The sequence below is a fragment of the Thamnophis elegans genome, chromosome 6, assembly GCF_009769535.1.
Source record: "Thamnophis elegans isolate rThaEle1 chromosome 6, rThaEle1.pri, whole genome shotgun sequence".
NCBI classification, from domain to species: domain Eukaryota; kingdom Metazoa; phylum Chordata; class Lepidosauria; order Squamata; family Colubridae; genus Thamnophis; species Thamnophis elegans.
In genome coordinates, this window is record NC_045546.1 from 71,460,814 (window position 1) to 71,570,248 (window position 109,435).

Below are 109,435 nucleotides of genomic sequence, written 5' to 3' on the forward strand. Positions count from 1 at the left end.
AGAATAATTTATGGATGTCTAGAACATCTGGAACTTAAATACAGACATTAATCCTTAATAAATGTCACCAAAGGGAAGATGAATCTTCTCAATTATGGTGGTTATCACCCAAGGACATTTTAATATGTTTTTTTCCCTAAATTCAGGCAGAATTTTCATGGCAGCCCAGTATTTGTGTTTTAAATGTATGCAGTTTTCCCATGCAATTTTCTCAAAAATAGCTTGGGTGCCTTTGAGTCATTTTCTGACTCCTGATTACTGCTTGGTCTAGTCTCTGCAGTTTCCTTGGCAAGGTTTTTCAGAAGTGGTTTGCCACGGCTTCCTTCTTAAGGCTGAGAGTGCGACAGACCCAAAGTCAGTTACTGGAGAGTGACGAGCCCAAGGCTTTGTGCCTACGGCAAAATAAAATTCACAGTCTCCCAGTTCATAGTCTGATGTCTTAACCTTTACACCAAAGTAGCTCTCCACAATTAAATTATAATAAATTAAAAAATAATCATCTAAAGATTAACTGTATTTGTACAGGAAAGGCCTAAAAGCATTTGTAGGGCTTCAGCAAAGGCTTAATAAACCCAATACCAACAGAGCATTCTAAAGAACAGGTATCTCAGAATATTTTTTAAGCCACTTATTAGAGACTTAGCAAGATCATTTCAGGATTAAAAAAATAAGCTACCTCCATCCTGAAGCTGTGGCTGGTCATGGCAAACTGTAAAATCTTTAGTTCTATTATCACCTGCAGTTTGTGGACATGAGGAACTTAGGCAATACAAAGAATAAATGCCATATCCAAATGCAGAGCTGGAGATTAAATTATAAAAAGGAATTGATGCCCAAAGCCTTCTGCCTCCCACAAGCACTTCTCTCCCACCACAATTCTTTCTTCCTGGCTCTCTAGTTAGCAAAAAGCTAGGTGCTTTAAAAATAAATGCATTTTAGAGTTAGACTTTGATTCTTCAAGTTGTCACTTGTGTTATAAAGTGAGAGGTACAGGTGCGTAAAGAAATAGTCGCTAGTTTAGAGTTCTTTGGTCTCTGTTCTCACAAGTAATGTTAGTTGTGGATCCTGCCATTTTGAAAGTTTCTAGCTACTGTAGCTCAAACACGAGAGAGATGGTTGGAGAAACAAAGGGCACAGAGCCAACTCTGGCTACTTTGTCACTTACTCAGAACTTCCTATCAGCAGCAGCTTCTTGTAAGGACTTTCTACTTCAATATGACAGGGAAGGGAACAAAGGAGAAAACACTGAGCATCTCCAGCCATGATTTTTGTCACAGCTCTTCAATAAGAAATAGAACTGAAAAGGGGAGAAAAGGATGCAAAAGCATTGCAAATCTATTTACTATCCGATGGAGGATTTCTCTGTCAAGCTGTGTTGCATCCTATCCAGATGATATTGGAGCAGCCCATATACACAGAAGGGAGTAGTCGAATCTACCTGAAGAGACATTTTACATTTTCTTTGAAGATGGAAAGACAATAATGAAAAGGTATACAGACTATTTCAAGCATTGTAAGTACTTCACAAATACTATCTCATTAAGTCTGCAAGTCTGGAGTTTCTGTACTGAAAATGGTGTTTGGAAACTAAGACACAGAGACATCCTGGGTTCCCCAATGTTTCCCAGCTGGGCGCTTCCTAACTCACACTTCAGATTTGTGTCCTAAGCCACAGCGTGAAAAGAATGTCTTTTGAAAACAAATTTTACATAGCTGCTTTACAACACTCTGTCCCTTTTTAACAGACAACAGATTTTAGAAATAACACTGCCATTTCTTTTTTGAGGGAAACATTCATTGCTGCTTCCATTAGAGAAAGAAAGTAGGAATTTTAAGGATTTTTAATTTAGAATTAACAAACTTAAATATTTTGGATTTTTTAATCCAAATTTATCTTTTGTTTTGAAAAGTTTTAGAATACAATGATGGCTTATTTGTTATTCTGATTCTTTCCTAAAGTTGCTTCAAAACATCAGCTTTTATGTTGTGGAGCTTTTTCGTGTCTGTAAAGTGGCACCCATTGCTATTTAATTTTTGAAAATAAAATCCGTAAAAACATTTCAAAACAAGCTAGGAAATAAATACATTTTTTTTAAAAAAAGTTCAAAACAGACCAGTATTATTACTTGGGTTTGGAAGATGTTTTTCTATTTGCTCTAATTTCCCTTCCTAGTGGAGAATTTAGTCCTTCTCTGATCTCTAGTCACCATGGAAAACAGCACTTGTGTAATTTCTGCAAAGACTACAGCTTTCCATTCTTCTCTAGTATAAAATTCATAAGCTTTGAATCAATATTACAATCCTGTGAATCCCCACATTCATACAGCAAGGTCTTAGAGAGTCAACATTGGATTTCATATCATTAGATATGATATGAAATTAATGATATAATGATAATGAAAATGTATCTAACACTATTCCAAATGGGTACTGAAACATGCCAATCTCCATTTCCATTCAACACAATTGCTAGTGCTAGTTTTACCTGATCCATCTACTGTAATCATTTAAACTGTTCCTTTCATATTTTTAAGTGAGTAAATAATCACTGCATTTGAAATGACACATTCAAGAAGGGCCCCCTTTTAAGCTGCATTAAGCATACTGACCATTCACTAAACAGAACTGACAACCCATTTAATACCCCTGTGCAGATTAATCTTTCTTAGTCCATCTTGAGTCAAGAGTCCCAAAGCAGAATTCTAATAGTAATTGTACTTCTTTATGTTCCATTTTTCATCTCCCACTCCTAGAAAGAATGAAAAATAAAATGTTAACGTAATTACAAATGCACATATATTCATATCAGCTGAGTCAAACATTATGCACCAATTTGGATTAAAAAACAAGACAATTCCAGAAAGAAATTCCAAGATCTCATAACTTCTAAGGGTGTGGGCTTCAACTACCATATCTCAAGTTCCCAAGAGATGACCTAATTAATTTATGAGCCTCGAGACAGAGTTCAAACAAAACCCATTCATTTATCAGGATCAACATCTTAGCATTACTTCTGTGGAGCCTAAACTGGCTTCAGCTCAATTGCATTTGAACTTTACCCTCCTAACTTCCCCCTTCTGTCCCGCATCATAAATCATATTCGCCAACTACATTGTAGAAATATGAGACCGAAGGTATACATGGAATTCTCTTCCCTTCTAAAGTTGATAGTAGTCATGGAAACACTTTAGAAGTTTACATCTGGCCCCCATCACTTCCTGAAAGCGACCTGAGTAAAACAAGCAATTTGAGTATAGGTGTATAACTTAGGGATGTGTCCCTCCCCCAGGCTTGCTTGGATTTTCTGCATGGAATTTTGCTATAAGGCGATCAGCCTGGATATTTCTACTTTTCACCCAAAATGCCTCTGATAAGGGGTAGCCCTTCCACTTGATTAAGTATTGGAGTTGTCTCCTGTGCCATCTTGAATCGAGGATTCGTTGAATTTTATAATGGGTTTGGCCCCCTATGACCATAGGGCCCGGGGGCTCCTGGGGTAGTGGTCTCAGAGTGGATCCAATCACAGGTTTCAAGAGGCTACTATGAAACACTGGGTGTATCTTCCCCAACAATTGAGGTAATTTCAATTGCACTGTGACTGGGTTGATGATCTTTACTATGGAGAATGGTCCCATAAACTTCGGCCCCAGTTTCTTGCTAGGCAGTCTTAATCTCAAATATTTTGTGGCGAGGTAAACTTTCTCTCCCACCCGGAATGGCCATTGCGGAGCCCGGTGTTTATCTGCCTGTTTCTTATAGGTTTGTGCCACTTTAGCCAGTGCCCTTTTGACATTTTCCCAGGTTGCTTTCAGCATCGACATCCAATCAGTCAAGCTGACAGAGGAGGGGGGATCCCTTGGATACTCAGGCATTGGGACAAAGTCCATACCACTCACTATTTTGAACAGCATGAGTCCTGTGCTACTGTGAACAGCATTATTGTACGCGACCTCAGCAAAAGATAAAAGGTCTGCCCAATTGGACTGCTGATAGTTCACGTAGCACCTCAGGTACTGCTCTATCATGGCGTTGTCTCTCTGCTGCCTCATTAGTGCTCGGATGAAAAGCTGAACTAAGACCTTGAAATGACCCAATGGACCGCAGGAACTCCCTCCAGAACTTAGCCATGAACTGGACCCCTCTGTCTGAGATAATTCTTTGAGGCACTCCATGCAGTTGGTAGATATGCTTCACGAACAGTATAGCCAGCTTGTGAGCCAAGGGTCGTCCACTACAGGGTATGAAATGTACCTGTTTGGAGAACAGATCTATTACAGTCCAAATCATAGTGTTTCTCCCACTTTTTGGCAACTCTACTATAAAGTCCATTGCGATCTTCTCCCATGGCCTCGTTGGCTCTGCTACTGTTTGCAGCAGTCCGGAGGGTTTTCCCAGTCGTCTCTTCATTGTGACGCAGATGGTGCAACTTTTCATGTAACTATCCACAACTTTATGCCAGACTTTATGCAGGTTTTGAGTCTCATGGTTACGTTGCTTGCGGGTTGGTCTTGCCGGTCACGGTGTTGCCGCCTGGTGGTTACTTGGGCAGCTGTTTGAGTAGAGGGAATGATGGTGTCCACTATGTGCTCCCATTCGCATTTGTACTGAGGCATGCGGGAGAGGGTGTCAGCATCACTTTGAATTGAAAGCTCCCTAGGGAGCAGTTGAACGCTGTTTTCCACTCATCTCCCTCTCTGATACGTACTCGGTAGTATGCTTCTCTGAGGTCTAGTTTGGTGAAGACTTTTCCCTTGGCCAGATGAGATAGCATGTCCTGCATGAGAGGGAGGCGGTATAGGTTGTGTACGCACACCCCATTTATCCCTCGAAAGTCCACACACAACCTCATAGATCCATCTTTTTTTTCTTTGAAGAGGACTGGTGCCGCGACCTGTGGCTTGGCTGGCTCAATGAAACCCCTTGCTAGGTTTTTGTCTATGTATTTGCGCATCTCTTGTATTTCCTGCGGTGTCACGGCGTACAGTTTCGGCTTGGGTAGTTTTGCCCCAGGGATGATTTTGATGGCACAATGTCTCCCGGTGGGGAGGCAGAACATTGCACTCGCCCTCGCTGAATACTTCTGCGAGGTCCTGATATTATATCGGAATCAGGCTCTCTGTGAAGTTCCCAAGAGATGACCTAATTAATTTACGAGCCTCGAGACAGAGTTCAAACACAACCCATTCATTTAATAGGATTAACATTTAGCATTACTTCTGTGGAGCCTAAACTGGCTTCCGCTTAATTGCATTTGAACTTTACCCTCCTAACTCCCCCCTTCTGTCCTGTGTCATAAATCATATTCGCCAACTAGATTGTAGAAATATGAGACCGAAGGTATGCATGGAATTCTTCTCCCTTCTAAAGTTGATAGTAGTCATGGAAACGCCTTAGATGTTAACACCATAATTGCTCAGCCAATATGGCCATCCAACAAAGCTGGGATGCCCCATTATAGAGCTTCAGAATCTTACTGACTCAAAACATAAACATGATGAAATCAGAACCTGCATAATGTATGATTTCAATAAAATCAACTGTTAAGCAGGGAGTCCTCACTTAGCAACCACAATTGTGACCAACAGTTCTGTCATTAAGTAAAATGGTCTTGGGAAATCACATGACTGTAACTGTGCTTCCCATTTCCATTGCCCTTTGGGTTCTTCACAGTATACTATGGGCTGGAATAGCCAGCTTAAAACTGACAGGTCTAATTAGTTTTGCACCCTCAGCTTTTATCTGCTTCCTAGCCACTCCCACCCCTTTGGAACACTCCCCCCAGCAGGGGATAATTAGCAGGAAAGGAATTACTCTCTTGTATTTCCTTCTTCATTGGAGAAGAAGGGAATACAAGAGAGTAAGCAGGCACACAACAGGGAATATCAAAATCAATGCTCTGGTGCCAGCACCCCTGAGAGTGCTATGCAAACAGTCTAGTGTATTCCCCACTGCCTTCCTGCTTACTCTCTTGTAACCCCTTTTTTTCAAAGTATCCTGTGAAGAGGGGGGAGGCTAGACCAGGCCAGAAGAGATTGTCTACAGAGATAATTTGTGCTCTGCAAAGGGGGAGGGGAAGAAAAAACTGTTTCTGTAGGCAATCTCTCCTGTGCCTTATTCATCCCCTATTCCATGTGTGGAAAGATTGGAGAAAGACACACTATGGGGAATACACTGGATTATTTGTATAGCATACTCAGGGCTGCTGATGCCACCATATTATTTAATTCTTCCCAATCTCTCACCTTTGCAAGGGGGTGGGGAAAGAAGAATAACAAGTCAGGCACAGGACAACATGTACTAATTATAATGGAAATCTTGTGAGTGAGAGGTGCTGTAATGGTCATAAATGCAAACATTGGTACTAAGATTAGTTTTTTCAGCACCATTGTAACTTTGAATAGTTGCTTAATGAGGCAGTTGCTAAGCAAAAATTAAAGTGCAATCTAGTATAATGTGATTCTGTATTTGGGCATCTGACAAGCTTAAGAGCTTCCTTTGAGACTTGGCTTCAGACAAACACAATAGGTGATTGGTAGGTGGATGTAATTCTCACACAGTTCCAATTGCTAGACTTTGCTTGTTCTCCCTCATAAAACAATTAATATGAATCAAGGGTAGGCAATTTATGGCCAATATTTGCTCCTATCTCAAGGTTTTGGGGCTTCTGGAGGCCAGTTCCTCATTTCCCTCTGCAGATCGGCAGTCTAAGTTTGAATCTGAATTCAGCTCAAGCTATGATAAAATCATGAACATCGACTTTAGCTAACATGAAAGATACTTGCAAATCTTGATACTGTTTACTGTGAGATTGTTTGTGATCACCTGAATAATTTCACCTTGCACTCTTGTAGTGATTTTGATAGCACAATCCATACTTTGAAAACTACATAATTGTCCTAAACATTTCTATTTCAAGGCTATTTTTCTGAGTGGGCGCTAGTTTGTGTAGAGCTTCATAAATATTTTTCTTCATCTTTACAAATAACTATTTTTACTGAAGTCTACAGAAATTTCTTTTGATTATTTATGTGGGAAGATTTTACTGCAATAAGAGAAGTCAATGTTTAAGTTTATGTGAGGCAAGGCTGGCTCAAATAAGCTTTTATTGTTGAACAAATAGCTCCAGTTCTTTTTTCAAATTGATTGAAATAGGGGGATTATTATATTTTTATCCTCACAGATGATAGATAAACACATAGATGAATGTGTTTAGGAAATAATGAAGCAAAAACCAAACTTTAGAGTCATTTGTTCTGGTGGACTTTATTTATATGTAAAACTCAATGTTACGATAACATTCATGGCAAAGGTAAGCAAACATACAAAAAAAAATCCAACTTTACAGAATCGTACTGCAACTGGAGAACTATTTTTCCACAGTTTTTCTCTCACTTGAACTAAAAGAACAAACTTTTGAAGGGTAATATAGTAACCTGTTGTGGCCCAGCAGGAGCCGACTCCGAGCAGGGCGCAGAGAGGCTGGTTGGCCACCAGGAGGCACCTGAGCGTGGGACCAGTGGGGAGGAGACAAGAGAGTATGATCCGGATGTCAGCAGTGGGGAGGAGCCAAGGGAGCTGTTCCTAGATGCCCGGCACCGGAGAGCTAATAGGTGTAAGGAACAATTACGCAATTACAGGAGGTAATTGCACTCAGCTGGTGGTCATTAGGCTCCTCTCCAGACTATAAAAGGACTGCTTGTGCACACGCCCCTTTTGCAGAAGTCAACGCAGGAACTAATGTCGGAGAACATTATTGTGAGCTTGGCAGGCTGGATTGCTGCCACGTCTTATCTATGCTGGATTGCTGCCCAAGCTTGTCTGTGCCGGTTTGCTGCCAAGGACCTGTCTGTCTGTTAATTAAATGCCATAACTTATCTTTCGCTCGGAGTGTGTGTTGGTGTGGGACGAGGGGGGTCAGAACAGTAAACAAGGTTTTTTTTTTCTGAGCAATAGTATCTTCTTTCAAAGCAAAGCAAGACAGCAAACTGGCTTCTCTACTATGGAGAAAGGATAAATAAATCAAGCCACTTAATAATAGTAAGAGAATATGTAACAACCGTATGACTCTCACCTTTGCCTTCTGAAGCACATGGCCTCGGCATGGAGAGGTGCTTGAGGAAGAATGTCTTTTCAGGACAATTGCACTATTCACAGGCATAGAACATTCTGTATCACTTGTATCACAACTGGAGATGGGTGAATTTTCCAGAGTCTGATGCCTTAGAACTGGAGACTAAATAATAAGTAGAAAACAACTTCAAACCACAGTTATCAAATAGTGTCAATAGTTGTATCAGCAGTTAAAACTATCCTGGATCTTGAGAAGAGGATATTATCCTCTTGGACAAATGTGAAGATTGGTTTGAAAGAACAAGTAACAGTGTAAAATTGGCAGGTACACAGTCAGGAATGAGATAATAATTTCAGAGCCACATAACTTGAAATCTACTAGTAGAGAACAAATGTATATCTCTCATCAGCAAACATGGCTATTCTAATCATGCCTGAATCATTTATAAAAAGGACTGGTCCTAAGAGGACCCCACTAATTTTATCCCTCCATTGTGAACAACTATAAATTTGTTGCAATTCTGTTTGCTATTGTCAGGTTGCTCACCCATAAGAGAACCTGCCTTTTTATCCGATGGCTCTTAAGCTTACTGTGAAGTCTTTGATTTTGGACTTCATCAAACACTTTTTGAAACACCAGCAAACCAGTTGATATCTACTGGTTTGCCCTTATCCACATGCTTATCAATACCCTCAAATACTTGGGTAGATTAACTAAAATAGGGCCTTCCCTTAGAGAAGCCATGTTGGGTCTCCTTAACCAAGGCCTTTGTCTCCAAATTTTATCTTTAACAGCAGCCTCTATTATCTTCCGCAGAAGATACATTAACCTGGCAGACCTATGATTTTCTGGATCTCTCTGTGACTCCTTCTAAAAAATTAATTACTGTATATACTCGAGTATAAGCCTAGTTTTTCAGCCCACTTTTTGGGCTGAAAAAAGCCGCCTCGGCTTATACTCGAGTCAGTGAAAAATTTGCCCGAAATGGAGGAGAAAAAGGGGCGGGGCCATGCCGCTGGGTGACACTCGTGAATGGCCCAGTGCCCCTGTGAGTTTCCCCTCCCTCTGTGTCAGTTTGCCGCGCAGCGCGCACCGCACCATCCCCCCTCCTCACGTTCTAATGTAATGCAGGGCTGTCTTACGATTCCCCTTCCTCCCCCTCCTGCCGCTCTGCAACGATGTCCCACCTCCTCCTTGTTATGGCAAGCAGCCACATAGCGATGTCCCACCTCCTCTGGTACAGTGATCCAATGATAGGAATCACTGTGCCGTGTGTCATAGGAGGCGGGACATCGCTCCCGCGGCTGCACGGGACATCATCATCACAGCGGGACATCAGCATCATGAGGTGAGTGAAGTATTTCATTGAATACACCGCTAGTTTACTGTTTTTCTTTGAAATAAATATTCAAAAACATTATTGGTATCTATTTTTATTTTTGAAATTTACCGGTAGCTGCTGCATTTCCCACCCTAGGCTTATACTCGAGTCAATAACTTTTCCAGTTTTTTGTGGTAAAATTAGGTGCCTCGGCTTATATTCGGGTCGGCCTATACTCGAGTATATACGGTACATTGACTACCTTCCAATCTTACAGAGGCATGGGTACAAACAGGGTGCATATTTGAGTTAGAAGTTCCAGAATTTCAGATATGTTTAATTTTTAAAATACATTTTATCTCCATCCATGTTTTCACACAATCTTGTCAACTGTGGTGCTCAATGTGCTACACAAGGCCAAAGTCAGATGGCATAATAATTCCACAGATAGTAACAGATCTAAACAAGCAAAAGTGTGTAGACAAATGACAGAGTTGAGTGCTGAATCTCATATGTGGAGCATGACAGATAGTAATTATTTAAAAATAGCGAAATACTTAAGTGGTTTATAAAATATATTTTACAGTAGAATCTATTTAAGTTTAAATTAAATTAAAATAAATTTATTTAAATTAAAATACCTGTGCAGTTAAATTCTGTGATTTAGGCTCAATTGCCAATCCTAGTGTGATGCCTCCAGCCAAAGCCTTTTTCAAATTCTCTTTCACTTCTGTCAACTCTAGTTCCAGAGACACCCGCTCAGACTCTTTCAACTTACACTCTTCTTCCAACTTCTTTAATTTATCTTCAAGAATTACTAGGGATTTCTTGCCTGAAATCCAGAGGAGAGAAATGATCTTTGAGGCTGTGATAAAATTGTACACTCTGTTCTTAAACCCAGGGCTAAGAAGCAGGAAAGTGAAGACACTTCACAGCAGGGAACTTCAGAAGTGAGTCATCACCATTCATCAAATGCAAGTTACTGTAATCTGATCATCTACATTAATGTAGCCAAGTTTGTTAATTTGCTTTTCTACTTATAATTTCAATTGTTATAGCCACCCACCTCAATATCACTCTGGTTGGATGAAATATTCTATAATTAAAAGGCAATAATTAAGACTGCATCAGCAAATTATTGCCAAAGTAGGTTATATCTAGTGCTATGGTTATTCAATAGTATAAACTAGTCTTTAGCATTTAATTTCATTGATATGATCTAGCCTGGCAAATAAAATAGTATAAAAATGCTATCTATAACACAGAACTACCTTGAAAGTGGCACTTTAATGCTAGAACAGTTGCCTCCTCTTCTGTAACATCATATACACAACTACAACACAACTGCTGTAAAACAAAGAAACAAATAAGAATCTCTGCCACCCTCTTCATAACATTCGCTGTCATTGAAAAGAATATGGAAACACAATGTCTCATTATTTCAGCAGCAACCTCAAATTTAATTGAATATTACAAAGGGACAGAAACTTGGCATGGAGTAACAGTTTATCTATTGGTCTCATCTTTGTAAAGCAAAGTCCCTTAAGTTATAAACAGGAGGGGACTTCATCTGTATAACAACTCTGTTTCTAAGCTTGTACCTTTCCACGGAAAAATAATTTAAAAAGCTATTTCTGGACATTATTTCCTGATACTCTGATTATAAACAAAATGTGCCTAGCATACCAGGATTCATTTCAAGAGCTGCCCGGAGGTCTTTCCTTTCCTTTCGTAACTGAGCCAAGTGATTCCTCAGGATTTCTTTTTTCTTTAATAGTTCCTCCTCTTTTGTCTGTAATCTCTTTGCATCTGCTTCAACGCGGTTCTTTCCATACTTGTATTGATCTGCATCTACACAAAAGTTTAATAATAAGATATCTGAACTAGGAAACTTATGTCAGAATGAAAGACTAAGCCAAATCTAGGCATCCCATTTACTTGAATGTCCACTTGCAATCCAATGTTTTAACAAAGATTTCTTGTATTATTATTCTGTATTTGACAACATACCTCTTTTCAGACCTGCCACAGTCAGATCCCGTAGGAAAGAAAGACCCTCGACTCCATATGGTTGAAGTGACAGGTTCTTTTCCTAAGGGCTACTGGCTAAAGTAAAAGCATGCTAGAACTAAAGTTTAGGGCCCAAAAGTTACAAACTTTTCCCCTTCATCCTGGCCCTCCCCCTGACCAATTTATCTTTGGCTAATGGCGAGCAACATAGGTGTTTTGGGAACTGCTCAGATGTTTGGAGGAATTCACGTTGTTTTCCCAAGCTTCAAGGCCTTGAAAACAGGCACAGGCTGGTTTCATGCATCTCTGGTCTCTTATCAAAATGTCATCCCCCCTCTCCCTAATTCCCATCTCTAACCTATGCATGTTGATTGCCCATTTGCTCTTCTTCCCTTCCCCGCTAACGGTTGATGGCAGCTGTTAGTGAGGCGCCAAGCCGAAGATGGCAGAGTTGACACCTCTACCTCTATGGTTGCTGTTACATCTTCAATCACTCCAGCTTTAATCCAAACCAAAACTTCTTCAAATAGCTAAAAGTATGTCTTATACACAATCTGCTGCAACTGAGCAACCATATCGGTTCCACCACAAAACCACGGACGACAAAATCGCACTCGACGAAAGCGCGCATTTGATGTCATCACAGCGCGACGAAAACATCGCGCTGTGATCGATAAATGTAAAAATAAAGCGAAAACCTTACCCTAACCCCCCCAAACCTAACCCTAAACCTAACCCTAACCCTTAACCTAAGTGCTTTAATTTTATTTTTATTTCAATTTTTAATTTTTTTCGTCGCGCTGTGATGACGTCAAATGCGCGCTTTCGTCGAGCGCGATTTTGTCGTCCGCGGTTTTGACGGGTCACGACCATATCAGCCGAATTACACAGAAAAAGTATCCAAAAATTCCAAAACTTTAAAGAGTAGTACTGAAAAAGGAAGAACTTAAATTTTCTAGTTGTTCCTCCCATATTATGCTGAAAAAGTAAATAAGATAATAAGATAATAAAAAAACTTGTTCATGAAAAAAGAAAATGGCATTTTTATGACAACTAGGAGAACAATCAAAACAATTATTTTCCACTGACAATGTACAACCATGAAAATTGGACATTGTGAAATAGTGAAAGAATATAGACAGCTAGAAGAAATAAGAATACTCACTAGAGTTGCTACGTTTCACATTTGAAGGAAATTCTGATTTTTTGGGTGAATTACTTAACGTTCTCCCTTTTCCTGAAATCCCATTTGCAGCTACTGGCATTTTCTTTCCTTTAAACTGTAAGGAAAATCAAGAATGCATGTATTGCTAAACATTAAGTAAAGTTGTTTTTACATAAGTGGGGACAAAAAGAGGCAAATTTTGGTTAAAAGTTTAAAATCGAGGTAGTTAGAAAACCATGCTTCTAAAGCAACCAAAGGCATCCATTGTGCTTTTTGAAAATACAGGAAGTCCTCAACTTACAACAGTTCAGACTGTTCAAAGTTAGAATGGCACTGAGAAAAGTGACTTATGACCATTTTTCAGACTTATGATTGTTGCAGCATTCTCGTGGTCATTGATCAAAATTCGGACACTTGGCAACTGACTCATATTTATGACAGTTGCGCTATCCCAGGGTCATGTGATCACCTTTTGCAACCTTCTTACAAGCAAATTCAATGGGGAAGCCAGATTCACTTAACAATCATGTTACTAACTTAATAACCACAGTGATTCACTTAGCAATTGTGGCAAGATAGCTCGTAAAATTCACATAACAATGTTTCATTTAGGAACAGAAATTTTGAGCTCATGTGGTCATAAGTTGAGGACTACCTGTATGTAAGAGCTGAGACAACATAAAATTAAAACACATGTTTGAGAAAGGGCCACTTTACAAAATAATCACTGAAAGATGTGCCTAGAACAGTGTTTCTCAACCTTGGTGACTTTAGGTCCTGTTGGTTGAGGTTGAGAAACACTGGCCTAGAAGCTTCAGAAAACTTAGGCCAATCTCTAACTGGCTAAGAAATCTCTAAGTGGCTAGGAAATGAATTGACAATAAAATCTTAAATTAACTGTTATGTGCAGAATGTTCAGAACCAAGTTGTAATGATGGGGACAATGGAACATTTTGCAGTGAAAAGACATCTGTTTTTAATTTGACAAGAGCACGACTTCAACATTTAGACTTAACATTATTTGGATTTATTATTTACAAGTCGTTTGTTTATGGTTCAAATATGGAAAGTTGAAATGTGAAGGAATGTTTGATTTATATTTTATATTATTTTGCCTCAGTATAACATTGGCTTTTATGAGTCATTAAAATGACTGAAGGAGGCAATATCTGTGTCCATCTGATTTTTAAGAATCTTCAATTACTCGTTTCAATAAAATAAACAGAACACTATTGCATAACATTCTTTTGAAACAAGCAACAATCATTATTTTGCAGGCATGCAATAAAATGAGCTGATTAAAAAAAAAGATTCCTCCAGCAACTCATTTCACTATTATTTTAAATTTTAGCAGATCTTCTTATTCTTAGAACAAATCTTTCAAATTGGTTTTCTAAACATACAGCATACAGTACAATGGCACCAGGGGTGGGTTTCTCGCCCCGTTCCAACCGGTTCGGTTGGAACAAGGCCGGCGGCATCCTCGCGCGCGGCGCACACGTGCGTACTAGCGTCTGTGCGATGCTCCAGCTGCTCCTGGAGGATCGCGCAGGCGCTGTATGAGTCCTGCGCATGCGTGGAAGCGCAGAATTCGGCAAAACCGGGTAAGGAGCGGGCGCGCACGGGCGCGCGGGCGGGGGGCCTTCGCCGTTCCCGGAAGTTACTTACTTCTGGGTTCGGCGACCAACTGGATCGCAGGGACCGCCGCGAACCGGTTGAAACCCACCCCTGAATGGCACTGACTGCAGAGGAATGGCTGTTCCACTCCCCAAATGAAATAGCTGTAAAACTCAAGAGCTAGGGGCACAAGTATATGGCCAACTTGTCAAAAACTTCTCCAATCCTCCCATTATTTATGGGAACTGCATCATCTCTCTAATATTTCTGAATGTGAAATAAGTTTGCAGAATGTTTTAAGCTTTGGAAATATCACGTCCCCAAATTTTTGAAAGTGAATACAAAATTGAATGAAGCATATTTATTTGAAACAATTTTGTATTCAAGTAATCAATTTGTTTCTTTTAGAATGAAGCAGAACCATCTGCATAACACAGAACATTACCCAAGCCACAATAATGGTCCATACTCAGTGCACTAACTGCAGTACAGTCTGTTCAACTACTCACACGTAACTGCACACAGATAGTACAGAAAAGTACGGAACATTGTAGGTTGTGAAGTTGACCATTACCAAGGACTTAATTTCAGCTGTTGAAGCAATGATATTGCTAATAGGTATCCTCTGAAATTTGCTCTGTGTAAAATCCAAGATAGTTTTATTTAAATCGATGCCTTTCAGAAATTTTACGGGTGGAATTCCTAGAACCTTCAAAGATAGTTGGGAGTCCTGAGTTGTAGTGTTAGTCTCATCAGGTTGGAGAAGCTAAGTTAAACTAAGAATTTTAAAAAGAAAAGTACATAAGTTTCCAAGCTGTTATTCTTATATCCAGTGTTTCTAAACAATTTATGCGGTATTATATTATTTAGCTTTAATTAATTGTAAGCATTTAATGATCAGTACACAAAAGCAAGAACAGAAATATGATTAAAAGAATTAAGCATTTTAGTACCTGTGCAACAGATCCCTTCCCCACAGCAGAAGTATTAGTGACAGACTGAGCAGAAGACAGATTGGATGAGACAGGTTGTTTATAATGGTTAGATGAGAGTTTGTCAGTAGATAACCTATTGGCTTTTCGCTCTGCTGGTGGACAACGTGCAAAAATTTTCGGGGATGGCAAATTATCATACAGGCCCATGTTATCATAAAGCCCATCTTCTCCTGTGTTTTTGCTAGAAGTAGGAAAGCTATCTTCTGGTTCCCACTGCAACACACATACTTAGTAAATTAGCATAACTTCATGCACTGGAAAAATGTAATAATTTGAAAGTTAAGTGACAAATTAAGAAAACATCTCCAACCCTCAGCAGGAGTTCCTTCTCCACTGGTTCTATACAATAGTACTTCGATACTTGACTGCTTCAAAACTTGTCAAACTTGATACGCATTTTGATGCGAAAATGTTATCACATTACTCATTATTTGTTTGGCACTCAACGCACTGCAATAGGAAGAGGGGAACATCCATGGAGAACAGACAGGAAATTGGTCATGGTAGGAAGGTTAGTCAAAAATAAGCAGGCAACAGCTGCAAAGGGTGGACTTAAAGCCAGCTGGAAGGTCACTGGCATAGGAAAAGGGACAGATAGGAAGGTCTTCTTAAAGTAACTATATCAAAATGGAAATCTTGCAAATTCCAAAGTTAAGATTTCTAAACACACTGCTGAAAAGGACAGTGAGAAATAATGCCATTTGATATCCTTATGTTGTCTATCTTATAGTCTGTAGCAGTGATGGTTAATCTTTTCGGCTCACATGGAAACATCGCGCACATGTGCCCATTGGGGCCACTCTCCAGAAAAGCCAAACTTCCAGGTTCTAGCGTGCATGCATGCCCAACAATCAGCTGGCCAGCACACAAGTGTAGGCCAGTTTTCAGCACTGCTGCATGCACGAAGGGAACGTGCTCTGGAAAAGCCAAGCTTCTGATTTCTGGTGTGCATGCGCACCCGAGAATCAGCTGGCTGGCGCACATGTGCAGGACAGTTTTCAGCACTGCTGCATGTGAAAGGATCGCGCTCTGAAAAAGCTGAACTTCTGGGTTCTAGTGCGCATGTGCACCCCAAAATCAGCTGGCCAGCACGTATGTGCATGCTAGTTTTAGCACTGCCGCATGCACGAAGAACAGCTGAGCACGCCAGAAACCCGGAAGACAAACAGGCAAGGCCATGTGTGCCGGGCAACATGGCTTCACATGCCACTTTGGGCATGCATGCCATAGGTTCGCCATCACGGTCTATAACAATGTTTCTCAACCTTGGCAACTTGAAGATGTCTGGACATCCGCTGGCTGGGGAATTCTGGGAGTTGAAGTCCAGACATCTTCAAGTTGCCAAGGTTGAGAAACACTGGTCTATAAGATAAGTTTCAATAAGATATGCTAACCATCTGACTATTGAGTTGAAACCACAAATTAACAAGAGGTAAGTTTTGGCCTTTCCCATACAAAATTTTTGATAGAGCAGCCCTCTTTTTTAACATGTCTTGGTGCAAAGCTGTCTTTTGATTCCTTGGTTTAATTTTTATCATTTTGATTTAAGAAGTTCATCCAAATTAGAGTTTCAAACTAGGTTTTTATACTGATTCATAACCAATTTTTAAATCTTGGGACCTTCATTTGGATAGCACAATAAAAAGAGATTTGGAAACCAAGAAACCATAACTACAGGGGATTGCCTAACAGAAGGATGTAAGCAAAGAAATGCAAGCAAAGATATCAAGAAATAAATATGCATAGCCCCACAAATCATGTTGTTGGAGAACTTCTTATTCTTGTATCAATATATCTGAATGATTAATGTGTTAGTAACATTCGTCTTTGTCAAGAATTATCTGAGAATAGATGCAGCTTCTAATAATCTTTAGGATTTAATTCATTCACTGAAAGATAAAATATAGAGTGAGTGTATAAAATGCAGTTAGAAAGCAATCAGAAGCAATTTCAACCACTATTTATGGTAACTACACGTAACAATATATTGCTATATATTGTTATATAAATATATTAAAATGAACTTTTGTCTTTTTGACTGTCTCGTAAAGATGGATAGATAAGCACTGTAAGAAATGTAATTATATTGGAAAGAGGAAACTATCATATGGCTGACCAACCGCACTCAATGTGTAGTCCTCAATGGAACTGCATCTACATGGAGGGAAGTATGCAGTGGAATACCCCAAGGCTCTGTTTTAGGCCCGGTACTCTTCATCAATTATTTGGATGAGGGAATAAATGGGGAACTCATCAAATTTGCAGATGACACCAAGCTGGCAGGAATAGCCAACACTCCAGAAGACAGGCTTAAGATACAGAAGGAACTTGACAAACTTGAACATTGGGCACTATCTAATAAAATGAAATTCAATGGTTGAAAGAGTAAGGTTCTACATTTAGGCAAGAAAAACGAAATGCACAGGTACAGTATAGGTGGTACCTTGCTCAATAGTAGTAACTGTGAGAGGGATCTTGGAGTCCTAGTGGACAACCATTTAAATATGAGCCAGCAGTGTGCAGCAGCTGCCAAAAAAGTCAACACAGTTCTAGGCTACATAAACAGAGGGATTGAATCAAGATCACATGAAGTGTTAATACCACTTTATAATGCCTTGGTAAGGCCACACTTGGAATACTGCATTCAGTTTTGGTCGCCACGATGTAGAAAAGATGTGGAGACTCTAGAACAGTGATGGCGAACCTATGACACGCGTGTCAGTGCTGACACGCGTAGCCATTTGGGGTGACACGCACAGGATTTCATGCGATTCATCCTCGGCTCCTGCACGGCCGCCGAGGATGAAAGAATCTGTGCTGGAGGAACGGGGCGGCGGGACATGTGATCTCCCCCGCCCACACTCACTTACTGTATCGCCGCCGCCCCTTTCTGAGCGCAGGGGCTGCTGGTAAGGCGTGCGTGCCGTGCGCACACACGTCATCAGCGCGGCGAGGGAGGACCCGCAGGAGAGGAGCGCGGGAACAGTGCACGCCTCTCTCCAGTCAGGCCGGCACAGAGTCTCTACTCCTGGGACTGTCGGTTACGACCGCACCACAGCAGGGAACAGCGGAGTGCCAATGGGAACTGTGAGCGCCATTATACATTTTTGTAGTTTAAACTATAAATTGCGCAAAATTATGTTTTTGTCGAAGTGACACACAACGCGAGTTATGCTCGATTTTTTGCCGATTTTTGACACACCACGCCAAAAAGGTTGCCCATCACTGCTCTAGAAAGAGTGCAGAGAAGCGCAACAAAGATGATTAGGGGACTGGAGGCTAAAACATATGAAGAACGGTTGCAGGAACTGGGTATGTCTAGTTTAATGAAAAGAAGGACTAGGGGAGACATGATAGCAGTGTTCCAATATCTCAGGGGTTGCCACAAAGAAGAGGGAGTCAAGCTATTCTCCAAGGCACCTGATGGTAGAACAAGAAGCAATGGGTGGAAACTAATCAAGAAGAGAAGCAACTTAAAACTGAGGAGAAATTTCCTGACAGTTAGAACAATGAATTAGTGGAAGAGCTTGCCTCCAGAAGTTGTGAATGCCCCAACACTGGAAGTCTTTAAGAAGATGTTGGATAGCCATTTGTCTGAAACAGTATAGGATTTCCTGCCTAGGGAGGGGGTTGGACTAGAAGACCTCCAAGGTCCCTTTCAACTCTGCTATTGTATTTATGGTAAATTTATAGGATACACATGGGCAATCACAGCCAATTGATTTCTCCTAAACTACCTTCCTAAACTTTTATATCAGCCTTTCCCAAATAGATTTACTCTAGGTATGGTGAACCACAAATCATTCAGAATTCTTCCATTGGAATGATCACTGGATAATCGGGAGCATGTATGAAAGGCATTCAGCTGGGAAAACTACAACATAATTCTAGAACAGAACTACTGGATTGAAGTAAGGCATGATCTCATGCCAATATGCATAAAAATCTATCCCAGTCATTCCAATTTTTGAAATATTTGCGATTAGACCTAATCCTCATTTAGTGACCACAATTGGGACCACCAACTTGGGACCACCAACTCTGTCTTAGTGGTACAGTTTCTATGTGAAGCATCATGTGACTGCAGCAGCCTGTCATTTTACATCCATTGCAGTCATTAAGCAAGTCACTGTGGATCATTAGGTGAGGCATCATGTGACCATGACTGGAGATTTCACTGCCAGCTTCTCCATTGAGTCTGCTTCTCAGAAGCTGGTTGCAGAGCATGCAAATGAAGTTCATGTGATTGCAGGATACAGTGGCAGTTGTAAATGCAATAACTGGTTCTGAAGTTACTTTTTCAGCGCCATTGTAACTAAACAGAGTAATCGCTAAGTAAGGTCTACCTGTATATGGCTAGGACAGTGTTTCTCAACCTTGGTGACTTTAAGTCCTGTGGACTTCAACTCCCAGAATGGACCTGGGTACTTGAGAGACCGCCTGCTGCCAATTACCTCCCAAAGACCCATTAGATCACACAGATTAGGCCTCCTCCGGGTTCCGTCTACTAGCCAATGTCATCTGGCCACGACCCGGGGGAGGGCCTTCTCTGTGGCGGCTCCGGCCCTTTGGAACGAGCTCCCCGCAGAGATTCGGACCCTCACCTCTCTCCAGGCCTTTCAAAAAGCCGTTAAAACCTGGCTGTGTCGGCAGGCCTGGGGTCGATGAGTTCCCTTCCCCTCTCGAATCGTGTGGCTGTTGGTTGTTTTTATATGCCCTGTATTTTTTGTGTAGTTTTTGTGTTTCCCTTCCCCTCCTTGGGTTTGTGCGCCACCCTGAGTCCCGCTGGGAATAGGGCGGCATATAAATAAAATGAAACTTGAAACTCCCAGAATTCCCCAGCCAGAACAGCTGGCTGGAGGATTCTGGGAGTTGAAGTCCACAGGACTTAAAGTCACCAAGGTTTATTTTATTTTATTTATTTATTTTATTTAAGTTTATTTATATGCCGCCCTTTTCCCTGGGGGGACTCAGGGCGGTTGAGAAACACTGGGCTAGGAGATATAGGATAAAAAGTGCATGACAGCAAATCCATTTTCCTTTACTCCCCCCACCCATATTTTAACCATAGCAATAGCAATAGCAATAGCAGTAGACTTATATATCGCTTCATAGGCCTTTCAGGCCTCTCTAAGCAGTTTACAGAGAGTCAGCATATTGCCCCCAACAATCTGGGTCCTCATTTTACCCACCTCGGAAGGATGGAAGGCTGAGTCAACCCTGAGCCGGTGAGATTTGAACCGCTGACCTGCTGATCTAGCAGTAGCCTGCAGTGCTGCATTTAACCACTGCGCCACCTTGGCTCTTAGTCAAATCTTTGCTTTTATTTTTCTCCAGAGACAGTTCTATTATGTTTAGGTTTAACTTAATGAATCAAGGGAGAGACATATTTGTGCTGGCATACACATGCAGATATACTGAACTAATTTCCCCCACTCCTCTGGTTGAGACACAACAAAACCTTGTGATAATAATAAAAAAAATACGAAGGTTCAACAGACATAAATTATTTAACCTACACAAAAATCAATTCTTACTGATCCATTTATGCAAGGAACATCGTCATAATGAAGTGCCATCCCACTGGGACACGCATAGCCATTAGCAGCATTTCCTCTGTAAGGATTAGTAGAAAGAACTCGTCTGTTCATAAAACTGAAATACAAAAACAAGCAGGACAACAAATTATAAGTTCACTTTGAGAGTACATGTCTTTTCATAAAGTAAACACGCTTTTCCATAAATTGTTTTACAGGTCTCTTAAGGGATTTCTTGTAGAATACATGCTGAATGGCACTACAGCCTGAAGTTGTGAGAAAGCTTCAGTTTTTACTTACTTGTGTGTGGGGAAGGGTATAACTTGTTAAATCAAAATACAGACAATTGATTTAAAGGGCAAAGCTGAAGATTTGCTGAAGACTCAATAGAAAAACTTCCCAGGAAGGAACCTACAGTTATGGAAATGAATCTGTGCCTTCAAGTGCTATCAAGAAATGGCTTTAGGTTTTCTAATCACAATGTACAACGGCAAAGAGAGACAAACTACACAGAATAGGAGATGGGACAATTACAGTAATAAAGCACAGCAATGCCCAGAATCTCTTTGATTTTACATAAGCAATCTTATCCTGGAGCCAAGAGCTTTGTGTGATTAGACTGAGACAGCATAAAAGTCAGGCGTTAGCTTTTTTGCTGAGAAGAAAAGGAGATATATAGCTTGAATTTGGCAAAAGAAAACAGAGAAGTCTGGCAGAGGAGACTTTAAACGTTTTCCTTATTCTTGGGGGATTTTGTAATGTTTTAGGGCTGACATTGCCTGTTTCTATCTGTGCTAAGAATGATAAACAAGTTTAAATCCACTTGTGTTTTCTTTTAGGAAGATTGCCTTCCCTCAGTATCCATATTTTAAATTTTCATTTAGTGCTGCCTTGGGCAAATCACATTGTTCAAAAAATATTAAAATCACCAGTTGAATACAATAAATAACTATTATGAACTATTATTAAGTTCTTTGTAAAAGATTGAAAACTAAACTTTCAAAGCATTATATTTTGAAGGCACATTTCCAAAATGTTATTTTGGCACCGATAACTGTTGTGGCCCAGCAGGAGCCGTTGGAGCTGCCACCAGACTCCGACAGCGAGGGGCCCTATGAGTCGGCCCTGGAGGATGTGGAGGACCCTGGACAGGGTTCTGACTCTGAGCAGGGTGCAGAGAGACTGGTTGGCCAACAGGTGTTGCCTGAGGCTTGGACCAGTGGGGAGGAGACAAGGGAGGGTGATACAGAAGCCAGCAGTGAGTTGTTCCTGGATGAACGCCATCGAAGAGCTACTAGGCGTCAGGAACAATTACGCAATTACTGGAGGTAATTACGCTCAGCTGGTGGTTATTAGGCTCCTCTCCAGACTATAAAAAAGACTCCTTGTGCCATGCCCTTCTTGCAGAAGTCAACGCTTTGACTAAAGAGAAACTAACTTGGCAGGCTGGATTGCTGCCAAGGTTTGCCTGAATTGCTGCCAAGGTTTGTCGGACTTGCTGCCAAGGTCCTTATCTGTTTGTTTACTTGGCTTTCAGCCACCGAGATTCTGGTCTTGCTATTAAAGTACATTCTCATTAAGCGCGTCTCGGCTTTTGTTACTGGACGGAGGAGGGGGTCAGAACAGATAACCAAATCCAATTATTTATATAGCACAATCCTAAGAGAAATGCAAGATTTGTTTTTTTATCTAGTTTTTAGTTTTCCTGAGTTATTAAATACAACAGTGCATTTTCTTATATTGTATACCATTATATTTTTTGAAAAACTACTACTGAAAGATTATTACCTTCTGTAGTTTCCAACACAATCTCTCTTAACAAACTGGGAAAACACAATGGGAATTTAAATGGGCCATAAGTTATTGGAGGGTTTCAGCCTTGAATCAATTGATTTAGACAAACTCATTATAAAGTTCAATGGCTGATTAGGGAAATAACACCCTGGGAGTTAGTTTTATGGAAAAAACTAACTGTAGTAAACCATCTGTAGTAAAAAAAGAAATCACCATTATCATATTTCATCTGCCACTAGAAAGAAAGATGGCATCACAGATGTAAATCAAGAAGCACCCTTCATCACAGAATCTTAAATTCTCCATGTCTTCTGCATATGTTAATATCAGCCCTTGTTGCAATTGATTCCTTTCTCTGGTTGCAGCATAACTACAGATAGTCATTGAGTTATAACCATTCATCCAGCAACTGTTCATACTTGCAATAGCACTAAACAAGTGATAGTTACCACTAGCCCTTGGAATTCCAGCCATCAGTGTTCCTATGGCCATGGGATTGTAATCCGAGCATTTAGCACTCAGCTCGCAATTTTGAAGTCATAGCAAACTGCAGTTACATGATCACAATTTCCAACATTCCCTGCAATTTTGCATAAGCAAAGTCAATGGAGAAGCCAGCAGGAAATCAGAAATTGCAGTCTTGTGAAATTCTCCCTTAATAGCCCTTACATTCCTTGCTTCACAATGACAACCAATGGAACTGCCACTGCAAGGAGAGGCGGGGAGGCAAGGAAGGGAAACCATGGGAAATAGATTAGGATTCCAGTGGATATGCCATGCTGGGACTTGCTGTGGTGTGGCTGAGAGAGAGGGAACACGCTCCAGTCTTGTCCTTGTGTAGATCTTGTATTATCCAAACCACACAAAAGTCAAAGCATTACAGGTTTCATTTTTGTATAACTTGTGGTTGATCCAGAGTGCCATGCTTTGCTGCAGGTTACAAACTAAACATCTTATCTATTTCCTACATTCCCATATTATTAAGATTAAGTTTTGAATCAACAAAAAACAAAGTAATTCTGACATCAGAGGCTTCCCTGTCTTCCCTTGGCTACTATTCTCTTTCACTTTTTCTCTTCTTCCTCCACACCCCATTTTAAGTCACTTCTACCCAGATAAAAAGAACACCGTTTCAATCCAAGCACAGATCAAACCAGCAGAAATATTTATATGTAAAGAATCTTGTTCTCCAGATGTTGCTAGATTTTAAATTTGATTATCCCAACTATGATCATGAAGGAACTGATAAAAATACCCCACAGATTGATCACCGATTCCCTATTCAAGCATGTCTAGCAAAACTACTTAATAATTGCAAAATTATGTATTTGTAAGTAGGGGCATTTGTTGACATATTTTGCCTTTCAGCTTTGAGCAAGCATATCCATACTTGGGCACACTATACTATACAATATATGAAGCATATTGCATGGTACCTCCTCACCATCTCAGGTTTTTTGTTTAATAATACATAAGAATTCAGATTTCTCAACTCCAAAACAAAAGCACTGAAAAAGCCAGCGTTCTTGAAAATGCTCTTAACTGGTTAAGTCCTCCTACCAGAATGTTTGCTTTGCAGCTTGAATGACACTGGCTGTCACATCCACATCTATGTAGTCATAGTGCAAAGTGCCGGGATCTGCAGAAGACCCATTCTCAGCCAGCAGAATCCCAATCCACCTGCCCATATCTTCTGAAGATGAAGCCTACACAAACGGAAGAGAAATAACAGCTGAACACTGAAACATTCACTAACATATATCTATTTTAGTTCAAGTAGACATTTATTTATATAGTGGAGGAGTTCTTGAATTTCATTTTTAAAACATTTCCATGATGGCTATCAAAAATCTTGCTAAAACAAATAACCCTACTCCTCGGGATGCCAACACGGCAAAGATCAGCTTTCAGCAGTTCCTGTGTGGGGGCAGAATGACAAAAGTGGCATTGTGACATGTTTCACATGGAACTTTGTAGCACGACACCACAAGATTGCTTTTAGCATTCTGATGAAAACAGACGTTCCAGAAGTGAAAAAAAAGAAGCCCATTCCAGATTTCCTTTTATAGTGTCCAAAGATATCCCCCCCATTCCCCCCCCCATTCTAGAGTCCAACATTTGGGCTCTCTCTCAGGTCATTAAGAGATAACATGAATACCTTAGGTTTTGATGCTTAAAATACTTTTTCCTCCTTCCAAAAGAACTCTGTCCAGACACTCTTAATGCATTATGCCAAACCTAGAGTGATCCTTAAGGAGACATAAATTCTGCACCCCTGCCTGAGATACATGGCACTTCCAAATCTGCCCTAAGGACATGGGCAGGATCATGCTGGCTATAGTAGAGGCTTGCTCCTTCTAGACATGGACTCTATTCCCAGTTGGCTAAAGCCTTTATCATACATTCCAAATGTCTCTTTTCTATAGACTTCAATGTGTGTAAATTAAGTGTAAGGGAGAGGGAGGGAAGGAGTGCATATGACTGAATTAAGAATGAATATTCACTGGAACCGGTCTGTGCCCTGATATTGATATTCAGTTCAATAGCATTGTTTACTGCAGTGGTTCCCAAACTTTTTCAGTCCACCGCCCCCTTGGTGCTACAAACTGATCCTCAGTGCCCCCCACCCAGTGGTTGAATTCAATTTTTTTACTACCAGTTCTGTGGGTGTGGTTGGTGGGCGTGGCTGGGGGGGTGTCATGTGACTGGGCGGTTTGCACGACGGAAGAAAGATAGTAACAGTAAAATTCAAAACTAACAATTAATTGCACATTTATTCAAAATCCAATTTAAAAACCTTTTTACTTAACGTTAATTCAACAAAATTGTTGAACATGATCCAGTGATACCAGGTTTTCAAAGTCTGATAGTCATTTATCAAGAACCTTAGTAACTAGCAACTTAGTAAATTCAGTAAAATTTAGTAACTATTTCACTGTTCAGTAAATTCTTAATGTGATGGATAGGCTTGATGAAGAGATACCAGTTTCCCAATGTCTGGTTTAAAGTCACTTAGCAGGAGTCTTAAATCACCACGTTCAGTAATCTGGAGTCGATTTCTTTCCTTGGAGAGAAGTTGGATGACCACACTGAAGCCACGTTCCACCAAATATGATGTTGGAAATGCAACAAGGAGCTTCTTAACCACTGTCCATAGTGCAGGATAGTGATCAGAAATTTCTTTCTGTAACCAAAACTCTTGGTACGATTTCTTAAACTTTGGCTTCAGCTCAATGCCATTTTGCAACTCTATGAGTTGTTCCTCCACTACCCCATCTTCCTCGGTATCTGAAAATGGATTTATCACCCAATCTGGAATTTCCATCAAAAGAAGATCCTGATATCACTCAGACATCTAAGTCTTAGAATGTCAGAGAAACAACTTTAGCCAGATAGTCACATCCCTGCAATAACATCATTGTAATTTTCAGTTTCATTAATTTCATTTCATTTCATTTTTCATTTCATTTTATTTGTCTTGTATGCTGCCCACTCCCGGAGGACTCCGGGCGGCTCACAACAGACAAGGGAAAGGGGATAAATAGACAAGACAACACTTTAAAAAAAAGGCGCAACATTCACAATTTCCGTGGGGCTGGGTGTTTCACAAGCCCCCCGGCCTGCTGGAGCAGCCAGGACTTGGTGGCTTTGCGGAAGGCCAGGAGGGTAGTAAGGGTCCGGATCTCCACGGGGAGGTCATTCCAGAGGGCTGGAGCTGCAACAGAGAAGGCTCTCCCCCCTCCACAATAGCTTTGCTACTAACCCCTTCCAAACCATCTGCATAGTCTTTAAGATTTGGTGGTCTAAATATCAAAAACGGTTGACTCACATGACTCATCTAAGCAAAACTGAAGTACAAAAAGTTCCTTTTTAAAAAAAAATCTCAATTTTAAGATTTGTATTACTGTTTTCATCCAGTCCCCATCCAGAAATGGCAAGAAACTCTGGTGTCATTTTTTTTAAGCAACCATGGACAGATACTCATATTTGCCTTATATTATTGGCCAGGTTTCTTATTGGCTATGCTAACCAAGAGGTGCTCTGGTCATTGTTAACCCTGCTGCAAAATTTATGTGTGCACATATCCACACATACAAAGTCATACAATATAATTTTATCTCCTTCATATTACCAATTATTTTGCATGACACAGACATTTTGCCTTTAAATGCTTACGTGGTTTCAATAGCTAAACTTCTGCTCGCCGAACTAACTATTCAAAACCAGTAATTCTGCAAGGAGAGAGGATGGGAATGGGGATATTTCAAAAACTAAACACATATCCTAAAAGAAAATCCACCCGCGACCAGCATTAAGTGGAGCTTTTATAAGCTTTAGAATAAATGAGCTGGAAGGGACCTTGGAGGTCTTCTGGTCCAGCCCCCTGCTCAAGCAGGAGAACCTATACCAGAGATCTTCAAACTTGGCAACTTTAAGACTTGTGGACTTCAACTCCCACAATTCTCCAGATAGCTATGGACTTCAACTCTCAGATATGCTGGCTGGAGAATTGTGGGAGTTGAAGTCCACAAGTCTTACAGTTGCCAAGTTTGGGGACTCCTGACCTATACTATAATAGTATATACATATAATATACTATACCTATATCAAAGAAAGCTCCCGTGGGTTTAACAACACCCGTATTTGCAAGGCTAGAAACGGAAGATTGCAATGCGAACTCCCTCCTGCTGGTAATCCAAACCTCCCTAACCAAAATCCACACCACCCAAAGAGAGCGACCGCACTTCCGCTCATCACCCCTCCCCCCAATTACTTTTACCCAGCAGCATCTCCATGCAAAGGAAAAGGATGGCATGAAATATGTGACCGTTTTTTAAACCAGTGGCAAAGAGCTCTCTCACAAACTCAACTAGAATTAGATTGGTGGGGTTCCCACTCCCTAACAACACCGTGCACTATCTCCCCGCCCACTGACCATTTAAAAAAAAAACCTTTTCACAAGCCAAGCCGGTTGATTAAGATGCCGGCAGTGTTGGGGGGTGGGCAATTGAAGCGGCGCGCGGCCCTCTCCTGGGAGGAAGGCGCTGATTGGAGGGGAGGGTGGCGATGTTGCTTAAATGGAAACCCACAGCTATTTCCATGTTTGTTTGGTAATCTTGTCCTTCTGCCCATGCTGATGGGCTTTTAACAGTCCATCTTCTGCTCGGAAAGTTTCTCCTTTCCATCTGAGAATTAGCTAAGGGGAAACTACCAACCTAGGGGTAACACCCTCTGCAGCTAACACAATACACAATCTTTTTTTCCTCACCCTCTTAGTGCCCCCCCCTGCCGCCGCCCCTTGCCTCTTAGCGCCCCCCCCCAAGTCATCCCACTGCCCCCCAGGGGGCGGTACCACCCACTTTGGGAACCACTGGTTTACTGCCTTCTTAAATGTCTTGAGTTTGAGAATTTCTGGAAACAGAGTATTGCAAAATAGTCTAATTAATAGTATTAATTACAGGATAGATTTCTTATTTCAGAAGCAGGATTCTTAGATTCTGTTTATGTTATTTCTTTAAAATATACCTCTAATACTGCAACCTCCTGACCATTTCGAAGCAAGCGGAATGTCAGGGGATGTTTGGAATCCAATCCTGGAATAACTTCACAGCCACGGAGAGGGATAGAAACAATGTGAGTCTTTAGATCTGTCCTGTCTTTGTGGAGTATAAGCTTATTATCTTTCACTCTGCACCAGCGCTCACGCCAACGGTTATTTGATAGCACATTAAGATATCCTGCAAAACATAAAAACACATTTCTTAAAGTTTTCTAATATATATTCACAATTTATTGTCAGGCACAAAAAAACAGGACTACACAAGTGTCAATTAAACTGATTTAACACTGAAGCCTACATATAGGAATTATCTCAGCTAACAGTCGACGCCTGGCTCGAGTTAGATATATGGCAATGGTTGTCTTACATATTTTTATGACAAGACATGAATTACCTTTTTACCACAGTGAAAAATTTCTTAATTTCAGAATTTTCTTCCCTTTATTTAAAATAGAAGATTATTAATGGTATTAGTTTGTGTATTGCAGTGGTTCCCAAACTTGGCAACTTTAAGACTTGTGGACTTCAACTCCCAGAATTCTCCAGCCAGCTCTGCTGTTGAAGTCCACAAGTCTTAAAGTTGCCAAGTTTGGGAACCACTGGTGTATTGCAAATGCAAAAGAAACTTATTATGGAAGAATTTATCAGGTAGCCCTAGACTTATGATCATAATTGATTTCCTAAGGATGAGCTCCAGCACAAGTCCAAAAGCTCAGAAGCCTAAATTCCTGGTCCTGACCTGATTGGATCCTGTAATATTATCCGAGGACACGTATATATGCCTTCATTTGAGATCAGAATTGAGGCCAGAATTACAGTTGTAAATCACGGCAGTTGTTAAGTGATTTATCACATAACTGACTTGATTTGACTTTTTTTTTTGCAGTAGTTGTTAAGTGAACAGATTGTTTCGTTTCCAGCAAAAAAAACCACCACAAATTTCAATCACATGACCACAGAATTCTGCAAATAGCCATAAAGGTGAGCTGGTTGCCGAGTGCCCCAAATGCAATCATGTGACAGGGGCAGGGCGCATTATAACTTCAAATCCAAGTCATAAGTACCTTTTTGTGGGTCTGCTGTAACTTCAAACTGTTGCTAAGCGCCCAGTTGCTAAGTTGAGGATTGCCTCTACAAGACAATTATTTTATAGGGAGGGGGGGGGAAATCACACAATCTCGGGACACTATATAAATGGCCATTCACTATTGCCAAAAAGCAAAGACAAATATGGCAATATTAGAGAAAATTATGAAAGAGGACAGGAGAGGGTAGAAGCTGAATAAGAGGTTTCTATTCTAGTAGATAGGTGGGACTATAACAGAAAAATGGAGAAGACTGAAAGCCATGGGCGTTAGTTGCCAACTAGGGTGGTGAAGATCAGGAACAAAGGTGCTTACAAAGGTATTTGCACAGATACATGATACTGCATAATCCTGAATCATAAAACTGTTCAGATCATTTGGAGTGTGCGTCTCTGTGTGTGTGTGTGGGGGGGGGGAATGGGTTACAGGGAGTGTGAGATCATAAAGTAGAAACATTGGGCAATGTTAACCTGAGGAGTGAGAGTTGCTAGGAGATTACTAGTTGTTTTTCACTGACACATTTGTGTGGGTAAATATCCTCCAGACAGTAACCAGAGCCATTAGACATAGTTTAAAATTTAAAAAAAACTGGAAAACCAGGTAATTCGAATGGAATTCTTTAGTGGACTACGGTGTTTAAAGCAGTCTGACAACATATTTGTAGAGTGAAAACTTTTAGAAAAACAAAATAGTGTGCACAGAGACTGGGAACAAGAAAAATCTGGTTTCTTTTAGAAAGAAATCAAATAACATTTCCCACCATAAATTGTTTATATAAGACCGTGATGGGGAACTTATGGCACGTGTGCCACAGGTGGCCATATTTGCTAGCACGGCAGCCCTCAGCTCCGGCGTGCATGTATATGCCGGCCACCTGATTTTCGGCCTTCCAGAGAGCCGGGGGGAGGCTGTTTTCACCCTCCCCAGGATTCAGGAAAGCCTCCAGAGCCTGGGGAGGGCGAAAACTCCCCCGTGAGCATGTTGGGGGGGATTTGTGTACGCATGCACAGGTGGGCGGGCATGTGTGCATACGCAATAGCAAACGCACACACAATTTTGGCACACCTTTAGAAAAAGGTTAGCCATCACTGCTATAAGAAATTATAAGAAGTCACTTACCACATGTTGGTATATCTTCTTCAGCAGATGAGGTCTGTTCATCCGTAGATGGCTTTTTTTTCCCCAACCCAATTATCTTTGTTATCTTCTTCCCTGTTACTTTAGGAACAGTGCCTTTGGAGTCCACCTTTGAGCTCTTTTTCCTCTTTACTATCAACCAAACACATACACACAGATAGCTAAGTCTTCTAAGATTTTAAAAGAGACTTTTATCAAATAGCAGAAACTGGCGCAAAAAATATTTTACCAAGCAGAAGCAGCTGAGTTGCCTTTACTGAAAATCAATTCAGAACCCCAAATTCATTGTCTCATTCATGACAAATCATTGATGGCACGTCACTTTTTAAAAAAATCTTAAACTTAAACTCTTAGTTTGGATGTCACTTTTAGAATCTGGCACAGATAATACATTATCCCAGCACTTGGTTTTTAAACAGCAACAAGCAATAAAAGTGCCAAATGGTTTGTGCCAGTGCAATACATGTTCTTCATTTAATGCAGACATGGAACAATTCTTTTACTCATACACTATAGCTCTTCAACAATGTTGAAGAACTGCAGGATGTAACATTAAAGGTAGATTCCCTACGTGTAATATACCAGCGTCCTTCTTTGTAAGCAAAGTTGGTCTCCACTTGCTTATATTTTCAAGCAGCAAATATTTCCAGTATTAATTAAAAGTGATCTGTTAGGTTTTCCTATTGTATATTCTCCCAAGTTTGCAATTTGTTTTCTAAATAAAGGGCTTAATTCAATTGAGCCTTTCAATTTTCATATATTACCATATCTACTCTCAGTATGAGTCCCAGCCATGGCAACTGGTGGTGGAATGGGAGTGGCAGTAGGAGGCACCCTGCTAGCTGCTGCCGCCACCAGATGAGATGGGGAAGGGGCTGTTCCAGCCACAGCCACCGCCTCATGCTGCCAGCATCAGGACTCTGCAGGCTGATTAACAGACCAGGTGAGGCAAAAAGCGGGGTGGGGGTGGTGCCATGCCATGGCCCCTGTGTGCTCCGCCCCCACTGTCCTATGTCGTTCTCTAGTTCCATCCATACCCCATGCCTCGCCTAGTTCATTCAGTGGCAGCGCTGCACAACCTCATCAATAGCCAAGTGAGATGGGGAAGGGGTTGTTCTGTCCGCCACTGCTGCCGCCGCCACATACCACTAGCATCAGGGCTCTGCAGGCCGGATGATGAATGGACCAGGTGACGCAGGACGTGAGGCAGGGTTTAGCCATGCCACAGCCCTTGTGCCTCTGCCCCCAGCGTCCTATGGTACATTGTCCTCCAGCTCTATCCCCACCCCATGTCTCGCCTGGTCCATTTGGTGGCAACACTGCACAATCTCATCAATAGCGTGAGATGGGGAAGGGGCTGCTTCAGCCACCCCCACCTCATGCCGCCAGCATAAGGGCTCTACAGGCCCTACCGCCCCAACAATACCCTTGGCTGCCCAGTTTGCAGAGCCCTGATGCTGATAGTGTGAATAGGTGGCGGACAGAGAAGCCCCTTCCCTATTTCTCCTAGCAGCGGTGGTCAGGAAGGCGCCTTCTGCTGCCACTCCCGTTCCACCACCAGTTGCCATGGCCGGGACTCATGCCATCACTGTCTAACCCTCTCCACTGTTTCGGAGCCAGCGGGAAATGATGGCAAAAGTTCTCCCTGATGCTGTGCATCAGCCTTGTCTGCCACTGGAGGGGTTTTCTTCTGTTTCTAGGCAATCATTAAACCTAGCTGCAAAGGAAGATACTGTTGATAAATTTCATGCATTTCTTTCTTGGAAATTCTGTTAAGAACCCATCACAGGGAAGTCTCAGAAGGAGGAGCATGTTCAAAAAAGCCACATGACTGCCTGTGTGATTGAAGCCCCATGTCACATGTACATCTACATGTCACTGTGGCACTCACGTACAAAGGGTTTCAATTGCATCACTGCAACCACTATCTTGATTTCTTTTTTAAACCTGTTTGTGGATTTAAAGGGGCTACAACCTAGTTTTATCTAAACGGATTGTCAATCTCCAAACAAAACTAATCAATTTAAATTAGAATAGATTCATCATAAGCTTTCCTATTTAAAATATTCAAACATGTGAAAGAAAAGCAAGTTAGGTAAATGCAAAATTTGCAAGCACATTTAACCCAACAATTATATAACCCAGTTGTTTATGATAACCTGGCTTCCTGCACATTTGCACTTGATATTCTTAATTATATCAACTACACATTTTGACTTAAAGTCCTTTTTGTTTTAGAAACAAAAGAGCAAAAGGCTCAGTAGTGAATTGGATGCAAAACCGGCTAGCCAACTATCCATTTCGCAAGTCACCTATACATTGAGCAAACTTAAAGTGATTACATTCTCAATATACACTAACCGGTCAGAGCACGATCTGGGCAATCCTTGCAATATTTTATTTATTTATTTTATTTATTTATTAAATATATTTATATGCCGCCCAATCCCGAAGGACTCCGGGCGGCTTACAAAAAATATAAGAAAAAACACATAACGATAAAAGAAAACAATTTAAAAACAACAAACACCCTCATACATTCATTCTAGTTGGGGCTGGACCTCAACAGTGAGATCAACAGCCCCAGGCCTGCTGAAACAGCCAAGTTTTTACAGCTTTCCTGAAGGCCATGAGAGTGGGTATGGTCCGGATTTCCGGGGGGAGCTGGTTCCAGAGAGTCGGAGCCGCCACAGAGAAGGCTCTCCTCCGAGGGCCCGCCAGCTGACACTGTTTGGCTGACGGCATCTGAAGGAGGCCCAATCTGTGGGATCTTACTGGATATTTTTTGGTTTGCATAACGGGGGGGAACACGAGGAAGGCTGTAGTGTCCCATCCATGTCATCCTCCAATAAAGCATTAATTAAATCACAATTTTTTTGTGCCGAAGGTTAACGCAGCAGCATCCTCATTCCATTTTTAATTACTTGCAGGGAAATTCTCTCTCATATATGAACTGCTGGTTTTTAGACTGGTCAGGGATTTTGAGTGTTTAAAACTGGTAATGAAGTACTTTAAAACAATATAACCAATTAAGTGTCTTTTAAATCTTTGGATTAACTTGGTAATTAGCTTCCTTTTCTCTTTTATTTTCTAAATTTCCTTATCCTCTCATATTTGTGATTTTCTTTCATGTGCCAATATTTAAGAATTTGACACTTTTAAATATTTTTTAAAAATTTCTATTTTTTTACGCTAACTTTTTTTGAAAAATGCCATTAAAAAACAGTTAAGCTTCTATTCATTATTCATACCCTCACTACATTTAAAAGGTCAAGACTACATCTATTAGTTTGCTTGGAGCAAAAGAGTTCTAAGAAGTGCTAAGCAGCTTGTATTTTTCATTTCCCCCTCTTCCTAATGTTTTCTTGCAAGTTCAGGCTCTGGTTTCTTTCAGATCAACTAATTGATTTTCCATGTTTTCGTTTCCTTCTAAATTTCTATCAACGTCTAGAAAATTAAAGTTAATTAAGAAAATTAAATTTAAATATTTTTTTAAGTCTTAATTTTTTAAAAGTATCCTTAGGCCTGCCTACTACCTTGATACAATCATTACTATTCCTGTTGACAATAAGAAGTTTTACATTCAGTGGAACTGACCTTTCATTTCTTTCCAGGGCTATGCCTATGAAAATGTATTATTGACCTTTTCTCAGCATACAATGTTTGTGAATATTATGATTTGGCTTGAGTACTAATAGCAGCATCTTACCATGTTCTTTCCCATTACAAACATTGGTTATGCCATTTTCTACCACACCTTCTCCATCAGAACTTGGTCTTTCTAAGGACAGCTTCTGGATGGAAAAAGAATTATCAGTATAGTTACACTGGAAATAATCTGTTGTGAATCAAATGACAAAACATCTACCATGAGGAAAACACAATACATCCAAGAATTATTTCATCAGGAATTACGATTTTTACCATTCAAGTGTTACATCTTATGTGTAACATAATGCTGAGCCTCACAATGTTCACAGGGAATAGCGGGTGAAGGCTATAATCACTTCTTGACATTCCGTTGTTATTGTAACTTTAAAGGCATTATTAAAAAGCATTTATTGCTATCACTATAATAGAGAATATCGAAATTATACACAGGCACAGAAATTAGCAAAATTGATAAATCTTAATTTCTAATCGTGACAATGAAATTTAGCATTTTACTTTAAATGTTATAGAAACTAGTGACATTTGATTTATTGGTCATGTCTGCACATTACTTGAATCTACAGCTCATACTTTATTAAGGCACAGTGTATATATAATCTGAGGAGACACCAGAGGAGAATGTATATTTATGGGCCACACCATAAAATCTACTTTGTAATTAGTTTACAATCTTGCCTTGCTTAAATACTAAAACAAGTAAACAAACCACAATCCCAACTTCACTCCTGCTAAATTTGTTTGGCTACTCACATGAACAGAAGACTAAAGCAAATAGGAATGGACTGCATGAACCAACACTATTGTTCATCTCCTTGGAGAGTTAATAATTCAGGACTCCTGGCTCAAAATGATTTCTGAACCTGAAGCATACTGCATTTTGTTTTGTTTTGTTGCAATTTAATTACCTTTTCCAGATCAGCCTTATACACAGAATTAGATGATGGTCCATCTGAATCTACTGTGCCAACATAGGTGCTGCAAACTTCCTTTATTACCTTTAAAAATGGGAGGGAAAAGTTCATTGATATCTTGCTTCAAACAAAAAAAACTTATAAAAGCTTATACTGAAACAAAAAGGTAGTACTAAAAAAGAAGTGAGTAATTACAATCTTGATAATTAGACAATGAGAATTTTCTAGAGTAGCAAACCATAAAGTATATTATAAATATTTGCCATTTACTCAGTTAGCATCTTATACATAACATGAAGAAGGCATTAAAATTACAGATAAAAGGTTTAGTTACAGATTCGAAGCTTCTCATGCTGGACAAAGGAATTCTTATAAAATATCACCCTAGTCCTTCCTTCTGTTTCTTATTAGATTTAACATTTCTTCTTTTCATCTCCTACTTACAGCCAATTCTTCCTCTTTTATCTGCATATGTACCTAGAAAAATGCTAGGCAGCTTAAATTCAAATTGAACTTTTCAACTCAAGTTTAAAGTGAAAAGAGGTTACTCTTGGTATTTTAATTTTGTGACTTTGTCTATTTATGTTTTCTTTTTATTGACATGTACAGATAGTCCTTGACTTATGACATTTCCATCGTTAAGTGAGATATTTGTTAAGTGAGCTTTGCCTCATTTTATGACCTTTCTTGCCCCAATTGCTAAGTGAATCACTGTAGTTATTAAGTTAGTAACACGCTTGTAAATTGAATCTGGCTTCCCCACTGACTTTGCTGGTCAGAAGGTGGCAAAACACAGGACCCTGGAACACTGCAGCAGTCATGAATGAAAGTCAGCTGTCAAGCATCTGAATTTTGATCATGGGATACTGTAATGGTTGTAAGTTTGAAAAACAGTCTTAGGTTACTTTTCTCAGTGCTATTATTACTTCGAAAGTACAAAGTAATTACAAAATGTTGTAAGTCAAGGACTACCTGTATAAATCTTACACACATACAGTTCCACTCACATACTTATATCAAGTAACAATATAATGGAGCTTCAATATTAAATATTTATTTGTTTGTTTGCTTCACTTTATTTGCTACACCTTCCCGCTGTGCGGCTCTCTGGGCAGCTTACAACAATAAAAACTGAAAAATAATGATTAATAAATGTAAATGTAACAATAGCAAAGCAATGAAACAATAAAAATAAACAATGAAAGTATTAATGTGAATTAAAAGATGGGCGAAAGTAACTTAGCTTAAGACTGAAACATTTATTAAATAACAAATTCATTGGTGATGTCAAAGTGTGCTCTTTTATCCTTTCCTTTTCAATGTTAAATTTAACTTTGTCTGAAATAAATCCTATTATAATCAATGTTATACTGCTTATAACACTGATATCCTAGATTGTAATGAATATGGATAGAATATGTATTTTTATTTTCTTCTTTACGTACACTATCGTAAGTAGCAGAATACTAAGAATTTAATTTTACTATGCAAATATTGTATTTGAAAAAAAAGAGATAGCATATTTCCTGTTATTTTACTTGTAACTGATCTCACTGATGGACTGAACTGCTTCCTCTCGGACAATGAGATGCTACTGAAAATCACTGTACAGTGATTAACAACCCTAACTGGAACCAGCATTTCCATATATCCAGTTTTATTTAACTTCCACTGTAAGCAATCTAACATATAACCACTATTAACAAATGTAGCAAATCTTAGCGCAAAGGTCAGCCGCAATGAGAGTTCTTTAAGGGCTAACAGCAGCAAGTTACTTCACACAAAATTCTCCGGGTCTACCACAGACATTTACTGAAAGGCAGTGAATTCTTAAGATGACCCCTTTATAACACAAACATTATAAAGCAGGTAATGCTACCCCCATCTCCCCTGCATTGACTGCATAAACACTCTGAGTAAGTGTTTGAGATGCAGTGAAATCTGTTTTCAAATATAACTGATGGTAGTTGTCAAAGAAAAAACTATTACCCTTCTCATCAAAAGGATTAGTTAATCTTCCAGCATGTGCCTAATGTTGTTGCCTCCAAAGTTACGTTTCAAAATTCTTTTGAAAATTGCTATCACACACCTACTGTGGGAATTCTATAAGCACTACTAATTCTGGGAAAAACCGTAAGCAAAAAGCTTCCTCTTCCAGACCCTCTTTTGAGATATTTGAACATTAGAACAAAAAAATGCATGTTCCAAGGGATTTGTTTGAGGCATGGAAGAAAATATGCTGTTCTACTGCTTAAGCAGAATAATATGCTTACACCTAATTTCTAAGTTACAATTCTTGGACAAGACCACAGCTGTTGGACTATTAATAAGATAAAACGCTTAATTCCTACAAACCCAAAATATTTTTGGTATTTATTTTATTACAGAATTTGACTGTAACATTTAAGTTGCTTCTTCCTGTTTTTCCTTTCTCAAAAAACATCCTAACCTAACCTGTTCATTTTCTCCAGTATAAACTAAAAAAAACCTGCTGTAGGTTTAATACATTAAACAGCATATCTATATGGATTTTTTAAAAAATGATGTGATTTATATTACAATTTAAGGATCCCTTTTAGTTGTGCAAATATTTCTGTATTCTGTATTTTTGCTTCTGCCTCTTCAATGACCCTTAGGATATTGCTCATGTTTTTAGAATCTGTTTATCCCAGAGGCAATTCGTTTTGGCTACACAAAATAGAGAAGTCAGAGAGAGGACAAAGAGAACAATTTGGCCATGAGCTGTGCCTATGAAATCATGCATTCTTTCAAAAGATAGATTTCATCATTCCAGCAAGACAGAACTCAGGCCCCTCACTGTTATCAAGGAAGCTATTTTCATTCCAAACTGTTTGCTACATAATTAAGAACTAGGGGTGTTTTAACAGAGCAAGGAGGCATATGTGTCTGCTGCCAGTCTATCCTTCTGTTCACTACCTGAAGAGAAAGTTAAGAGGTTTGCAAACTGTCAAATTAAACACAAGAATAAAGACATTAATTTTCTAAAAGAAGTATTATTCTACCAGTAGCTGTATAGCACTAGTTTCCGACTGAATCCCACCCCAGTTTGAGCTTCAAATGCCTATAGAGCTTGAATTCTACATAACTTTGTGGCTACTTTTTCAGGATATTATACTATTATCCTTAAGTATGATTTAAATTAGATCTTATTTTGACTGCTGGGTGGCCCAAAGGGACAAAAGGAGTATCTCTAGAGTTGCTTCACCCACAGTTGTGAAATTTTCTTCTTTGTTTGGGAGAGGTTTGAGTTTAGAATGTTTTCTAGATGAACCTTATTTGGACTAATTTCTAAAAAAGACGAATTAAGGCAGAATAATATAATTCTGTAATGGATATCTTCTTCTTTTTTCCCCTGTATGTTTATTTCCCTCCCAACAGTACAAAATTGGCAATCAATCAAAACAAATATATAATATGTTGGAGTGAAAAAATTTGCTCTGGTGGTCATTAGGCTCCTCTCCAGACTATAAAAGGACTACTTGTGCACACGCCCCTCTTGCAGAAGTCAACACAGGAACTAATGTTGGAGAACATTATTATGAGCTTGGCAGGCTGGATTGCTCCCACTGCTTATCTGTGCTGGATTGCTGCCCAAGCTTGTCTGTGCCAGTTTGCTGCCAAGGACCTGTCTATCTGTTAATTAAATGCCGTAACTTAACTTTGGCTCGGAGTGTGTGTTGGTGTGGGACGAGGGGGGTCAGAACAGATAAGTATACTCGTTTTTTCTTTCTTAAATCTGTATAGAATCTCATATGAAATATGTCTTACATGAAAAAAATCTATTAAATCTTGGAAATATAACTCATGAAAATATTGTCTGTCTCCCTTCTTGTTCTCATGTCTAAGGCACAGGATTGGAATATGAGCGTAAAATTACATGAACCAGTAAGTATCAAGGCATTATCATTATGCCACAAAGATTTTTGCAGATGAGAGGAAAAAAACTAAGGCTACTGTTTCTCTAAAGATGAAAATGTTAAAGTGAAGGTCAGCTGAGCTTCAGTGCCTGGCTAGAGAAAAATAAACTATGCAGGGATTACTCTGAATATCCATCCTCAGGCGGGGAATAATATGGCCCAATTGGCTATGGCTTGTATTATGAATAACAACAAATAGAAGATCCAAAGGCAATTGGATATTGCACCACTTTTCTCCATGCAAGACTGCAAGGTTGGGTTAATTTTGATCAAAAGTAGTTCACTTCCCTTGAATACCAAGCCTCAGAGTTTTCTGACCTAAATATTTGGGACAGGTGCTTTAAAAGAGCAAATACCTGTAAGGAATAAATACTTTGGAATGGAAGGTCAATTCCTTTAAAATAAGCAGATATATGCAACACATGCTTAGGTATGACTTTCCAATTGTATTCTGTTTTATTTTCACAATCTAAATTAATTATAATTGAACAAAAAATAATTGTGCTAAATTGTATCTCTTATTACCCATAATAGCAATAGCACTTATATACCGCTTCACAGTGCTTTTTATAGCTCTCTCTAAGGGGTTTACACAGTCAGCATATTGCCCCCAACAATTTGGGTCCCCATTTTACCCACCTCGGAAGGATGGAAGGCTGAGCCAACTTTGATGAGATTCGAACTGCCAAATTGCAGGCAGCTGGCAAGCAACAGAAATAGCCTGCAGTACTGCATTCTAACCACTGCACCTCCTTAATCAGGTCACATCTAGACCTGCAATTGTCAGCACTGTTGCTTCCAAACTTTAATACTTTGTAAAACATTGTCCTCTCCCACATTGTTATTAGTTTATTGGAATTAAATAATCATGCTAGAGTCAGAAGGGAGTACTGTTTAATGTCCAACCCTAATTTATTATTTAAGCGTGCCAATTGGGTGAATTCCTACATCACTAAGAGTTTAATGATGGGGCAAAATTAACATTTTACATGTTCAATTTTATGCTAAGGTTTCATATATTTTAAATGCATTTTGATCAACCACCACTTGGCCTTAAATTAATCAAAGAAAGGGTGAGCAATGGAATTGATTACAACATGACATACCTTCAGCCATTGATCTGCTTGTTCCTTGCTCTGTACAGCAAGGACTAGAGCATCTTGACCTTGGTGTGCAATTTTTAGTTCATGCTTCTTCTTTTTACTGTCTTTGGGGATATATGTAATACTGCAGTCACACAATAACAGTTCCATCTGAGGCTGTTGCTCCTTGGAACTTTTATAGCACTGAAGGCAAAAATAAGGGGGTGAGAATCAAACTTCAGTGAGCAAACATCAACTTCACATTAAATAAACAATTTCATTCACATCATCCTTTAATTCACAAATTAAATATGGCAAAAAAAACCATTTGGTAATAATATTATAGATGAATAAATGACAAAAATTGTCATTTAAAAAAACAGCATTAATCTCAACTGAAATATGAGCCATATCACTGGACAATTTTCATCCAGTTCCAATCTCCCCTTTTTAAGGAAAGGCTGTGGAAAATGTAGTTTGCCCAGTAGTTTCAATAGAATGAAATGGACTATCTGGAGACCCCTTTCTGCCAGGATTTAAATCTGGGCATTGGATGGAAATGGCATCGCTCGTGCTTTTGGATGATCTCAAGCAGGAGCAGGATGTAGATAGTGCATCCATTGTATCTCTACTTAATAGCAAGCTTCAATATCATTGACCATAGTATTCTTCTGCTCTGTAAAGCGAGATTGGGCAGCATTGAACTGGGCTGGTTCTTTTCTATGAGGTTGATAACAATCAATATTGATTGGGGGTGAGACCCCACTCTTGGTCTCTTACTATGTGGGGTTCCACGTGGTTTGGTGCTCTCTCCACCCATTTAACATCTACATGAAACCACTGGATGAGATCTGTCACCATGGGGTGAGGTATCCTCAATATTCTGATGTTACTTGATGATATGTCTCTGCTCCTGGCAAAGTAAATTATGCTTCTGATGCCCTGTCTCTATGTCTAGAGACTGTTGGGGTTTGGATGGACAACAGGTTTCAACTAAAACGTGGCAAGATTGTTTGGCTTTTGTTTCAGGGCCTTCCAGTTCTGGGACTTTATCATCTTTGGTATTAGATGGAGTTGCAATGCCCCAAAGATCCCCAGTGCACATTTAGTGGGACTTCTGGGCTCCTCAAATCGCAAACCTAAGTAGGAAAGCTTTTGCGCAACTTCATGTTGTGTACCATAAGATTCTACTCTCAGTTACTCATGACCTGGTCACCTCCTGAATGGACTACTTTAATGCACTCTACATGTGGCTACTTTGAAGCATCTGGAGACTTCAACTGGAACAAAATATGGTAGTTCAGGGAGTTATTATATGTGCTCCTAGAATGGCACTTGTTATACCTGTGCTCCATTCATCCATTGCTAGTTTGCTTCCTGGTTCAATTCAAGGTGCTATATTTGAGCTTTAAAGCTTCACCTGGCATGGGATGAGATTATTTGAGGGATCTGCTTCTCCCTAGCTACCTCTCCTCATCCCATCAGGTCCAGCAGAAGAGGAACATTATGAGTTCCAGCTGATAAAGAGTTTCATCTGATGGGATTCAGGAGATGAGCCTTTTCTGCCATGGCACCCACCCTCTGAAACATAATTTCTTCCCAGGTGAGATTAGGCCCAACCTATTGGCCTTCCAGAAATCAATCAAAACCAGCTTTCTCCAGCTGGCTTGAGGATACTATGGAGTCTACAATATGGTTGTATTCCATGTAATATGTTGGTTCATTCTCCCACAGTCTTATTTATATTTTATGTGGAATTGTTTGTAATGGTTATTTTAGATTTGTTTTTAATTGCTTGTTTTATTTCACACTGCCCATAGACAAGTGTGAATTGGGTTGTTATTTTTTGAGTAGTTTATTTATATGCCGCCCTTTTCCCTGGGGGGACTCAGGGCGGCTCACAATTCGGAAGGAAGGGAGGACAAACAAATTAACACATAAGACAGTACATCATTAAAAGCACAACATTCATACAATTCGGGTGGGTTGGGGTCTTTAACCCCAGGCCTGACGGGACAGCCAGGTTTTAAGGGCTATGCGGAAGGTCTGGAGGGTGGTGAGGGTACGAATCTCCACGGGGAGATCGTTCCATAGGGTCGGAGCTGCCACTGAGAAGGCTCTCCTCTGCGTGGTTGCCAGTCGACATTGACCGGCAGATGGAACTCGGAGGAGGCCTAATCTATGCGATCTAATTGGTCGAGTGGAGGTAATTGGCAGTAGGCGGTCTCTCAAGTACCCAGATCCACTACCATGAAGGGCTTTGTAGGTGACAAGTAGCACCTTTACCTTATGTAAATTTAGTATACCGTGTTTCCCCCCAAAAAAGAGCCTTATTTTCTTTTGACAAACCCCCCCCCCCCCAAATAAGTGCTTGGCCTTATTTTTATTATTATCTTATTATTTTTGAGGTGTAGGAAGCAGCAAGCATGGTCATCTCATGGCTGCTGCTGTGTTGCAATATTTTCAGGGATGGCTTATTTTAGTGCATGCGCTCAAAAGCCCGATTGAGCTAATTATCTGGGGAGGTCTTATTTTTGGGGAAAAGGAGTATAAATAAAAATTATTTCTGACATTATTTCTGACATCCATGTTCCAGGATTATTCTTTTCCAATACTTTTTTTTAAATAAACATGTCAAGAGTACCAAGGTTCTCATTATAGAAATTTCTTCAGACAGCTTTTGACAATAATTGTATTAGTCTTCCAATGTAGCATTGTCCACTATTATAGAATGATTGTTCAAATTATTCTAAAGTGGAGCTGGATTTGGGAAAAAGGGCAAAATCAAGACTGCCTGAATATCAAGATGCCTTCCAAGCACCAGAACTCTATGCACAGCATTCTTACGTTCTTCTATCTAATTATTCTGTACATCTTTTTCAACCTAAATCCCTGGCAAAATTTTACCATTAATTATAATTCAGTCAGAATTCAAATATTGTTTGCACTCTTGGCTGCCCATGCTATCCCAGTAAGTAACCATATTTCAAGGGGGGGGGGGGCGGACAATATATTGCTGAAGCTAATTACAAGCTACCTCCTTTTTTATGCAGAAGAACTCTCTAAGCCAGGGGTGTGAAACTCAAGGCCCTGGGAACAGATCCGGCCCATGTGGTGCTTAGATATGGCCGCGGGGCCACCCTAGAAACAGTGAAGGACTGGCCCATGGTGCCTCTGCCAGCTAAAACGGAGCTCAGGAGGGCCATGCACAGCCCTTGCAAACTCCATTTTTGCTGGCAGAGGGTTGCAGGCGGCCAAAAACACAGCTTGGAAGCTGTTTTCGCTGGCAGAACGCTTGGGCCACCACAGGTGCTCCCCCATGAGTGACATCGAGCTGGCCACATACACCCCCCCCATGAGGACAAACACAACCCTGATGAGGGGTGAAGTCGAGTTTGACACCCCTGATCTAAGCCATGAAAAGACAAATTAAATCATGACACTTAAGCAAATACATCTGAGTCATACATATGACTTTCCAGCATAATAGCAATAGCACTTAGACTTATATACCACTTCACAGTGCTTTATAGCCCTCTCTAAGTGGTTTACAGAGTCAGCATATTGCCCCTCAAAATCTGGGTCCTCATTTTACCAACCTCGAAAGGATGGAAGGGTGAGTCAACCTTGAGCTTGGTAAGATTCAAACTGCCAAATTGCAGACAGCCAGCAGGCAGCAGAAGTAGTCTGCAGTACTGCATTCTAACCACTATACCATTGTGGCTCTCTGGACTAATTCTAACCTGCAACTACACTGCAACTGTCATTTCAATAAAATCCATAAGGCTTAGTTACCAACAGTTTGTTTTCTTTGATCACACACAATAGTTTGGTCCACTGTCCAAATCGTTTTTTTCGTAAAAGGAAGGCACAGATTTTAGCATCCTTAACAAGGTCCATCGATGCTTCTTCCGAAGGCCATTGATGTCTCATTTTTTTCCCTTTTCCATCTTCATCTTCTTCATCATAAGATTCATACGAACTACTCATTGCATCAGAATCATAATCTTAATGAGACAAAAAAAGTTCTATTAAAATAAAAACTGCATATAACAAACACAGTCACATCTGGAATTAAGCAATTTGTGCTGTATAACCTCATTATTTAATAAAATGCACTTTTGCCTTAAAAGTTAACAGCAAAGAATTATTTACTCCTTAGGTTTAATTCTATGGATATGTATATATAAAAAAATTTACAAGCAAAATTAGCTTATTTTGAAGTCATAAATAATACCAAAGCTTAAAACGTGTAAATAATAAAGCAATTATAACTGATATTTCCTTATGATTATATATTCTTATAATATGACAGATAAAGTATTTAACTGACTAAATTTTCTTTATACATAGAAAAAATAATTACATAAACCTAGAAGTTGGCAACTGAAAAGTTAACTACAGGGGGTAGTTAACAGTTAATGGGGTGATCTGTTTTCACTGTATTAGGAATATATTCAAGAGAAGGAGAACATTATTTAGTTACAGTAGAAACAGACTAAATACACAAGAAATGTGTAACAAATCAATAGCACTATTTCTGGTAAGATCTGCAGTATCTTAATATTATTTAGAAACACTATCACATGTTCATTAGGAGCTGGTTAAGGAAAAAGGAATACCATTTTAATAAAGTATGCTATAGTCAGAGATACTTAGGAATAGTCTTGCACCCCTTTAAAGGTATATTTTACTTACTGGATGTAATGTATTCAGGAGCTTTCCCTGGGCTGAGTGGCACAGCCTCTTCATAGTAACCTTCAGGAAGAGAAGAGGAAGGCAACGGAGGAGGACCATTATCTGGTGGCTAAATGGAAGGGGAAAAAATTAGGCAAATTCACCAATCAAAGAAAAACATTAATATAAAGAATGATTGTTTGATCTTTTATTCAAATCTTATTGATTTGTTGTAAAACCTTGATCCTTTACTATAATTCTATACAGCTTAACAGATATTATTCCAAAAACAATCTTTTTTATTTTTTAATGTAGCAACATCAATTAAGCTGAAATGTGTTTGACAGAGTGGTTAGAATGCAGTACTGCAGTATTAATTAATTCAGTTCGGCAGTTCGATTCTCACTGGCTCAAGGTTGATTCAGCCTTCCATCCTTCTGAGGTTGGTAAAATGAGAACCCAGATTGTTGGGGGCAATAGGCTGACTCTGTAAACCAATTACAGAGGGCTGTAAAGCACTGTGAAGCAGTATATTAACTCTATTGCTATACACAAACTTATTAAAGGGCTGGGACCAAGTAGGTAATAATTATCAATGAACTAATAAACTAATGAAAATAAAACATAATGGATTACTTTGCATCATTCTCAGATATACTGTAAGTCATATACAACATAACTGCTGGGGGGTGCGATGGCTCAGCAGTTAAAGAGTCATCTTAAAAATTCAAAACCTGAGCACCACACAACAGGGTGAGCTCCAGTCCACCTAGCACAGTGTTTCTCAACCTTGGCGACTTTAAGTCCTGTGGACTTCAACTCCGAGAATCCCCCAGCCAGCTGGCTGGGGGATTCTGGGAGTTGAAGTCCACAGGACTTAAAGTCGCCAAGGTTGAGAAACACTGACCTAGCAGTTCAAAAGCTAACAAATGTGAGTAGATAAATAGGTACCACTTCGGTGGGAAGGTAACAGCATTCTGTATGCCTTGGGGTAATGTCATGATGGTCACCGACAATGGAAATGTTTTCAGACAATGCTGGCTCTCTCAGCTAAGAAACAGAGGTGAGCATCGTTCTATAGACTTGGACACCACTGAACAGGACAAATCTTCACCTTTCTTTACAGAACTAAGTACGTTACAAATAATCACATAATACCCAAATATAATTTGAAAAACATTTCACATGCAAATTTATTTCAGTGATATTAGTTAACAGACCAGATGAATAACTCGTGTAAGTAATCTGTAAAGAAAACTATTTATCTGCCAAAATATTTCATAAAATAAACAAAATAGTGAACATTTAGATGAGAGTTTAAATGAATTTTGAATGAGTGTGACACATCAATTTGTGATGGAATAATATTTGATTGTAATTACATAATTATTTGGGAAAAAATGAAGGGGTCTTTATACAATAATTTAGAAGGAATCAATTCAGATAAATACTTAATTTAAAAACTGAGGAAATGAGAAAAGAGATCTCTTGTGACAGACTTACCAGCCATTGCTGTGGGATTTCTGGCAAAGGCATCTGAGGTGGTGCAGGTAAATTGATGGCAATCTCTTGTCTCTGTACATTTTCCTTTACCTCAAAGTCTAATGGAAAGGGGAAAACGCATTTACAAGAGTAAATATTAAATGGAATTTTCGACAATATCTGCCGGTACAAACATATGTACATATGAAAAAAACAAATTAAAAAAAAAAAAACCACAGGATTGTTTTTTCATTTGATGGAAAGCTGGAAAGGACTAGTCCCCAATATACAAAACCATTAATCTATATTAGAAGGCAGCCTTTCCCAGTCTAAGGTCTGCCAGAACTGTTGGGTATAGCTCCTTAAATCCCCAGCTAGTATAAGGTCCAGTACATTTGTTTGGGTGCTTGTTAGTTATATATCTTGCCTTTCTTCCAGAACTCTAAGGCAGTGTATAGAGTCTCCCCCCCCCTCCGCCCACCCTTCCACATTTTCCCCGACAAGAATTTTATGAGATAGGTTGGCCTGGGAGAAAGGCATCGTAACTTATAAAGCCCTTCATGGTATTGGATCTGGGTACTTGAGAGACCGCCTGCTGCCAATTACCTCCCACAGACCCATTAGATCTCACAGGGTTGGCCTCCTCCAGGTGCCATCTACCAGCCAAGGCCACCTGGCTATTACCCAGGGGAGGGCCTTCTCTGTGGCAGCTCCGGCCCTCTGGAATGAACTCCCTGCAGGGATTCGGACCCTCACCTCTCTCCAGGCCTTCCGAAAAGCCGTCAAAACCTGGCTTTGCGGGCAGGCCTGGGGGTGATGAGTTCCCTCCCCTCTCGACATGTATGGTTGTGCGACTGTTGTTTACTTTTATTATTTGTATTTTGTTTTTTATGTTCCCCTTTTTTCCCCCTTGAATTGTTCGCCGCCCTGAGTCCTCCCGGAGAAGGGCGGCATACAAATAATAAAATTCTATTCTATTCTATTCTATTGGGTTTCTCCCTGCTCCTAGTTCAATATCTTAAACAGAAAATAATGAAATGGTAAAGAAAATATCCCTCTATCTTTCAGGCAGATCCCACAGAACCTCCTCAGAGGAAGATAGGAAAACAGCCTCAAAAACCTCTAAGGAGTTTTGCATAAATATGGACTTCGTGTATCTAATGGCAGAGGTGAGGATTTCGGTTGTTTTCTTTCTATCTCTGCATGATGCTTTAGAGTATCATGTATGTAAACAGTATGAGAATGACTCTGACCTTTTGTTGCCTGTATTCTTAGAAGAATGTTATTTAAAACTGCTTTCTTTTCCCTGACTGTAGACGTCAAGTATTCATGGTCCAGAAGTTGAAGAAACAGCTGCAGTTCAACTATTAATTCTTCCATGGCTGAAATAAATTTTAAAAAAGCATCTAAATTGAACCTAAAACAATTTTTTTATAACCTATATGAGCTCTATAAACAAATATTACTATTGTAATGTAGTAAAAGTAACATTAATAGCTGCCTAATCACACACACTCACACACATCATAATATTGTTTTTTGAAGTATACAACATTATATAAAGTGCCAAAAAAAGAATAATCTTAGTAAGCAAATGAAGGTACACACAGGAGAAATGTGTGTTGCTGAATATCAGAGGCTTTATTTATTTATTCTTGGCAATCATATAGGAGGAGCTGAAGAGATACCTATGTTCTACAGATAATTTACATGTTGTATTTTATAAATTGAAATAAAATGGTAATTATATATTATTCAATTAAAAGGTATGCATTCTGATAACTGTCAGGCTCAGATGCTTTAAACAAAATTAAAAGTATGAATGGAGGAAAAACTTATGGCTGCTTGCATTTGTAAAATGAAATCTCTACATTCAAAAGACAATATGCTGGTTAGGAGAATTATCTCTATGTCCTGCTGGCAAGTTTACAAACGATGAAGCATTCATTAAAGACTCATGAGTTCCTGGGAGTGGCTTTTCATATTTCTGGCATCTTACTTCTGAATACAAATTTCATATCCAGACACAAGTTTGTCATAAGGGCTCTAATCTGCTGAACTTTTAGATCAAGCAATAAAAATCATTCATTCACATAAGCTTCATGAGCAAGATTGAGAATGCTTTATTTAGCTTGCCAATAACCTCATTAATAACTTCTAAATTAAAAAGTTTTCTTACAGAATTAAGTAGCTACTGCCACCATCTGTTTACGACTAAGTCATGTAAATTTAATAATCTCACAGCATGCTGTATATTGCCAACATAGAAACTGTTTTATCCCAACAGAATGCTTCATAAATAAAGACTTCAACTATCATGTGTTTTCAGTTTGAAATATTTAGTACTGATTTGTTGTATTTTTAATCTATCGCATACTTAACTTCATTATTAAATAACGCATTTAAGTGTTTTTACATCTAGTGACAGATAAAATATGTCAGAATATACACAGCAAAAAGTTATCCATATAATTCTTCTAGCCGTAAAGATAAGAAAAAGAAGGTTCCACATTATTATCAAGATTTGATCAAGATACGCCTGGAAATAGTCAAAGTAGGATTTGTCACATCCTATCACCTCAGTCCAAAACATGTTGACAATAGCACCAACATATCATAGGCCCAAGGACTCTGTTTCACATAAGGTGTTTTTTTTTATAAAAAGTGATTTTATTGAAATTAAAACGTCTTCCTCTCCAAATTCTCTTAACAGAAGTATAGGAAATACTCAGAGACAAATATCTTGATTTGTTACAGAAAAATCAAGTAACTATTTTATGTAAAGTTATTATAATATAATTTTTCAGACTGAGACTTTCTGTTCACGAAATAAATATATATAAATTCCTCAATTTCATGAAATTCATAAAGCTGCTCTTCGGTTATATATGATTTTTAATTGAAAATGTTTATTTACCAAATTATTCAATACTCTGTAAAATAAAAATTCTGAAAAGTGTTTGAAACATCATAAAACTACAAGTACTCAATGTTCCTTTTCTGCATGCATTTACAACATATAAAAGAAATTCGATGCGAAGAGGTTCTTTGGCACAGTAGTTCAAATATGAAAGCCACACCTAACTGAACCAAGTTGACCTACTGTTTGTATGCCAAATGCAATAGGGTGTAGTTTATGTATGAACAACTTGAACAGAGCATTACATCAGTCAACATAATCAAAACAAAATATCGCTTTCTTTTCCATCACATCGTTTGTGTAATTCCATATATCACTAAATGTCTACGCGGTCTCCGAACGCGTTTCAAGGTGCTGGTTATTACCTTTAAAGTCCTACATGGCCTAGGACTCAGATATCTGCGAGACCGTCTTCTACCGCATACCTCCCAATGGCCGATAAGATCTCACAGGGCGGGCCTTCTCCAGGTGCCGTCGATCAGACAATGTCGTCTGGCGGCTCCCCAGGGGAGGGCCTTCTCTGTAGCCGCTCCGACCCTATGGAATGATCTACCCCCAGAGATCCGGATCCTTCCCACTCTCACGGCCTTCCGAAAGGCTACCAAAACCTGGCTATTCCGGCAGGCCTGGGGCTGTTGACCTCATGAATGAGGTTCAGCCCCGCCTAGATTGAGTGCATGAAGTGATCTTTTAATCTGTTTTTCTTCTCTATTTTAAATTCTTTATTTTTTTTAAAATGTATTTCTGTAAGCCGCCCGGAGTCCTTCGGGATTGGGCGGCCTATAAATGTATTAAATACTTAAATACATACTTAAATACTTTTGTTATCAAGCTAGCTCCCTTTATTCTTACAAGGTGAAGATTCCTCTGAGTCAAGGTTGAATACTGGTGATATATTAAAGAAGTTTTCTTAGCAAGATTACAGAACTTGTTTGCTAATATGTCTTTTTATGTAATTTTTTTTTACTAACCTACAACACTGGGTTTACCCAGTGGTCTCGGATTCGCATTCTAACCAGATGAGATCCTATTTAAATTTTTTTTAAGATCAGGGTGGCCATTACCCAGATTGGAATCTCACTGAATTTGGAAAGAGTTTCACTTAAAGCCCAGTTATAGCCTTTTACATCAAGCCACATCAGGATTCAGATGTTAAGCAGACTCAAGCCTGGGTAGTTCTTGAAAAAAAGATTATAATTCATTTATGTGACTAGATTTGGCCTATCCATGTAGTCTTCTTCGTAAAAATTCAAGAGTGGTTTACCATTGCCTTCTTCTATATAGTATGAATTGATGCCTTTGCTGCATCTGACATTTTCCTATATCACTGCTGCCCAAGAATAGATTTCTGCTTGCTTTAAAACTAGGCAGTGAGATGATCTTCACAACTTATGTGATCCTCCTGGGAAACATACATATTTTTGCATGCACCTCTCAGAAACAGCCCGCTACCGCAATCTGTGTGGTTGTTAAGAGTCAACAACAATTTGACGCCACAAAATCAATCAATTAATAAACCTTATTAATCAAAGAATTAAAGAACATGAGCGTGTACTAAAGATTATCTAGTTTAATTCCCTGCAGTTATAAGAAATCTACTATATAACATTCCTGATAATTGATTATCCAGCCTCTTCTCACAAACTTCTGAGGGAACATCACTACTCTGAACAATTCATACCAACAAAAACAGGGAAAATATCATAAAGTAAAACATCTGAAAAGAAAGGTTTTGAAATAGTCCATTTACACATGTAAATATGATCAGATCAACTCCCCATGTACAGAACATCAGCATTAAAAAAAATCTCACAGAGAGATAGAGGAATTATGTTCTTTATTAAGTTGATTGGTCTTAAAATTATAAAACTTTAGAACATCCTAACAGAAATTCAGGGAAAATGCATACATTTTAAGTATGTTGTTCTAAAATTAAGTTTAGTTTTCCTTTTAAAAATATTTAAATATATTTAAATAATTTTTAAAATATTATTTCTCTGTATCTTAATTTTTTTTTCTCCTTATAATTTCAATTTGGGAAAGGCCTCCCTAACAGGGCTTGCTCTGATTAGTCAAGGTTCTTCAAGGACTACAGAAAAGAAATCAATAGCAATAGCAGTTAGACTTATATACCGCTTCATAGGGCTTTCAGGCCTCTCTAAGCGGTTTACAGAGTCAGCATATTGCCCCCAACAACAATCCGGGTCCTCATTTTACCCACCTCGGAAGGATGGAAGGCTGAGTCAAACCCTGAGCCGGTGAGATTTGAACAGCTGAACTGCTGAACTGCAGTCAGCTGAAGTAGCCTACAGTGCTGCATTTAACCACTGCGCCACCTCGGCTCATCAGTATCAATCAGTATGGTAATCAGTCAGTGCTACCCAACTAAAGCCCTAAATATTGTCCTTCCTTCCAAAATAATTTAAATATAACAGCATAGACACTGAATCAAAGTAAAAAAAACTGCTAATGCCATTCAAATGTTAAGAAATTGTTGTATGTTTTGTTTATTTAGTGTCATTCAAGTGTGGTGACTAAATCATAAGTTAGATACACATACCTTACAGTGGTGGGTTCCTAACCAGTTCGCTCGTGCTTGTGTACTCTCACGTGTGCACGCAAGGCTTCTGCGCGGGGGGTGGGTGGAGCCTCCCATCACCACCACTACCGGTTCAGCCGAACTGGGAGCAACCCACCTCTGATACTGTACTCTTGAACAATTTTAACCTATCAATCCCAGTCTCTTTAAAACTGGTCTCTTCTGTCCATTCCAAAAATAGATGCCAGCAAATTTTAATTTATTTCCATCCCCAAAGAGATACAAACATATCTAGCAGTACAGGTAGTCCTCGACTTACGACCACAATTGAGCCCAGAATTTATGTTCTGTTCCCTTATGAAAAGGGAAATCTGGAGGGGAGTAAACGTGAACAGAATCTGTCATGCAGCCATCTGTGTGTGTTATACACACACACAAACACACACACGTACAGAGGGGGAACCTATCTCTTCAGAAAACCCCCCACTAATTGCCAGCCCCACTGCTCAAGCCTTCATCTTAAATAAAAATAATGTGCATATATATTCTGATAGCAAACAGGCTGATGATTGTTTTGTATTCCTAGATAAACCCTTTTCATGGTTTGAAATAGTGTACTAGGTGCGCCTCTTCCCAAGTTTAAGCATTTTGAGTCATTTTTATACATGAAAATTATTTGCTGAATGTGTGCTCTGTAAACGTTATTTTCCATTTAGGACATTGCAGACTAAAAGAGAGATTCAGCACAAATGTGTTTGCCTTTTTTGGAACCCATAGAAGGGCGTGTCTCTCTGATCCTGTGCTTACTTTGCAGTACCTTGGGGAGCTGAAAGAAGTCCTATTGTTTAAACAACTGTAACCACAGCTAAGTGTGAGGTCAGAGTAATAGCCTGTCTTTTTCAGACTCAAAAGAAAGACAGAGGCTTCTGCCAGAATAAGCATGCTTGCCAAGTGTAAGCAAAATTGAATATTCCTGCCAATTCATTTGGGATTTTATCTGTATTGTTCATAAGTGTGAATGACCTAATAAGGGCTGCCCCCTCTTTTAAAATTTCAATTACAGATCCCAGCTGGAAATTTATCTTCTCTGGACACAGTTCCTCTTCTGATTTAGCTTAATTTTTTTTTTTGACAAAGTTGTTTTTGAAGCAGTTAACACTTCAGTGAAAACAAACTCTCCTGAAAATAAAATATCTCAATTCTGAGTTTAATAAGATTATTTTCAAATATGGTTATTTAAGCAGAACTAATTCTAAAAATACCACATCTATTTTTTTCAACAACATGCTGTAATTGTTAAGTCTGTACATTCTCCAAAAACTATTTGAAATAAGTACTTTGGAATTTGCTACATATCTTTCAACAGCCTATCTTTTTTTCTCCTGTGAGTCTATAAAAAGATGTGATCGCATTAATACTTTAACTCATTAATGTGATTCTTAAAGCAGCTGCATCCTTTTTTCAATCACAGAAATCTAAGAAAAAAACAGACTGCTTTATCAAATACCACAAATGTACGATGGCTCTTTAAGGGCTGAAGCACATTTTCCTAAGCGTTTCTGAAACATGCATACTTCTAATTAAGAAGCAGCATTAATAATTGCATCTTCTTTCTCAGATGATAGGAAGACGTAAGATAAATTAAAAAGGGATACTGAAAAGAAAAGCACAAATGCAAAGTTCTTCTTCCTCTTTATTGACGGAGATAACTGTCATTTGCCAAGAATTTGGGGTAGCCCTCCTGTTGACCTCAGATTTGTTGTACTGGATCTAATTCTAATCCTAATTCTAATGAAGGCACATATTTTTTTAAAAGCTATCCACTTTCAGATACTAACGATGAAAATATATGAACATTTAATATGCATAGGATTAAAGCAAGTGCGTCAAACTCTATTTCATTGAGGGCCGCATCAGGGTTGTGTTTGACCTTTGGGGGCTCGGGTGAGCGTGGCTAGGGTGGCTATAGCCATCTTGATGTCACTCATGTTGGTGGTTGGAGTGCTCTGCCAGCAAAAACGGGCTCCCGAGTTCCGTTTCAGCTGCGATGGCCTCCTGCAACTCTCTGCCAGCGGAAACTTAGTTCAATAGAGCCACAATGCATCCTTCCCAAGGTCTGTTTTTGCTGCAGAGGCACTGCAGGCAGGTCCTTCACTGTTTCCAGGGCAGTCCAGATCTAAGCACCCCCGCAGGTTGGATACGGCCCCTGAGCCTTGAGTTTGATACCCTTTGATTAAAGCAGTGGTAGTCAACCTGGTCCCTACCGCCCACTAGTGGGCGTTCCAGCTTTCATGGTGGGCGGTAGGGGTTTGCTGTAACTCTGCTTTATAAATTTTATAAAGTAAAGTTACTTCCCTACTTTATAAATCACCATCACTATGGAACTGGTGGGCGGTTTGAAAATTTTACTACTAACAGATATAAAAGTGGGCGTTAGGTATAAAAAGGTTGACTACCCCTGGATTAAAGCATCAAAGCAGCATTGTTGGAAATCATCAGAATTAATACATAATCTAACCAGATTATAAAAATCATAAAACTGTGAAGTAAATAAAATATTAGTATAATTTGTCTCAGAGTACAATACGTTATGCTATTTCTGTCTATATTTTTGTTTATTTCTAGGGTGAATACTTTCTTAAGTAACAGTATGGAAGCAAAAAATATCTCCCCTTCGTAAAAAAACAAAAAATTGTTTTCTCAGGGTTTTTTTTGTTTTACAAAGCGTGGGTATTTTTTCTTCTATCATGTTTTTTAATAAAATGTTTGCCATAGAAATAAATAAAAATATGACCAATATTATAAGATAATAGCCAATTATAGAACAACTGTTTGGTGCTGTGGTTAGGAATCATGCTAGAAACCAGGTGGCTATAAATTCTAGTCCTGCTGTAAGTATAAAGCCAGCTGAATAACCTTGGCCCAGTCACTCTCTCTCAGCCCTAAAAATGACGCAATGGCACTCCTGAAATCTTGCTAAGAAAACTACAGGGACTTGTCCAGACAATCACCTGGAGTCAGCAATGGTTAGATGGCACTCACAACCCTCAAATAACAGCTGCCAGTATATTTAAAAACATTGCCCTTTTTGTTGGCTAAACCAATCAGTAGCCACCAAATATAAAAGATCCTGCATAGGAACATTTTAATGAAGTTACTATACTTGCATGTAAAACAACATTAAAGATGAAAATGGTGTGATAAAGAAATGAAGGTCTTATTGCCTAAAGGAAACATTACCAAGAGAACTGCTTTGATTTTGAAGGTGCTGAATGTCAGTAAATAATCCTTGAGCATCATAGTTCCTTTTTTGCAAGGACTGTGACTTTTTTGGTCATAGATTTTGAATGGGATTCTGATGTTACTATGGGTATTCCCATAAATGAACAAAAATATAATTGGTATGCTGATGATTAACAGATAATTCAAGTCCTTCAGTCAATAATTCAAATTTTACCCCTAAATAACAAGCTGATGGTTTCCAGAACTCTCTGAATAATTGATGTGATTTAATATTTCACATAATTATGGAAATAGCATGCAATACTTCACATTCCTTAAAATTATAGTTTTACTATATTATATTATGACAGTTTAGTTACAGTTAAACAAAACAGATCATTGAATTCTCACTTTTTTAATGCATAAACCCAGTAATACTCAGTCAAGCAGTTAGTACCTTAACCTTTTTGGGGGGACTATTTTATTTACAAGAATTTACAAATCAAGATATTGATTTGGACCATCTGTGCTATCTACAATACCATCATTGGTGTCCATGGTTTCAGAATTATAAGCAAGTGAGACTATACAGGGATCTAGATTGTCAGGTTAATAAAGGAAGATAGCTTGCCACTACAGAGCTTGGGTCACAAAAGGAAAAATTCAAACTGAGACTTGAAGGATGATACAAATATGAAAAAAAAATATTTAGTTTTGTTCAAAAGAAGAGGAAAAGAAAAGAATCAGTATACCAGCTGTTCAATGAAGATGGCTGGCACACTGGTAAGAAACAGCGAAGGAAAGATAAATCTATTCATATTTCATTCACTCATTTCCAACAAAAAGTTCAGCTGTGTGAAAAAGTCCTGCACGCTTTACGGTTTACGACATTTTTTTGGATAGGCCATTGATTTTATGATATTTTATGCTAACTGCTATGCAAATATTGTTATATTTAAATAAATACTGGTGGTTTTTAAGTGAAAAGCGTAAGTTTTTTGCAATTTGGTGCTGTTTGGATGGGCATTGTGAATTTTCTTGCATGCTTTCAATGCATGCTTAAAATGACTATGAAAACAGATTAACTGATGCTTACCCAGTGGCATACGTGTTGCAATTACTAAGGCTGATGCTAGTGTTCTGTTAACATTTTTATTGTTTGTGGCCCTGAAAAGGACCATTTAGGTAACCAAACATGGTTACTAATATGAAATTGGTCATGAGCCTTTGCACATGATCTTTGGTGGCAATGTGGTGCCAGGCTGCAATAATGGATTCAATCAGCTCCTGCTTGGTCTTCGGATGCTTCTTACAAAATTGTAACCAATCTTGGCCCACAAGTTCTCAATTGGGTTCAAATCTGGGCTCTGAGCTGGCCAATCCAGTAGTCGAACACCATGCTTCTTCGTCCACTGCTGGATGGATTTAGCTCGATGACAAGGAGCATTGTCATCCTGGAAGTAAAAGTCCTTCCCTACAAATTGCTAAGCTGAAGGAAGCATGGTCTTTTCTAGGACTTCAACATACTGCTTGGAATTCATGATTCCATGCACGATTTGTATCCGACCAATACCAGAAGCACAGATAGATTCAGGCAGTATGGCCTAAATTCTTCAGCTGGAAATCTTCTGACATACTTATTACACTGATTCTCAGTAAAGTAGAAATTGCTCTTGTCATTGAAGATGACCTTGGCCCACTATTCGTTGGTCCACTTGGCATACTTCTTGGCCCATGCACGTCGCCGAGAGTGGTGAGCGTCTGTGAGCAAAGGTTTACTTCGAGCCCTGCAGCCTTTGAGCCCTCTGGCAAGCAGTCTGCGACACACTGTGCTTGTGCACACTTTTATATCACGTTTCACCCTAAATTCTTGTAATCTGAGGTGAGGTGAACTTCCTGTCAGCCATCGAAATGTGTTGCAGAGCCCGATCTTGCCATTTTGTCGACTTTCTTGGTCTTCCAGAGCAGAGCCTGTCATCAGCTGAACCAGTTATTTGGTATTTTTCAACCACTCTGCACACTGTGGTGCGATGGCATTTCACTCTCTTGGCTATTTCTGTAGAAGAGTAACCCTCTTTATGAAACACAATGATGTGATGCCCCTGCTCAGTACTGGTGAAAGCAAAGCCTTCATCCTTGCCTGCAGCCAGAGCTAAATTAAATTTCTCAATGTTTTTCATGCCTATTTATAGTCACAACATTGATTGACTTATAGATTTAGCTTCTGTGCATTTTGATTGGTCAGCCAAAGCTCGCTGCTGATTGGCTACGTTCGATCCTAACATTCTCGAAAATTCAAGTTGTGTTTGTTTTAGCACATAAACTCACTCAAAACCTTTAAAAAACTTTGGTTATATTAATAAAAATTATGCATTTCAATCCAACTACAGAAATTTTCATCGAAGTACTAATTTTGCATGGTTTCTATGAGTGAAAAGTTGATTAAACATGTAAATACAGCTTAAAACTGAAAGCATGCAGGACTTTTTCACACAGCTGTATGTAAACTGTGAATATCAGAAAATATGGAGATCAACATAAAGAAACAGAGATGTGATTGCATGACTATAATTGGAGTGCTTGACTTGCAAGAGCCGAGGTGGCGCAGTGGTTAAATGAAGCACTGCAGGCTACTTCAGATGACTGCAGTTCTGCAGTTCGGCTGTTCAAATCTCACCGGCTCAGGGTTGACTCAGCCTTCCATCTTCCGAGGTGGGTAAAATGAGGACCCGGATTGTTGTTGCGGACAATATGCTGACTCTGTAAACCGCTTACAGAGGGCTGAAAGCCCTATGAAGCGGTGTAAAAGTCTAACTGCTATTGCTATTGCTAATTATGAGATTGCAGCAAATTGCAGTTATGTGATCACACTTTCTGATATCCCATGCCAGCTTCCCACAAGCAATGTCAATGTGGAAGCAGCAGGAAGTCAGGATCACAAAATCCTCACTTAACAATCTGAACAGTCCTTAACAATGGTAATCAGAGCGGCAGGCATTATTGTTGCTAAGCAAAATGGCCATTTGATGTGGCATTACGAGTGCATTGCTTAGCAAGAATAATTCAGAGAAATTCCAATCCCAATTGCCACTGTAACCCAAGGAGTAACCTACATGTATCTAATCTGCTACAGCAAGAATACTCTTCAGTTACAAATGAATGTAGTAACTTATAACATTAAATTGAATCATCTTGACTCAAGAGGTGGGTTACTCCCAGTTCGGGCGAACTGGTAGTAGCGGTGGTGGGAAGCTCCGCCCACCCGCACGGACGTTTCCGTGCAGAAGCATTGCACGCCAGCGAGCACATGCGAGCACACGAATGAACCGGTAGTAAAAAAAATGGAAACCCACTACTGTCTTGACTTGATTTACATTTGCTTGACAAAAAAGAATCTATTCTGACCAGTGTGGTTAAGAGTAGAAAAAAATGATGAATATTTAAAAGAGGATAAAAATCAGGTTCTTGGGAGGCAGAAACTCTTGCCCATGTATTCCTACATGAACCTTAAATAGTATTTCAATTTACAATTATTTCTCTTATTTGCTCTCCATAATTGTTTCCAGATTTGAGTGTGATACAGGTACATTTTATGTTATTTTTTAAGGGATGTTAACTCTTCATTCACATTCTGGGTTTCAAAATACCTTTATTAAGCCATACAAATGTGCAAAGTTTGACTTAGCTTTCTGTTCTACTGTTGCATGATAATTTTTTGGATAATGGTTTTTCTATAACAATTTATTTTCCTTTTATTTGTAATGGAGGTTAAAGTCTATACAGGTAATCCTCAACTTATGACTCCAACTGGGAACAGAATTTCCACTGCTAAGCAAGATGGTTGTTAAATGAGTTGCACCCAATTTTGCGACCTTTTTGCCATGATTGTCAAACGAATCACTGCAGCCAGCTGGGAAGGTCACAAATGGTGATCATCTAACCAGGGGACAGTGCAATCATTTTAAATAGATGCAGGTTCCAAAGTGCCCAAATTTTGCTCTCAGTGGAAATGCTGTGAAAGTTCTAAGTTTGAGGACCAGGCATAAGTCACTTTTTTCAGTGCTGTTGTGACTTCAAGGGTTACTAAACAAATGGTTGTAAGTTGAGGACTACCTATAATAAAGTTCAGCTTCAAAAATATTATATGTGAAAGTTAGAATCAATTATTTATTTTTTAGCTCAGATAATGTAAGTGAAATGAATGTAACGGGTTTCTACTTATTAGGCTTCTCGCTTCATTTGAAGTTATATTTACTGTGATATTTTTATACAATTGTTTTTACTAGCAATGTTATCTTGAATTACTTCGTTTATTATTCCCTTTTGAAATGAAAATTCATTTGTTCTCTTTAGTTTGAAATTATTCTCTTTTGTTGCTGTTTTCTAGCTTTTTAGACGATGGATGTGGAATGTTTCCTATATATCTGCCTACCTTGATCCTGTCCATTGCTGTACCTGACGAAGTAGTGTTAATATTACATATACTTATTCATTAGCCTAGTGTTGCTACTTTGTTCTTCAATTAGAACCGAGGTGGCACAGTGGTTAAATGCAGCACTGCAGGCTACTTCAGCTGACTGCAGTTCGGCTGTTCAAATCTCACCGGCTCAGGGTTGACTCAGCCTTCCGAGGTGGGTAAAATGAGGACCCGGATTGTTGTTGGGGGCAATATGCTGACTCTGTAAACTGCTTAGAGAGGGCTGAAAGCCCTATGAAGCGGTATATAAGTCTAACTGCTATTGCTATTGCTAATTAACTTTTACAAAATGTTAATATTGCATATCACATTAAAGCCAAAGATTAAAATAAATTTTCTCAGAAAAGATGAACATTTGATCTCAATTAATTTTACCATACTACATTCTAAAGGCTGTAGTTTTTTATTAGCGCAAAAACTACAGCAATAATACACGGCAATCTTTAGCACAAGTTAGCAATTCTTTGAACGTACGTTAATTAAAATAATTGTAAAGGTTTTCCACCAGTTTTTAAAAGAAGTTAACAGTATTTCTTTTTCTAGTATGCTGAATTCTTACTTATTTCAAACATACACAGGACTTACATCTATTTTTGACTAAAGATGTATACATGCGCCCCTTTCCACGTCTACCAGTGTAATTAACAGCAAGCTTTTGCTTTCTCTATTCAACATTTGCCGTAAACAGACCAAGGAGACCTATATTTTGCGGCTCTTAATTATGAATCTTGACTAGGCTACATTACTGAACAAGCGTGTAACGCACAGATTTGTGCAACGTATCTTAGACATTCAACACAAAGCCGGAGCATCGGTACCATCCTAGAGAAGTCTGGAGACCAAATGCTTGCTAACACTTTCTCCCTAAACCTCTCCCGCTGCAAAGCACCCTCTTCCCGGCCGCTCGGAAGCTCCGCTCCGAGGACTATTTCATATTTCCTTGGCCGGTCAGGCTTCCAAATCCCCCGCCAGCCAATCCAACCTACCAGGGTAAGAGGCGGGAGGCTTTTCTTAGGCCTGGAGAATTTAGCAAAGAGCCTTCCGCGCCCAGTCTGGAACGGTTACATGATGCAATCTCCCTCGCAGGCCGAAAGGCAAGATTTGGGGCAGACCCCCATCTTGCTTTCGGCCCACATCCCAGAGACTCAGCGCCACAAGCGGGCAGCCTTCGACCTCGGGCGTCTCGTCAGGCATTCAGAAGTAAGGCACCCGGCGGCGGCCGTCAGAGGCCGCCTTTTGTCTCCGGGCTGGAAGGCTCCCGGGCAGCAGCTTCCTCCTTCCTTGCTCGGCTACGACTTGAGGGATCGGACGCGCTAAGGTCGGCACGCGCAACCCCTTACCTGGTGCCTGTCTCGCGCCGCTGCCGTAGCCCCGGGACGAGGCAGAATGGAATCAAGGCAGCGCCGGGGCTTCCCCGCCTCGGCAATCTCACTGTGGGTCGGGGAGCGGGACCAAGCGGGTCCCCCCACCACCCCGAGTGAAAGCTGCATGAGCCAATGGGCAAGCTAAATTGAGGGAGGGGCGGGGCCGAGAGAACAAAGGAGGGAGGGGGCAGCCCTGAAGAAAAAGTGGTGGTGGGTCTTCTTCGGTACAGCCCTCCTCCATCCACACGGAGACTGGAGACGCCCTCCAAGCGCTAGACGTTGCCTGGGATGCGGCCGCCGCGCCGCGCCCCCTTCTCAAGGCGAGCGGGGGGGGGTCTCCTAACCCCTACAACGGGCCCAGGAAGCCGGGAATGAGACACAAGCGTGGCTCCGAAACTCAGGAAGTCCCGGCGTCTCCAGTGGTTTTAGTTAGAAGCTGCTGCTCCGCCTTGTCTTGCAGGATGATCCGAGGCTGAGATGGGAGCCAGAAATTCAACCGGAGTAGATGTTGGGAGACGAGGTTGCCTTTCAGTCTCGCTGCTGAGATGACAGAAGTAATGTAAAAAATAATTGCATATAGTGACCATTTTATATTAGAAAGATCTTTGTATATTAAACGGACCAATGATGATGTAATGAACAATTGATATACATATGATATGAAATACTTAATCACTATATGGATTAATAATTAGAAACTATTCTTGGAACTCTGGTTGATTGGCGACATTATGGTCAATTGAAAATATGAATGTATATTATAAACTAATGGGAATTCTTTGTCTTAATTTCTGCTCTTTCTCCTTGGAGATAGGTGATATTATAATACTTTAAAGACTCATTGTTATTTGATAAGAGAATTATGAATTCAAGGAAATAAGGGTTATTATAAATGAAAGAATATTAATGGTAATTTGAACACATAATGCTCAAAGACAGCGAAATATCCAGTTATGGTTAATGCAAAACCAGTGATGTTAATTTTAATCTTAAGAACTGATGCACAAAAGCTTGTAACCAAAAGATATGCTTGATGAAATGGAGGAAAGTTGTTTTTTTTTCTCTTGCTTTGTTTGTATGTGTTGCTTTGTTTAAAAAGAATAAAAATATATTAAAAAAAAGAAGTAATGTAAAAAATCGAAAAACAATTCCAAGCACTGATCGGCCGCATCTCTATTTGTTCAAAGCTTTCAAAGCTTGTTCTCATATGGGGGTTACACATCTGCCCCCACAATTTATCAAATCCCTCCTTGATTTAAATGTGTCCTAAATCAAGTAGCTCCAGGATTTTCCTGATTGCCCAAAGCCACGTTTAGGCAGAAGTGCTTGCTTTTTTATTTATTTATTTATTTGAAGAATTTTATGTTCTTGCCTGAGGAAGTTAGGTAAAACAAAGGATTTCCCCACAAGCAGCTGCTTTCCAGTTCCCCCACTCAGTTTACCCACCATCATTAAAAGTGCACCTTTTGATAAATTTGGCTTTAGTGTGGAAATGGCTGGCTAAAGCCTTAGGGTAAAGTGGAATGGGCAAGGTTGTTCTGTTCTGTTGCCATCAACAGAATAGCAACCTCTGTAATTCAGATATGTATCTTCTAAAGATGCTGAGTGATAGTGAAGCATGAACCTCTACCAATAGATGCTTTCAATGTACATTCATGTTGTAAATTTCAGGTGAAATATGACTTGTTATATCCTAAAAAAAAATCAAGGAGCTTAGAGTAGGGTATGTGTTGTGGCCAGGGGTGGGTTTCTCGCCCCGTTCCAACCGGTTCGGTTGGAATGGGGCTGGCGGCGTCCTCGTGCACGCGCGCGGTGCTCCAGCTGCTCCTGGACGATCGCGCAGGCGCTGTATGCGTCCTGCGCATGCGTGGAAGCGCAGAACTCGTCAAAACTGGGTAAGGACTGCGGGCGGGCGGGCGTGCCCTTCGCCGTTCCCGGAAGTTACTTACTTCCAGGTTCGGCAACCAACCGGTTCGCAGGGACCACCGCGAACTGGTTGAAACCCACCCCTGGTTGTGGCCCAGCAGGAGCCGTTGGAGCTGCTACCAGACTCCAACAGCGAGGGGCCCGATGAGTCGGCTCTGGAGGATGTGGAGGACCCTGGACAGGATTCCGACTCCAAGCAGGGCGTAGAGAGGCTGGTTGGCCACCAGGAGGCACCTGAGCCTTGGACCAGTAAGGAGGAGACAAGGGAGAGTGAGACGGAAGCCAGTAGTGAGTTGTTCCTGGATGCACGCCATCAAAGAGCTAATAGGCGTCAGGAACAATTACGCAATTACAGGAGGTGATTGCACTCAGCTGGTGGTCATTAGGCTCCTCTCCAGACTATAAAAAAGCTACTTGTGCACACGCCCCTCTTTGCAGAAGTCAACGCAGGATTGAATGTCAGAGGACGTTACTGTGAGCGTGGCAGGCTGGATTGCTGCCAAGCCTTATCTGTGTTTATTGCTGCCTGAGTTTGTCTGAGTTGCTGCCAAGGTCCTTATCTGTTTGTTATGCTTTGCTTTCAATCACCGTGGTTTTGGTTTCTTGCTATTAAAGTACATTCCAGTTAAGCTTGTCTCGGCAGTCATTACTGGACGGAGGAGGGGGTCAGAACAGGTATGAATCCAATTAATTCATTCACCCTCATCCTACAGATATTCACCACTATTGCAAATTCAATAAATATATAAAATTGACTAGAAAGAAAGCTGGCATATAAAAAAGGAATTTACTATAAAAAGCATTCTTTTGTATACTACAGCTATAATAAAAGTAGTCATTTTGATAACCCATCAATAGTGGAGATTTTGGGGTGAAAAGAAAGTGGAAGTTCTATCTTTGCGGTGAGGCGGAATCACAGAAATATGTAATAGCTGAACAGTGAAGCAGGCCTAAAGATGAAAAATCTAGATGTAAACAATCACAAAGCTCTTCTAATCTCACTTGGGAGAGAAGTCTAATCCATACAATTACCTCACGATGCCATAATTCATCTTCCATTTCAAGAACACAGGTCTGCAACACTTATCCCAGGGTTAGCCTACAATAGAGTCATCCTTGAGAATGGTTCTTGTCTCCCACAGCTAAAAGGGGGTTTCCTTCAAAGCATAGTCTCACAGGAGTTTAACCCTAGGTAGCCAATTGAACTGCTACTTTTAAGTTCCTCATCCAATTCCCCTCTCCTGAGAGGAGATCTGGAAGAGGAAATTCCATGCAAATGGCTATTTCACTGAGTTATGTGATTGGGAAAGATGCAACCACGCTCTCTTTCTGCTCTCCTTTTTCATTATTTTTCAGCCTATGCTTGTGTGTGATGTGCATCTTTTCCTGAACAAAGGCAACAAGGGCATTGGATCATGCAAATTAATATCTACATCAAGAGACAGTGGTTGTTGGTCATCCAAACCTTCAGGTGTCTGTGGAGATTCTTGGTCATCTATGTCATGGTTGTCCAAAAGATGCTTTTTTAAAGGCAACTGGACTTTCTTTGTTTTTTTCTCTTGAAGACATTTTGCTTCTCATCCAAGAAGCATCTTCAGTGAACTGAAGGGATATTTATCAAAGAGGAGCTGCTGGGATGACAGTGAGACAGTCCTGGAGACAGTGCAGCTTTTGCCATATCTCCCCACTCCCTCTTCCCCCCCCCCCCCCGACAGGCAACAACATATTTTAAATGGCGACAGGAGAAACAATAGAAATATTGGCCTTGTGCACTCGGGGCTGCTATGTTCCATGGGTGATTGTTGATTAATTATATGACACTATTGGTAGTATGCATAGGTCCAAATCTGTGCTGTTTAAAAACCTTACACTTCGACTGCTGCAAGCAGTGGAAGTGTTGGCATTTTCAGCAATAATCTCCTTCAGCAATATAATTCGTTCATCATCTGTATGGTGAATAAAAGACTCTTCTTCCAGTGCAGGGCTACTGCCTCTTCTTTCTACACAACTTTGCCAACCAGACATTGCTGCAAGATTGTTTATGTGTGGGATGAAAAAAGAATCACATGAGGAAAAGTTGGAGGAAGGGAACAAAGCAGGGGTGGGTTCCTGCCAGTTCTAACCTCTTCTATAGAAGAGGTTCCACAAATCTACAGTGCCGTTTAGAACTGGTTCCAGCTCCCTCCCCCTGCCCTTCCGCACATCGTCAAGATGAAGAGCGAGAGGAGGAATTCTGGGAGTTGAAGTCCACAAGTCTTAAAGCTGTCAAGTTTGAACACCCCTGGGTTTTTTTTCTAAAGGGTTAGGGGTGCGAGGGTCTTATAACTTGACAGCTTTAAGACTTGTGTGCTTCAAATGTCAGTTTCTGAGCCAACATTTTGGTTGCTAAGCAAGAGCGTTGTTAAGTGAGTTTCACCACATTTCACAAGTTGGCCACACCCACCCGGTCACATGGCTGGCAAGCCGCTCCCACAAAGCAAGCCACACCTTCAGAAGAGGTTCTAAAAAAAATTTGAAACCCACCACTGGAACAAAGGAACAAAGAAGTTTAAAGACACCTTGCGTTGCATGGCAGGAAAAGACAGAGATGGTGAATTCTGAAGCATTTCGATGACAGAAGTGCATAGCTTTTAAAATGGAAAGTCCAGGCAGTAATGTAGACAAATGCTTTGTCTGTTCCTCTGACTTCTGCCTGGTCCAATGCCATGGTGAAAGTGTCTCTCCTTGAGGAAGAGCATGGTAAACACCCCTAATTGGTCAGCTGTCCTGAATCCATCTGTGAGCACACCTGTACTGCCAAGGTTAACTCCTTATGCATTGTGCAGATCTTAGCATGTGATAAACTTATGGGTCCTTTTTAAACCTAATCTCTGATACTACAGACTGCCACTGTTGAACTGGTGGTATTCTGTATCTGCATGCGTCTGATCCCAGAATGCAATAAAAGTTTATGGATGAGCTTCTTATCCTGCCTGTTTTGATGTTGAGAGTGGTGACTGTGACACCTGCTATTCTTCTTTGAGCAGCCATTGCTCATATGCACTACTGGTAGGTTGATGCAGAGAGGTGGTCATGCAACCAGCAATGTGTTGTTTTCTGACCAAATACACACCAGTCACACATAGCTGTATCTAACTGGGGAAGAGTGGCACTCCCTTTGTCCACCCCTAGAACCTATTTGGCTATTTTTAAAGTGCACTCATGCTATTCATGACTGTTAAAATAACTGCTTCACTGTACCCTCCAGGTGGGTCAACAGAACAGATTGTCAGAGTGTAGAATTTTATCTGCGTTCCTTTATACACTTTGCTTGATTACAGTACTACAAGCTGCCAAACCCCAGATATATTAACGGTCAGGAATTGCCCGGAATGCGAACAGTTTATACGTACAATCCAGAATTACATTGCTGACAGAAATGCACCCTCTGCACTGAGATGAATTGTATTTCATGCTTTCCGAGTATGCATCACATACTTTCATGCAACAGCTTTTTAACTTGCTTGCCCAATTTCTTTCAATCCTTGCCTCTAGTTGGCATTAAATACCTCTCCTGTCATCCCCCCACTTTGTTTTGACCCTACAGAAGCACACTAATATCAGGCCAGGTGAGAATGAATGGTTCAACATCATCCTTTCACTTTCTGTCTCAAAAGGATGTCTTTTGATTCATGCTTCAGTACCGTAACCACAAGTACTCTGATGCAGCATAAGGAGTGGGAAGTGTATTAACTGGGATAGCAACACATAGTCATGAGAACAGGACATGAGAGAGAGAGAGAGATCAGCCAAGTAAAACGCCTTAGCCACACACATCTTCCCTATGTCATGGAACCACAAGGACTGGTGTTTAAGTTACAGCCTCCCTGTCATGTTCTGTCCATTCCAGGAACATCTGCAAGAAGAACTCAGTTTCCTGTGTCTGCCAGATGTGACCCAACCCTAGCAGCCAGTGTCCATGGGAATTGCAGAGCAGGATGAGTGTTGCTCCCTGGTAAATTGGCTGACAAAGGGGCACAGCAACCCCTGGTGAACCCTTTTGTAACAGCAAGTAAAGATTATGAAGTGGATTGGAATGGATTTATACAAATTATTGTCTTGTTTATCAAAAAAATGTGAACTCCCATGTTTTTAAAGATGAAATCATGGGGAGAGGTATTTGTCTAATTGGATAGTCCTTGCATTTCTGAATTTATTGGTCTAGCATTGCAAAATGTTTGAGCTACAGTGCTCTAATGAAATCAGCAACATCCCATAGCTACTGCCAGCAAACATTATTTCTGTGGGATGCACATTGGTTGATAAACTTTTAAATGTCTCAAGGATGTTTCTCATAAGCACAAAGAGAATTGAGTAGGTTGACTTCAGGATCACAAAACAGTTCTCAAGTACAGCTGTTATACTATTATTTCTTTCTTTCCTTTAATCATACCAAATATCCTCTCTTAAATTATAATAGTAATACATATTTGGGAAAGAATACATCCTTTAAATAAATAAGGACTTGGAACTGCCAACCAATAATGTATGTGCCTGAAATCGCTGAGTAAAAATAATAAGTTGTAAATATGTTCTTATTGTATTGTCGTAAAAGGAGTAGTTTTATTTCAACTGCTACATGGTGCCAATTTAGGCCCATGTAACTCCTTTGGTCCCTTAGAAAAGATTAAGACCAATTTTCTTTTAAGTCCCCTGTTGTGTCTCAAACCCAACTTCTTTAGAAGTTGTGGATTCTTCATCACTGAAGAGATTGGCCTATACCATTTCAGACAAATGGCTGATAGATAGCAATAGCAGTTAGACTTATATACCGCTTCATAGGGCTTTCAGCCCTCTCTAAGCGGTTTACAGAGTCAGCATATTGCCCCTCAACAATCCGGGTCCTCATTTTACCCACCTCGGAAGGATGGAAGGCTGAGTCAACCCTGAGCCGGTGAGATTTGAACAGCCGAACTGCAGAACTACAGTCAGCTGAAGTAGCCTGCAGTGCTGCACTTAACCACTGCGCCACCTCGGCTCCTCGGATAGAGTCTCCTGCTTCAGTGTAGGGTTGGATTAGAAGACTTCCAAGCAGTGATGTGCGGTGAGGTTTATGGCTGGTGAGGCAGCAATTGTTTTAGACTTCTGGACTTCAACTTCCAGAATTCCACAGCCAGGCATGTTCAGTTCCAATTTAAAGCGACAGCATTTGTTTTTCTCCTTTGCTAAATAACTTTCCTTCTTTTGTTTTCTTTTTCTTCTCCCTTCCCCTCCTTCCTCCCTCTCTCCCCCCTCTCTCAAACACACACGCACACAAAGTTGCACCAGGAGGATGAAGTTTGAATTCCTCCCCCTCCCTCCAACCCACACGTACCTTTTCCAGCTGTTTCAGAGGGGATTTCAACTTTGCTCTTGCCTGTCATCAAGAAAAGAAAAAAAATGTAAAAGGAAAAAGGCAAGCACTGAGGTCAGGCTGGGCTAGTTGCTGCCAGAGTCACCATGGGTGACTCTGCTTAACTGTTTAAAAAAGCCTCTAAAAAAACGCCCTCTACAGGAGGCGGCAGGAGAACGACGGGCCTCATCTACGTCAGGAATTTTTTGGCTTTTAACCCTTGCTTAACTCTGCTCGAGTGATCGTAAAAAGTCACACTAGATGAAGCATATCATTCTCCTGCCGCCTCCTGTAGAGGGTGCTTTTTTAGAGGCTTTTTTAAATAGTTAAGCACTAAGCAGAGTCATCCATGGTGACTCTGGCAGCAACTAGCTCAGCCTGACCTCAGCTCTTGCCTTTTTCCTTTTACATTTTTCTTTTCTTTTCATGATGACAGTGGTGAGGCTCTGCCTCCATTGACTGCACGTCCCTGCTTCCAAGGTCTCTTCCAACTCTGTTACAGTACAATGTATTCTGTTATTCCGAATCCACTTGACAAGAGGTGTTTATGTTTATACTGTAAAAGTCAAAGACTCCTCATCTTTCTAATGGATTAAGCAAAGGCTTCTCTGTCTCACATGACTCAGTGTATTCCTACAAAGATGTATATAATGTATGGGGAACCCTGTGCCGATGAGCTTTCATTATAACTTGCAGCTACATGTCTTCATTGCTGTGTTGAAAGAAATGTCCTTTTGGGTTCAGCTCCAAATGGGGAAGAAGACACTGGAGACATGGAGGCTGCTTGGAAAGATGGTTTATTGTTGGACAGGGCCACATGGCTTGAGCCCTGTACAGAAAAGATGATCACATGCTTCAATGTTGGTGGAGAAGAAGAGAAGGGCTGAGGAAGGGGCTTGCTAGGCTTTTTATACCCTGTTTAGTCCCACCTCTCTGTTTCCTGTTCCTGTGTAAGAAATGTATTCTGACTGGTTGTCAGACTCCCATGTGGCCATGCAGGGGGCTACTCTCTAGGCTGTGATGAGTTCTCAGTTGCCTTGTGGTCAGTTGAGTAATATCCCTTCCCCCTACAGCTGCAGTGAGGAGAAGTCTTTATTATGTAAAGTGGGCTAGCTTGGCCATCTTAATGGCCCATTAGCTGGGGATGGGCAGAAAGCTATAGGCAACTATTCTGTCTTTTAAAACATGTTTCTTTTCACATCCAGAGAAATATTCTGCCTTTTCAATATTTCCTAGGATATTTCATTTTTCTGGGAGAGGGCTGGATGATAACTTCCCACAGCTGGGCCACTCTGAAGGGAATTGATCAGTTAAACCAAGTCATCTGGTAATAATTTTATTCCATAGAGAGATTAAAGGCCAGTATAATCTGGTAGGTATAAAGGCAAACATTGTTGTTTACCTACATAGACAATAAAGCATTGTCTTGATAAAGCACCCACTTGATTGAACAGTGCTGCTTATGTCCCTATCTGATGTTGTGGTCACCACATAATTATAAGTACTTTTGCTAGGTCATCTAGAAGTTGCAGTGGATTGAGGATATGAAAATCCAAAATGAGCTAAGACAGACAAGGATTTACTAGTCCTTAACAAATCCCCTAAAATACTTGCCTGCAGACTATTGTTGGAAGAAATGTCCTTCTGGGTTCAGTTCCAAGTGGGGGAAAAGACACTGGAAACATGGAGGATGGTTTAATGGTGGAGAGGATCACATGGCTTGAGTTCCTGAAAAGAAAAGGAGGATCACATGCTTCCAGATGTGAAGAGGTTTCCAGAGGTGAAGAAGAAAAGAGAGAGAGATGCTGGAAATCCCTGATTTTATGTACTCTCTGAGCTTTGATCTTGATCTCGTATTCTGATTGGTTGTCAGACTCCCATGCAGCCATGCAGGGGCAGCTCTCTAAGGTGTGTTTTGAGTCCATGTTTGGTTGCCTGCTGGCTGATGTAATTTTCCCAGGTGCCTTGTGGTGAGTTTCTGTGGAAGGCTAATCCTACATTTGTTATGTAGAGTAGACTAGCTCAGGCTTTAATGGCCCATTGACAAAGATGGGGGCTATTAAGAGTGAGTCTGTTTCCTGCCTAAAACATGCTTCTCCATTTCTTATCCAATATTATAATATTCTGCCTTTTCAATATTTCCCAGGATATTTCATTTTTTTTAAGGAGAGGGGTGGGTTTTAACTTCCTACACTATCTATACTCATTTATTCCAAATTTCTTTGAGCATTCAGCGCAGCTTGTTTCAATGTTTTTTCCTCAGTAATTTTAGAGGGAAGGTATAATAATATATCAGATCCCCAAAGAATATGTTCTTGTAAAGTGGGGAAGTTGAATCAATTCAACATGGTCTTTTAAGTTAAATTGGATAAGATTAATTCAGCTCTATTTCAAAGTTGACAAGGTCACTGTGATGGGTTTTATATCCATTATCTGTTAGACTCCCTAAAATGACATATGCAGTTGCAAAACTATTTCATAATCTGGATTTCTATTCACCTAATTAGCAGGGTGCAAACTCCCTATAACCCTTTACACAGATGATACCGCCATGATTTCATAAATCTCTGTACGGCTGAAAAAAGCAGTAGCGGCAATATATTTTGAAACTGCAGACAAAAGCAGGTGGTTCTGTTGATAAATCTAAAATTCTGGTCTTTGTTAAGAGAGATACTCGACTGTAGAAGGGCACAAATTAGAGCAGATTACTGTATTTAAATACCTTGGGATGGTATTCTATTCTAAAAAGCACCTGGAAAATGCACCCGGAAAATGTATGATGTAGTACACCTACCTCTTAGAACTACTAGTGCTATTAATTGCTTCCTTTATATAAGCCAAGGACAATTAATCCCAGTGCTATTAAAACTTTTTGAGGCCAAACCACTGGCCCAAATTCTTTATGGGGCAAAAGTAGGAATTTGTGTAAAGAAGAATGCACGGGAAACAGTACAAAAACATTTTTTCAGATCAAACTTTGCTGCACCCAATGGAACAGCAAATGCCCAGTTAAGGCTTGACACAAGAATGCCTCCAATATGGCTAAGGACTGGGAAGAAGATTACAAACTATTGCCTAAAAATCCAATTCTTCCCAGTTGGACTCACCCTTTTAGTTTTAATAGAAAATTATCCTTGGAAACAGGTGGTAGAGCAGAATTTGGCCTTATATAGCCTTCCCGTGCCATTCCTAAAGTTTTTTTTAAAGGATATTTATGGTAACACATACACCTTAAGGAATGGTGAGATATTATAATAAATAAAAAAGTCTGGCATTTTGAAGCTTGTTTTGGTTTTCAGATTTACAAATGAAAACATATACAATGACTTGTAAAGCACCTGATAAAAAGATTATATTCCACCAAAATTTGTGATGCCATTCAGGCTAAAAAAAAAACATTAAATTTCTTACAATTTCTTTAAAAGAAGGAGAAATGAAATAGCTAGGAAAGATTTGGAAGTACTTAATTACATTATTTGTTCAGCAGATGATTAAAAAAAATTGAATGAATATGATTATATCATTTGCTCAGCAGAGGGCAGCAGAATAACAGAATGAAAAACCACGAAGTTGGAAAAAAAACATTTAAATTATTTTCCACCAAATCCTGACCTTCAGTAAGGGTTAAATTGAATTATTGAATTTATAATATTATTTAGATATGATGTATAGGAGATAGATAAATGATAGATGGATGGATGGATGGATGGATGGATGGATGGATGGATGGATGGATGGATCATATTGAATAATTGGAATAAAACTTTAAGTTGCTTTAATTCAATACAAAAAAAGTTTGGCCAGTCTCTTGCCCAAACTTTCACCCAAACCAGTTTTTTCCAGTTCACCAATTTTATTTATTTATTTATTTATTTATTTATTTATTTATTTATTTGCCTCAATAATGTATATAGTACACTTGTCAACCCAATAAGCTACCTACATTTGGTGGTGAATTTAAATTGGAGGGACCTATTCAAAAATCACAAATTCAACCATGGAACATAGCTTAAAGTGATGAATATTCACCACAGAAGCACTTTCTTTTCATAAACAATAGCAATACAACCTTTTCCTAAGAGTAACTTCCCACCATCCACAATGAAATAACAGATCTAAAGAAAACATCAAAACTTTTAGCCCATCGGTCCTGTCTTCCATTAGCAACTAGCAACACTGGAGGCATTGTCTTACAAAATTGGCCATACTTTAAAGTTTGTTTATTTGTTTTTCACATGAAAACAGAAATAGCTTCATGTTTAAACACTATATTCTAAATAAATCATTTTTGTGTGTGTAGATGATCCCTCGTCACTATTTTCATTCATTCTTAGGTCTTTAATTGTCCCGATCACTTTCTCTTCAATCCTGGTTACATCAATCCATTTGTTAGCTAACAACACACACACACACACACACATCACGTTCATTCAGAATGTTGCCCAAATCTTCCCAAAATACATATTTGGTTCTTCCATTTTCACCATTCACTGAAGGATAACATAACCATGAATTCCAACTCTCGTATATATCCAAACAGCCTAGAAGATGGCACCAATTTGTAAATCAGTTCTACCATTCATTCTGGCCCTTTTATTCATAATGAAACCTACTTTTCTTTTTCCACATATATTCATCAGTTTCACTCTACAAGATCAAGTCACCTTCATTCAGATCTGTTAATCCTACCTCATTCTCCTAGATTCTGTAATACATACAGTATCTTTTTTTCTTTATTGATTAATTTATGTAATGAGGGGAAAGCAGAAGGACATACATAATATTTTACATGTTACATAGAAGAAAATATGATTTTGTGGGTTATCATAAACTAGCACGGATCTTCTTATACATGTCCTAAACAGAATACTCTGCTAAGGGTAAGGCTGGTGCTGTTCAGGTTTGACATATTTTCTAAAGTATGTCACAAGTATAACTAAAGCTCAAGCATTTTCAGATTATTCTATAGAAGCTAGAATATCTGCTCTAGAGCATTCTTTGCAAACTAACCAGGGGTGGGTTCCTGCCAGTTCTAACCTCTTCTATAGAAGAGGTTCCACAAATCTACCATGCCGTTTAGAACCGGTTCCAGCTCCTCCCCCTGCCCGTCCGCACCACGCTTGCCCCACCCACCGCTCACTGATTGGCTGGCTAACCAATCACCCCGCCCGCTTCTAAGAGTCCTATCTAAACCTTAAAGTCTTAAAGCTATCAAGTTTGAACATCCCTGGGGTTTTTTTCTAAAGGGGTAGGGGTGCAAGGGCCTTGTAACTTGACAGCTTTAAGACTTGCGTGCTTCAAATGCCAGAGTTTCTGAGCCAACATTTTGGTTGCTAAGCAAGAGCATTGTTAAGTGAGTTTCACCACATTTTACAAGTTCACCACGCCCACCCAGTCACATGACTGCCAAGCCACTCCCACTTGGTCACATGGCTAGCAAGCTGCTCCCACCCAATCACATGACCGGCAAGCCACTCCCACCCAGTCACATGGCCAGCAAGCCACTCCCACAAAGCAGGCCACACCTACAGAAGAGGTTCTAAAAAAATTTGAAACCCACCACTAAAACTAATATATTGTTGCCAATATCCTATCAATTATGAGGCATATGCATATACTGACAACACTCAGGATATGTGAAGCAAATATCAAGAAATCTAAAATGTATCCCCCTCATTAAAATGCTTTTGTTCCAATTGGATAACTGTGAGCAAAGCTGTGTTCTTTCCAAAACCTCCTGCCAGTTATTTAATTAAAATTGAACGCTACGTCTCCCCTGTGCTGCAATATACATTTCTGCACTTTCCTAATTTTTCAGATAGAACTGGAATCATGCCAGAGAGAAATTGCTCTGCAGCCTCAGCTTTCTTAAATGTTTTTAGCATGACCTTATACCAAACACAAAATACAGCTGGATATTTAATCCAATCTTTTTGTTCTCTGAGGAGTTCTTTGGTGGGAAATATGTGCTTGGCCTCCATAATGGTATTTATATAAACAGAAATAACTCTTTCTTGAAGTCTGCTTAGGTAAACTGAGCTTGGACTCTAGATAAAATGTCTCTATTCAGAAAATTTGCTGAAAGATTCTTTCTCTTTCATAGTAAATCTCAAATACTTGACATTGAGTGGATGAGGGTATCTAAACAGGTAAGTTAAAATAATAATTAGGAAAAAACATAGCAATAGCAATAGCAGTTAGACTTATATACCGCTTCATAGGGCTTTCAGCCCTCTCTAAGCGGTTTACAGAGTCAGCATATTGCCCCCAACAACAATCCGGGTCCTCATTTTACCCACCTCGGAAGGATGGAAGGCTGAGTCAACCCTGAGCCGGTGAGATTTGAACAGCCGAACTGCAGAACTTCAGTCAGCTGAAGTAGCCTGCAGTGCTACATTTAACCACTGTGGTTCTTGTTCCTTGCCTCCCCTCCCCTCTCCTTTTCTTTCTCCTGTCATAGAAGAGGTAAGTGAATTGGTGGCAGCAAAAAAGGCTTGTTGAGTGTTAGATCCGGTGAATGGAAGAGGCAAACTCAGGCTAACAGTAACAACAGCTCTTTATTAGTCACAACTATGAACAATCCAGCAAAGACTCTGTCTGCCCTTTTATAGGGAGCTGTCAGACATCTTAACCCATCACCTTTGAGTATTTTCCTGCCGGATCAGAGGACCTTGGTGGAAACTGACCATACTGTCTGTCAATATGTAACACCCCTCCTCTCTTAGTTGGGTTGATGCAGCTGGTTATGTACTCCCGCAGCAGAGGTGGGTTCCTAACAGTTTGCACCTATTCGGTAGAACTGGTTCATCAAATCTACCGAACCGGTTAGAAGAGGTTCCACCAGTGGACCCGGAAAGCAGGCCACACCTACAGAAGAGGTTCCAAAATTTTTTGAAACCCACCACTGACACACACACACAAACACAGAGCGAGAGAGAGAGACAGACAGACTGACAGAGAGAGAGAGAGAGAGAGAGAAAGAGAAAGAAAGAAAGAAAGAAAGAAAGAAAAAAGAAAGAAAGAAAAAGAGTGAGAGAGAGTTGAAAGAAAAAAATAAAAAGGGACAGAGAGACAAAAGGAAGGAGAGAGAGAGAGAGAGGCAGGGAGGAAGGGAGAGAGAGAGAGAGAGAGAACACATTGCCGGCAAGCCACTCCCACCAGGTCACATGGTTGGCAAGCCACTCCCACAAAGGAGGGCACACCTACAGAAGAGGTTCCAAAATTTTTTGAAACCCACCACTGACACACACACACAAACACAGAGAGAGAGAGAGACAGACAGACAGACTGACAGAGAGAGAGAGAGAGAGAAAGAGAAAGAAAGAAAGAAAGAAGAAAGAAAAAGAGTGAGAGAGAGTTGAAAGAAAAAAAGAAAAAAGGGACAGAGAGACAAAAGGAAGGAGAGAGAGAGAGGGAGGGAGGGAGGGAGAGAGAGAGAAAGAGAGAGAGAGAGAACATATTGCCGGCAAGCCACTCCCACCAGGTCACATGGTTGGCAAGCCACTCCCACAAAGGAGGCCACACCCACAGAGTAGGTTCCAAAATTTTTTGAAACCCACCACTGTCCCGCAGGTAGGCGGGTTTTCTGGTGACTCGCTCTGATCTGCGCAGTTCAGTCAGCGCTGGAACTTTGGTCAGGTCGAATGGACCTGTTGTCTCTCTGGCTTCGCCTGGTGGAAGCTTCTGGAACTTTCCACAGGGCACAGCTAGAGTTTCTATAGCCGGTTCGCTTGGAACTCGCTGCGGCCGTGCAACATCACCAGAGAAGTAACCCGGTACCTTTGGGCTTGAGTTTTCTGTGGAAGGAGTGAATTCATGCTCCTTTTGGGTAGGGCTTTGGCTAACTCAACATACAGCTGCTTCTCCTGGAGTGGTATGGAGTTTTGTGGTTGAAATTCTATTGTGGTTGTATTTGTTTCCTTTTCCCTTAGAATATCAGGGAAATAAAATACGTTGAATAGACACCACCAAGGCAGAGATAAAGATGGGTCTAGCATCTAGTTTCTTTTGTGCTGTTCGAAGATGGAAACAAGGCAGGATTAACAAAAGCGTGACCCGTCAAAACCGTGCTCGACTAAGTCGCGCCCGATTAAACCGCGTCGCTGACGTCATCAACAGGGCGACAACAGCCAGCGCGGAGAAAGAAGGGCGCTTTAAATAGCGCTTTGAAAGCAAGCTGATTCAACTTAAGGTAAGGGTTAGGTTTAGGGTTAGGTTTAGGGTTAGGTTAAGGGTTAGGTTTAGGATTAGGATTAGGTTTAGGGGAGTTAGGTTTAGGTTTAGGGGTTAATTTTAGGTTTAGGGTTTACAGCGTGCTTCTCTCTCCGCGCTGTTGTCGCCCTGTTGATGATGTCAGCTACGCGGTTTAGTCGGACGCGGTTTAGTCGAGCGCGGATTTGTGGTGGAACCTAACAAAAGAATGATCTTCAAACACAAGATGCATAGACCTTTATACCAGAACATACTCAGTGCTATTTAAGGCATAGTAAGGTTAAAGGTTAAGATCAGTATTTCAGGTAGAAGTTTCTACAGCTAGAAATTCTATATACAATGAAGAAGTGGCTTTATTTGCAAACAAATAGATATCTGTTCCTTGATGCCTTGTTTTGCTTTTTCCCACTAATGTCTGCTTTAGTGTCCAATGACCTAGAATTTTCAGTTTTTGGTCCTTGCTAGGATTTTGATAATCCACTCTCCTGGGGAATACATACATACTATATGGTCTCACATAATTCCTGCTTTGGATAAAAGGAAAGGTGTCAGCTTAACATAAATGGAGGACTGTTCAGTTTCAATTCTAAAACTGTGCATGGTTCCAAATGCTGGCCTTCACACCTCCCACATCTATCCATTTTTTTATTTGCTAATCATTTAGGTAGGGCCAGATGCATTGAATTCCAGCAGATCTGTTGAACCTCTTGCGGAAGTCTGATTTGCTCTGCATGTCATCATCCAATATTGTTACTGCAACTCCAGGCTAATAATTTACTGGGAGGCTGTGAATGGAACAGATGGACAATGGGCCCTTGACTGAAGCATTTGGATGCTTCTTCTTACTGCTTCCCATTTGTTTTAACAAGTACATTTAAAAAGACATTGGACTCTTCAGGTGGCTAGAGATCTAATTTACCCTGCGTTGTTCAGTAAGACACCATTCCCTATAAGAGATACATTTCTTTCATTCCTGTTTTATTTCCCTGTTTCCTTAACTCTCCCTCTTGTTCTTGTACTTTAATTCATTTAATCTTTTCCTTCAATAGCAATAGCAATAGCAGTTAGATTTATATACCGCTTCATAGGGCTTTCAGCCCTCTCTAAGCAGTTTACAGAGTCAGCATATCGCCCCCACAGTCTGGGTCCTCATTTCACCCACCTTGGAAGGATGGAAGGCTGAGTCAATCTTGAGCCAGTGAGATTAGAACCGCTGAACTGCAGATAATAGTCAGCTGAAGTGGCCTGCAGTACTGCACCCTAACCACTGCGCCACCTTGGCTCCTCCTTCAGGGGTACTCCTACCCAGAAAGAAATGTCTCATCTCCCTTGAGTGGACCTTGATGGTGGCAAGAGTTTCTCTAGTTTGCTATTGTGAACCATCACTGTGGGAATACCTTTATAAATCACTTAAGAGTATTCTCTGAATTATTTTGTTTATTACAGTATTTACGTTTTATATTCGACCTTCCCTCCAGGAGTTCAAGGTGGTATACATAGCATTCTATTCTGAATTTTTTCCCCACTCTGAGATAGTGTGTTTGGACCTATGTCTCCCAATAAACTCTCATGCCTATGAGTGGACTTGAATCTGGATCTCCCTTTCCTAGTTCAGCACTGCTACTGGCACACAATTAAAAGAGCCAATCAGAATATAGAAGGTAGCATTGGCAGGACCATTCTTAATGTATAGTAATAGTTGTCTTTCTATGTGGCTCCCACAGAATTGTAGAGATGTGATAAGGAGGTTCCCTGGACATATGGCAAGCTTCCTGTGCAGTTGTTTACGAATAACACTAGAGCAATGCTCACATTTTCTTTCACAACATTTTTAAACAATGTTTAATTATTCTCTCAAACTGTTACTTGTTATGGAAATATTCCATACCTAATTTCTATGTAGAGGGATGCATTGGCTCAGTGGCTAAGATGCTGAGTTTGTCCATCAGAAAGTCAGTAATTTGGCCGTTCGAATCCCTAGCACCGTGTAACAAAGTGAGCTCCCATTACTTGTCCCAGCTTCTGCCAACCTAGCAGTTCAAAAGCACGTAAAAATGCAAGTAGAAAAATAGGAACCACCTTTGGTGGGAAGGTAACAGTGCTCCGTGCACCTTCTGAGTTTAGTCATGCTGGCCACATGACCACGGAGACGTCTTCCGACAGCTCTGGCTCTTCGGCTTTGAAATGGAGATGAGCACCGCTCCCTAGTCGACAACGACTAGCACATATGTGTGAGGGGAACCTTTACCTTTAATGTCAATGATGTGCTCTCTGCATAAATGTCTCCACTGGAATTATAAACACTTGATTTTAAATATTTGTAGCCATCAATGGGCATCATCAAAGGGCTGATAGAATTGAGAATAGAAGAATGAAATACTTCATATTTAAAATATAATTAACAAAATGAAGCTTAAAATAAATTTTAATTTCTTGACAGAGTTTTCTTACATATTTTTAAAACAAGTCCTGGGGGAATAAAAAAAGGTTGATCATTGAGTCATTGTCAGAAGTAAACTTTTGTGTCATTTCACTTGAAAAGGGAAAGGGAAGCAAAGACTAAAAAGTCTTTTGGGGTCCATATTGACACGGAAGGAAACAATCTTTCTGAAAATTCAAATTTATCATTGAAAAGACGAGTGGATTAAAAGTACCAAAACTCCTCTTTAAAAAAAAAAAAAAAAGCAAAGACTTTTCTCCATTTAAGAAGAAGCAAAACATTCCAGTGAGAAAAGCTTATCCATATATTTTCTACTTCATAATTTTATATGGGTTTTTTGCACTTCCTTTTATTCACCTTCACTTTAAAGTTTTGTTTTTTTTACTGTTTTTGTCATAGTGAAGCTCTTTGGCTCTTTAATTACTTTGGTTGCACTTTTGCAACATTTCCAGCATTACAATGTCCTTTATGAGGCACAGTGATTAGGCTATGCACATAGCATTTCAGTTGCAGTTGCACTATAGATTTACACGGGAAATTTATGGGATGTTTGTTTTCAGCTTCCTTGCTAACCATTCCTAGTAGGGATTTGGCCTTTTTAAAAGCAACTGTCCATGCCCTGGCAGTTCATTGTGTGAGCTCATAGCCACACAATCTGCTTTGCCAACTTAGAAAAGTTGAAGGGGAGGGGATTTTGTACCAGCATGTATAATTAATCTTTTGCTTCCAAGGAGCGACATTTGTCATTCTGTTAAAATAAATGTCCTTCTGGGTTCGGCTCCAAGTGGGGAAGAAGACACTGGAGACATGGAGGCTGCTTGGAAAGATGGTTTATTATTGGACAGGGCCACATAGCTTGAGCCCTGGACAGAAAAGGTGATCACATGCTTCAATGTTGGTGGAGAAGAAGAGAAAGGGCTGAAGGAGGGGCTTGCTAGGCTTTTTATACCCTGTTTAGTCCCACCTCTCTGTTTCCTGTTCCTGTGTAAGAAATGTATTCTGATTGGTTGTCAGACTCCCATGGTGTCATGCAGGGGGCTACTCTCTAGGCTGTTTTGAATCCATAGATGAGTTCTCAGATGCCATGTGGAGAGTTGAGTAATATCCCTTCCCCCTACATCTGCAGTGGAGAAGTCTTTATTATGTAAAGTGGGCTAGCCTGGCCTTCTCAATGGCCTATTGACAAAGTGTGGATGAGCAGGAAGCTACAGGCAACTATTCTGTCTTTTAAAGCATGTTTCTTTCTTTTCACATCCAGAGAAATATTCTGCCTTTTCAATATTTCCTAGGATATTTCATTTTTCTGGGAGAGGGCTGGATGATAACTTCCCACAATTCTTTCGCAAATTCAGTCATCAGCATCTGCATCACATCTATCACAACAAAGACAGATGAGAATAATTCATTGAGTTTTTCTCCAATTTCCTTTTCCTCCCTTAGCCAACCTTAATTGCCATCCAATGTCCCAGAGTCTTCTTTGTTCATTTTCTTGTTTCAAATGTATTTATTTAATTTTTGTTGCTGTATTGAATGCTTTTCCATGTGTACATAGAAATTTCATTTCAAAGAAAATTCCATTTTGCCATTTTTTTTCCTATTCTTTTTTGTTCACCTTATTTGATGGGACTTCCCTTATTGTTTTTGCTTAAAATAAAAATAGCTTATGAGATCTTGCTTATTCTGATGTGTTTTGGGTGTAGCAACACATTTTGTGATGTGAGGCTTGCATTTTAGATGAACTATCATTTTGGTATTGAATAATTTCAAAGAATTCAGAAGATAACTGACCACTTCACATTTCCCTTCAACTTAATTTTTACTGGCCCATTTATTTTTGGATAGCTTGAAGTAAAGTGACTATTTTGGATATTACAGGCAATCATCTACCTGCATGTGCCTTTCTTTATGTGAGGCAGAATGTTGTATGTCTCTGTGAACGGTCCCAGTTGTGGCTGCTTAATTGCGGACAGGATAACCCCATCTTAGTAGCGTAATACTACTGGTTACCAAGTAGATTGCCGGCCCCATTTCAAAGTGCCAGGGATGCCCCACAAAGCCTTATAGCATCAGACAGCATTAGGCAAAACTTTAAGAGTTTGAATCTGCTCATTCTGCAAGGGCATCATGAGAAAGGCTGCTTAGAGTTCCCACTTTGCATAAGAAGAGGGGATGTGGATCAGCCATCAGGCATTCTCTGTGGCAGCCATTGTACTGTAGGAAGTTATCACCCAGCCCTCTCCCAGAAATATGAAATATCCTAGGAAATATGGAAAAGGCAGAATATTTTTCTGGATGTGAAAAGAAAGAAACTTGTTTGAAAAGGCAGAATAGCTGCCTGTAGCTTCCTGCCCATCCCCACTTTGTCAATTAAGAAGGCCAAGCTAGTCCACTTAACATAATAAAGGCTTCTCCACTTCAGCTCCAGGGGGATGGGATTAAAGCATGATAATATTGGCCCCAACTGACCACATGGCATCTGAGAACTCAACCAAACCTGGATTCAAAACACAGCCTAGAGAGTTGCCCCTGCATGGCCACATGGGAGTCTGACAACCAATCAGAATACATTTCTTACACAGGAACAGGAAACAGAGAGGTGGGACTGAACAGGTTATAAAAAGTCTAGCAGGCCCCTCCCTCAGCCCTTCTCTTCTTCTCCACCCAACATTGAAGCATGTGATCACCTTTTCTGTCCAGGGCTCAAGCCATGTGGTCCTGTCCACCAATAAACCATCTTTCCAAGCAGCCTCCATGTCTCCAGTGTCTTTTTCCCCACTTGGAGCCGAACCCAGAAGGACATTTCTTTCATCAGGACTTCATAAGTTCAAGCAAACCGTTCCCTCCTGGCATTTCCTAAAAAATTTTGTTTTTTTGATAATATATTTTTTATTTTATTTTTTAAATTGTACATTTATATTGTGTGTGAACAGAGTTGGTTCTGGATGTCATTCATACAATTTCTCAAATTTAAGTAATCCTTATTATATTGTTCAAACATATACATTCAAAAAATGCCTAACTCCTCAACTTTATCTCTACCTTCATCTATATTTTTCTTGTTTTATCTAAACATTTCTCTAACATATATGAACAAATTTAACTGAATTTCATTTATATTGATCCAGTTTCTGCTAACATTGTTAATAATCTCTATCACGTTTATCAAGTTTATATAATCCTTATATTATTTAATAAGGTGACCAGATTTTCAGATTGGTAAAGAGGGACACCATTGACCGGGGGGGGGGGGGGGCTTGAATAAAAATTTTATATTTTGTCAAAAGGTCACACAAGGCAATTACATGACCCCAGGACACTGAAACCATCATAAATACAAATCTGTTGCCAAACATCAAAAATTTGATCACGTGACCATGAGGATGCTGCAACGGTCGCTAAGTGTGAAAAATGGTTGCTAAGTATGAAAAATGGTCATCAGTCACTTTTTTCAATGCCATTGTAACTTTGATCACTAAATGAACTGTTTGAAAGCTAAAGCTAGCTTGCATTATAATGCCTTATGCTAGCTTACATTTTCAAGAGAGAGAAGCTAAACTCCTTATTAGAATTGAAATAGAAATGAATAGAGTAGAGTAGAGTAGAGTAGAATAGAATAGAATAGAATAGAATAGTTTATTAGCCAAGTGTGATTGGACACACAAGGAATTTGTCTTTGGTGAATATGCTCTCAGTGTACATAAAGAAAAATAAAATAGAGTACATTCATCAAGAATCATAAGCTACAACACTTAGTGATAGTTTCTCTCCCTCTCTCTCTCTCTCTCTCTCTCTCTCTCTCTCTCTCACACACACACACACACACACACTCCTCCTCTGGATTCACTGGGAGGTTAATAAAATTCCCCTCCTGTGCACATACTCCTTCAGCGCTCTCTCTCTCTCTCTCTCTCTCTCTCTCTCTCTCTCTCTCTCTCTCTCTCTCTCCTCTGGATTCACTGGGACGTTTATAAAATTCCCCCTCCTGTGCACACACTCCTTCAGCCTCTCTCTCTCTCTCTCTCTCTCTCTCTCTCTCTCTTTCTCTCTCTCTCTCTCTCCCCCCCTCTCCCCTCCTCTGGATTCACTGGGAGGTTATAAAATTCCCCCTCCTGTGCATAAACACTCCTTCAGCTTCTCTCTCTCTCTCTCTCTCCCCGCCTCTGGATTCACTGGGAAGTTTATAAAATCCCCTCTCCTGTGCACACACTCCTTCAGCCTCTTTCTCCCCTCTTTCTGGATTCGCTCTGAAGTTTTTAAAATTATCTCTTCTGTATAGAGACCACGTTATCAGCCACGTGAGACATATGCTGTGTTTCTATGGCACAGTAATCCCCTCCCCAAACATGCAATGCCAATTTAGAAGCCCCCGGGGGGGGGAGAAGGGGCTGAGCTTGGACAGCCTCGGAGGCAGCCCTCCAGCTCCAAGAGAGAGAGAAAGAGAGAGGGGGGAGGGAGGGGCTGCTCAAAGCAACAGAAGAAGAAAAAATCCGTGAGGGAAGCCCGTGGTCTCCACATGGAGTAAAGTCTTCTCCTCCCTCAGCCATTGGCAACAGCTCCCAAGGACGCGCGGGCGGGAATGCGCTCGGCTCGAAGAATATATGCTCCCAGTTGCTAGGAGAGCCTCAAGGCGGCTGGAGGCTTTTTCGCAACTTAAAAAAATCGGGACTTTTTTTAAAAAAACCGGGAGGCGGGACAAATTGTTCAAAAGAGGGACTGTCCCACCAAAAGCGGGATGTGTGGTCACCTTATTTATACATCTCCTCTTTAATATTTCAATTCTTATCCATTTTTCCATTTTAATCCAATTCACAATAACTGTATGAACAAGTTTAATTAGACATCATTCAGGTTCATCTAATTCACATTAACATTATTGATTTTCACATTAAACAAATTATACAGTCTTGTTACATTGTTAAAATATACATTGAAAGAAAAATACCTAACATCTGTAAACTTGTAATCTACTATTTTTATTCATTCTGTAAACAGTTTATGCTTTGATATTTCCCCTATCTACTTTTTATTTTTGCCTCTCTAGCTTATAATAGGCTAATTTAATATTTAAAGGGCAATTTTTTACCCATCATCTCTTCTCTTTTTTAGTGCTTCAATTCTTATCCATTTTTTAAAAATTCTGCTCCCACAGTCCTCCTTTTTATCTCAATTTTCATCTATCTCTTTTTTCTTCACTCTAAACTTTTCTCCCAGTAGAATCCTGTACTGCCAATTCTCCCAATTATCTGCCCTTGTCCTAATCTCCTTATCAAAAGAATCTTCCTGCCTCTCTAATTGTTGATTTATCTGTTTTGTTTTCTTCAGTATTTTTTCCTTTGTCAGCTGGGTTATCAGTCCCCTTTTTTGCTCCAGTCCTTGGTTTATTTGTTGATACAGCCAATCCTTCCGTTCTTCCCGTTCTTTTTGCTTGTCCTTTATCTGGTTTTCCTCTTCATCAAGCTGTTGCTTTATTTGCTGATTTTCATGTTCTATTTGCTGACTTAAATGGGCCATTTCATCCAATCCTTCTGTTGTTTCCACCAGTTCATGTACATTTTGGTCTTTATTTCTCATTCTTTGAGAAATACGGTCCGCTTTCTGATCCATACCAACAATTAAGTTCAAAATATTTTGAATCATCAAGGCCATCTCATTAAGAAGTTATCTCATTCCCAGTGCTGTTCTTTCAACTCAAGCCATAATGACAATAAACATAAGGTAAACAATCACACCTCAATCAAATCCAATGTCCAGAGAATCCAAGATCCTGGGACTGTGGCAGAGGATAGTTCCTACCAGTTCGCACCTATTCGGTAGAACCGGTTCTTCAAATCTACCGAACCGGTTAGAAGAGGTTCCACCAGTGGACCTGGAAAGCAGGCCACACCTACAGAAGAGGTTCCAAAATTTTTTGAAACCCACCACTGGTCCTTGGATATGATTATTCTACACTATCATGCTCATATTTATAAAACTCAGTGCCTCTGTGAAAGGTAAGGATGACTACTGCGTTTGTGGTGCAATCAGAACATTGCGCGTGTTGAAGTTGTTTTAATGCAAACCAAAGATGCCTTTTAAAAAACAAGTTTACATCATATTCTTATGCATGCCAGTGCTGTGTGTGAGGTAATTTAAGGTGGTTCTGACAAGTGTCGTCGGCATCTTCATATCTGGTCACATGGGCGGCAAGCCACTCCCATCTGGTCACATGGGCAGCAAGCCACTCCCACAAAGGAGGCCACACCCACAGAGTAGGTTCGAACAATTTTTGAAACCTACCACTGAGGTGGTGGTATGCTTTGATAAATCAGACTCTCCCCTCCAATTCCCACACTGTAATAAAATGCCACTACCCTCTGCCCTACTGTTGTCTCTTGAGATAGCCCAGTTTATCTCACAAATCAAAAATAGTAAAGCAGTTGAAAATAACCTGATCCTAGCCAAAATGCTGAAGGTAAATATGCACATGTGATATTGCTGTTTTCATGTATAGCCTCTTCTTTCCAGATGCTGAAAACCAGAATAGATTCATTATTCCAATTACTACTGTATTGACTCCAGTAATTGCAAAAAAGGAGATAGGAAGGATTTGCCCATCACCCTGTTAAGTGTAATTAGCAAACTCAATGATAGGCACCTCTATAAAAAGCTGGTGGATAGTGCTTGAGTCTTTTAACCATCATTTTAATCTGATGGTTTTAAAATGGTAATCTGATTTTAAAAATCAGATTATAGGGCTTGTTGCCTATGCAAACTATATATGCTTTTAATTGATTTAAAGGGGAGCTTTAAGGCAATCCCTAGAACTAGGTTCTGGGGGTGGGGTGGAATGATTGCTTCTTCCATTGATTAACACCTATTTTTGTTATTATGAAACAACATAAAAACAATGCGATGCCACTTCACTATTGTGCTTTGGGGTGCTGTTTTGCCATTATTCATGGTTTTATGGAGTAAAATAAGGTTGCATTTTTAATGCTTATCCTTTTGTATTTTTATTTCAATATGCTGGTCCAAGCATGCTTTTTAACTTCATATGCAATATGCAACACTATCTCTCTCAATATGTAGACAATGCAGCATGCAACAATTATTTCCTTCACATACATGGACTTGAAATGTAGTCTTTATGTCCTGTCCTTTACTACAAAAAGGACTTATTAGGTATAAGAAATGGAACTGGTGTTTTTTTCTCTAACCCTCCCCCCCCCCAAAAAAAACCATTGCCACTTTGGGGAAAATTGCAGTTTTAGTATGTATTAAATTAAGGTCCTTAAACATTGGAGCACATCTTTATAAGCATTGGCAATTTGGAATCATCAGCAAAGGGAGATTATTCCTAGGAGCCATAAACTTGCAAATGAAATGTTTTGCTAACCATAACAACAATAACTGCATTCCAGCTGCTACAAAATTTGCAGAGCCAAGTTGTTAGTCATTTAATACATGGTAACCAGGGGTGGTTTCCTGCCAATTCTAACTTCTTCTATAGAAGAGGTTCCACAAATCTACAGTGCCGTTTAGAACCGATTCCAGCTCCCTCCCCGCGCCCGTCCTCACATGATCAGGATCAAGAGCGAGAGGAGGAATTCTGGGAATTGAAGTCCACAAATCTTAAAGCTGTCAAGTTTGAACACCCCGGGTTCTTTTTTCTAAAGGGTTAGGGGTGCAAGGGTCTTGTAATTTGACAGCTTTAAGACTTGTGTGCTTCAATGCCAGAGTTTCTGAGCCAGTAAGCAAGAGCGTTGTTAAGTGAGTTTCACCACATTTTACAAGTTGGCCACGCCCACCCAGTCACATGACTGCCAAGACATTCCCACTCGGTCACATGGCTGGCAAGCAGCTCCCACCCGGTCACATGGCTGGCAAGCCACTCCCACAAAGCAGGCCACACCTATAGAAGAGGTTCTAAAATTTTTTGAAACCCACCATTGATGGTAACCTATTACAATTTAATCTTAATAGAGGTAGAACAATCTAATTCTTGAGTTTATTGCAAATGCCCAGCTATATATTAAATTCTTTGTGGGGATCTGCATGTTGCTTTGCCACCTGAAATATAGAAAACATAGGTTTAAATTACTTTTTGGAGTGTATACTCTGACCTCCCTTGGTCCTAGAGGACAACTTTAATTTTTTTGGAAGACAAGCATCCTCAATATGTGTTACTAGCTCATTATCTTTCTTTGCTTTCTTTGCACTATCTCTTCACCAGTGCTTACTACTTCTCTGTCCTTTATATATGACGTGGTGAGCTAATTTAATAATTTTTTACCAATCTCGGGCCAGCTCTGGAGAGGAGAGTACTTCCTTTTACCTGACAAGTCATCAGATATTTCCAGAAGAATTCCTAATTTTAGTTCTATTACTATTATTTATAATTCTTTATTCTTTGTTGTTGTTGTTGTTGTAAATGTGTTTTTATTTTCCATTTTCATTTTGTACAGTCACATATATACTGTGCATTACCGGGGCCATATAACATTAAACAATAAACACAGCCATTCCTCTTGTCAACAATACCCCCCAAAATAGAAACCCAATGTACCTCTTCGACCCTCCATACACCCTTTCTTTCGCCCCGCTCCAACTTTCCATCTTCCCTCCAACATTCCCCTCTACCCTACTTCCCCTCCCCCTCTACCACTCCTCTCTCCCAGTACACTCCCTCCCTTCCTTCTCACCCTCCCTCCCATCCTCTCTCCCACCCTCTCTACCCCTCTTTCTTCTATCCCTCTACTCCTTCCTTCGGTGTATTTCTACTATCTATTAATATATTCAGCTTGTCCTATTTTTACAGTGAAATTAAAGAGCAACAGTATACAAGTGCAGTCGCGTTACTTTAAAATCTAACACATACTATATATCCCCCCTCCCCCCTAACACCCCCCCTCCCTTCCCCCCCCGACTTCCCAGAGCCCGTACACGGTATAGGTTTTTAACAAATACAGTCTAAAATATATTAAGACAAAGGAAGTAAAAAAAAGAAGTTAATAACATCTCTGCATTAAACTCAGCTTCTTCCTGTTGCACTAACTTTAAGCAGTTTAGATTATTCCTAATCTTAAGCATAGGCTATCTGTAATTTCTTGGTCCTGTATTTGTTTTGTATATAGTCAAATTCTTTATTCTTTACTGACTATTTATTTAGCAGTTAATCTCAATATATTTTATGCAAATATTTATTTAAAACTTTTGGCTTTCAGATTTTTTTGTTTTTTAATTTTTTTGACCTTCCTAATTTAAAGTTCACATTTTGTGTAATAAAAGAATCACAAAATAGCTGCATAGAAATCTGTTAAAAATTGTCTTCATCAGGATAACATTAATGTTTTCTCTGAAGGAAACTCAGGACAAAATAGATAAAAAGGAAATTGTAGCAGACAGAAACCAAGTCAAAAGCTAACTTCATTGGCTGCAACAGACTGTGTTTCCATGAATGCATGTTCGGGTTGTCCCCACTTCCCAACTGTAGCTGGGACCAGCAACTAGGTCAGGAAGCAACAACTCAGCAAGCAACATTGTCATAAAGTGAAACATTGCATGCTTGTGTCCAACTTATGATATCAGTTTTTGCTGCTATTGTGAACCAGATCACCCTTGGTCATTAAGTGCGATGACATAGGGCTGTGACTTACAAATTCTTGGTGCTTCCCCATTGAATCTGCTTCTTGTAATTTGACTGCAATCAAGCAACCGTGGGACACTGTGATCATTGTAAATGTAAGCCAGTTGGCAAGCTCCTGACTTGCAATCATGTGACCATGAGCTACTGCAGCTGCAAGTTTGAGGATTATTCATGAATCTCCTTTTCCAGTACCACCTATATGGTACCTGATATGTATTATGTATCAGGAAAAGTTCAAATAAATGTTGGTAATTGAAGTTCATTATCCTTTTCCACCATTATTAAGATAGATGCGGAAATGCCATCCATGGAACATGATCACTACACAAATATTCCGTGACCCGACAAATGCGCGCTAGACAAATGCGCGCCGACAAAACCACGATGTCAAAATCGCACCAACAAAAGCGCGCTGACAAAAGCCGACAAAACCACGGTTAGGGTTAGGGTTAGGGTTATGTTGTGACTCAGCAGTTCTGCTGAGAGTCTTTTCGGGATACAAGATTCAGTATGCAGCTGGGGCTTGTGGGAGGCAGGTTTGGAGATAAGATGCTGCCACGCCCAAGTTGCAGGAGTCAACATACGTTCCTTCATGGGTTTCTTGGTTCGTACAACATTGCTTGTTACACTTGGATAAGTGCTTTCTGTTTCTTGTAACCCTGATTCAAGGCTACACTGGAGAAGTTCATTGCTTGTAAGAGTTTTGTTTTGCATTCTTGTCGGAGACTTGTATTTATGTTATTTTTGGGCTCGAAGCCAGTTTGAACTGAGAACTGATAAAGAGAAGTCCTTTTAAGTTTGCCTGTCTTGCTGTGAAGGGGGGACAGAACAGGTTATAACGTTGTTTTCGCGTCCCACTATGTTGTTTGTTGATGGCACGCTTTCGTCGGCACGCTTTCGTCGGCGCGCTTTTGTGGGCGCGCTTTTGACGTCGTGGTTTTGTCGGCACGCTTTTGTTGGTGCGCTTTTGTCTAGCGCGCATTTGTCGGTGAACCCAAATATTCATATATGTAGAATAAAGTCATACATTATCATGAAGGACATCTGGCTCATTTCTGTCAATATGCCTAGTTCTGATTTATTATGCTACATCTCAGAGGTTCTCAAATTAGTGGTACTTCAATCTGCTGAAATGATAAATGAATTTGAATTGTCCTTGCCCTGAATAAAATGAATGATGTAATTTGGCTGAGGGTTGAGCAAGCAATAAATATATCACTTTCTTTTAATAATTAAAATTTAATTTATACATTACAGGAGTTCTCAGACTTTATCTTATCATAACCAAATTGAACTCATGGATAACATTCAGAAAAATACATCATAAAGTCATTAAAAAATTCAGTAGTCTAGTTTCCAGAAAAGCTCCAGAAAGATTATTCTCTGTTATACAAAACTACACAATGCATTTCATCTTGGCTTTGTGCTTAATAGGTTATATATAAAGAAAAATCAACAAGGACATAGCGAAGCTGGGTCACTGTTATGTTAAGACTAAATTATCCTGCCTTGCACTAAATTAATTTCCATGTGACATATTCAAATTGTCAAAGAAATGAAGAATTTGTGACAGACCAGAATATTTCATTATTAAAAACAAGAAACCAAAAAAAAGATTTTGATAAAGTGATCAATATGATTATGTGGTCTTGTGTAATGTAAAACAATCACTTTGAAGATAGTAAGTGGAAAAAAGTTAAGGAGAAAATTATGAATTGCTTTTGAGTCCTGAACCTTATTCACAGGGAACCAGAGGAATAGTGTGATGATATTAAAAATGTTCTTAAGAATTAATTTGAAGGGAGACGATCAAAGACCAAAAAACAGAAGGAAAAAAAACCATGCTGGATGTCAAAACAAAATGTGACAATTGTCAAGAAGTAAGACAAAGATTCAAACATGAATCTTAACGAAGTCTGAGAATTGTTAGAAGATGTAAGAAACAGTATTATAGCAGCTTCCATAAAGGCATTTACTTGACGGGCAAATAGTAACTGATTCAAAAAGATCAAATAGAGATGGAAGGAATACATTGAAATTCTGTACAGTAAAGATGTCAACCACCAGGATTTTCTCTATTTACAAGAACATCTAGTATTTGAAGAGGAAGCTTTCTGGTCGAAGGCTACAGAAATTGACTGAATGTCCTCAGACGGAATGGGACTGTTCTCATACCCTTTGCCACCCCTTGTTCGCCCCCAGGGTTCCGCCCCCCAGGCAATGACCACTACCATTTCGCCTCCTAGCTGTTTGCCCTGAGCAATGGGACCCAGCCTCTTTAGTCCCAGAATCTTCGTCACGAGCCATTCGGATAAATACTGCTCTCCCTGGCTTTTGGGGCTCAAGAGACAGTTGGCCACCAGCCAATCGGAGAAAGGAAAGGGAGAAAGAGAGAGATGGAGGGAGAAAGGTTCCATGTCGAGTTTTCTATCTGGGGTTTGTTTCTCCTCCCAGTCGCCTCGGTCCAAGCTAGAAAACCATTTGCATCTCCCCCCACCCCCAAAATGTGACCAGGCAACACAAGGGCCACAAGAAAATTAAACAAAACTGGGTTGGGATGTGGAGGTTGCATTACATCCCCCCTATTGGAAACACTTTCATGAAAAGCCTTTGGATTCCATCCCTCCCCTCCACTTGTTGGGAAAGCCTTTGGATTCCACCCCCCCCCCCCCGAAATGTGACAGGACAACACAAGGGCCACAGTAAAGTTAAAAACAACCAGGTTGGGGTGTGGAGGTGCAGACATGTTGGAGAAGATAATAATAATTGATTGAATCAAAGTAATGGAGCCAATAAACTAGTGGTGGGATTCAAATAATTTAGCAACCGGTTCTCAGCCCTAATGACCAGCTGGGTGGGTGTGGCTCGGTGGTCATGTTACTGGGTGGGCATAGCCAACTCAATGTCACTCACTTTATGGGCGCTTCGCCTTAGCTGTTACAATGCAGTGAGGGCTTCTGTAAACAGATTAGGCTCGAAAGAACACCAGAATGTTTCCTTCCTGCTTTCCTTACAGGATTAGCCCTGTAAAGTGGGGAAAAAACAAAAGGAGGTTTCTTCCAACAACCGGTTCTCCCAACTGCTTAGAAAGTTACCAACCGGTTCTCCCGAATAGGTACGAACTGGCTGAATCCCACCACTGCAATAAACCTTTTGTCTTTTCAACGTTGTGTTGTCCTGTCACATTTTTCTAGCTTGGACCGAGGCAACTGGGCGGAGAAACAAACCCCAGAGAGGAAACTCGACATGGAACACTATCTCCCTCCCTCTCTCTCTTTCTACTTTCCCTTCCTCTGATTGACTGGTGGCCAACTGTCTCTTGAGCCCAAAAAGCTGGGGTGAGCAGTATTTTCTCCGAATGGCCCGTGATGAAGGTTCTGGGACTAAAGAGGCTGGGTTCCATTGCTCAGGGCAAACAGCTAGGTTCCTTTCAGTGGAGGTGAAATGGTAGGGGTCAATGCCTGGGGACAGAACCTTGGGGGAAAACAAGGGGCAGCGAAGACCCTCTTCAGATGTGTGGCAAGCAGCAGAAGAATCAGTAAAGATTCTAACCAAATTATGCTAACAAATATGGAGACTAACATAATGACCAACAGATTGGAAGAAATCAGTTCACACCACCGTTTTTCAAACCTGGCAACTTTAAAAATGGGTGAACTTAGAATTCCCTAGCCATCCCTGGTCTACATATTAATACCAAAGAAAAGAAACTTAATTGAGTGTGCAAAATAGCATACAATATTTTTAATTTCACATGCGAGCAAAATAATGCTGAAAACCATTCAATACAGATTTGGATTCTACTGAAATGCTAATATTCAAGCTGGTTTTGGAAAGGTTTCCAAACAAGAGACATTATTGTTGCGGCATGCTGATAGATTAGAAAAAATGAATACATGGTTTATTACATACAGAAAGAGATGGTTGTGTCAGCCATCTCAAGCTGTGCGTAAATGGAAATCCCAGACTATCTCATTGTCCTCAGGGAGTCCAAGAAAGCTACAATGAAACACATCTGCTCCAGGTCAGCAAGGGAGTGAAACACGGCTGTGTATAGGTAGTCCTCGACTTACAACAATTCATTTAGTGATTGCTTGAAGTTACAATGGCACTGAAAAAAGTGACTTCTGCTGTTTTTCACACTTATAACCCTTGTAGCATCCCCAACGTCACGTGATCAAAGTATCAGGCGCTTGGCAACTGCACTCATATTTATGACGGTTGCAGTGTGCTGGGGTTGCATGATCCCGTTTTGTGACCTTCTGACAAGCAAAGTCAACGGGGAAGCCAGATTCACTTAACAACCATGTTACTAACTTAAGAACTGCAGCAATTCACTTAACAACCTTTGGTTACTTGTGGTAAGAAAAGTTGTAAAATGGGACAAAAATACCTTAACAAATGTCTCCCTTAACAACAGAAATTTTGGGCTCAATTGTGGTCATAAGTCGATGATTATGTGTAATCGCTTCTTTTTATTTAACCTTTATGCTGAATTTACACTGAGCGATGCTAGATTGGAATATGAATATAATTTTAAAGCTGGAGGAAAAACTATAAATATTCTGCACTATGCTGATGACATTACTCTGATAGCTGAAGATGCAAAGAATCTGCAAGCTCTAGTAATGAAAGTCAAGAGCACAGTGAAATAATTGGATATGATTAAGGTCAAACTAATGACAAGATATACAGCAACCAATACTGATGAATTGGTAGCTGTTGATGAACTATTAGCTGTAAGAGAAGCTTGTAAAGCAATAAAGAAGTCGGTTAGGGTAGCAATAATGGTCTCTGAAAAGATATTCAGAGTTTGTTCTTTATCTATATGTACAAAAATTTGAATTGTGCATGCAATAGTTTTGCCCTTTGACATGCCATGGAAACAAAAATTGATTTTAAAGAGCTAAGATAGAAAAGTACAGATGCTTTTGAACTTTGATAATGGAAAGGGCTCCCAAGATTAGCATAGGGTAGCCAAGAGTTCTCATCAATCCAGAGTTCTCATTTGAAGCACACATAATTAGACTCAAACTATCATATTAAATCAAGTCCTACCTCCCTTGAAAACAGGATGATAGTAACAAAATACATGGACTCAGTTGTAGGAAAAATAGATGCTCTATTGGGAAATCCGAAGGGCCAGTTTGGGGACAAATAATTCTAGAGAAGATGAATATACAATATTTGAATTTAGACACTTTAATTCATTTAAATGTATTTCAGAGTACTATATGGGATGACTAGACACTGAGCTTGTCGATCAGAAAGGTCAGCAGTTGGAGTCGACCAGAAGTTCTCCAGCTGAACAGACGTGGTGATTGTGAGCTCTCAAGAGCTTCACATGAACCCTGTCTGACAAATCTGTTCCAAGATCCTTTTTGTATCAGAACCCCCCTGGAGGGGGGCGAAGAAGGGACAGTGTCTCATCAGACCCAGAGGGAGGCAACATCTCGCAGGTTGGAGATTTGTCCTCTGAATTGGAGCAGGGACAGCAGCTTGGCTGCACAGAAGCTGGCTTCCAGCCAAAGCACTGAATAGGAGCATACAGGAGGCGAGATGAAAGACCGGTAAGAAGATTTATTTAACCCATAGTCATAAATCAAAATTTGGAAAAGGCAAAGAATCTTGAGAGTACAAATAATATTAATAGACAGATCTGGATTCTGGCAAAAGGAAAGAAAGGGAAAATGGAGGGTTGAAACACCACCCCCCCCCAAAAGCTATTTCTTTGAAATAATTTGGACAGAAAGGGTGAAAGCAGAGAAGTGACAAACCCACTCAAATATAAACCCTAAATTTGGTTTTGGATCAGAATTAAAACCAAACATTCCGAGGGATTTCATCTGATCTTCTTCCAACTAATGTATCTTAAGCAACTCCAATTAGGGAGAAAAATCAAGAAAAAAGCACTACCTTCTCACTGATAACCTAACCTTGACTGTGCAGGAAGTTTTAATTAACCAACTGCCATCAATCAGAAGTTGGAAAAGCAAGAGGCAAAGAGATCAAGATGGCTGCAGCTTCTCTTCCATTTTTACAAAAACTGGATTAGCTAAATTTAAGGTGGACCAGAACCTCAAAATAAGATCTGCATAGCTAACTGCAATTTTGGAACTGGATATTTAAGGAAGAACAAAAGACCAAGATGGCTCCCGTCGCTCTTCCCCATAGCATCTAAAGTAGAAAAATTTAAGGTGGACCAGAACTCTGAAAGAAGAACTGTGTAACTAACTGTAAATTTGGAACAGGACATCATGGAAAGCTGGGAATTTGACGAACTATGTGAAATCGTAAGAAATATGCATAAACCATTAAAATCATTAAAATTAAGCCTAAATAGAATTCTGAACCCAGAGAAGCAGGGATTTAAAGAAGAGGGGAAAGAAGAATGGGGGAAAGATAATGAACGGGTAGAAATAGTGGGAAATAAAAAGCAGACAAAAACTCCATTGGGCTTGACAGTGGTATAAGGAAAATGGTAAAGGGGGATGTGTCCCAACAAAAGGGAATAAAAAGCAGAAAAAAGTTGACAGTGGCATAAGGAAAATTGAATTAGATTATGCCACAACAAAGAGAAATATAAAAGACAGTGGTGTGGGGAAAATTGAAGAGGGTGGATGTGTCAAATGGAGAAGACAGGAACAGAGAAGTGGGACAAAAGACTTACTAGGAAAAAATCAGACAACTAGAGATTGTTATATGGGAAAATATAAAGGTAAGATAAGGGGTTTATTCCTAAATATGACAATAAAATGGAGTTGCTAACTGATTGGATATGATAATGGAAAGATAACTAAATAAAGGTCAAAAGACATGGAATATGGATAAATATGAAACTGATAAGGGGAGATTGTAAAGCAGAGGTTTGTGATTCATTTTTTTACATGATAATTAAACTGAGTTGCTAATCGATTGAATACAACAATAGAAGGACAACTAAGCATGGGTTAAAATATATGAAACATGGATATATATATATATAGAACCTTTAAGATGATGAATAAAGTGAGATGTGTACCATTTGTTTTTCTATATAGTAGACTAAGGGAATTGTAATGAACATTGAACAGCAAGCATTGCTGACAATTATAGACAATTAAGGGTAATCTAATCCAAGATATGGAAAAGTAGAGAGGGAACATGAAATATACTTACAATGGAAAACTATTGAGATTTAAAAGACAGAATCACAAATTGGGGACATGTAAGGATGTATAATTATATAAATATAATGATGAGAATAGCTGGGAATTGTAACCAGGTCTCCATCTCGGTGAAAAATAGATGGGGGGATTAAAAGCACAATGACTATATATGTATACTTTTTTTGTTCTCCTTTTAAAAAAAAGAGAAGGAGGAAGATATATGTCAAATTAAATATGTATATACTGAAAAGGAATTATGAATACCATCAACATAAAATGGAGCTCACTCAGAAGCTGAAATACACCAAGTAAGTGAGATGAAGAGTGTGAAGTAGAGGAGAGAGGTAAGGGAAAAAGAGAGTGATAGGAGAGAGGGCAGGGGGGAGAGGAGGAGAGAGTGGAAAGGGGAGAGAGGAGAAGGAGAGAGAAAGGCAAAGTAGAGAAGAGAAGGATGACAGAGGGAAGAAAGGAGGTAGGTGGGGGAGAGGGAGAAGAAAGTGATGGAAAAGGTACAAATATGGTGTATGGAGAGCAGACAAGCCAATAATTGTTTTTGGGAGTTGATGGTAAAGTGAATTGATGTAAACATTTTATAATACAATATGATGTTGGTTATGTAATAGTATACATGTGATTTATATGCTATGAAAATGGAAAAATAAAAAACTTAATATGCAAAAAAAAAAAGGTCAGAAGTTCGGCGGTTCGAATCCCTAGCACCGCATAACGGAGTGAGCTCCTGTTACTTGTCCCAGCTTCTGCCAACTTAGCAGCTTGAAAGCATGTAAAGATGCAAGTAGAAAAATAGGGACCACCTTTGGTGGGATGGTAACAGCGCTCCGTGCACCTTCAGCATTTAGTCATGCCGGCCACATGACCACGGAGACGTCTTCGGACAGTGCTGGCTCTTTGGTTTTGAAACAGAGATGAGCACCGCCCTCTAGAGTCAGGAAAGACTAGCACATATGTGTGAGTGGAACCTTAACCTTTACCTTACAGTCATTATATCATGATACAGTAAATTATTCATACATAGCTAAAATATGTAATTTGGCAGACATGAAATAGCATATTGTAAATGCGATTTTGTTTAAAAAAATAAAGTGCATTTGTGTGAGCATTTGTATACTGAAATTCATCAGAGTCAAATACAAAAAAATAGCTTTTGTCCCCTTTCTAAAGATTTGTGTGTGCATTAATTTTGTGTGGGTTTTTTCTCTAGTTAAGATTGATTCAGGAGTTTGGTTTGCTTGGCTGATGAGAAAGATGTGAAAGTTTGGCACAGTTTCAAAAATTCATAAATATCTTCTGCCACCAAGCAGAACAACTCAAGGTAATGCAGCTGTTATTCCTTTCTACTGCCTTCCCCTCAACCAAGCTTATTAGAGCAGGACTAAAAGGAGGAAAATACTTTCCCCTTTCTGTTAATTGAAAATTCCTTAGGTCAGTGTCGGTAGTCAATTTGTAGAGGCCTAGGTAAGTTCTAAGGTATGTTATCAAATTAATAGCCAAGATATAAGCCTCACTAAAATGTCTGTTATAATTAGAAACACATAGCAGCAAAGGAATGGATGAGTGCTAGGCTGAGAAAAAAGAATTAGGATTTACTTTTTTAAAAATAAAAATATAGAAGGAACAATGAGTATGCTGCTCATCTAAAATAGGGATGGCCTCATTGAAACATAGCTTTAAAAGAGATTAGACAAAGCTTTGATCATAATGAGCATAAATGAACATTCAATTGCACTATATGTGTTTTTTACTATATCTAGAGATTTGGATATATTGAAATCCTTCTTTAGTCCTGCAAGATTACACCTCAAAACCTGGTATGTGCATATTTTTTTTGAGTTGAAACAGAGATGGGTTCCTACCAGTTCACACCTATTCGGTAGAACCGGTTCGTCAAATCTACCGAACCGGTTAGAAGAGGTTCCACCAGTGGACCCGGAAAGCAGGCCACACCTACAGAAGAGGTTCCAAAAAATGTTGGAAACCCACCACTGGTCCTTGGATATGATTATTCTACACTATCATGCTCATATTTATGAAACTCAGTGCCTCTGTGAAAGATAAGGATGACTACTGTGTTTGTGGTGCAATCAGAGCATTGCATGTGTTGAAGTTGTTTTAACGCAAACCAAAGATGCCTTTTAAAAAACAAGTTTACATCATATTCTTATGCATGCCGGTGCTGTGTGTGAGGTAATTTAAGGTGGTTCTGACAAGTGTCGTTGGCATCTTCATATCCAGTCACATGGGCGGCAAGCCATTCCCATCCGGTCACATGGGCAGCAAGCCACTCCCACAAAAGAGGCCACACCCACAGAGTAGGTTCGAACAATTTTTGAAACCCACCGAGTTGAAACCAGCTTTCCAGGAATTCAAGGGGAAAAAAGAAAAGGAAAAATATCCAACAGACCCTTCCCTCATTACTCCACTCACCTCAAGGGGGGGGGGGAGAGTCTTCTTGGGCAAGACAGAGAGGACTAATCTACAGGCCAAATGCATATCTGATCCAAGAGCCATTGTTGGAGTTTGCATTAATAGAGGCATCCGTTAAACTGATTTCTGCCTACAATGACTAATAGAGTATGATAGTCATGAAGGGCGTCAATGTTATTTAATCAAGTCCTTCCAATCTGACTTGACAAGAGAAGTTGGTCTGATTTGCTGACCGGTAACATATTGGCCAAATTCCCAAAGTAGAATTTTCCCTGAAATGAACAGCCAAATAAGATTTCTGTAGAATGTTTCAGTTTTATCTCATCAAGATTGTTTAGCCTGGTATGATTGATGAATCCAGTTAATAAAATTAGTCATATTTAACTCTCCATCTACAGAGTGTTTTTGATGGAAATAAACATTGCTTTAGAAGTGAGGGAAGAGGGCTAACCAAAAAGCTACCAGTAGAGTAATGGAATTAAAAATACACTAGAGTGGTTTAGATAACTAAAATAAATGCTCTAATATTAGTAATATTAGCAAAATTACAAATTGTGATGATAGCAATACTGTACTGCATATAAATAAAATAATAAAAAGTACAATGTTGTCAGAATACACATTGTTAAAGAATGGCTACAAGTATACATTGTGCAAATGTTATAATATTTTGATATAGTTTGCTTCTGCAGTTACAAGGTGACAATTTTATGTACATGGAGACTACATTTATACATGACATTTATTATTGAATTAGTGGCAGAAGGTAACAATGGTGGAAGTTTTTCAAGCTTCCTAAGCCTACATGATTGATAATTTTAAATGCTTGGCAGACTGGGAAATAGAAAATATTGGGTGGGCATTTTTGCCTTGTTCTATGATTTAGAGTTACCATACATACTATTTAGAGCAGTGGTTCTGATCACAGATCCCCTTTAAATATCTTTTGTGGACTCCCAAAACTAAACTCAAACTTAAATCATAATATATTGTATCTTCAAGCTTTTGCAGGCCACCCGTGATGACATTATGCCCCCCCCCCCCGGATCTGCAGACCATAAGTTGAGAACTATTGATATAGTAGAGGTTATAGTTCTCCATCTCGGCCATTTCGGTCTTCCTAGCATCTGTTTGCATTTTAAAACTGAATGCTCCAACCTGGCTCATTCCAGTTTGACACTGCTATGATGATTGGAAGGCAGAGCACAGCAACAGCAAGATCCTTACATACTAACTTTCTCCATTCACTACCTCTCACATAATATGGAAAAGAGGTGAAGGGTGGCTTTAGATCAGGCTTTTAGCTTGCCAAGGGTTGCAAGGAGTTAAGAGGAATTGTTTGGAGTTACATATAAAATATATAACATAGTTAATGTATATATATGTAAATATAAAGTTTTTTATTTTTTGTTCTCTATATACAATTATAGGTATACATTCACATAGTTATTTTTTTTTTACATTCATGGTTCTTATACATTTGTCATTCCATTTATAGAATTATAATATTCCATTTGGGTTGCTTTGTTTACCATCCCTCGCCTATTTTGACACCATCTTCTTCTCCCTTTCTTTTCTCCCTCCCCCCTTCTCTACTTCCTTCCTCCTTTCCCTTCCTTCTTCCCTTACCTCTCCCCTCCTCCTCTCTTCCTCTTCCTACCCTCTCTCCTTCTCTCTCTCCTTCTCCCTTCCATTTTCCTCTCCTCCTCTCTATCTTCCTTCCCTCCTCTTCCTCTCCTCTCCTCTCTTCCTTTCTCTCCCTCCCTCCCTTCTCTATTTTCTTCTTTCCTCCTCTCCTTTCCCTTCCTTCTTCCCTTGCCTCTCCCCTACTTCCTCTTCCTACCCTCTCTCCTTCTCCCTTCCATCTTCCTCTCCTCACCTCACTCTTCCCTCCTTTTCCTCTCATTTCCTCTCTTCCTTTCTTTTTTTATTGTTGCAGGTGTCTCTTCCAGCTCTTAATTAATATTTCCTTGGGGTGGTATTTCCGCAAACCCAAAAATCATTGAATATCATTTCTTGTTCCTTTTCCTTCTCTCTTTTTTTTTTAAAAAAGAATATTTTTCTTTTTGGGACAAAGATAGACAACACATAACACATAGAACCTTCTTCAATCACATACAGCATGTTGCTTGGTTGCAAAGTTTTTGTGCATCATTTCCATAGTCCTCACTTTCAATTGTATATAAAATCACAAATTATCAATCTAGTATATATGTATACATTATAATCACTGTACATCATTTATTTGACTATAATTATTACTCCTTCATTTTGAACGAAATATTCTAGGTATTGGATTCATTTATATTATAACAATTCATTACATCATCCTAAATCTATTCAATGATCATATAGCTTTGTATTGTTATCTGTATTATTCTATTATTCTTATATTATAAACATTCTCCAATGTTTTTCATTTCCACTGGTAGAATAAATCCCATACCTTATAAAATTGTTCCTCTTGTTGTTCTCTAATTTCAAATGTCAATTTACTCATTTCAGCACCTTCCATTATTTTCTGAATAACTCCCTCCTGCGTTGGTATTTTCTCATTTTTCCAATTTTTTGCAAATACAATTCTAGCTGCTGTTAACAAGTTTACAATCAAATATTTCAAAACTCTATTGTATCTTTCTGGTAATATTCCCATTAAAAAATCCTCAGGTTTAAAGTCTATATGTTCATTTTCTCCAACCAAGTGTGGATTTTAGTCCAATATCTTTTAGCTTCTACACCTGTCCACCACATATGGTAATATGAACCTGGTATCTGATGACATTTCCAACATTTTTCTGATTTGTCTTTGAACATTCTTGCTATTCTTGCCGGGGGTAAGCGCCACCTGCAAAACATCTTATACAAGTTTATAAGTTTATATGCTGTTGACATTGTCATTTTATAATTTTGTGACCATAATTTTTGCCATTTCTCTAAATCAATTCCATGACCAAAATTTTCCCCCCAAGCAATTATAGATTCTTTAACTTGTTCTTCTTCTAGTTTAACCTCTAATAAATATCCATATAATTATTAATCACCTTTTCATCAGTACCTGTCAGAATTTTATCCAAGTCAGTCATTTTATCATAAAAAATTTTAAAATCTTTATCATATCTAGAATGTATTTGCATGTATGAAAACCAGTTCATTCTTATACCTTGTTCTTCTAATTTTTGCATAGATTTAAGTTCACCCTTAGCATTCAATATTTCACCATATCTAACTGTTTGTTCCTTTTGGTATATTATTGAATATAAAAATGCTTCAATAGTTGATAACCAGACTGGGATTTTTAAATAATGTTGCCTTTTAATCTTCTCCCAGTTTAATAACAAGGCCTCCCGTATGTAATGCCTTCTAAAATACCTCTGCGTTTTAGTTCCCTTATACCATAAGAAAGCGTGCCAACCCAACAACGTCATGACCTTCTAAGGTCAATAATTTAGAGTTTCTTAACATATCCATTCCTTAACCCACATCAAGCTTGTTGCCTGGTAATATAACTCCCAGTTAGGTAGGCCAAATCCTCCTCTTATTCTAGCATCTTGTAACAGTTTTAAGTTTTATTCTTGCTTTCTTTCCCTGCCAAATGTACTTCAATACTATTTTATTAAGGTCTTCAAATAAATCTTTCCCTAATCTAATTGGAATTGTCCGGAACAAATATAAAATCCTGGGTAGTACATTCATCTTGATTGTTGATATTCTCCCTATTAGCGATAGTTGTAAGTTTTCCCATTTGGCCAGGTCTGTCATAATGTGTTGTTTAAGTTTATAATAATTGTTCTCTTTAAGTGTACTACATCTTGCTGTCAAATATATCCCCAAATATTTAACTTTGTTCGTGACCTGAATCTTCAGAGCTTCCGCCAATGCTTCCTTTTGTCTTGCTAGCATGTTCTTTGTCAAAATCTTCATTTTGTCTTTATTTATTTTCAGACCTGCTACTTTTCCATACTCCTCTATTTTTTCTATCAATTTAGGTGCGGTTTCCAGTGGATCCTCTAAAATGAAGACTAGGTCATCTGCGCACGCTTGCAATTTATATTCTTCTTTTTTAATTTCCATTCCTTTTATGTCTTTATCTTCTCTAATGTTTCTATTCAAGACTTCTAATGTTGCCCCTTTCCCAATATCAATGGAATCTGTCAATTCTCCATTTATCATTATCTTTGCTGTTTGTTTGTGATATATGGTTTGTATGGTTTGAATAAATTTCTTGCCAAAGCCCATCTGTTCCAACTGTGGGAACACAAATCGCCAATTCATATTATTAAAGGCCTTCTGAGCATCTAAGAATATCAATGCCTTTTGTTTTTCAGGATGTGTCTCATAATATTCCAAAGTGTCCAGGATTATTCTCATATTTTCTTTAATTTGTCTCTTTGGCAGAAATCCATTTTGATCAGGATGAATAACGTTATTTAAGTATCTTTTGAGTCTTTCTGCCAGTATTGAAGCAAATATTTTATAATCTGAATTTAGCAGAGAAATTGGTCTATAATTCTTAATTTGCTGTGGGTCGGTGTCCTCCTTTGGCACCAGTGTTATATAAGCTTCTGACCAAGATTTGGGTATCTTCATCTTTAACATGGCTTCGTTCATAACTTCTAACAATGGGAGATACAATGATTCCTGTAAAGTCTTATAAAATTCCACTGATAGCAATAGCAATAGCAGTTAGACTTATATACCGCTTCATAGGGCTTTCAGCCCTCTCTAAGCGCTTTACAGAGTCAGCATATTGCCCCCACAGTCTGGGTCCTCATTTCACCCACCTCGGAAGGATGGAAGGCTGAGTCAACCCTGAGCCGGTGAGATTTGAACCGCCGAACTGCAGATAGCAGTCAGCTGAAGTGGCCTGCAGTACTGCACTCTAATCACTGCGCCACCTTGGACCTGGAGCTTTTCCATTGTTTTGTTTTTTAAAGACTTCAACTAATTCCATCATCGTTATATTACCTTCTAGCATCATTTCAGTTTCTTTAGTTATCTGGGGTAAATTTGCTTTTTGCACATACTGTTTAACTTTTTCCTCCTCCATCTTCTCTTGTTCATATAATTTCCCATAGTATTCTTGTATAATGTTTTTCTTCTCTCTGTTTCCATAACAAATTTGCCATTGGTCATCTATTAGTTGCATTATTTTTCTTGATTCTCTTTCACATCTCCCTGGTTTATTTGCATTTTCAAAATAATTCTGTTTAGCACTTCTAATTTTTTGTGCGAATTCCTCCTTTTCCATTAGCCCCATTTTATGCTTGGTTGCATCCATTTTTACTATAATATCCTTTTTTGTGAGGCCTTCTGTAGCTCTTTTTCAAGTCTCTTGTCGTCATCATCCAGTATTTTAAAAGCTTGCCGTTTCTTAATATTTCTTTTTCTTGTATTGTCTATTATCAAGCCTCTGGCACAGGCCTTCATTGTGTCCCAGAGATTCTGCACTGATGTGTCCTCTTTTTTATTTTCTTTGAAGAAGAACGCCAATACTTATACTTTTCAGAGGTCCGATATTGTTCTATGTACAATCCTTGTTTTATTGATTGCATAATTTTCTGAGATGCTGGATTTGGGGTTTCCATGAGCTGTACGCCATAATCATCACAATCTTGGCAAATCACGGCTTGAACTATCTTGCTTGGCATGTAAATGAGTCTATCTCATGTATTAGTTTCACCTTTTAAGTTGCATTACTGAAATAAATGAACTTTTGCACGATATTCTAATTTTTCGAGTTTCACCTGTAGATTGTCCGTTTCCTCGTTTTGACTTGACTTGCTAGATTCATTTGTTTTGAAAATCCCGTGAATTTAATACAAACAACCCTTTTGATAATGATGATGATAATGACCCTGGAATCACTTAATCACGTTTGTTTGTTTCGAGTCTTTAAGAGCCGAGGTGGCGCAGTGGTTAAATGCAGCACTGCAGGCTACTGCTAGATCAGCAGTTCAGTGGTTCAAATCTCACCGGCTCAGGGTTGACTCAGTCTTCCATCCTTCCGAGGTGGGTAAAATGAGGACCCGGATTGTTGGGGGCAATATGCTGACTCTCTGTAAACCGCTTAGAGAGGGCTGAAAGCCCTATGAAGCGGTATATAAGTCTACTGCTATATATTGCTTTATGAGGCAGTAAATAAAGAAAAAAAGTAGGCGTAGCCGTAAACACTGAAGACGACAAGTATGTCGAGTGTCGCTGCTACTTGGTCCTGATTCATAAGAGTCCACTCGTCCCCGTCTCGGTCTGAGAAGGAGGAGGGCTGGCTCCTACTGAGCGGGAAAAAGGCTGTCGGCTTCTCTTCCGCAGTACGCAGTAGCGTGTCTCAGCTCTCTTTAGGACCCGGGGGGAGCTTTGTGTTCGTGTCCCCCGTTCTCTGTGCAGGGTTGTAAATTCCTTCTGTCAAAGCAGCCCAGTCGCGATTGCAGTGGCCGCAGAAGCTTGGGGGACCCGCTGTTGTTCGATCGCCCGGGGCTGTAGCGCCTGGCACCGGCTCTCAGTCTCGGTCCGCACCATGGTGGGCCGGCAGCGGCGGCAGCAACCGCGCATGGTACGATTCCTACTCTCCGCCGCTTTTCCCCATCTTCCGTGTCTTTTTCCCGCCACACCACGAGGCGAGACCTCGCCGGCTACAGCCAACCCCTCCGTGGAATCGCCGTCTGTGGCTGCTGCCCCTTTTCCCTCCGCGCCCCAAACTCGCTGCTTTGATTTGCATCCAGGGCGTTTTAGGTAAGAGGCCAGCGAGGAGGGAGGAAGGCAGGCAGGCAGGCGGGCTTGGGAAAACAGCCGCTTCCCGGAGGTCTTGCCGCCGTCCCAAATTCGACGGAGACACCGGAGGTCACCTTCCTCCTCCCTATTCCGCTGCGTCGTCCGGAGGTGAGTCCCAGCGCGGAATAGTGGCGGAGGGAGGGTAAGAAAAAGCGACGAGGCACAGTCCGCCAAACGCGGGGAAGGAGGTATTTTATCCCGCCTTGGAGCGATTTATAAGTGGCGCAGGACCGTAAGCAAGGACGGGGGCGTGGTCGAGAGGTCGTTCCCGGGGTGGACCTTAGCCCTGGGACTTGGACGTCGTCGGAAATGCGGTGGAGGTAAGGCGCGGACTCGCCTGCCTTTCCCTACAGGGTTAGGGAGCTGCCAAACCTTCCGATTGGTAGCCCGTAGCCAGATTTTCGGAGGAAGAGGCTGTCCCGATTGGGCTTCGCCCTCGATCTTTCGGGATCGGGGACTCTGCATGCCAGGCACGTGCGCGCCCGTGGAGTTCCGGACTTTCAGCCCCATCTTGCTTCTCCTGGCGTAAGAGCGAGTAGGTGCGTCTAGACCAGTGTTTCTCAACCTTGGCAACTTGAAGATGTCCGGACTTCAACTCCCAGAATTCCCCAGCCAGCGAATGCTGGCTGGGGAATTCTGGGAGTTGAAGTCCGGACATCTTCAAGTTGCCAAGGTTGAGAAACACTGGTCTAGACCTTAGTGCTAGCCCAGTCAGATAAAGTTGCTTGCGCTTGTGGTCTTTCGTACGCGCAGACTTCGTTGCCGAGATGCGCCAGTTCTGCACTGCATTGCATTTAGCATGTAAAGGACATGCTTAAGAAAATAATACAGGAGACGCACGTTCTTTCCTTCCTCTTGGTCCTCGGTATGTCCTACCAGTTTATCCAAATAACTCATGCAGTGTACATTTCGGAAGCTGTACATAGATGACGCAATATAAGAAAGAAATGTGGAGTGGCTTGAGGGCTGGCTGAAGAAAACACACTTAACTTTTGGCTGGGGGAACCATTCCAGAAACAACCGTTTGAATTGAATTAAAAATTCAATATTCTTAATATTGTTTAATCTCATAAATTTAAACAATTTCTCTCAAATTGGAAATTTACCTCACTAGCAACTTTTGGATAGGCTTTAAGGACTGTCCCCTTGGAGCTTCATTGCGTTGCTGGGCCACAGAGAGTATTTATTGTGATATATGCCAAGAGTGTGGCAATGTGTATGTTTTAAAATAAACAAATGTTCACAAATAGATATTTTGATGTAGATTTAAATGATAGACCTCTCTGTCTGTCGTTTCTGAATTTCTATAAAGATAGCTAGATTATTAGAATTGAATTGTTAACATTCAGGAACTAGCTTCCAAATTGGAGATTTTTAATTCATATTTTACAGTGTTTACTGCATACCTAGATTGATTGATTGATTGATTGATTGACTGGTTTGTTTTCAAGTGGGGGGGGGATCAGGTTTGAGATAATACTTCTGATATAGTTGATTAGGGAATTAATGAAGGCAACAATATTGGGTTTAACATTACAGTATTTTAATTGATTAAATTGTAAGAATATTTTAATTTTAGTACATCAATTTTAATACCTATTTTATTCATCGTTATTCTTAAATTATTCAAAGGGCCAACTTGTCTATTGACTTTGATGTCAGTATCAATATCTTTCTTCCCCTTTATCTACTGGGTTATAGTAGTTGATTAGTAAGGAAAATCTGACTTTCCTTTTTTAGTACATGGGAATCAGCATAACATAGTGACAAAACAATTAAACTGAACGAGAGATAGTACATTCAGATCTTGTCTCTGCTATGATCTGAAAAAGTAGTTGTCCTTTCCTCACTTGTTCCTTTTCTATAACGTAATAAAAGTGTTATTGGGATGTGGTGTAAACAAGGATATTTGCGTAAAGGAAATTCTATATTGCTCTACAAATGTGGAAGTCCAATAGTGAATTTTTGCAGACTTAGGCCTTTCCAAAAAGTCCTCTCTCTTAGAGGAGGATTTTTGGCATAGACTGTCCGTGATGGGCAGTGTTGGTGCAGTAAATAAAAGGAAAATGCCTTAAAAGGATAGGTTCTTAAAAAAAAAAAGATGTGTGGGGTAGGCTAGTCAGAGAGGCTTCTGCTTTTATTGGCTGTAAATGAAACAAACTCAGCAGGATCAAACCCACAAGGTAAATGTTATGGGAGACAGGATGTCCCTCAAGTAACCAGGCACCATATCATGTACAAATAAAGGAATAGTTAAGATTCTGTTGCAAATATACTGAGAATTTAATATCTTTATTTGAAACCAACATAATATATTCTGCATAAATGTATCTTGGGTACATAAAAAGAGTGAGATGTAAATATTCAGCAGCTCCTGAATGGTTAACCTAACAGTCACGTACACACAGTTCTGTGCAGAATTAACAGATTAGCATGTTAAATTTTATTTCTTGCATAAATAGAACAGAAATTGATAATTTGTGGTTGACCAATTATTTAACAAAGAATCCTTATTATTTGAAGTAAATTAGTGTAGATGTATCTAAATTTGCAGTGTTAGTTCACCAAAAACATATGAAATGTTATTAATGCTGGGTGATGTATGGATGGTACATTTTAGAACTACCTTGCAACATCTACTTTATGAAATATAAAAATAAAATGGAACTTTTTAATGGCACTAATGGCTGCACTATTTCAATGTGTATTTCTTTCTATTCTTTGATTATTATTTTTTTAAAGTTTTTATTCTAGCATGAACAAAAATGAAAAACAGGTTGTTTAGGATGTAGCCTAATAAAATTCTTTGGCTTCTGTTTTTCCTTGATCTCAATACCGGCTTAGGCAATTCTAAAATGTTCAAAATGAACATTTTGAAAATATTGTATTTATTTATATTTTTAAATTGGAAATAGCTTCCCCGGTATCTAAGTATAATCTTCAATTTGTTCTTTATTTGCCTTCTGTGTAAGAGAATTATACTAGTATTTCTATCCTTCATAATCTACTGTGGTAGATTACATATTACTGCAAGGTTATGATGGAAATGGAGATTGAAAAAAAATCATGAAGAGTAAACTTATCAATAGCCAATACCTGAGACTGGGACTTCTAAAGCAGAATGCCTGTGAATCCCATACAGTGGGGATAGTAACAATGGTGTGTTGTGTTTTCGAGACATCTGGCAAAGACTCTTTGCTCTGATGCAGCAGAGTTTTAAAGTTGCATAAATGTAACATCATATAACTGAATTGCCTTTTAAGGTATGTGTAACACAGTAATATTGGCCATGGATGCTACAAATAAATCTTGGCAGTCAATTTCAACATAGTCTTCTAAAATTAACAATGTTTCCATGTGTTCATTGAATAATGACTAACACTGATTATGAAATCCATTGTCATTTACATATTATAATATAATTTTTTCTTCCCATGTGTACATGTAAAGCAATTAAAATAGTTTGTAAATGTTAATTTAGTTACCGGTATACAGAGGAAATAACATATTATATTTGCTTATATATATTTATTTCTTAAAACTTAAAAGCTCTTCTACCTAATCTCTTGGAACTTCTATCTGGCAGCTTCCAGAGACAGCCAATTTATTTAGCTATTCATTTACTTAATATATTAGTTCATAGCTCATCTTTTTACTGTGGCCCTATCCACGCTTTACTTTTAGCTCCATCTGCTTTTGAAAGTTACATTTCTTTTCTGAAAGCCATATACTGTAGGTCAGATTATTTCCTGCATCTCATAAACGGCTGCTTATTCCTGTGCTAAGAAAATAATTTTCTGTGAAACATAGGTTAGTTGACAGGGAATACTGAGCAAAAAGACAATATTTCTGAGTTAGTTTAGGAGGGTGGCTATAATTCAACCCCAACTCCCTCCAATGTAGTACTGGAATTCATACAAAAGCATCAGTGATGATGGCTCCCATTTGAACACATTTGCTAAGGGCAGCCCATCACTCTTTGATTTATTGGCTCCCTGGTTGATTACTGTTAGAATTTTTTTCTTAACAATTAACCGCAATCTGTCTTTGTATTAAAGAGACACTCCATGATCTGCCAGTAGTGCATTTCCTGATGCACTCATCCCAGATGGCCAAAAAAATTGTGACCCGACAAATGCGCTCATGACAAAAGCGCGCCGACAAAACCGCGGTGAAAAAACTGCGATGTCAAAATCGCGCCCACAACAGCGTGATTAGGGTTAAGGTTAGGGTTAGGTTCAGGGTTAGGGTTAGGGTTATTACGTTTTCACGTTGTTTGTTGAAGGCACGGTTTTGTCAGCGCGCTGTTGTTGGTGCGCTGTTGTGGGTGCGATTTTGATGTCGCGGTTTTCTCGCCGCGGTTTTGTCGTGCGCATATTTGTCGGTGAACCCAAAAAAATAACCTTTGCTTCCTGAGTAGGACATGCCCATAGCACATAAAGCAAAACACTCTCTTTTATGGCTAGGAGAAGAAAAGTTTAATCATTTCAGAATCCTATTTCAGAATACTGTTCCTATTCAAAAGGCCTTATCTTGAGACATGTAAGAGAGATTGGACGGAGGGAGGGAGGAAATCACTGGAAGATGTACCTGGAAATGGGGGAACATGACCTCAGGAACATCCTGGAAGTCAACAGAAAAAAAAGCCCCATTCTGAAAAAGCGAAGCAAAGGGCAGCTCTCCAGTTCTATCGAGGAGTAAAATTATTTGGGTTGATTGCAAACAGAGCTAAGTTGGTTTCTCTGAAAAATGGAGGAAAGGAAAGGTACTCCAAATTGGGACTTAGACAGCTCCTAAGCCTAAAATGTACTTTTTAATTCTGGATAGATTACATAGTTATAGTATCAAATCTGTACCCATGAAATATGATCTTAATTCAATATAAGATCATATTGAATTAAGATCATATTAATTCTACTACTTCT

General features: G+C 39.6%; 1 protein-coding gene across 1 annotated transcript; it reads right to left on the reverse strand.

Annotated features, from left to right (window-relative positions):
- Positions 1 to 262: 262 nt before the first annotated feature.
- On the reverse strand, positions 263 to 60,717 carry AFAP1 (actin filament associated protein 1). Its single transcript, XM_032219147.1, has 17 exons — positions 60,553 to 60,717; positions 47,308 to 47,436; positions 46,076 to 46,173; positions 44,594 to 44,702; positions 43,691 to 43,902; positions 39,920 to 40,099; positions 34,870 to 34,959; positions 34,002 to 34,086; positions 30,275 to 30,424; positions 28,037 to 28,248; positions 24,071 to 24,216; positions 20,717 to 20,834; positions 12,568 to 12,682; positions 11,079 to 11,243; positions 10,034 to 10,224; positions 8,072 to 8,233; positions 263 to 2,749 (listed from the first exon to the last, which is right to left on the reverse strand). The coding sequence occupies exons 2-17, from the start codon at positions 47,432 to 47,434 to the stop codon at positions 2,723 to 2,725; spliced, it is 2,187 nt and encodes a 728-aa protein (XP_032075038.1). The 5' UTR covers positions 47,435 to 47,436; positions 60,553 to 60,717; the 3' UTR covers positions 263 to 2,722.
- Positions 60,718 to 109,435: the final 48,718 nt, after the last annotated feature.

What these genes read in the sequence shown, in the direction of transcription:
- AFAP1 (XM_032219147.1), bottom strand. Translation starts at nt 47,434, where the DNA reads ATGGAAGAATTAATAGTTGAACTGCAGCTGTTTCTTCAACTTCTGGAC. An exon ending in AAATCCCACAGCAATGGCTG is followed by an intron (nt 44,703 to 46,075) that starts GTAAGTCTGTCA and finishes CCTTCCATTTAG; the next exon opens with CCACCAGATAATGGTCCTCC. An exon ending in TTGTAATGGGAAAGAACATG is followed by an intron (nt 30,425 to 34,001) that starts GTAAGATGCTGC and finishes TTTGGTTGATAG; the next exon opens with TAAAGAGGAAAAAGAGCTCA.